Raw genomic sequence first — 144,179 nt, 5'->3', positions numbered from 1 at the left:
AGTCAGAAAACATCTGACCCTGCTGAAGCTGTGGAGAAAAAGGCACACTTTTACGGTGTTGGTGGGAATGTGAATTAGTTCAGCCACTGTAGAAAGCAGTTTGGAGATTTCTCAAAGAACTTAAAGCAGAACTACCATTTGACCCAGCAATCCCATTACTGGGTATATACCTAAAAGAAAATGAATCTTTCTTCTAAAAAGACACATGCACTTGTGTGTTAATCACAGCACTATTCACAATAGCAAAGACATGGAATCAACCTAGGTGCCCACAAATGGTGGATTGGATAAAGAAAATGTGGTACGTATACACCATGGAATACTATGCAGCCATAAAAAAGAATGGAATAATGTTCTTTGCAGCAATATGGTTGCAGCTGGAATCCATTACCCTAAGCACATTAACTCAGGAACAGAAAATGAAATATCACATGTTCTCATTCATAAGTGGGAGTTAAAGAATGGGTATTCATGGACATAAAGATGGCAACCATAGACAGTGTGGACTACTAGAGAGAAGAGGGAGGGAGAGAGAAAGGCTTGCAACAGTAACTATTGGGTACTATACTTGGTACCTGGGTGATGGGATCAATCATACTCCAAACCTCAGCATTATGCAATGGACCCAAGGTAACAAACTTGCAAATGTACTCCCTGAATCTAAAATACAAGTTGAAAGTATAGAAAAATTTAAAAAATGAAAACTTCCTACTAACATCCTTTGGAAACAGTTGAATGAAATTATTAAAAGCATGAAGATCATGTTTGCATACTTAAACATTAGTGCATGAAATAAGATTATGAATTGAGTTTTTATTATGTAAAATAATGACTAAATTTTTATAGCACTGTTATAAACTGAATAATAGAAAACAGAGCCCTTGACAGTAATCTCAAAATATGGTAATTAAGAAGTTGGATGGTTAAAACAAAGATAAAGCACAGTCCTGAATGTTAATGTTTAAGCTGAGAATCCTCTGCTGCAAACTCCAAATAACGAGGATAAAACAGAAAGTCGATTATCACTATAGCAAATTATTTTGCATTTCTCAAGGCAAGTGTTTCACTGACAATTAGGGCTTATTAGGGAAAAGGTTAGCTTTTTTCCTGAACTATCTATCCTTGGAGTAATTATCCTTTTCATTTCATATGATTTCTCATGTCAGTTATCTACCTGGTCTCACTCCCTTCTCCTATTCTGGAGATACATAATGTTCTGCATGTAGTAGATTGAGAATTCTGAAACTGTAAAAACTCCAGCATTAGGATGGCAGAAGTCAGGCAGGGCCTGATATGCCTTCTCACCATCGCCCATTTAAATACCATAAAGACATTTAAAAATGAAGGAAGCTCGAAACAGTTTTGAGCATAAGAATAATGCCTATTCTTGGATAGTCTTCATTAACTTACTTAGCCCAACTGAAACCTCTTAAATAAAAAGGCAGAAAAAAGCAAGTAAGAAAACAACAAAAACACACACACTAAGTTTGGGCTGCAGGGTTGGGTGTGGGCTGGGAGAACACCTGTTTTTGTGAATCCAACCTCTCTATTCTGCCCATAGTATAGCCTTTCCAAAGCTGAGCTGGAGCTCTGGCACTGAGTCCCTCTCTTTTTTCCAATTCTAACATATTTCATGTACCTTAGAACTGTGGCATGGGGACAGCTATTGACATTAATGTTATTATTATTAACAAATATTTTGTGACTTCTCATGGATATGACCTGGGCATACAAAGAGAACTTAAGTCTCATCTCTTTCTTAAAATAATTTAGACTTAATGTTAATACATTTTCAATTAAGGACATGTAATTTCCCTATTATTAAATAAACATCAAACTCTTCTCTAGGCTTCATACAATCTTGCCCTGTTAAATCTCTCACAGTTTTGTCTCTACTCCTCAACTTCCAGAAAGGCAGGATATAAAAATCTTCCAGGAAAGTGTGATATAAACTTTAAGCATCACCTCTTTATCAGGAACTAAAAATAAGTACTTGCAAAGAGGAGCTAAATTGATGTTTTATTAATTCAATGATCCTTTCTTTTGCCTCTCTTTAACAGTTGACAAATTATGACTCTAGAAGAATAAGCTTTTTTTCCTTTTATGTATGTCTGTGTTTCCGTGTATCTATATGCATCAGATATATGTAAATTTTGACCCTACGTGTACTGGCTGGGATGCCTTCACCACCAGCCCTTGTTGTTTATCAGAGCTACTGTGTGAAGAGAGAGCCATGAGATATAATCCTCTAGGTGGCTTTGAGTGCTATGAGCTTTGACAGTTACACAAATTTCCTATTTTCCCCCACAAATGCTTAATACCATTTGTTCCTAAATTGAGAATTGCCCAAATGGGTGGGCTATGGTTGTATTCCCACCCAAATATATCAAATATAGTCATCTTTCAAGTGATTGTCATAAGGCTGTGATGAATTCCAAAATAAAGATAGAAATAAATAGATAAGAAATTTAACCAGCATCTGAAAAGGGAAAAAAAAACCACAAAAAGGAAGCTTAGAGGAAAAATAAATTCTAGATTCATATTAATTTCCCACTCAGAATTACGAGCTATTGTTTAAAAGTTAAATTTCCCTTTCCTTTCTTAAAATCAAAAAACATTTTATCTTTTCTTGCTGGTACTTCAATTCTTACTCTGAACTTAATTTACCATTCTACTACTTACAGGATTTGTAAAATATAATTTTTATACTTGGATTTCAACCACACTTGTAATTGAACTGTAAAAGCTAAGCTTTCATATCATCAAATAAATTAAGTTTCTGTGAAATAGAAGGCCTGTAGTTGTGACTGAATCTTGGTTTGCCGCTTGCTTTATAAAAGATAAATAAAGAAATTATTTTTCAGTTATTTTACCCTTACAATAAAAAATATTAGGATAAGAGAGTATGAAAGGCATTTAAAATACTGAATATTAGCAATGCACAATTAGGATCTAGCTATGGGGCACACTGTAGTCACTAAAAGCAGCATAGGCCTGTGTGCTCGGACATTCCGAAAAACTAGGAAAAGCCTAAGGCATGGGGTTTTGAAGAAATGTATAAACTCTATTATTCATTCTATTATTCATATAATTTCATAAACATCTGGGTCTACAAAGCTGTTGTCTGAGATTAAAGATGATAATAGAGGTGTCATTTAGGGGAGCGGAGCATCTACAGGATGACATAATCTAGATGAAATTATTGTCATCAAGGCTCAGTTATGCCCAGCTTTAAAGTGCAGAACCATCCCAATATTGCAGCCAGTGGTGATTGGTCTTTGAGAAGTCAGATCTTACCAGCCAGATATGAAAGAAAATAGAATTAGAATTGTCCAGGAAAAGGAATGATCATGGTCATTGGAAAACCGTTTGCAGGGAGGCTATTGTGGTAAGCCAAGTTACATGGAGGATGTTATATTATGAACATGGAGTCAGAGGAGGAGGAATGAGCTGAATGACTCAGTGGCTACTGTCATTCAGCTCCTTACCTGATACTTTCCTTTCTACTGTGGTTCTATGGCTGTTGCATGGAATCAACAATAATTAGAGATTTTATCAATACAACTCCCCTGGATACAGCTGAATAAATACCCCCTCTCTGATTCTATTCCACCCTGACCTCCCTTCTATTTAGATAAGTTAATTACATTTATGTGTCAAGTCTTTTGCATCCTGCTTCTCACCTGGGAGATGGATTTTTTTTTTAATTAGAGTGACTGAATTTATTTACCATCATCTATTATGTGTTTACTAGTTTTTCTGAGTTTAAAAGTACATTAGTTATGATGTTATTTACTAAAATAAAAGGAATTGGATTACATATTTGCTTTAGAAGAGATACACCTTTTTTTTTTTTTTTACTTCTTAGAGAAAGACAGCTCTCCTCTGTCCAAATCTAATTCTTTCATCTTTACGCCAGATCTTATGTTGTCTGGTCTGCTCCAAAATTTTGCCTCCATCATTTACTTTTGTCTTATTCTTCATCTTTTCCCTCTTTACAGGTGTTCCCTTCTAAAATAAATTAGTTTAGCTCTCTTACACTTAAAAGAAATGATCCTGGGGCCTTTTACTTCCCTTCTAGCTTGAAGCCTCTTTCTATGTCAGACCTCCAAAAATATCAGTCTATGTCTCCATTTACTTACCTCATAATCAGGTTTCAAATTTAATACCACTCCATAAAAACTCTTCTTTATAAAGTCACCAATACTTTCCTAACTTGCAAAATCGCTTTGTTCATTCTGTGGCTTTGTTCACTAGTGACTATTCCTTTCTTGACCTACTTTGGTTTTTCTAAAATGCACCAATTTTTTAACTTAATTTGACCATTGCTCAGTGTGTTTCCTGCTAGGCTTCACTTCCTCTCTTGCCCTTTAATTTTCACTATTCCTTGGAGTTTTATCCTTGTCCTTCTCTTGTGCTACTTATTTTTCCTGAGCAATCTGATTTATTGTTATGACTGCAACCACCAGCTTTTCACTCACGACAGCCAAGTCATTATTTCCACCTAAGCTCCAAATCTATGTATTTGACAGCCTATTTGACATCCCACCAAGTGAGCAATTTATATTCAACATTACAAAATGAAGTATATATTTTTCCTCCAAACCTCCTTCTTGTGTTATATACCCAGTTTCAAAGAAAGACATTTTCATTTAACCAAAATCATCTGAAGAAAATGACTAGAAGTCTCCTTTTCCTTTTGCCTCTCCTTTGCCTCTCATACTGAATTAATTGCATACATATCATTGAAAAAGATATGGATGTACCTTTAATCAGTTCCTTTTCTCAACTTTCACCACTATTTCTCATGCCCCACCACTTCTTATCTGGCCTGTTCTAACTACATCCTAAGAGGTATTCACCTATATGAGAAAAATAAATCGACACAAGTGTTAAGGACAAGAAAGCAATACACTTTAAAGTGCAATTAGAGATAATAAAGAAGTGTGACCTCAACATCTAAAACCATTTAAAGTGCCCAGAAATCTAATTTGCCACTGTTTTGATCACTGGAGCTTTTTACTGACATCAGGGAAAAGAAATAAATTCTGAATTAGACCATCCATTGTTCTGTGATTTAGAGTGACTCCCATTTACCCCTTTGAGTAATAATTTAAGGCTTTTATACCATTGCTAGCTCTGGGTCAGTGTGAAGTATTAAACAGCAGCCTCTAATAGCATTTCTGAGTCTTTTTAAGCTGCCATTAAGGGTTCAAAGCCGTACTCCTGTCTCTACACTTTTATTTGTTTTAATTCTCTAAAACGTGTGTATCTTCCATGGTATTTTCATCGTAAATTGCAAGGTCGGAACTAGTTTCTGCAGTCTGAAGTTTTAACATCCATTAGTTCATAAGATCCAATTCATGCACTCCAAATCATTAGTCTGTAAAATACAGTTATTTCTGTATGAGAAATCTTATGTCTTATAAATGTCTTTGAAGCATGATCAGGTTATACACCCTTACTATCATTGATATAAACTGTGTGATTAAAAACTCAGGTATGGCCAATCTCTTGGAAAACATGCTGGTAAACATGAAAGAACAAACTACGTATTTATAATCTGAAGAGTTAATCTTTTCTGAGTTTGAGGTTGTTTTACAGGATTGACCTCTCCGAAGCATTTTACAAGATTATGATTTCACAGGATAATACAGACTCTTTGTCCCTGTTCCATCCTGGAAGCACTGTCCTTTGGGCAGATGGCACCATAGACCCAGGGTTAGTCTGTAGCAAAAACAAAATACTTCTTCAGCTGGGAGCAACACATCATCAAGATAAGATCAACTATCCCTTTGTTCAGGGAAAGTGCTTCAGCCTTTACAATGTCTGCAAGGCCAATCTTCACTTTATAGCCTTTCTTTTACAGTTGAACCCTTGCTTCTATTTGTATGTTGATTCCTCTGATAATTTAAAAATATTTCTTAGAGGGCAAAAGCCAAGCAGTCCACTAGAGTAATTGAGATAGAAGGGTTGAGTTTTATTTCAATTTCTGTTCCGGAGCATTTCTTACTCAAGAAAAGAACAAACAGAAAACATGAAGTCCTCTATCTAAGGGTTCATGAACAAACATAAATTGCCAGCAAAATGGAAAAAATTGCTATTAAAACTCTCTATAATTTTATATGTAAACGTGTATAAACACAGGCAGGGTGTAAGCTGCTATGCCTCCTGTCTAAAACTGCTTTAAGTATTTAACCTCCTGAGCTATAGTTCTACCCATTGAAATAGGTCCTGTGGTACGTGCTAAAATGTGAAATGAAGAAATATCCTTTAGCCTACCTTATGCTTTCTACTTGGTGTTTGATTTGCTTGGTAGAGGACCAAAAAGAGTACCTATGGTTGAAAAGTTCACCAAATTATACCTAATAGATAAAAACCTAAATCTCGAAATTTGACTCTGAATAAATTCTTGTCAATGATTATGCAGTTTTATCTGGTAAGTAATTATCTAATTTACCTGAATGATTCTATTGAGATCCAAAAAGAAATAAACCAAAACAAACAACAGAAAAAACCCATATTATTCATCTTTATGCCACCCAGACAGTTTTGTTTTTCTTCTTTTTTTTCTAGCCTTAATACCAACCTACCAGGGTTCATTAGCCCTATAATGTCTCTTCTTTCTTAAACACACAATGATTATTAGTTTGAGAAACCTAAATACATAAAACAAACTTCTTCTGGGAGTACTGCTTGACAATTTAATTACAAAAAGCAAAGAAACGTTTTAAACATTGTCAGACTCTTGTTCTAAATCCTCAACCATCTTATCTCTTCTCTTAAACTAACATCTCCTCTAATAACATCTCGTTTCTTAAGCTAACAATTTCTAGAAGCAGCATTTAACTATACAAGTGAGGAACTATATCTTTGCTGAGCATCTACTCTGTGCCAGAACCTTTACATATATTGCCTCATTGAATGCTTGTAAGGACTGCAGAAAAGTAGGTGCTTAACTCTGCTTTATATAGAAAATGAGATCCAAAAAATGAAGTCCTTGCTGTGCCATTAGGAAACAAAGAAGCTGAGAAGGCAGTCTGGGTCGGCCTTGTACCAGAGCCTGTGTTATTCCTATTTTACCCCAGTGAAGCACACACAGAGGAGATGCTGAGGTTAACATAATTATTTTCCTCATGAATTCCAGTGAGAAATAAAGCTGGATTAGACAGGCCTCACTAGAATAATATAAGGGAAGGGACTGTTCTGCTGGATCATATGGTTGTTAAACCATCTTCCTGAAGTATGTATGTCACATGTGGGTCAGCTCAAACTGAGATCCAGGATGATGGGGAAAGGGATCAACTGCTCATGTCAGTGACCCTTCTCTGCATCAGTTGTCCTATGAGCCCTCTTACAGTCTCAACTATTTCTTGTTCTTAACAGCAGCTATTTTAAAACTCTAATAAAATAACCTCCTTTTATCTTCTACTTCAAAGAAAATAGAAAATATTAGACAAAAACTTCAACTTTCTTCTTCTGACCCTACATGCTTATTCATATGCAACTATCATTTCCTCCTTTCTCCCATTACCATATGATATGGTTTGGCTTTGTGTCCCCAACCAAATCTCATCTCGAATTGTAATCCCCACGTGTTAAGGGAGGAACCTGGTGGGAGGTGGTTGAAACATGGGGGCAGTTTCTTCCATGTTGTTCTCCTGATAGACTGAGAGTGCACGCGAGATCTGATGGTTTTAAAGTGGCAGTTTCCCTATGCACTCTCTCTCCTGCCAATATGTAAGATACATGTGCATTGCTTCCTCTTCACTTTCTACCATGATTGTAAGTTTCCTGAGGCCTCCCCAGCCATGCAGAACTGTGAGTCAATTAAACCTCTATTCTAGTTTGTTATAGCAACGTGAAAATGAACTATTACAGAAAACTGATACCAAGAGCAGGGTACCACTATAAAGATAACCTGAAAATGTGGAAGCGACTTAGGAACTGGGTAATGGGGAGAGATTGGGACAGTTTGGAGGGCTCAGAAAAAGAAGAGAAGATGATGGAAAGTTTGGAACTTCCTAGAGACTAGTTGAATGGTTTTGACCAAAATACTGATAGTGATATGGACAGTCAAGCCCAGGCTGAGGTGGTAACAGATGTGGATGAGGAACTTATTGGGAACTGGGGCAAGGTTGTTCTTGCTATGCTTTAGCAAAGAGACTAGAGGCATTTTGCCCCTGCCCTAGAAATCTGTGGAACTTTGAACTTGAGATAGATGATTTAGGGTATCTGGCAGAAGAAATTTCTAAGTAGCAAAGCAGTCAAGATGCAACCTGAAAGTGTTCAGTCATGTATGTTCACAAAAAGCTTATCTAAAACTGGAAATTGTATTTAAAAGGGAAGTGCAGCATAACAGTTTAGAAAATTTGCAGCCTGACCATGAGGTAGAAAAGAAAAACACATTTTCTTGGGAGAAATTCAGCTGGCTGCAGAAATTTGCATAAGTAATGAGCAGCCGAAATGTTAATCCCCAAGACAATGGGGAAAATGTCTCCAGGACATTTCAGATATCTTCATGGCAGCCCCTCTCATCACAGGCCTGGAGGCCTGGGAGGGAAAAATGGTTTTGTGGGCCAAGCCCAGGGCCTTGCTGCTCTGTGCAGCCTCAGGACACGGTGCCCTGCATCCCAATTGCTCAAGCTCCAGTTATGGCTAAAAGGGGCAAAGGTACAGCTTGGCTCATCGCTTCAGAGGGTATAAGCCCCAAGCCTTGGTGGCTTCCATGTGGTCCTGGGCCTGCAGATGTGCAGAAGACAACAACTGAGCTTTGGGAGCTTCTGCCCAGATTTCAGAGGATGTATGGAAATGCATGGATGTCCAGGCAGAAGTTTGTAGCACAGATGGAGCCCTCATGGAGAACTTGGGCCAAGGCAGTGTGGAAAGGAAATGTGGGGTTGAAGCCCCCACACTGACTTCCCACGAGGATACTGCCTAGTCAAGCTGTGAGAAATGGGTCACTCTCCTCAAGACCCCAGAATGGTAAATCCACCAACAGCTAGCACCAGCATCCATCTGGAAAAATCACAGGCACTCAATGCCAGCCCATGAAAGCAGCCACAGGGGCTGTACCCTGCAGAGCCACAGGGGTGGAGCTGCCTAAGGCTGTGGGAACCCACCCTTTGCATCAGCATGCCCTGGATGTGAGACATGGAATTAAATGAGATGTTGGAGATTAAAGATTTAATGACTGCTCTGCTGGATTTTGAAATTGTATGGGGCTGATATCCCCTTCATTTTGGCCAATTTCTCCCATTTGGAATGGGAACATTTACCAAATTCCTGTAGCCCCATTGTACTTGGAAGAAACTAACTTGCTTTTGATTTTACAGGCTCATATGTGAAAGGGACTTGCCTTGTCTTAGATGCAACTTTGGGCTTGGACTTTTGAGTTAATGCTGGAATGAGTTAAGACTTTGGCTGTTAGGAAGACATGATTACTTTTGAAATGTGAAAAGGATATGAGATTTGGGAAGGGCAGAATGATATGGTTTGGCTCTGTGTTCCCACCCAAATCTCATCTGAAATTCCCCACATGTCAAGGGAGGGACCTGATGGGAAGTGATTGGACCATGGGGGCTATTTCCCCCATGCTGCCCTTATGATAGTGAGGAAGTTCTCACAAGATCTGATGGTTTAAAAGTGTCAGTTTCCCTTGCATGCTTTCTCTCTCTTGCCACCATGAAAGACATGCCTTACTTTCCCTTCACCTTCCATGATGATTGTAGGTTTCCTGAGGACCCCCCAACCATGTTGAACTGTGAGTCAATTAAATCTCTTTTCTTGATAAATTACCCAGTCTCGTATACTTCATTATAGCAGTGTGAAAATGAACTAATACACCATGTAAAAGTTTCCCACCTTGCTTCTATATTTCTGTTTGCCTAACACATACAGCCTTCTCTGGGACCACCCTCCCTAATATACACACTTTCTAGCCTGTGTCCTAGATGGCCACCACCTACAACAACATTTAAACATTTTTCTTCCTTGTAATAAAACAAATAACCAAATCTACATCCTCCTCTAGCTGTTCCCCTTATTCTCTCTTCTATTTTATAATCAAATTTCATAAAGAGTCATCTACAAGCGCTTTCTCTACTTGTATCCTCTAGTTGAGTATGCAAACTTCTGAAATCTGACTTCTGGCCATGCTACTCTGCTGAAACTATTCTTGTTAAAGTCACAGACAAACTCATTACTTTTAAATCCAAAGAATATGTCTCCAACAACCTTTACCCTCCATAGACTCTAGGCTGAGTCTCCCTTCTTCTGTCACAGACTCTTGCCTTGGCTTCCATATCCCCAAACACTCAGGATTGTCCTCCCAGCCCTCTGGTGGCACTTTCTTTACCGCATTTATATTATAATCATCCTCTAACTCTGAACAGGTACAAGGCACTGGGAGAGATAGCTATGAAAATGAAAATTTTTATAATGCTTGCTTTAGGCCTTATATGGAGGGACTATATATATATCTATATATCTATATATCTATATATATATATCTTCCACATGGTTGGGGAGGCCTCAGGAAACCCATATATATATATCCCTCCATACAAGGCCTAAAGCTATATATATATATATATTTTTTTTTATGTACATGTGTATATATAGAAATATATATGGGAGAGAGTGAGTACATGCTATGAGGGAATTCTTAATGGCTACAGTAAGATTAATAAAATATAGAAAGAAATAGATATGAATATCTATATATAGATACAAATATCAATAGCTCAATAAAGTATAGTCATGTGTCATAAAATGATGTCTTAGTCAATGAAGAACCACATATATGATGGTGGTACAATAAGATTATAATACTGTATTTTTACTATCACTTTTCTATGTTTTGATATGTTTAGATACACAAATACCATGATGTTATATTGCCTACACTATTGAGTATAGTAACATACAGGTTTTTAGTCTAGAAGCATGGGCTATGCCATATAGCTTAGTTGTGTAGTAGGCTATGCCATCTAAATTTGTGTTCATGCAATGATGAAATTGCCCAGTGATGCGTTTCTCAGAATGTATCCTCATCTTTAAGCAATTCATGACTGTCATACAAATTAGAGACAGCTCCTAAGATACCTATAGTCTGTTGTGCTATAACACATATTTCCCTAGCACAAATGAATTCTTACATGATTGGTAAGTAGGGGAGATGATGTCAGTGTAACAGGAAACTGAGTTGTTTCATTATCAATTTTGCCCAAGCAAGAGAGGCTGGTGTAGCAGAAGTAGAATTATAACTGTGTTAGAAAAGAAAAAAAGCTTTCAACTTGGCTACTGCACAGGTAAGAACATTTTTAGCTATATTTTAAGAAAATTAAAAGCAAACTCTAGCCCGGAGCTCTGATGCTAGAGCAATACTCCTGGGACTGAGGCCTCTCTCAGCAGGTTGTATTTTTACCAAGGAGCACAGACCTTCATTTGTGTTTGCATTATCTCAGCGGCCCTCAAGCCAGCATTTCTACTTTATTGTTTTTGCACCTATTTGATGTTGCTGAAGTGGCATCCCTGAACTAAGTTGTTTTATGACATGTCAATAATTGTTTTGTTATTGCTTTGGTTACAAAGTTGCATTTGTTTGGGGGAAATCAGTCCCTAAGCTTTATTGTTCCCATACACCTTGTGATTTTTAGTACATGATTTTGCAAGACACAAAGATTTCTGAAATGCACAGCCATCCCAAGGCACTGGGATGAGATCTCTCCTCTCTCTCTCTATACACACACACACACACACACACACACACACACACACACACAAACACACCCACACATATGTATATATACATTTCTCTCTATATAAGGCCTAGTGCAAGCATTGTACAAATTTTCACTTTTCATAGCCATCTCTCCCAGTGCCTTCATACTTGCAGATATCCCAAGTATGTCTTTTTAAATTTAATGGAAATTAAGCATTAATCATCTTGTATTTTATTATCAAACATATGCTTGGATTGTATGATTTTATTTCAAGAAAAATTTAGAAAGTGTCATTGTATTAGCCTGTTCCCACTCTGCTAATAAAGACATACCTGAGACTGGGTAATTTATAAAGAAAAAGAGGTTTAATGGACTCAGTTCTACATGGCTGGGGAGGCCTCACAATCATGGTAGAGGCAAAGGAGAAGCAAAGGCACATTACATGGTGGCAGGCAAGAGAGCATGTGCAGGGGAACTCCCTTTACAAAACCATCAGATCTTGTGAGACTCACTCACTATCATGAGAACAGCAACATGGGGTAACCGTCCCTGTGATTCAATAAGGACTGGAGGGACTCCTACCAGGTCCCTCCCATGACAGGTGGGGATTATGGGAACTACAATTCAAGATGAGATTTGGGTGTGGACACAGCCAAACCATATCATTCACACCTTGTTTTCTTAATACAAATTTCTTTAAACAAGGCCAAGCTCATATACTTTACCTGTCTGCCAGTCCTGAAACATGAATAGAAAGCTATTTTTTAGTTATATGAGTTGTATGTTGTGAATCTGATAAATCTCTTTCTTCCCATATTCAAAGATTGCAAAAATAGATGAGTGGATCTTAATCAAAAAAGCAAAAGGAATTCATTTTTGGATGAATTCTGAGCTAAAGATTTACTCTCATTTTTTTTATATGCTAGACTTGAGTGTTAAAAATAGGAGGTTAGCACGGATGTGTAAATATAATATTACCTACACTTCCCTAGCATATTTCTATGAACGTGAAATCAGCACCAAGGCTTACTTCTTGGTGTTTAGCCATAAGGCTATGTTGCTGACCCCTTTCTTTGAAGGAGCCTTTCCCATAATTTCTTGTCAGAGTTCACATTTACCTTTTCTTCTTCTCAACTCTCTTTAGCTAATGTCATGTCTGGAGTTTCATAAATTGTGTTTAGAATCTAGGCATTATTAAATTAGATGTATTTGCTGACTTACACAACTTTGTTTTATAAGATGTTCGCAACCAATGAATTGTAGAGATGCATGTAATTCTAACAGAGAAAGAAACCACTCTCAATGAGTTTTCTTTCAAATTTTATGCCCAGAAACTCATGCTCTTGGAACTTGAGAAAGAAAACTTCTCCTTTTCTTTAACATACCTCCTTGCATTATAATAGCCTCTCAAAATAAACAGGTTGTTTTAATGCTAAATATTATGTAAAGAAGTTAATTATATCATGATGAGGCAAGAATCTATCACTGCCTGCATGAAGAGATTGCAAAGAATTAACTACACAGAATAAACCTTAGTAACAATTGAAGCAGGAAAATTGATGACTACCTGCAAGAAAGTAGGGAGCTAAAGTGGCAAAATTCATGTGGTCATGGAGAGATGGAGCTAAGTGAAGGTCAAACATACTGGATATTTAGAAGTTTTGCTGATTTTCATAAACTTACATGCCTCTGTTAATGTAATCAGGATATTATTTGCATTAGATTTAACAGGAGGTAAAAGTAGTACCTTAGGGCTAATATGTTTTTAAACATTTTTCATAAATCAGTTTAGTATATCCTTAGCTATGCCCGTAATGATAGTGCTCATATTTTCCTAATTAAAGATAGGGATACATTGTCCCCCAGAAAAGCAGAGTATAAGAACATGTATATGAGGACAACAGGGCAGAACATTTACATACCAGCTCAAAGAGTCCAGTGTATTTTTCATTTATAGAGAACTCTAACAAGTGCACCTGTGACATGAACTTGTTACAGAATTTAGGCAATGGAATGCAAATTTGTAATCAAACAGGGTTTAAATGAGATTTATTTATTTATTTGTTTATTTATTTATTTTTAGATGAAGTCTCACTCTGTTATCCAGGCAATCTCCGCTCGTTGCAACCTCCACCTCCCGGGTTCAAGTAGTTTTTCTGTCTCAGCCTCCCGAGTATCTGGGACTACAGTCCCACACCACCAGGCCAGGCTAACTTTCTTATTTTTAGTAGAGACAGGTTTCTCCATATTGGTCAGGCCGGTCTCGAACTCCTGACCTCAGGTGATCCACCTGCCTTGGCCTCCCAAAGTCCTGGGATTACAGGTGTGAGCCACCGAGCCCGGCTGAGTTTTATTTTTCACACACTGCTGCTACAACCTTCAGTTCCTGTGGTCCACTATAATGCTTTATTTTATGGAGTAATTTAGTTTTCTGCTTTCCCTTCACTATTTCCTAAAGAATTGAAATAATCTTATTAAGATTTTAATATTATATGAGTATAAAAGTTTGCATTTATGCCCTGTGGATGCTTTGTAACCTATATTCTTCTGAATTTTGTCAACTACAGGTCTTTAGCCATGTTAACTTCATTGGGCAGTAACTTCCCTATTATTAATCAGTTTGCAAATGCCTTAAGAAGAAAAAATGACAAAGAACTTCCAGCAAGATAAAAGTACTGAACGGCCTTGGTAGCTCTGCTACTTTCCAATGAATACAGGTTTGCTTTGTTGACATGTTAGAAGCTATTCTCAAACCTGTAAATGAAAATGAGTGATAAGGAAACCTGTTCCAAACATATTGCAGCAACCTGGTCCCAGCTAGCCTGAGCACTACTGCTAAGTCCAGCACAAGTGATCAGCCAGAGGTACTGAGGAAACGCTTCTGTCTTCTGGTACAGGATAATGAACATCCCCAAATTTCAGAGTTCATGACCTCTCAGAGTACAGAAATCACACAACACTGCGAAATACTTCTGTAATTCTCTGCTGGAAAAATTCAATTTTATGACAGTCATTTGAGAGGAAGTGTTGCTAGACCTGATATATAGCTTTTCTTTCAGCTAAACTAAAATATATTATAATTTAAAAGAAAAAAGAAAATAAAAATTCTAAGTTTTCTTAAATGTATGAATGCTAAAATTAGCCTGTGTATTTTGGGGAGTACGGCTCTGAGAGTGGGAGGGATGTGAGAATACGTGTGCAGAAGAACTATAAGGAAGATGACAAAACACCTTCAATAATCACAGCACTCTAAGCAGGCTTCTTAAAAATCATTATTTATTTATTTATTTATTATTGTTATTATCATTATGATTATTATTTGAGACAGAGTCTCACTCTGTTGCCCAGGCTGGAGTGCAGTGGCACAAACTCCACTCACTGCAACCTCTGCCTACCGGGTTCAGGCGATTATCCTGCCTTACCCTCTGGAGTAGCTGAGATTACAGGCATGCACCACCATGCCCAGCTAATTTTTGTATTTTTAGTAGAGAGAGCGTTTTGCCATGTTGGCTAGGCTGGTTTTGAACTCCTGACCTCAAGTGATCCACCCGCCTCAGCCTCCCAAAGTGCTGGGATTAGAGGCATGAGCCACCATGCCAGGCCTATTTATTTTGATGTAAAATTTAGCCAGTATGAGTTCACTATAGTAATCTCATCGACGGATCCCTAGCTCAGTAGGAAATTCCATTTGTCCATCTTTTACTGAGAGCCATTTTCGAGACAAAGATAGCTTCCAGTGCTAATATATGCTCATGGGATAATATCTCATCACAAAATCCCTTTCTTTCCTGAAACAAAAGTAGCTAGGTATGATTTCTTCTTGGTATAAAGTCCCTGGCTTCATATAAAGAGGCAAATAATTTAAAAGTCATTTAGATACTCAGAACTGTATTTGATCATCAACTTATATTTGGGAGAATCACCATAGAAATATCATAAAAAAGACAAGTTTATTTCCAGAACAAGGCTGTTAAGCCCACATTAACATAACATATTAACATAAATATTTAGTTTGAAAATAAAATCTTGGAAATGCTTTTAGAAACCAAATTGAGCAAAAATTCTACTAAGCCTTGAGTTTTACACATAAGCTAATGCAATAATTTTTCTTCTTGTCATGTAAACCTTGTCTTGACTCTCTCCAAATCCTAAGCTTAAGTTACCAGCCCACAGTTTTCACAAAACCCTAACAATTGTAGCCAAACTGATTACATTTATTGTACTTGTCTCCAGGCTACACTGGTCTGATCACCCCTTCTTCATTAGAGATGAATGGTTTTCCACTGAGAGTATCGTCTATTGCATGCTGTTCTGCACAGTTTCTCTGAAATAGTCAGAGCTTTACCATATTCTATTATCTGGAAACCCACCTCCAAAAACTTCAGTCATTCAGAATAAAATCATAAATCCGAAAGAAAGCTAAATGCTTCTCAAAGAAATATAACACTTGCAACTTGGAAATATAGGTCTGAGAGATGGTACTGAATTTGTACGTATCTAATTTTCTTTATGTGTAAATTGCAGATAAATAATAGCTCCTTTCCTAATTCATGGGGTATCATGAAGATTACAGTGAGCAAATGCATAAAAGACACTTAGAACATCGCTTGACACTGCTAAGTACTTTATGAGTGTTAACATTAATGATAATGCACATGATGATTAACAGATAAGAAAGCTGATTTTTACAGAGCTAGGAGATTTGCTCAGGGCCGACATCATACAGCTGAGCCATAAGTCAAATTCTGTACTCCCTTCCTCAGTGTTCCAAGCTGTGTGCATCACGTCTCACTGATGATTTCCAAGGAGAAGGCAGGATATGCGGAGTGGGGAACTATTTGACATAATATTCACACATCCTACTCAGTAGCAGAGCAGGCCAAAGGCATTTAGATGGTAAACTTAAAATTTTATTTGAGAAGTATAATTATCTAGTTATTTCTAACATGCTTTACTGTATATTATGTTTATAGAAGATAAGACAGTAGAAATAGTAGAGACTACTAGAAGCAGACAGCTCCCAGCCAAGTAGGGAGTTATAGATAATAATAAAGTATGAGGTAAAAGAATGGCAAGATTAAAAAGAGCTACAGTGTAGAGTTGCCTAATACAGGGGGGAATGTATGCATTAAGTCTCTCTGGATGTCTCAATAGTCTGGGAGAACATTGCCCTTCATTCTTTTCTACATGCAGCATTCTGTAATTCAATAATGATGACTCAGAGTCATTAGGGAAGAAATAAAGTATGTTCAGTACACTCTGCATAAGAAGACAAGAAAGTTATTATGCTTTTCAAATATTCCTCAGTGCTCATATATTACCTTTATTATCTGCAAAAACAAAAAAAGAACTCACACAAACAAAAAGTGGGGAAGCTGATAAGCATCTGTCTGCTGTTGTTTTATTTTAAACTGTGTCTCTGCTTTGCCCTAACTGTATAATTGAAACTAAAGGTAGTCACTCTCAGCCAGGCTCTCTCTCCCCCTCTTCTGGGTCAATATTTATCAAGATACAGTAAGAATATCAATAATCCACTGTCTATCTCACAGGGTTTGAAACTTATCTCCTTCCACAGATGAAGTGGATATATTGTCCCAGTTATGCCTGTATTTAGTCTGATACTCAGCAGATGCACTAGAGCAGCCCTGCTGAATAGAACTCTCTCAGATGATGAAAATGTTCTCCTGAGCAGTACAATATTGCAGCCAGTAGCCATATATGGCCATTGAGTATTTGAAAAGTGGCTAGTAAACCTAAGGAACTGAATTTAAATTATATTTTAACTAATTTAATTTTAAATAGCCACATATATCTGGTAGCTATCATATTGGACAATACAGCACTACAGACTCCCAGAAGCCTTGTTGATATTCTCCAAAATGATTGTCCACCTGCTACTTAATTACATTTTCTGCCACATGGTACTTTCTGTGACTGTGTCACCTATCCATTTAGAAACCTCAGAATCTACTATCCCTGAATCCCAATATGGCCAGACTAGATTTTCAGTTTATATATTAGATGCACATGTTGCTGGAAGACATTTGAAACACACAAAAAAACTTAGCAAAATATAACATAAAAAAATTGTTTTTGAGACAGGGTCTAGCTCTGTCACCCAGGCTGGAGTGCAGTGGCACGATCTTGGCTCACTGCAACCTCTGCCCGCTGGGACTATAGGCATGTACCACCACACCTGGCTAACTTTTGTATTTTTTTGTAGAGACAGGGTTTTGCCATGTTGGCCAGGCTGGTCTTGAACTCCTGGGCTCAGGCAATCAACCCACCTTGACCTCCCAAAGGCACCCAGGCATGACCCATAGTTCCTTGTCAAAATATAACGTATTTTTGAAATGTATTATTAATCAAATTTTAGAATTAAAAAAAAGAATCTCCAGGTGCTAGAAATGAAGAAGAAACTCAAAATCAGAGATAGGAACAGTTACTGGGTCTGCATTGCTCACTGGGAGAGTCAAATAACAGCAAAGTCTCAGGATACAAAATCAATGTGCAAAAATCACAAGCATTCTTATACACCAAAAACAGACAAACAGAGAGCCAAATCATGAGTGAACTCCCATTCACAATTGCTTCAAAGAGAATAAAATACCTAGGAATCCAACTTACAAGAGATGTGAAGGACCTTTTCAAGGAGAACTACAAACCACTGCTCAACAAAATAAAAGAAGACACAAACAAATGGAAGAACATTCCATGCTCATGGATAGGAAGAATCAATATTGTGAAAATGGCCATATTGCCCAAGGTAATTTATAGAGTCAATGCCAACCCCAACAAGCTACCAATGACTTTCTTCACAGAATTGGAGAAAACTACTTTAAAGTTCATATGGAACCAAAAAATGTCCCACATTGCCAAAACAATCCTAAGCCAAAAGAACAAAGCTGGAGGCATCACACTACCTGACTTCAAACTATACTGCAAGGCTATAGTAACCAAAACAGCATGGTATTGGTACCAAAACAGAGATACAGACCAATGGAACAGAACAGAGCCCTCAGAAATAATACCACACATCTACAACCATCTGATCTTTGACAAATCTGACAAAAACAAGAAATGGGGAAAGGAGTCCCTACTTAATAAATGGTGCTGGGAAAACTGGCTAGCCATATGTAGAAAGCTGAAACTGGATCCCTTCCTTACACCTTATACAAAAATTAATTCAAGATGGAATAAAGACTGAAATGTTAGACCTAAAACCATAAAAACCCTAGAAGAAAACCTAGGCAATAGCATTCAGGACATAGGCATGGGCAAAGACTTCATGTCTAAAATACCAAAAGCAATGTCAACAAAAGCCAAAATTAACAAATGGGATCTAATTAGACTAAAGAGCTTCTGCACAGCAAAAGAAACTACCACCAGAGTGAACAGGCAACCTACAGAGTGGGAGAAAATTTTTGCAATCTACTCATCTGACAAAGAGCTAATATCCAGAATCTACAAAGAACTCAAACAAATTTACAAGAAAAAAACAAACAACCCCATCAAAAAGTGGACGAAGGATATGAACAGACACTTCTCAAAAGAAGATATTTATGCAGCCAACAGACACATGAAAAAATGCTCATCATCACTGGCCATCAGAGAAATGCAAATCAAAACCACAATGAGATACAATCTCACACCAGTTAGAATGGTGATCATTAAAAAGTCAGGAAACAACAGGTGCTGGAGAGGCTGTGGAGAAATAGGAACACTTTTACACTGTTGGTGGGACTGTAAACTAGTTCAACCATTGTGGAAGACGGTGTGGCGATTCCTCAGCGATCTAGAACTAGAAATACTATTTGACCCAGCCATCCCATTACTGGGTATATACCCAAAGGATTATAAATCATGCTGCTATAAAGACACATGCACACGTTATGTTTATTGCAGCACTATTCACAGTAGCAAAGACTTAGAACCAACCCAAATGTCCATCAGTGATAGACTGGATTAAGAAAATGTGGCATATATACACCATGGAATACTATGCAGCCATAAAAAATGATGAGTTCATGTCCTTTGTAGGGACGTGGATGAAGCTAGAAACCATCATTCTCAGCAAACTATCACAGGGACAAAAAACCAAATACCACATGTTCTCACTCACAAGTGGGAATTGAACAATGAGAACACTTGGACACAGGAAGGGGAACATCACACACTGGGGCCTGTCATGGGGTGGGGAGAGTGGGGAAGGATAGAATTAGGAGATTAATACCTAATGTAAATGACTAGTTAATGGGTGCAGCACACCAACATGGCGCATGTATACATATGTAACAAGGCTGCATGTTGTGCACATGTACCCTAGAACTTAAAGTATAAAAAACCAAACAAACAAAAAATAAATAAAATGAAATAAACTCTATGATGCCGTAAAGCTAACAAGAAGTCCAGCAGTTCAACAATACCATATTGTAAGAAAGGAGATATTTAGTAACGTGATGGAATAATCCATTATTAAAAAGCATCACTTGACCAAAAAAAAAAAAAAAAAAAAAAAAGAGTAAGAAGAATCAAAGCCAAAATAGAAAAGGAAAATAAGGCACTCAAGGTGCTGCAGAATAACAGAAAGTTGTGTTAGTCAGCTTGGTCTGCCATGACAAAATTCCATAGACCGAAGCTTCAACAACAGAAATTCTGAAGCCTGGAAGTCAAAACTCAGGGTGCCAATGTGGTTGGAGTCTGGTGAGGGCCCTCTTTCTGGCTTGTAGATGGCCACCGTCCCCTGTGTGCTCAACTGGCAAGTTCTCTGGTGTCTCTTCTTATAAGGATACTAATCCCATTATAAGAGTCCCACTCTCATGACCTCATCCATCTAAATCTTATAGCTCTCAAAGCCTCATCTCCAACACCACCACATTGGGGGGTTAGGGCTTCAAGAATTGAATTTTGAGGGGACACAATTCACTCCACAGAAGAAGTTGTCACTGGAGTCACAATTAAAGCAGAGATTAAAACTCTGTGAAAGAGCTAGCCATGTGTCTAAAACAATAGGAGGAAAAGCAATGACCTCAGAGAAATCAGAACTCCAAGCCTTTGCTCTTTTGAGGACAAATACACACAATCTTGGTACCAGGCAAAACTGTCCACAATATTTTGCAGCTGTACCTACAAAGAAGCAGAGTGTATTTTTTCATCTCTTGAATTTAGGCTTGGCCGCATAATTTGCTTTAGATAAGAGGACAATAGTAAACATGCATTCAGGAACTTAAAGAGTGCTTGCTCACTGGGAATTGGCATCTCTCCTCATGGGGTGATTACTCTGTGAAGAAGCCAGGGTTAGCCAGCAAGGATGAGACCAAGTGCAGCAGGGCTCATCCATCTCAGCTGAACTACTCTGTGGAACAAGCAGCCTCCAGTTGACCTGGGTTCTGACCACAGACACAGAAGTGAGCCCAGCTGAGACAAGCAGAAAAATGACACAACTAAGCCCTGCTGAAACTGCCAACCCAAAGAATTGTAAGATACATAAATGGTTGCTCTTATTTTAAGCCACCAGGGTTTGGAGTACTGCCCATGTCAGGTAGGAATATTTTGGTGAGATATTAATTAAAAGTTGATCTGGAAAAGAATCAAACTCAAAACCATCTTTTTAAGGAGCACTAGTACCACCCTGGGTTGAAAACACAGAATTTATATTTAAGTAACAGTCAAGAAATTATAACCACATAGGTTAAAAAAAATCAAGAAATCAGTACACACAACAAATTGGAGAATTGGGGATTATACAAAAATCTGAATGAAGGGCACTATAAGTAAAAAGAGATGAAAAAAAAGAAATAAGAACATAAGACACCAGCAGACTATTTTGAAAAACGAAAATATCAGACTTAAAACAGAACCAAGTATTAATTTAGGAAATTTAAAAAAAAACATTAAAATAATAAATTCTAAAAACTCATGTTAAAGAGTGAACTAGACATATTTGAAGGGAGGATATGTGAATTGGGTGACACAGGAGGAAAAAACCTCACAAAATATAACGAGAGATATAAAGATGAAAATATAAAATATAAATCAATGGATATTAATGATAAAAGGAGAAATCTAAAATACAATATGAAGAGTTAACAGAAATCATCAGAAAGAGACAACATACAAAAACTTAGCTGAGAATTTTTCATAAATGAAGAAAGATTTGAGTAAAAAGGATCACAAATGAGATTACTAAACACTAATATACCACCCAGGGAAAAAAAGCAAAGTTGCAGAAAATGAAACAAAAAAGAAAACTCAAAATTTACCAGAGAGAAAATAAATATTACCTCCCAAGAATGACAAATGAGAGTAGGCTTCTCATCGAAACAGGAAATGCCAGAAGACTGTGCAAATTTCTCTACCTAGAAGTCTAAACTCAGCTCAACTTTCATACAAGAAGGCAAGGAAAACAAAACATTTCAAAATCGATTCTGAGAGAATCAATTACTCCTAGGCTCTCACTGAAAGAACATTGATACTCTAAATCTGCAAGAAGGTAATTAAAGTCATAAGAAAGAAGTGTCAGGTAAGACTCTTGCTGAGCAAAGAAATTGGCAATAGGCTGGTAAACGTAAATCAATCCTGAGATTAATGATTACTTGGGACATTAAAAAAAAAAGTAGAACTAAAACAATAAACAAAAAGCCTCATCCCACTAGAATTTAGTATCTACAAGTATGTAGATTTTCCTGTTAACTTTCATAGATGTGTTACCAACATTTAAAACAGTGCCAGACACACAGTAATCATTCATTAAGTATGTACTTAATAAAAGAAACTGCTTAAAACATAGCAGTGAAACAATTGATACCTAAAGAATTATGAGGTTTTTAAATTGCTCAAGAAAGAGAATAGAGATACTGACTTTACTCATACTATGATGTTATGCTATATTCAAATGCTAACAAGTTAAAGAAAACCAGTAAGAAACAGAAATCAAATGCATGGAGAAAATAAAGGGAGTAAAGAAAAAGTAGAGATTAGTAGGAGGGGAAAAAAGTAACTAAGCTAAGAAAAATCATGGTATGTAAAAAACCACAAAACATAAAATTAAGTCCAAACCTATCAGTAATCCCAGTAAATGTGAATGGAATAATCATGGCAATTAGAAGACAGAAACACAAATTGAGTTTTTTAAATCTAGAAATACAATATTTACAAAAAAAAGGCCTAAAAGTTGTGACAAATAAACATTAAAAGTAGGAATAGGATATAATGAAAACTGTTAACCAAAATTTATCTATATAGCACTGTTGATATCAAATAGCAGGGTGAGGTGGCTCATGTCTGTAATCCCAGTACTTTGGGAGGCCAAGGTGGGCAGATCTCTTGAGCTCAGGAGTTTGAGACCAGCCTGGACAATACAGCAAAACCCTGTCTCTACAAAAAAATCCAAAAACTTAGGTGTGGTGGTGTGCCTGTAGTCCCAGCTATTGGGGGGCTGATGTGGGATCGCCTGAGTCCAAGAGGCAGAAGTTGCAGTGAGCAGAGATCATGCCACCCAGACGGGTTCACTTCCTTAGTTTGCTGCCAAGATTCCTAAAGGCAATGTGTGACCATTATCCTAGTTTCAATTTCAGCAGAGATAACCTGAGAGTGTGAAACAACATGGACATGCACATACACATATGCTATGATGTGATGATGATGTTATGAAACAAGGAATAAATAAAGGAGCACCAATGTGGGGTACTCTAAGTGGCTGTCTATGAAACAAAATGTCAATCCCTTGAAAATCCTCTGTTTAGCAGTGGGAAATAGCTGGTGTGAGGAGTGGAGTAGAAAATGGATCAATATCTTAAATTATGTACTTATGGGAAGTCTAAATTATGTAATTTTATGGGAATTAAAAAGGACATCCAGAGTTGTATCCATTTATATTATCATCGCTTGAAAAATCTCTTTTTTTTTTTTTTTTTTTTTTTTTTTTTTTTTTTTTGAGACGGAGTCTCGCTCTGTCGCCCAGGCTGGAGTGCAGTGGCGCGATCTCGGCTCACTGCAAGCTCCGCCTCCCGGGTTCACGCCATTCTCCTGCCTCAGCCTCCCAAGTAGCTGGGACTACAGGCGCCCGCCACTACGCCCGGCTAATTTTTTGTATTTTTAGTAGAGACGGGGTTTCACCGTTTTAGCCGGGATGGTCTCGATCTCCTGACCTCGTGATCCGCCCGCCTCGGCCTCCCAAAGTGCTGGGATTACAGGCGTGAGCCACCGCGCCCGGCCAGAAAAATCTCTTAAATTATTTCTTAAAATATATTAGTATCATTACTAAGGCACTTTTATTTTATGCAAGCAGGTAGAGTTATTTTTTAGCATACATAAATGTCTACTACAGGTTGAGTATTCCTTGTCTGAAATGCTTGTGACCAGAAGTGTTTAAGAATTCAGATTTCAGATTTTAGAACATTGGCATATACTTAATAAAATATCTTGGGGATGAGACCCAAGTCTCAACACAAAATTAATTTATATTTCATATACACCTTTTAATAATATGTAAGAAACAAAGTTTGCATTATGTACTTAGCTGTAGAATTTTCCACTTGTGACATCAAGTTGCCACACAAAAATGTTTAAATTTTGGAGCATTTTGAATTTTGGATTTTCAGTTTAGGGATGTTCAACCTATAGTATTATTTTACAAAGTTTTTGCTTGGGAAAAAGGGAAACATTTAATAGACTCCCTATAGAATCAAAGAGGACCTCTTGTACTAAGAGTTAATGTCATTCTTTCAATATTCTTATGACTTGAACTAAACCTCAACTGGGTATTTAGAGATTGAACACTGCCTTGCTTTCGTAAGTGCTGACAGAGCTGGTTTCACTTTTATGTTCCAGAAGTCTATAGCACCTGTTGCTGATATTATTCTTCAGGTTATAACAGTAAATTCTCATGTCATTCACCCAGTTCTCTGTAGCAGATGAGTGCTATACTGATAGTTCACAAACTTATGACATGGGTTCTCTTACAAGCAGTGAATACTTTGCAAATTCATCTCTATTTTCTCCAGAATCAAGTCTCCATAGATTTATAGACAACAGTTTATAGAATGGTGCATATCCAAAGATTATCATCATCATAGATGACCTAACTATATCTCTATTGTATGCATATAGCAATATGTATCTACCTGTATAAGCTTAATTTACTTTTTTAAAAAGGTATCCTAAATTTACATTGTCTCTGTGTCTACTCTCTTTAAAATCCTATACACTATTCAAAATGTATGAACTTAATGTTTCAGTTACTCCTATTTTTTTATGCAGTAGGTAAATGATTATCTCTGTAGATGATATTTAAAGCCACAACGTCAAGCCATGGTTCAAAATCTGAGAGAGAACTCTCTTATAAAATTCTGCAGTTTATTTCCATCAAATGATTTTCAGGTGGCATCTGAAAAGAGCTATTGGAAGAAATGATTATACTATACAAACTGATAGATTCAATGTTGGGAAATACAGAGGCAAAATTCAGGGGTGGCTTTGTGAAAAAAAAAAAAAACTTGTAATATTAACCAAGTAGTCTAAAATTACTGAACAAACCCCCGTTTTCTTCTCCCTTAAATATAGTGACATCATTGAAATGAGTTAGGTTTATAGAACAAACTTATTTCTTATTTTCTGAGATCCTAGTGAAATAATTTAAAATGAAGGAGAAAGAAAATTATAAATTCAGAATCAGAAAGGAGTGAACTGGTGAAGGTTTATGAAAATCATATACAACAAAGACATTAAAATATTATTCAATTTCACACAAAAACATTAAAGATACTCCAGCTATTTCTTGAAACATATGGTCTTTTTATTCTACCTTTGGTCTTCCTGCTTTAACAGAGCCAGAGAAAACAAACAACTTTTCTAAACTCTATAATAATAAATTTTTTTAATACAAAAGACAAAGTTAAATAGAAAGTTATATATAATAAAATCCTAGAAGGAAAGAATAGAGGAACATGAGAGAAAAACATATTTTTAAAGAAATAATAGAAAATAATTTCCAGAGCTGGAGACGCAAGCCTTTAAAAATATCCACAAGCTGCTGAGCAAGATAAATTTTAAACACAAATGCCTCATGATCCAAAACACATCACTATGACACTTCAGAGCAGAAAAGTGAGAATAGTCTAAAAACTTATGCATAACAAAAAAATCTGCCCAATAAAAGAATGAAAATAAATGCCAACGGTATCAGCCAAAAAGAATACTCGAGTGCATTTGAGTAAGGCTGTGAAGTCCTGGGGAAACTTAACCTTGACCTTAGATTTTCATGCCTCCCTTTCCTGTGGTCTATTCTTCAATCAGCAGGAGGAGTGAGTCTTCGAAAGTGCGAGTCAGATCACGCCATTTTCTATTTAAAATTCTCCTGTAGCTTCCCAGCTCTCACAGAATAAAAGCCAAAACCTTATCATGGCCCATAAGTCTCTTTACGATCTGGTCTTTGACTACTCTTCTACTGGGCCACTCAGACCAGCCCAGCAGTGCTTTCCTGACCTAGCCACACCGACCTCCCCTGCTGCTCCAAGCCAAGCACGCTCCTGACTGAGAGCCATTGCAACTGGAATTCCATCTTTTTTCAAATATTAAATAACTATTTTTCCAAATATTAAATAACCTTCTCCCTCATATCCTTATCTCTGCTCAAGTGTTACCATCTTAGAATGCCTTCTCTAACCGTGCTGTGGAAGAACCATGGCTCACTCTCATTCTGACCACTTAGCCTATTTTATTCTTCTGTGTCATGTTGCCCACTGGCATACTACATACCTATGTATTTAGTTTCTCTTTCTTCCACCTTAACTAGTACCTAACATCATGTCATCAAGAAATTTACTATTCGGATCTCTCCTATATCCCCTCCATATAAATAACTTTTGGCATGTAGCGCAATAGCCCCCCCTTATCCACGGTTTCACTTTTCGTGGTTTCAGTTACTTGCAGGCAACAATGGTCTAAAAATATTAAATGGAAAATACCAGAAATTTAAAAATCATAACTTTTACGTTGCACACCCCTTTGAGTAGTGTGATGAAATCTTAAGACAGTCCACCCAGGACGTGAATCATCTCTCGTCCGGTGTATCCATGCTGTATACGCACTAACCACCCGTTAGTCACTTAATAGCCCTCTAGGTTATCAGATCAACTGTCAAGGTATAGCATTGCTTGTACTGAAGTAACCCTTTATTTTACTTAATAATGGACCTAATGTTCAAGAGTAATGATGTTGATAATTCAGATATGCCAAAGAGAAATAATAAAGTGCTTCCTTTAAGTGAAAGGGTAAAAGTTCTCTAATAAAAAAAAAAATCATATGCTCAGGTTGCTAAGATCTACAATAAGAACGAATCTCCACGAAATTGTGAAGAAGGAAAAAAAAATTGTGCGTAGTATATGTAGGCTTTGGTACTATCCCCAGTTTCAGGAATCCACTAGGGGTCTTCAAATGCATCTCCTACAGATAAGGGATGACTACTATATGTACTCAATACATGAATCTCTCTTAAATAATTGACTGTAACCCTGGTTTATGTCTTGTCACTCTGGGATCTAGAATGTAAAGTTTCCATCCATACCTACGTGGCAGGGGGAAAGATTATGGCACCTTTCCCACTGGCTTGTAAGACCTCTGCTCATATATTATTACTCAAAGAAAGTCATATTTGTCATGCACAATTTCAAATTGGAGAAGTGCAATTCTACCACAGAACCACCAAAAAACTCTGAAATATTAAAAATGACCCTAATTTTTTTCAATATAGGCATAAAAACAATAGTCCAAAGTAAAATGGAAGGTCATGGTTACCAAGAAGCATGTCTGCAAAAATAAGTACCTTATACCTTTCAAGAAATAAATAAAATGAGTAAAAACTTGAATCATATTAGGGATAGAATAGAAAGGATATGTGTCTTTTATCCTAACGAGAAAAACACAAAGGCAATAGATACTCTAGGGAGATGTCAAAAATTAAACAAAAATCCATAATCAAATATGACTTTTGATTAAATTAAATATGACAAAATTAAAAATGACTTTGAACAATTGTATGTCATTACATTTGAACATAATTGTAGAAATATTCACCCTTGTGTGATACCAAAATTGACAAATTAAAACTCCTAAGAAAGAAATATAATCATAGCTCACTACTTTACCTATATAGTGAACTAAATTTACATGGTCAAGATAATGTAAATAAATAAAAATAAATGGAAAAGTTTAGTTTATTGATTTTCAACTTTTAAAGTGATTCTATATATAAAGCACATAAAATTATCCTTGGATTATAGAACTGAATAAAATGTTATCACCCTAACAATGTATAATGCAGTGTAACTTGAATGGAAGGTAGAAAAGAGAAGACGGGAAGGAAAGACATCAAAAAAGATAAAGATGCTAATATCTTTATTTTATACATTAAGGATAGTCATTTATAATGGAACATGAAATAAAGTTTTAAATAATTTCTTAAACCTAGAAAAATACCAGTAAAAGAGCTATAAAGTATTAAATATTTATTACTTTATTATAGTATTTAATAAAGTAATTATTATAATAAATAAGAAAAAGTGTTAGGGAAGAGGATAGGTTAGATAAGTAAACTGAATCCTCACCTTTAAAAGATAAAAATCAGTAAATATTTCTAAATATCATAAAGACATAGTAATAAAAGTATATTTGGGAGATACGAAGGTAACTATAAGAAAAACAAAATATATTCAAAACAGTCGCTCTGAGGATCAGGACGACAGTGAGAATTGAGAAAGGGAATTCCTGGTTTCCATTATAAACTCATCTGTAACATTTTAATAAGTGCTTATATTGCTCTCATAAGAAAATACTAAAAAAAAATGCATATATTAATTGGATGTCATAGCCCTTCAACTCTTGTCCAAAGACTACATTACACCGAGGAAGTTGATTACTCAGTTAACATGATGAGTCATGAGGCAGGTAATTTCAAGGCATGAGAAAAAAAGATCTAAACATGGAGATTAGGTAGGATAATGTATTGCCTGGAACAAACACCTAAAATGCACAATAAGAAAAAAAGAAACTATTACACTCAAGGCAAAATTATGAGTTGGGAAATCTTTGGTATAATCAGTCAGGTATTTTAAATAAGCTGTTCGTAGGGAATATGGATGTGTCACTTAAACTAAGTAACGGGGTTAACATTTAGATGCATAAATGCTAAAATAGCCCAAAGACTGGTTTGGAGCAGGGTGTGATCTGATTTATCATTCTACAAATCTTTGAGAATTGATTAATCTGATAAGTTAGGAACAGGAACAACAGATCAAAGTGACTATAACAGTATAATTCTAGAAAGATATAAAAAGAAGAAAGTTGTAAAATATAACTAAATGACTATCTGGCATTTTTCAGTGTTTTTAATGGCAATACAATTTATTTCATCTTTATCGATGCCCTTAAGTTGGGCCTAATATGTTGAAATAAGGTTTTCTTAAATGATGGAACACTATTGTTAATTACTCAATATAAAAAAACTCAGCACTGTAATCATTGTCATTATAAGCATTTATGATAAAAATTTATAATGAAAACATTTTAATTGTTTAGTCTAATATTGTTTTAATTGGAACAATAGAGCCTGTAAAGCTATATTTGTCAAACAAAACATTAAATAAAATTATGGCTGCTTTAGAAATTATGAAATATTCTTAAAATAACTGCCTCAATTAGCTACGATTGTCCACGTGGAATTCAGCAGCAGTGAGTCTGCCTTTTAAATAATGACAGTTGTGTATCAGCACTTGGAAATACTACTTGTGTGAGTTTGATCATTTTTCTCTGGAGGTGGATGTCTTCCAAGTAAAGCACATGAGTTAGTGAATGTTCTATTTCTTTTTTAGCCACGTTTTCTCTTGGGAATGTCAAATTGCTCAGCAGAGTTAAATGAATGTCTCATCTCAGTGGAATGTAATAACCATGTGAAGAATACAATGGAAGGAAATTGTGTCCTCATCCTTAAGGAGATTATAACTGAAGGGTCCACATTCAGAATACCTACCCAATGTTTTAAGAAGATACTGTAGAACTTCCAGTAACAATGGAACTTCCTCTTTTGTACTAGGATGCTTATAAAAATGTTAAATTCATTTTTATCTCTTTGGGGACTTTTGCCTCCAGACAAATGCTTCCAAACTTGACTATTCATCAAAATCACCTGTGTAGGATTTTAGGGATTATGGAGTTTAAAAATTCCCAGCTCTTACCTCCGGAGATTTTTATATGGTAACTCCCCAGGTGATTCTGATAATTAGCCTGGCCTAAGAACAACTGCTGGAGGTAATTTCAACATAAACAGAAAAACTTGTTTGACCAGAAATTAAAAGTGTGCCTGCAAAGGTCAACATACTCAGTCTGGACAAAACAGAAGAACCAAGACCTCACATTTACAAATCTATATGCCAAAATAGATAAGGTTCCTGTATGCCCTTTAATTAACTTGAAATTAAGTGGCTCTTATTTAAAAAACTAATTTTCTCACCTTATCTTGTTACATTCTATTAAGTTTCTTTTCATAACATTATTGTAGGCATATACAAATACTCCTCCAGAGGATTTCCAAAGGACTGACACTGTTTCCACATAAGAGTTAGGTTTGGTTTTCAGTGAATTGGAAAATATTAAAACATATTAATCCATAGTTGTAAACCTACAAATGTAAAACTATGTATCACCTATGACATCTTTAGCAAGTGGTAATCTATTCCTAATCTATTTCTAGTACATAACAAAAATTTAAGTCCCTAATTCTTCAACTCCCAACAACTCAGCACAAATACAGAAAAGGAAGGAAATGACAAGGAAAGTACAGAAAAGAGGAAGAAAAAAAATTGAAGAGGGAAGAAAGTGACAATACTAAAAGATTTTTATGGAATTGCTAAAACAGAAGCCAATTTTTACCAGAAAACAAGAGTATCCACTGTGTATTAACAATATCTATTTTTTTTTTTTTGAGACAGGGTTTTCCTCTTGTTGCCCAGGCTGAACTGCAATGGCACTTTCTCGGCTCACTGCAGCCTCTGCCTGCTGGGTTCAAGCGATTTTCCTGCCTCAGCCTCCAGAGTAGCTGGGATTACAGGCATGCGCCACCATGCCCAGCTAATGGTATAAAAGGAAGCTCCACTCTGCTCCATGACATAAAGTGTTCTTCCCTGGTGCATACAAGTCATAAGATGAAGGTTTCCACATAGGTAGTTGTATGTATCATTAAGTATTGACCACTCTCTTAGACCCTCTTGTTTAATATTTTCCCCCAACACAGTTGAGCTTTCTTAGCAGTCAGATTTGGGAAATAGATATTGTGTGTTTTAAAGCCTCTCCTAAGGGATGACTTGAGAAATTTCATTTTGGTTTTCTTCTGTAAACACTGGCCTTTGAAGCATGCATACATGCACAAATAATTGTGGAACGCACAGTCAGAATAAAGTCTTATTAAGTTAGTATTATGCAAGGGACTATGGTAGAGAACATTTTAACAATTCCCTATTCTTCATGGATTGATAATATTGTAAATATTATAAAAATGAACTTCTGAAAAATTAGACACACTAAACATAAGCCCAAATTATTTGTCATCTGATTCAGCAGACATAAAATGACTCAAATTGCTCTAAATGTTTCTAACCACATACTCTCAATTTCTGTACTTGCCCTGTGACGGACAGCTAGTCTGTAAACCATACTCTGAAAAATATGGATTTATCCCACTGGGTTTATCAGAATTCTTACTGGGACCAATGAATGAGAGGTTACAAATTCAAATCTCTCATAAAATGGTAATAGAATAAAAGGTCATTTAACTTGGAATTTGATTAAGCTTCACACAAACATCATAAATATGTTACCTAATGAACATAAATAAATAAACAGAAAACCTCCAAATGTATGCCCCATAATTGTTACTAGCAGCAAATCCATATGGGTCTGCAACAACCTGAATTCTTGCCTCCTCAGAAAAAAGAATTCGACTGAGGGCCATAAGGCAGAAGAGACTAAGGCAAGTTTTAGAGCAGGAGTAAAAGTTGATTAAAAGGCTTTAGAGCAGGAATAAAAAGAAAGAAGAGTACACTTGAATGAGGGCCAAGTGGGCAACTTGAGAGATCAAGTGTGTGGTTTGACCTTTTGACTTGAGGTTTTATAGGCTGGTATACTTCCGGGGTCTCTTGTGTTCCTTCTCTCCTGATTCTACCCTGGGGGTGGGCTGTCCTCACGCACAGTGGCCTGCCAGCACTTGGGAGGGGAGCATGCGCAGTGTATTTACTGGAGTTGTATGCATACTCACTTGAGAAGTTCTTCCTTTACCGGCCAAATGTCCCTAGGAGGTCAGGCACCAGTTAAACTCTGCCACTTTGCCTGTTAATGCGCATGTGTGAGACCACTTGCCCAACTCCTGAGATCTTATCAGGAAGCTACTGATCATTAGTTTCAGGTGTTTCATATATATTGGGAGCCTGCCTTTCCCTGGAGCCAGCTACTACCAATTATTTTTTTAGAGAGACAGTTAACAACCTCCTAACCATCACCCAGTGGTCACCTGACATTCCTAGTTGGGGGGTGGAGGGTCTCCTGCCCTGTTCATGTGTGACTAGCTATCTACCGTAACTAACATACATTTGGGTCCAAGCTGGATTTTTTTTACCTTTAGACTATGCTGCTGCCTTTCGACCTCCCACTGACCATTTCTCACATTCACTGTTTGAATATTTGCCTCTTTTTTTTAAATGCCTTTGTTTGTAGTTTATTTTCTGTCATTGTTAGTGTAATTATTAAGATGTCTTTCAATTAAATATGCAACTATTCATTTCTGTAGACACCTTTTTCCTAGCACAAGCTGGTTGTCTATCTTCCTAGCAAAATGCTGGTAGTTGTATTTGTATGTATCTACAATAGCATTACAAAAAGAAACAACAGAAAGTAACAAGGAAATAAAGGTGAAAAAAAGAGTTTTAAAATGAGAAACACAGAATTTTGCTAAGAAGCAAGACCAATGCAAGAGCAACTTCTTCTGTAATTGAAAGATTCTATTTCTTTGCTTTTTGTACTTTCACTTCCTGACATAACCAACCTACCTTTTGAAAGCAAGAGTTAATTCATGGTTGATGCTAAAGTTGAATATAATTCAATGTTAGTCCTTGTATACTACTGCGATGCACACTGCTGGGTACACACTTGATAGCTCAGGGAGTACTCTGGTTTAATGACATCAGGCCCAGTATTAGAAAACTACAACTGAACTAAATTGAAGGAGGAAATTAGAGGAAAAGGGAATGAAGCTTTGAGAGTACATATACTAAAAATACTTGAAAGATGATTACATGGAAACATCTTGAACATAAGATCTTCCATTCATATATTGGTCAAGTTTAAAAAAAAAAAAATCCAAGCCATCCCCTCCCTGTATTGCTTTCTGTGTGCCCTGTCCAGTGAGACTTTCCAAAACCCTTATTTTTAAAAGCATTTGATTCCTGCTATAGCTCATTAAAATCAACTCATTATTTAGCACGGGGCACATTTCTGTAAAAACATTTGTCTTTCTTCCATCTGTTCACTTAGCCCTTTCAGGCAAGTCCCTCTTGGAGCACACATATCCCTGACCCAGCTCTCACAACAACTGCTGAGCTGGGGTCGGCACCAAATCCATCCATCTCTAATGACATTGACTCACAGTAGTTGCTTTTCTAGTCTCAGCCTGGCCTCTGTGAAAGGAGGGTGTGATTACAGTAGGAAGTGTCACACGGGTGTAATTCAATCACAATTTGGCATGTCCCCATCCCTTGCTGGCAATCAGTTCATGGACTCTGTCAGCCTTCTGGATCCCTTACACCACTCGGGCCAACAGTGTTTATAGTTACTCTTGAGATAATACTTGGCAGCTGCAGAGCCAAGCACCAAGCTGTGAAACGTGCATGGTTAGCAGCAACTGTGGCTATCTGGCTGTATGAGTGGACATTTTCCCTACAGGTTTTTTCCTTGTTCATAAATGCTTTTATTTTGTAAGTTAGAGAGAGGACAGAAAAGAGATAAGGGAACAATGGAAGTATTCCATCTGCCACCAAGTCTTGAGCTCAGAGGAGGCATTATATGAAAATGTGTTATTATTCCCATTAACTATGTTGGGTCATAACATATTTGATAAATCATTATATTCCTTTTCATTCACTTTCCTAAACTCCCTTGGATCTTTTCTTGCTGTGCTCCTGAGTTACATGGGTTGTTTGGTAGTTTATTTTGCTTTCAGTGGTTGGCAAACTTTACACATACTTTCACCCTATTGCATCTGGACTTAAGTGCACAAGAAAATAAATCTTGTTAATTTTTAAGGACATGTATACTACTTGTCAAATGACATAGTTAAGTCATGGCTTATCCATTCTACCAGTGTTTCTCTATGTCCCCCTGTAGGAAACAGCAGTAGCAACCAGAAGACAGGAGGCACAAGAAGTTAGCAAAGAAAGCCACCTACTTCTTCCGCCTTAATTTCTCTAAGCACTTATCAAGGTACATTCCAACTCTAGCCATATATGTCTCCATACTGTTTTCTTACGTGTTCATTCTGTCTTTCAAATTGCTGCTAATGTATTTTAACTTTGATCTTCCTAATGCAAATAGCTCTTATAGTACAAAAAGGCAAATTACTTCTATGAACTCTGTCCTTTATAATGGTCTGTTTATCCTCAGTGCCAGCCCATGGACTGGTGACCCTGTGAATCTTCCCTGAATGTTCTTCATCACAGAATGCTAATCACTCATACACACTGGGTTATTGGGTAGTGATTATAAGCATTGTAATATCTATCAGAGGGGGGATTTATAATGAAAAGATTTTAGTTCTAGAATCCATGATTTTACCACTAAAACTAATAAGGTGCAGAACCTCAGATAAATCTCCTATCTGCTCACAAACTCTTTTTGCTCAGCTATACAGGATAGCTGCTATTTCTGAGAATGTTTTGAAGCAAAGACTTGGATGGAGATTCTGAATTCTACCAAATTCCATACAATATTGATTACTCGTGGTTATTGAGATCCCATAGTCTTAACTGTTCAAGTAAGTTGGATTGCTTTGGGAGAGTAACCATCAGCAACCTATCTTTGAGTTATATGATCAGATTCTCTTGAACTTGCATGCATGCCCACATTCCTGTAGACCTGCTTATCCTTTGTCATGATACTATCTGTGCCATGACATTGTCTGGTCTTGCTTTTCTCCTTCTTCCTACCAAAGTCCTATTCTATACTGAAGAAAAGAAGCTAAAAGAAGCCCAATTGCAGTGAAGGAAGCACCCTGCTGTGTGAGCATAAATTAGGCCCTCTTGAACAGACATAAAATGCCAAGATGATAATATGCTTCCAGAAAAAGATCCTCCTTAAAGCAATTTAGTTTGTATAGCAAAGCAGTCCTCATTAAAATAGGCCCAAATGAATCAAGTAAGACAGCACCTTTAGATTTGGCCTTTTGAAATAAAGCATTTGCATCCTGTATGGAAAAGTGACATTTTATGTTTTCAAAGAAAGCATAGCATTCTCTTATTCAGCATAAAAAGGTAAGACATGTATTACGTCTAGAATATAATAAAGTCAGTGTTGAAATATTTCAAATATAAAAGTCTGAATTTGTACTTATATATATAATTTATATGATCAGCATATTGAATACATAACAAAAAGCTTTGAAGAGATTTTAGCAATTAATATTTATTAAACATTTCCCATGTGTTAAGTCCTAAATCCTTTGCATGTGTTAAATAATTATTATTTCCATTTGAGGATGCTGATACACAGAAAATTTAAGTAATTTACCCAAAGTGACACAATAATCAAATCTTAAAGGGCTGGATGTTTTTATTTTAATTGTACATATTTCAAATGGGTAACATGATGTTTTGATATCCTTGATTTTTAATCCAAGAGTACAGCTCCAGAGCCCATGCTCCTTGGTGCTACATTTGTGTGAAATCCTAAAGACTTAAATTTCAATTCTTGTTCTGAAACTTACGAATTGTATCTCCATAAGCAAGCTACTTAAACTCTGGGTATATCAGTTTCTTTATCTCTAAAAGGGGAATGAGAAAAATAACAGTGCCTATCTCAAGAGACTGCTGTGTGAATTAAGTGATAAAGTGTATGACAAGCTTCCTAGACTCTGCTTTCCACCTAGATGTGCTTAGTAAGTTATATACTTCACCTGCTCTTATATCACAAAATCCTCTGGAACAAGAGGAAACAAACTGAATAGAAACAGAAAAGACTTCCTAAGTTACTCATTTCCAGGTTCTAGGAAATGCAGAAAAGTAACACTTCAAAATTAACCATAAATACATAGAACCCACTAGGCAAACTATCCCAAAGTCAAGCTTCTTTGTGCAACATCTCATGTTAGCGCTGTCCTGGAATTATACATAAACATTCTGCCTTAAGAAAATCTATCTGTAGATCTTATAATTACAGTGATCTTGATTTCCTTTATCAACCGTGTTTCTGATTCTATATAGTCAAAGGAAGAAAGATGACAACTTGTATTAAGGAGAAGTAAATTTTCTTGCAAGAAATAATGAAAAAAGAAAAAAATTCTTTGGATAGTTTAATGACAGCATATTGGCCAAAGAATGCTTTTTCATTTTTTTTTCCTGAAATGAAATCACTTCTGATAGTGACTGAAGAGGTAATGATAACGTGATTGACTTTGACATTTTGACAAGCTTAATCTACTCTTTGTTGAGATAAGTTACCATTTTCATCAAAAACAAGTTAAAAGAGCTTGTCTGTTTTCCATAAAATATCTCATCATATTTCATCATCTTCTTATGCTTTCTTCAGAAAACAAACTTTCCATTCCTGCAAATGACTTAACATCCTACAATAAAATTATTTCGAGGGAAATAACTTTGTCTATTAGCAAAATGTAGCTCGATATTATAATTTATATCAATTAACCACACTCTACAAAAGTAGACAGGTATGAACAGACAGCTTATAAACAAGATGTTGAAGAGAATAAAGAATGAATAGAATAAAGAAAGGCAACTTTGGGATAGAAACAGTGACCTCATACAACCTATTAATGACTAGGATGTATAGAAATACTATGTTGTGAGAATTATGTAAAGTATAAAAATGCATGAAACTAGTAATTCATGTGAGTGTCTTTATGAGGAGGTAGCAGTGGAGTGGGGATGAAAAACCAACGGCAGACAGAGGCAGACTGATGACTTTTGTGTATAAGGACAAGACATTTGCCTTGACAACAAAACCGGTGAGAAGTAAAATCATAAGTCACTGATTTACTAAGACATAGAATACAACTAAGATGTTATAAGAAAATGTGGAACTTATGTGACAAGCCCCCCAAAAGCTAACCGCCTATTAAAAGACCTGAAATATATAAGTCATAGTTCAGAGGTGGTTTAGAAAGATCTGTAACCATAATGGCAGTTGAAGTATAAGATCACTGGCAAAAACATGGCATAACCTACCTCCAGGCATCTATCTATTGGGGTACTGCATGGTCCAAAGCTCACGCATTGCATTCCTTTTACTTGATTATGTGCTCACCTTTGTTAATAACTGCCTTATAATTGAAAAGGGCACAAAGATGTGTCCTTGTCCTTGAAAATTTTCCTTCTGCTGCCTATGATAATAAAAAGATATGTAATACAAATTGTAGTCAGGGTCATATCTGTCAGGAATACCTATGTGACTGGTAATATTGACATCTATTTGCACATGAAGTCTCATGAGTCAAAAATGAAAGTCTAATTGGACCTACTAAAATTGGACATGTTTCCCTGGTAAGTGTGTCCACAGAAATGTCATCCAAGTAGAAAGTACTTTGTGTAAATATGGAGCATATCTCATAAGATATCAATTGACAAATTTATTTTTATTGTTAAAAGCTTCAAATAAAAAAAGTAAGCAATTGACTGTGCGTGGCTATGCAGGATCAAAAACAATCAGTAGAAAAGAAGCTACTAGAGCCTATATATCAAAGTTGGAGGCTATTTCTTACCCCACTAGGATTTCATTTTCTCTTTTGACCCCAACAGAGGTTGTCCTTAAATCCCTGGTAATCAGAATCAGTTCTTAATGTAAATATCATTTTCTCTCTATGGTTGGAACATGGCTCAAAATACTGAAAGAAATATATGTACACATATTTTCTTAAGAATTTTTTTATTATGTTTCCTAAAATGTTTTAACTTGATTCCTAAAATGGAAACAGGCCCTTAAATAATAATGACTAAACAGATTTAGAAGCATAAAGGATGTCAGAACATCTCAGGTGTTTTAACTAAGAATTTGAGATATAAATACATAAAAAAAAAAAAAATATGGGCAACAAATACTTAGAACAAAAAAAATTTAAAATTTATTCAGGCCAAAAAAGCCTCAAAAGAGAATTTAAAGAGGAAAATAAAGAGTGTTATTGCAATTTGTATCCATTACCCATTTTAAAAATAATGCATGCCTTCCTTGAAAATCAGCTCTAGGTTTTATGTTTTAAATTTCTTTTGTAATTGTTTTTGTTTTCTAATGCTAATGCCCACTGTCTCATTTTCCCCATTTTAGGGAAAATGCATCATTCCATATGCAATTGTATATATATCCGGGCCAGTGTGAGTCATGGTATGGGAGAAAGGGAGAAAGAGAAAGCTCAATGCACCAGTGCCCAACTCAATACCCCAAAGACCAACCAATTAGTTGTTATTTGGAAAGTAGTTACTTTCCCTAGCCCTACATGGTCAAAGCTTGTTATTCTTAGGATTGTCTTTGCTTGCAAAATATATGAAACATTTTTAGAATGTATAATATGTATAAAATAGTTACCTATTATAATAATTATTTGTATTTAACAAATTGTGCTGTCGTTTCAAATGGTAGACTCAATGCATGCCTGCTTCAGATAACAGTGATAGTAGAATAAATAGATTACACACAGAAAAAACACTAGAAATACACACAAGGTATTTTTAAATGACTAATTAAAAGGTGTAATTTTACTCTGTAGTAAAACTCATGGATTTTATGCACAGCCCTGCCTTTATGAGGATTCAAGGACGACCAGCCTCTTAATTCATTAGGCAGTACCTAGGATTAGATATGGCTTTCCAAATGAAACCTAAACCCTTCACAAAACATTCCTGGTTTCAGATATCACTAGAAACCACCACACTGTAGAAAGGGTCACTGAGAGGTTTGCTGAGGTTCACAGACCTTTAAGTAAACTCAAGATGATTTTTTTCCAAGGACAAATGCCAAGTTTTTAGCTAGCCCTAGTTAAGTTTCATGCAAACTTTACTGGGATGCCAAACCTGGACCAATTAATAATTCTGAGCAAATACTGGGCAAAACTTAGGGGTTTCATCTTAAGTCCTGCTATTCTTCAGGTCTCAAATTATAAATTTCATACAGATGGTGTAAAACTTATTATAGTCACCAGAAAACTGCCTTATGAAGTTTGCATTTTTTTCATTTTATGTGTAACTGGCAACATCTCTGTCAACATTTTCAAGAGCTCACAAAACATTTTCTCCCAAAAAAAAGTATGTTGACGTATAAACTAATTAAACATAGTGCATTCTCATTTACTGTTCCAAAATGTATCTCTTCCTGTACAATATTCACAGAGACTAGACTGAGGGGAAAGAGGAGTCACTGGTTTAGCCAGGTTCAAGCAGTCTCTACAAATTCAGACAAATTTCTAGGATGTTATTCCCTAGGCAGGCAGAGGGTCTGGGGCAATCTGAGTCCACTCAAAATGATAGAGTTCTCTATGGGGTATCAATCATCAGCTCTTACAAATCTACTCAAATTCTTGGGAAAGAAAATACATACTTATGTGTCTACATGAAAGGATACAACCAGATTTTTTGTAACAGTAAAAAATTACTTTCCAAACTGAATGGTTTTCAAGATGTTCCTTGGATGACCAATCCACAAATATTTTCAAGCAAAATGTGCTATATAACAGTTACCAAGTACTCTGATCTTTTGCCTTTTTAAAATTCAGGATAAAAATTAAAATGGTATAATGAAAAAAATATTAAGACAAAAAGTGAACCTTAGAAGCCCATTTCTATAACCCAATTGCCTGCTTGATTTCTAGTTTCTCTTTCCATTAAACATTTATACATTTATCATGTATTTTTTGTAGGTTTAATCATAAAGTCTTATCACTTTGCATGAGTGCAGGCTGTTTTCAGAAGAAATTTTCTTCTAATTTAATAATTATTTTTTAGTCCCTAAATATTATTTCAATGCTGATAAAATACGCATTTCATTCCCTACAAGTGTAATGATCAGTTGGAACTGTTTAAATTAGATTGACTTTTCTTTACATATAGAGCTATACAAATGCCAGATTATATAGTATATTAGAGTCCAGGGGCCTCTGAAATCACAGTTCAATTTGAACTACTTTTAGAGATGAGAACATAAAAGATTCTCTGTGCCTATATGAATTGAGATCTTCTGACTCTCAGTATAAAACACTTTCCACCACATCATACCAACTATATTTATTCCTTATCAGTAGCAAAATGCAAAGGGCAGAAATTACATTATATATGTGGCTGAATGAGTAACTTTTAATGTGAATGCTCTTATGATTTATGTGTGTATATGTATTTCCATAAATATGTTTTACTGTTTATATATACTTATGTATGCATATAAATTATGAATTATATATATAACTATTTTTCTCTTTTTCATATTTCTATGAAAATCAGAAAATATGTCCTCTCTGGCAAAATAAAACAAAAACTATATTCTAAAGTTAGATCCAATGTCTAATAAACAATCCTTACACTTTAATTGCTAGACTCAGATTTCTATAAGTCATGTGGAGAGTGGAGACCAAATCAATATCTTGACTTATTCTAAAAATTTTATTCTGTTTAAGAGAGTGCCTCATACTATTTATTATTTCTGACCAAATAGATATCAGTTAAAATATTCTATACTATGTTTGCAGCAGAAGAATCACAGAAGAATACAATAAATGGTCTAGAAACTGCAGTGATGATTTACTAAAGGGTAAGTTTAGTTCTAAACTACTGATACTGATCACCTAAGTGCTCTGTCAGAGGTCAAGTTTCAGCTGAAACTTGGGTTATCAGCAGGAATGTGTCTGAAAGCAAAGTAGAAATATCTAGCACTCATGTTTACTCCACGTGCCTCAGCGAGATCACTAAAGGTCTTCATTGAACAGACTTTATTTGGAAACATTATGTGATTTATACTCTAAGCCAAACTATATTTTGTTTTCATATATTGTTATTACTGTAAAGGCTAAAAAAATTTGTTCGATTTGTACCTCTGTCACTATTTTTTGCTCACCTCTCTTTATCAAGCAGACATTGGCTAGGACATATAAAATTTTTCTCATAACTTGCTCATCTAAAAATAATCAATTTGGGCTTATCAACAAAGAACTAAGTACTTTTATAAAGCATTTATTTGGCATGACTTTTACCCTCTCCATAGGAGATGTGTAAGTGTAAAATAGGGGGTAGGATTAATATTCAGAGGAGAAAGAACCAGGGAGAGCTAAATGATAGAAAAATAAATTGGCATCTATGGCCTCTTCTCCTATTCTTATAGAATGGTCAGTGTAAGAAACCTTCAATGTTGCCACCTACTTACTAGTGTGGCTCAGGTAAGCACATGTTTCCATGAACCAGTTTGGAGGCTGTAGAAGGCCTCCTGTACACCTGAGGACCTAACCCACTGGTTTCAATCTTTCCTGAAGTCCTAGCTTTATAGATTGGTTTCTCCTTAATTAGCCCAATCCTTTTATTACTTATTGAAATGCAAATTACCACCCCAGAGGGAAAATATTAAACCTTATCAGTGATTTGGACATTATGGTGCATGACCCTTCATGAACTCATTAAGGTCTTCTCCTGAGTGCCAGATATGAAGCCTCTGTTCAGCATGGCAATCATATGACCAGCCCCGCTTCTTGTTTGGAGGACATGAAAATAGATCCAGCCAATGATCATGTATTTAATGCAATGTAGTATTTAGATCAGTAATCATAAAGTTGGTAATATCCACCTACCTTTAGGTTTATTATTAGAAAAAGTCCTGGTTATAATCCCTGCATTGGAGCTTTATAACAGCTCTCCAAGATAAATTTCTTTAAGCAATTGCTATGCTATGGATAAATGAAGATTTAATAAGCAGCTAAATATAAACCTATTCTAACAATTGGGAGCTAATATCGCCTGTATAGGAACTTTGCAATAATATTCTGAAAAAGTCAAAGTGCAAAAAGCAAGAGAGAGAGAAAACAAATTACTTTCCCAGTGGTTCAGTAGCAATTTATTTCATTTTGTATGAATTTCCCATTGGTGCCATTTGCTCATTTTTTGGAGGGAGATGGTGGTGGAGAGAGCTATCTGTATATATTAATTTTTTTTTTTTTGAGACTGAGTCTAGCTCTGTCGCCCAGGCTGGAGTATAGTAGCACGATCTTGGCTCACTGCAACCTCCATCTCCCAGGTTTAAGTGATTCTCCTGCCTGAGCCCCCCGGGTAGCTGGAACTACAGGCGCACGCCACCACGCAGGGCTAGTTTTTGTATTTTTAGTAGAGACGGAGTTTCACCATGTTGGTCAGTCTGCTGTCAAATTCCTGACCTCGTGATCTGCCCGCCTCGGCCTCCCAAAGTGATGGGAGTGTGAGCCACCACGACTGGCCAATTTGTAAGATTTTTTTTTAATATCAATAGTCTGAATCCTGGCCTGTCATAGTGCTGCAAACATCATCTCAGTTCAACTGAAAAAAAAGAAAAGTACTGTAATATTTTTGTTTTATCCTTATGACTGGGTAGAAGAGCGTGGTTCCCTGAGCAATGGCCCCATCCTCGAGCCCGAAGACCCACTGCCCTAAATGAGGACAGACATTTGTTTTTGCACTCAAAAAAGTTGCCTTGTGGCTCGCCATGCCCCCTAGTCTTGCCCCCAAATAAACTCGAGACCTTAGCGGGCACGCACTCAAGTGGCTGAACATGAAGACCAGCAGAACAGTGCCGGCGGAATGACATGGCAGAGAAAGAGAGAAGAGGAGGGACATTTGGACACCAAGGGGAGATTGGCCGGGGTGGTTGGAGAAGAGTCTGGCCACTGGGAGGCCCGACTCCAGGGGAAGACCACCTTTCCACTCCATCCCCACTTCTGGCTTCCCCTGCATCTCACTGAGAGCCACCTCCACCACTCAATAAAACCTTGTACTCATCCTTCAAGCCTGGGTGTGATCCGATTCTTTCGGGACACTGGGCAAGAGCTTGGCATACAGAGGGCTGTCACACTAGCCCTCTGCCTTTCTGATAAGGCAGAGGGTCCATTCAACTTATTAACACACAAGCCGTCTGCAGATGGCATATCTGAAAGAGCTTTGTAACACACGCCTGTTTGGGCTTCGGCAGTAGCCCACCTCTAGATGCTGCCATGGGGCCAGAGCCCAAAACCGCTCACCCTAGCCTCTGTACCTGCCCATCTGCATGCTCCTACTAGGGGTTTGAGCTGTGGGGTGATCCAGCAGGCAGGCCACACCCCTGTCACACGTCTTGCGAGGAAAATAAGGGAACTCTCCCATTTCAATATTTAGAAAAAGTTTTCTACCTTAAAATTAATTTTCAGGGTCTTTATTTTTGTGTCTTTAAATGTCTACCATATAAATTTTTGTCATCCTAAATTTATTGTAGAATCTTCAATTTATTGTGTAAATGTAGAAATAAAACTAAATATCCAACACTATTTGTTGAAATGTCCATCACTTCTCACTGGACTCATCTATCATAGTCCTACATAGGTGGAGAGAGTTTACAGATTTGTTTTGAAATTTGCAAATGTTTTAATTCTAAAAGAATTTAGAAATTTAGTACTTTTAAAACTCCCAAGACATTCTTTTTCTTTTTTCCTACTGATTTTTACATTTCTACCAATTTTCTATAATCTGTACTTTCTGTGCCTACTGATATCTGTCCTCTAATGTGACAAGTTGCATTTAATTTTGTGACCTAAGCTTAGAAACGGCTGTGTGACTACAGCCTGCCTACGCTGTCCTTGCTCTGAATTCTGGCTATTCCAGACAATTAGCAAAATTAACTTGGAAAATTATAAAACATTCCTTAATCTAAATTTTCTCATCTCTAAATTGGATCTATTCCACCAATATCAGACATTTATAAAAATTAGATAATGTGGACTGCAACTTAGCACATACTAGCTCCTCAACCAATGTAAGTTTTATTGATTTTTAATTTTCCTTCTATCATCTCCCTCCATACTGACATTATGCTGATATCAACTCTGCTCTTTATTCTTTTTTTTTTTTTTTTTTTTTTTGAGACAGAGTATCGCTCTGTCACCCAGGCTGGAGTGCAGTGGCATGATCTTGGCTCACTGCAACCTCTGCCTCTGGGGTTCAAGCGATTCTTCTGCCTCAGCCTCCTGAGTAGCTGAGATTATAGGCACCCAGCTAATTTTTGTATTTTTAGTAGAGACAGGGTTTCACCATGTTGGCTAAGCTAATCTCAAACTCCTGACCTCGAGTGATCTGCCCACCTCGGCCTCCCAAAGTGCTACGAGTACAGGCATGTCTGCTCTTTATTTTTAAGCAACTACGTGAAATGGTGACAGGCTGTTCCATGACATTTTCAGGGCCTAGGACAAGAATAGAAATGCAAGCCCATGTACACTACATGTAAATATACTTTATATGAACACATGTGGAGATGTGCAAAGTATATTTATGGGACTGAAAGAGGACAAAGTACTGAGTAATTTGAAATAAATAATTATTGTGCATGTCCCTGTGTTTTGTTGACAGGTCTGAAATATTTTGATAAGTAAAATAAGTAAAATCAGGAGTTCAAGACCAGCCTAGCCAACATGGTGAAACCCTGTCTCTACTAAATATACAAAAATGAGCTGGACACCTGTAATCCCAGCTATTCGGGAGGCTGAGACAGGAGAATCGCTTGAACCCAGGAAACAGAGGTTGCAATTAACTGAGATTGCACCACTGCACTCTAGCCTGGGCAATAGAGTGAGAGTCGATTTCAAAAAAAAAAAAAAAAAAATCGTAAGTTATGGTCTAATTAGAAAGAAGCTTTTTAACATAATTTGTATTTTATTGCCAGATGTGCCAAATTAAACATTTATTGAGTTATTACATTTATTAATTAGATTGTTTTTTATACTTTCAAATTTTAAAGAAGACATTGTTCCATTGAGTCATCATCAATAGGAAATATCAATTCTTAAATCAATACTTTGATTCTGGAATGAGCCTTGGTTTATACATATCATACAAAGAAGATCCCAAATGATAAATTATCATTTTAACATGTAAGTTGTATAATATTTTATTTTGCCATATAGAAAATTTTTAAAAAGCAATATACTACTCAATCAGGACTATATCTTGAACTATATTTGTTACAAAATAATTTCTAAATATTAGTTTGGAATTTACTTGTATGCAAATATCCCTCTTCATGTTCAAGCAAACATTTTAGTTTTTGTGTTCTATTATTGTTATATCTTAATGGAATGATGCTTTTGCTGTATATTTCACATGCAGTCTATTTTTGACAGAGGGGGAAAAAAACATTTAATTTAAAACTTTTAAAGCAATTAGTCCCTTTAAAACTGAGATTACCAAATGTAGATCTCTGAGTTTCTGTAAGCTTTTACTAAACTATTATAAGCAATAGTTCATATTCAAAAATGCAGTTCATGCATATTTCAAATTCACTACGTTTTTTAACAAAAAATGACATCTTTAGCTGCACATCTATTTTACCTGTTTTCATGCATCTTGTATCTTGTCTATACTGATTTTAACACCTTTAATAACATTTAGATGTCATTTCAATCATAAGTCCAAGGGTAGTTGTAATCTCAAATTTTATATAGGCTTTATTAAGATTCCTATATGTGAAAAGGTCTAGAAAATTTGACTGTAAATTTGTAATTGTTCCCTAAGTGTCATCAATTCTGGCAAAATTGAAGATATGTCTTTTAGTAAAAACTCAGACTGTGCACCCTAAGTAGCACAAAGAATGCCGTGGATCTTTGGCCATAATATTGGCTGCTATTTGCTTTATCAAACATGTTAGCAGCATTATCATAAGCTTGCCATCAATGGCCTTTTAATAAAGAGCTGAACATTTTTCTTTACTTTTTAAAAAGTTAATCAGTATTGTTAGAAGTCTCTATAAAATAAAAATATTCTTAATTCTAACATTTACTATCTATTTGGTTGCCAATATTTAGAAATGATATCATACTTTAAACTTTGCATCCATTTATACATATTGAAATTTGAGAGAAATATAAAGTGTTTAATATTGAAAAATATACTTCAGTTGCTATGTGCAACTGCTTTGAATAACACTCACATTTGTGAGAACCTGTAGAGCCATGATTTAGAATATGAAGAGAAGCAAGAAAATGGATACTCAGCACCACTGAGAAAAATATATTTAAAATAGAAAAAAAAACCTATTTCATGTATGCTGTTGAGACACCAGATTTGACAGGTCAACTGATTTATATTCATTCTTAAATGACTTTGTTTTCACCGTTCAAATACTCTGATCTGCAAAGCAGTGTCCTTCTCGCAGCTGGCATTGGCACAATCTGAAACTATTTATGGGATTCAGACACAGTCAACTTTTGCTTTAAGGACGTATGTCAAGAGATGTGGGTATTGCCATGGGACTCAGAGGGTCTATTTTGCCTGGAATGAGGGCAGTACTGAATGAAAGAGCTATTTATTTTCTGGAACTCTTGATGTTTAGGCACCACAGGCTTCCTGTTGGAAGACCTACATTAGCATTTACTAGTTAAGACATGTTTGGCTCCAACTTAACTGAAACTGTAAAAAATGGCAACTTATATTTATGTCCCTACATAAATAGAAGTTTAGAGAAAGATTCAGTTGTTGAAGGATATTGTCAAGAGCCACAGCCCCTTTATCTTTCTGCTTTCTATACTTTGTATGTGACCCTTGTCCTCACTGTTGCAAGATGGCTGCTAATCCTCTAGGTGCTGCATTCACATTCCAGGCAACAAGAATAAGAAGTGATGAAGAGCCAGGCGTGGTAGCTCACGCCTGTAATCCCAGCATTTTGGGAGGTTAAGGTAAGAGGATCGTTTGATCCCAGGATTTTTTTTTTTTTTTTTTTCAGACGGATTCTGGCTCTGTCGCCCAGGCTGGAGTGCAGTGGCAGGATCTCAGCTCACCGCAAACTCTGCCTCCCGGGTTCAAGCAATTCTCCTGTGTCAGCCTCCTGAGTAGCTGGGATTACAGGGGGGTGGCACCACACCTGGCGAATTTTTGTATTTTTATTAGAGACGGGGTTTTACCATGTTGGTCAGGCTGGTCTAAAACCCCTAACTTTGTGAACCGCCCGCCTCGGCCTCCCAAAGTGTTAGGATTACAGGCGTGAGCCACCGCGCCCGGCCAAGAGCCCAGTATTTTGAGACCAGCCTGGGCAACATGGCGAAACCCCAACTCTACAAAAATTAGCTGGGCACAGTGGCATGTGCCTGTAGTCCCAGCTACCTAGGAGGCTGAGGTGGGAGGATTGCTTGAGCCCAGGAGGTCAAGGCTGCAGTGAGTGGAGATCCGGCCAGTGCACTTCAGCCTTGGTGACAGAGCAAGACCTTGTCTCAAAACAAAACAAAACAACAACAACAACAAACAAACGAAGTGATGAAGAGATGGAGGCAGCATCTCTGGATTGAAGAGCAAAACAGTCCAAGACCTGCACAATACACATCTCATTTGCTAATACTATGTCACATCCAAGTATGAGAGCATTCAACAGGACACACTGCTACCTTGTAAAAATTGTCATTACACTTGTATGATGGGAAAAAAAATGATTGGATATATTGACTAGGCAACTAGCAGCATTTGCTTCCTTATCAGAGTGTAAGAAGAACAAACACTTCTCCAGGATATTCCACTGCTTCCATGTTAAACTATTCTCTTTCATTTAATATATAAGTGCTTTCCTTTATTTTTCTACTTTTTGATTTTACCCTTGTTTAGATTTCCAATTAAAACAAGTTTTTGATAGAGATTTATGGCATTTTATAAGAAAATTAGAAAATACAAAGAAGTAAAGAGAAACTAAAAACATCTAAATATCTACTTATCATACTAACACTGTTATTTTGCCACACATTTAAGTGCACAGACATAGGGATAAAAATGTATGGCTGTATCACCCAAGAAATTTTTTTATTCAGTGGAAATCTAAATACTTCCATATTGTTAAGTAGAGAAAAATAATATTTCTGATGCATTAAATTACTTTAAATGCATATGCCTTAAGTAATTAGTCTTACTTAAGGTATAAAGATATCCCCCAATTAATAACATAAGAATCTAGTGAATAAAAATAAATGTCAGGCAGCTTTTAAAATATTATCACCTATTTGTTTGTATATATGCATCTCTCTAAAAATTGCTTTATGTTTTCAATAACGTAAATAAAACATGCTTACAAAATATTTATATTTCATATTAAACAGAGTATAAAAAAATTAAAGCTTATCAATTTCATCACTTGACAATAATTACAAACACAGATAACAGAGAAACAATTGATCAAAAGTCGATAAATTGTTTTCAAGTGACTAAACTTAATAAAAATAAAAATTAACATATCCTATAACCATAATTTATCTTTGTAATTAAACAGTGATATTTTATAAAAATCTTTTGTTTCTTCCTCAAATATAGAAATTGTTCTTATATCAGTCTAGCTTTATCATCAAACCCATAATACTTTCATAGTGACTATCTTCCATAGTGTTTTGGTAGATAAAAAGCCTGTTCTTAACACATTTAATAGCCAATGTAATTTTTCTTTTTTGATAAGAATATTCATTTTAGTGACCCTCATCATCCCTTATCTTTAATAATCTGACAAAAGCCTGAATAACTGTAATTCTCATCCACATGCAATTTCCAAAGATATTGCAACAACATAGTCTAGGTCCTACCCAGGTTCTCTTGATAGGAATTATATGACACATGTATTTTCATGTTGTGATGCCTATATATTGCTGATTGTATAAAGATGTATACTTTACCATTTTAGTAAGAAACCAATCATCCCTCCAAAATTTCTTCTTTTTACAATTACCCCAATGCATTTTTATTGTTCAGAGGCTTTGGACATATTCACTTACTTTTGCCCCTCTATTTTCCTCTTTTCAAATTCAACAACCACCACCAAAAACAAACAAACAAACAAACAAAAAAACAAACCATAAAACTCATGAACCGCTGGTATCTCTCATTAGTCTGAAAAAGTAAACCAGATTTTCCTATTAAAAGTGTGTCAAAATGTGATTAAATCCTTAAATAAGAGGTATGTCACGCTAGAGACTGTTAGATAAGACTACCCTTGATTTGTAGATTATATAAAAAGTGTTCAAAGAAATATATCTCTTGGAATGTAGAAAGGGAAAGAAAATGAAAATGAAAATAAATAGAATTGATTAAAAGGAAAGTTTTGTTGAAGTATATACCCACAGGGTTGTGTTTTAAGATAAGGTAGTGTGGATTCAATTTCAATTTTCTAAATAGGCTTGAAATATAGCTAAAAATCAAGTTGACTAAAGGGAATTTCTTTGCATACTACGTCTCTCACATTGAAAGCTTATTTCTTGACACCTCTGTATCATATCTGTCTTAAAAATACTGCTGCCTTTTTTCTTTGTGTTGTTTTATTGTTGTTGATTTACCTATCAATCATTTGAGTTTAGACACTTCTAGCTTTCCAGCAAACTCTTGGCACTCATGCATTTATTTGTGTGTGATTAATATGCATATTTAAATCATTTCTGGATCAGCTGCTTATAGCATTATTTAATTTTATTTATTTCTAAAAACGTTTAGTTTTCTTATTGAACTACCAATTAATTCCCAAAAAAGGGGTCTCTGACTTCTGTGTATCTCACCAACATAATAGAAAATCTTATAGTGACTGTAATTTCTGAGCCAGAATTTGAGGCCTGAAAATAATTTTGTTATACGATTTATGACATTATAGGAATTTTAAAATAATCAAATTGTTAAGAGTATGGAATGTAGAGTCAGATATGCTTTAGTTCATATCCCAACCTCCTACCTTATTCATTCCATGGTTTTTAACCCATCCAAGCTTCAGTTTTATTCTGGTAAAGCACGGTTAAAAATTTTTTTACAGGATCTTGGTAAACTCAAATGAAGTACTATGCATAAAGCAATTAATGTAGTGACAATAAAATCAGTATAATATTCCAAATTAAATTTTATTCGTTTTTTTTTTTTTTTTTTTTTTGAGACAAGGTCTCACTCTGTCACCCAGGTTAGAATGTAGTGGTAAGATTGCAGCTCACTACATTTACCTTAACCTCCCAGGCTCTGGTGATCCTCCCGCCTCATCCTCCTGAGTAGCTGGGACCACAGCCACACACCACCACACCAGGCCAATTTTTGTATTTTCTTGTAGAGAAGGGGTTTTGCCATGTTGCCCAGGCTGGTCTCAAACTCCTGGGCTCAAGTGATCCTCCCGCTTTGGCCTATCAAAGTGCTGGGATTACAGATGTGAACCCCCGTGTCTGGCCCTTATTTGGGTCATTTGATTTTACTTGGGATAATATTTGACACACCTTGGTTACTGAGTTAATAACAACACACAACAATATCCTATGAGTGTCACTCTATGCTGGGCCCATGGCTCAGTGATTAACATGGACATTTTTCATTATGCCTCACTAATCATTTCTAAGATAGATATTTAATACCAAACCCATGTAAAAATAAGAAAACTGAAGTTTAGAGATTAAGTATTTTGGCCAAGGGTACAATGGCAGAGTTGTACGTGGATCCAGTTCTCTCTGTTGCCAAAACCTAAATGAGCCCTTCACCACTAGATATCAGTCTTAAGTGCTAATAATTCTTTGATTACTTAAGTTTTTCTTCTTTATTATCTGTGCCCCGTTTAACATCAATTCATTGTGTAGCAAAGCTGCCTACTTTATATGCTAAATCTTTGGTCGTTTATCATCAAAAGCTTAATGTCAGATGAAACTTCTTATATGTAATTTTGAGGATTTTAAGCCAAGTAAAGTAAAATCTTATTAAATAAAAAAATTGATGTAACAAATAGTTAACATTTAATAACAAAATTATTTCTTTACATAATTTCATTTAATCCTCAGAAAATTTCCTTGACTATATCTTATATTTCTCCATTTTAAACATAAGACTCGGAATCAGAGGATATGTGACTTTCACAGTGCCACACATCTCAGATGAGCCAGACGTATATTTTAATCCCAATGTCCATACATTTTGTCAAGAATACCTGTAGTGATATATTCTCCTTTATCCACTGGGACATATCAATTCTGCTGAAAATAATGCTCAACAAAGGAGAAGATTGACATGGGATTGGAGACATCTCTTCTTGAAGCAAAAGAGTTGCTTCATCTAGTGCTATGTGTCAAACAGAGCAAGGAATATGGATGACAGCTAAATTTGATCACGTTTAGAGGAATTTAAAGGAGTTTCGCTTTAGAGATATTAATTCTTGGCAAAGAAACCAGCATATTGTGTGCTCTTGCATATGGTTATCATTAGTAAGGCCAAGTTCTGGCCAGGTTTTTAATGGGTTTAGCTTCCTTATTACTCCTCATTTACTTGACCTATATCCTAATGATGACATGGATTCTGATTTGAAATATAGCCAATTGAGCCAAGCATTTGCCACTACTGAAAAATTCAGCATCCTAATTGAATTGGCCTTAGTGTCTACCAGTTAAGTGTCAGGTATGTGGTGACTAATGACATAAAAGTCACTTTTAAAATATTTTTTACAAACCAGGTATACCTTTTGAGAGCTCACTCTGAACACAAGGACATAATATAAAATAGACATAGAAAATAATACTTTTTGTCATAAATGCAGCCAAATTGGTATATTTTTCATAATTCCTTAAGTCATCAAGGCTATAGAGTGTTAGTAAAATATTTCATATTCTGGTCCATATAAAAGGAGTCTATCATACAAAAATTGATATTAGTATACAAAATGATTTGTCTTTTTAATAATTTGATTTTAGACAGCTTATAAAGATGGATAGTGGATAAAATGACTTTCCATAAGGAAGATACAGAATCTTGTTCCTCATTACAGCAAAGTAGCTTATTATTATAACATAATAACCTCTGAATAAAGTATTTTTAAAAGCATATATTTGCAGGCTCAGAAAAGCAAACAAAACAGATAGAAATTGGAGAAAATCCATGTTTTGAAACAGGAAGCACATTGGTAAAATTCATGTTTTTATAGGCTTTCTTTTGAGGGCACGCCACTGTCCGACGTTTCACAAGGAATAGAACTCAAGCTAAAAACAAAGGTCTCCCTGGGATGATGATTCAGAAGTCAGAATTAGAGACTGTGTGTCTGAGAAATTGAGTGAAGAAGTTCAGGAGCCCCAAATTTGCATAAAATTCCCCTCCTATCACTGGTTGACACTTAACTGTGCATGTATATGACAAGAACCTAAGTGGCCGATGTGAATCATGAAGAAGTTTGAAAGGAATGAAGAGAGATTCCGAAAGTTTCCCATTTTAGGGGAAATAACCTTGAAAGCTCAACTCTGCCAAGTTAGAGAGTAGTAAACAATTCAGGATTTCCATTAAAACCTGAGAAGGACCAGGCTTTGGAAATAAGGATCACATCTTAGTAAGGGAAAAAGTAAAATAGACATACCATAAGAAAAGCCTAAACTCAAACCTCCACAAGTCCATAGTAATCAATATAAATTTAACTCCCTACCAAAACCAAACCATTCTTTAGAAGAGGATAACACAATCCCAACTCACTAGGATGTATCTCTCCAATGTCCAAGATTGGATAAAAGTAAATATACATGAGAAGTAGTGAGAAAATATGACTCAAAAGAAAACATAATAAATGGAAAGAGACTCTCAGATATCCCATATTTTGGAATTAACAGGAATGGACTTGAGGTGTGCAATATTTTTTTAATTATATAAAAACCCATGTAATATCTATATTAAAAATTATCTCAATGCCATAATTATGAATGGAGAAATTAGAAGAAAGCACCAATGAATCTGAAAACAGGTCAGTAGAAATTATCCAAATTGAAGCACAGGAAAAAATTTAAAAATACCAACTGGTCTAATATAAATGTAACTGAAGTTCCTAAGAGAGAAAAGAGTTAATAGGGCAGAAAATATGTGTAGAAATATTAGCTAAAATGTTTAATGTTAAAAAAAACAAATGCATATTCAGGAAGCAAAGTAATACCCAAGCAGGATGAATATTTTTTTTAAACTGCATTTAAATATATCATAGTCAAACTGTAGAAAACCAAAGGTAAAGAGAAAATCTTAAAAACATCCAGAGAGAAAGATATACTGCATTCAAGAGGACAATAATAAGCACGATGATGGCTGTTGTCTCATTAACAGCAATGAAGGCAGAATAAAACAAAATATTTAAAGTGCTGAAAAAAAACCTGTCAACATATAATTCTATATTTACCAAAAATATCACTTAAAATTAAAGATAAAATTGAGACTTTTTAGATAAACAAAAGCCAATAATTTGTTGCTGGCAGCCATACCCACTCTACAAAAAAATTCTGAAGGAATTTCTTCAAGAAGAAGGTAAATGGTAGCAGGTGGAAATTCAGATGTATATAAAAAAATGAAGAGCACTGAAAATGGTAAATATGTGGGGAAATAAGAAACATTATTTTATTTCCTTTATTGAGTTACCTACAATCAAGTTTTAAGATAGAAAACAAAAATGTCAGTTGATTGCTTAAGCAAAAATAACAATATATCATGGGGCTCATAGCATTTGCAGAAATAAAATGTATCATAAAAATAGCATAAAGGATGTTGTAAATGTCTTACATTATACATGTGCTACATTAATTAAAGGTAGATTGTGATGAATTAAGGATGGTTATTACAGTCCCTAGAGAAAACCTAACTATATGCTATACCCAAGAGATGAAACAAATATAAAGATATAGACCTGTTAAAATAAAAGAAGGAAAAAGAAATGCCAACAACACTAAACATAAAAACATTGGTATTACCATTATATTATCCAAGCAAACTTCAGGACAATGAGTATTACCAGAGACAAAGAGGAATATGCTATAATATTAAAAGGGTCAACTTGGCCAGGCACAGTGGCTCATGCCTGTAATCCCAGCACTATGGGAGGCCGAGACGGGCAGATCATGAGGTCAAGACATGGAGACCATCCTGGCCAACATGGTGAAACCCCATCTCTACTAAAAATTTAAAAATTAGCTGGGTGTGGTGGCACGCAACTATAGTCCCAGCTACTCGGGAGGCTAAGGTAGGAGAATCACTTCAACCCAGGATGCAGAGGTTGCAGTGAGCCAAGACAACACCACTGCACTCCAGCCTGGCAACAAAGTCAGACTCCGTCTCAAAAAAAAAAAAAAAAAAGAAAGAAAAAAAAGTGTCAACTTATCAAGTATGTGTAAAAATCCTTGGGCCAGGCACAGTGGCTCAAGCCTGTAGTCCCAGCTACTCAGAATGCTAATGTGGGAGGATCACTTAAGCCCAGGATGTTGAGGCTGCAGTGAGCTATAGTGAGACCCTGTCTCAAAAAAAAAAAAAAAAAAAAAAAAAAGAAAGAAAGAAAGAAAGAAAGAAAGAAACAAAGAAAGAAAGAAAAGAAAATCCTCCATGTATTTTCCATGTATCCTCTGCACATAATCTCATGTGCAGAGCTTAAAAGACATGAAGAAAAACTTGATAGAATTTAAAGGAACATGAAGAAAAACTTGACAGAATTACAGGGAGAAATAAATAAATGCCCAATTGTAACTGGAGATTTTATCACTTCCTTCTCAATAACAGAAAAATAAGACAAAGACTCGAACAACACTATCAAATTGACTTAATCAACATTGCAGAAGACTGCATTCAATAACTGCAGAATATATGTTAATAATGTACCTGCCATGTTCATGAAGAAATGCCATATGCTAAACTATAAGGAGAATAGTTACTGAAATACTTTTTCATTGTGATCATTAGCAGAGTCAGCAGATTTTCTTTATTTTTCTGAACATCTTCAACTTCTCAATGAATAGATAAATATAATAAATGCAAAGTGAATACCTTTATTATTCCCACCAAATATACCTGAAATCTCTTTTTTTTTTCTTTTGCCTTATTTAGGAGAGTGGACAAAATGAATTCAATATTCATGGAGTTTATGTGTCTGTGATTGGCAGGGAAAAATATTTACTTTCAGTTATGCTACCATGTGATAAAGGGAAAAAGACCACGGCAAGTTCTAGGAATCAGAGAAAGTAAAATACTGGCATAATACAAAAAAGTAATGGCATATTAGTGAGAAATGGGTAAGTTACATTAATATAACCTATAATGGGTATATATTGCATATATATACCCTGCATATACTGACTGAGCTTGGAAATTTTCACTTAAATAACATTTCATTCCAAATTTTTACATAAAAAAATAAGTTGATATCTTTCAAAGAAATACATAAAGAATGCAGAGCTGAGGTTCAAATTCTTAGAAAATGCATTAAAAACTCTTACTATGAATTTCAGTCATTTCCTGATGCCATTTATTTTTTTTTTCCCACAACAGTTTTGGGAGAAAAACAGGCATTCACCATGTGCTGAAGCTATTAATGCTGTCAGGTAGCAAGCAAATAAGAAATTACCTAATGACTCAAGATTTTTCTTCATAAAATTGCTCATAAAATTTCTATAGCTTTGTCCACATAATAAAATGGGAGCATAAACTTGAGGAAATTGAGCCATATAAATCATATGGAAAAAAAAATTGAGGGAAAAGACAAAGAAACTGGCAGATCGGTAGATTTAAAACTCAGGAGAAAACTATGGTGAGAGTGAAAATAGTATACAATGGCTCGTGAGACTAGCAATTCTTATGGTTATTAAACCAGAAAGAGAGAAAAAGATAAGCAAGGAGAGAAGAATATCCAAGTGTCATAAATATAAGGAACAAAAAGTTTATATAAAATTACTTAATGGGAGTGACTTTAGCAAGGTGGTGGAATAGGAGATCCCCTGCTTACATCACCCAAGAGCAACAAGATTTGACAACAATTCATAGACAAAATTGCCTTTGTGGGAGCTTTGGGACCACTTAGATGGTTGAAAAACATTGGTGAAGCCCAAGAGCCCAAGACAGAGGAAGGCCATTTTGAGAGGGAAGGCCTGCACCCAGGTGTCACACTCAGCAACTGTGGTTCTGGTTCCAAATCTGAAAACAGCTTTGTACCACTGTAAACTCAGCTACAGCCCCATTAGGCCTTGGTCCTGCTATTAGAAGTATCTGCCAAGCGACTTAAAAAGAATCACATGCCTTGGGTGGCAGGACCACAAACTTCACTGGCTATGAATGCTGAAGCAGCCCGTGTAAGCTGTAGGCTAAGAGCAGTCCTGTTTATGAGTTCTGCCAGGAGAAACACTTGCTTGTGCCCCCCAGAACCAGGCATGCTGATCTTCGTCACACAGGAGATTCTGAAATGACCTTGTAACTTAGTTGTAGCCCTTTTCAGTTGCATTCTGAGAGAAGTGTTGCCTGCGCAGGGACCAAGAAGGAGACATGCCCAAACATGCCCCCAAAGGCAAATTCACTGACTTCAAACCCAGTGCTGATCTTGAAGTAGCCCTGCAACCCAACTCCATTCTCTCCCAGATGCAGTCCATAGGCAGTCCTCCCCCGTCTGGAATCAGGCAGGGGAGGATGCTCATTTGTAGCCCCAGATGCAAGCCTAAAGATTTTTATCTTGGCTGTAGATCCTGAAGCAGCCCTATACTTTAGCTGCAGCCCCTCTGAGTCTCAGTCCAGCACCAGTCTTACTTGACCAGGGACCCACCTAGTGGCAGAACAGCTGTCCTCCCAGGGACCTGGAGGGAGACACTCTTATCTACACATCTAGTAAAAGCCCCCAAAATAGCAGACTCCACTGTGAACCCAAAAGCAGCCACATGACTGACCTCCAATCACACTTGACTGTGATCCTGAAGGCTATTTCATCAGTATGGAGACTGAAGAGAAGAAAGTCTTTTGCTGTGAAATCAGTCTGTAGGGCCATTTCAGGATCTCCTAAGTGACAAAGATCAGCATGCTTGGTTCTGGGGGCAGTTGCTTGCCTTTTCAAATACACAGACACCAAATCAAGGCTTCCCAAAAAATGAATAACAAGGAAATTATGACACTACCCAAGGAAATCAGTAATGGACCATAAAGAAATGTATCTCTATGAATGCCTGATTAAAAAAAAATCCAAAATAATAATTCTGAAAAAAAGTTCAGTGAAATGCAAAAGAACACAGATAGGCAACTAAATGAAATCAGGAAAACAATACATGAACAAAGGAGAAGTTGAATAAAAAAACTGAACTCATTAAAAAAAACCCACAAATCTTGGAGCTGAGAAATATGATGACAGAACTGAAAAGTACAACAGAGAACTGCAGACTCAGTTATGCAGAAAAAAAGAGTCAGCAAACTTGAAGACAATTTATTTGAAATTAACCAGTTATAGGGTTAAAAAAAAGGAAAAAAAAGGGAAGAAAGAATGAGGGACCTATGAGCACCTTAAAGTAAATAAATATATGAATTATGGAATTCCCCAAAGGAGAAGAGAGAGAAGAGGCAAAGAACTTATTTAAAGAAATAATGGATAAAAACTTTCCAAAATGTAGGAGGGATATGGACATTCTGATTTACTGAGCTTCAAGGATCCTAAGAAAGATCAACTTAAAAAGTCACACTGTGGCCGGGCGCAGTGGCTCACGCCTGTAGCCCAGCACTTTGGGAGACTGAGGCAGGCGGATCACAAGGTCAGGAGATCGAGACCATCCTGGCTAACACTGTGAAACTCTATCTCTACTAAAAAAAATACAAAAAATTAGCCGAGTGTGGTGGCAGGCACCTGTAGTCCCAGCTACTAGGGAGGCTGAGGCAGGAGAATGGCATGAACCTGGGAGGCGGAGCTTGCAGTGAGCTGAGATCGTGCCACTGCACTCCAGCCTGGGCGACAGAGCAAGACTCTGTCTCAAAAAAAAAAAAAAAAAGTCACATTGTGATCAAATTGTCAAAAGTCAAAGACAAAGAGAGAATCTTTAAGGCAGTATAAAAAAAAAGAGAGCGACTTATCACATACAAGGGAATTTTAGACTATCACCAGGCTTCTCAGAAAAAACTTTCAAGCCAGGAGAGAGTAAGATAATGTATTCAAAGTGCAAAACGAAAAAGTTGCCAACTAAGAATACTATACCAAAAAAAGCTGTTCTTTAGAAATGAAGGAGAGATTCCAAAACAAACAGAAGCTGAGGGAGTTCATCTTCAGTAGACTTAACTTAGAAGAAATGCTAAAGAGCGTTCTTCAAGTTGAATGAAAGAATGCTAAGTAAAACCATAAAACATCAGAAAGTATAAAATCACGGGTAAAGGTGAATACATAGTCAAATTAGAAAATCCTAGTACTATTTGGGTAATGTGTAAATTATTTTAACTCTAGAACATAAGTTTAAAAACAAAGCATTAAAAGTAATAACTACAGTAGTTTGTTAAGGGATATACAATACCAAAATATGTAAATTGTGACATCAATAACACAAAAACGAGGGGGAGTAAAAGATTAGGGTTTTCTATGCAATAGATATTAAGTTGTTATCCACTTAAAATAATCTGTTATAAAATGTTTTATATAAGCTTCATGGTAACCACAAAAAAAACCTATAATACCTAAAAGATAAAATTTTAAAAATAAAAAAAGTCACTATAGAAAATCATCCAATCACAAAGGAACACAGGAAGAGAGAAATAAGGAAACAAAGAAATGACAAAAGAACCAAGAAATAATTACAAAATAGCAGTAATAAATCATTATCTGTCAATAATTACTTTAAATATAAATAGATTAAATTATCCAATCGAAAGACATAGCAGAGCTGAATGGATTGAAAAAAAATTTGACAATATTCTCCCTACAAGAGATTCGCATTAGTCTGAAGGACACAAATAGGCTGCAAGAAGGATTGAAAAAGAGATCCCATGCAAATGATAACCAAAAGAGAGCATATGTGACTATACTTATATCAGACAAAATACTTCAGTCAAAATCTGTCACAGGAGACAAAAAGAGACTACATAATGATAAAGGAACCAATTCATCAAGAGGATATAACAATTGTAAATAAATATGCACTCAACATGAGAGCACCTAAATGTATAAAGCAAATATTAATAGATCTGAAGGGAGAGACAGACTTTAATCAATAATACTAGGGAACTACAATAACCTATTTTCAACAAATGGCCAGCAGATTATATGTTAGGTCACAAAACAATTCTTAACAAATTTAACAAAATTGAAATCATACCTAATATCTTTTTTAAACACAATGTTATAAAACTAAAAGTCAATAACAGGAAGCATTTTGGAAAATTTACAAAAATGTGGAAATTAAACAATACACCCCTAAACAACCAATTAATCAAAGAAGAAATCAAAAGGGAAATCAAGGACTTTGAAACAAATGAAATGGAACCACAACATATAAAAACTTATGGCATGCAGCAACAGTACTTTACTACATACTTCCCCTAAGAGGTAAGTTTATGATGAATACCTGCACAGCCTGGGGAACATAGCAAAACCTCATTTCTCCTAAAATTAAATTTTAAAAACTAGCTAGGTGTGGTAGCATGTACTTGTAGTTCCAGCTATGCAGGAGGATTGCCTGAGTCCAGAAGATCAAGGTGGCAGTGAGCTAGGATTGCACCACTGCACTCTAGCCTGAGTAACACAGTGACAGAGTGAGACCTTGTCTGGAAAGAAAAGAAAAGAAAAAAGAAAAGAGAAAAGAAAAGAAAATAAAGCCTAAGCCTACACCTCAGGAAACTAGGAAAAGAAAGCAAATTAAACCCAATGTTAGCAGAAAGAAAAAAATAAAGATCAGAGAAAAAATAAATAAAATAGAAACTAGAAAAACAGTGTAAAAAATGAACAAAACTAAAGGTTGGTTTTTTAAAAAGATAAACAAAATTGATGAACCTTTAGGCAGAGTAACCAAGAAAAAAAAGAGAGGGCTCAAACAAAATTATAAATGAAAAGGAGGCACTGCAACCAATACCACATAGAACACTACTGTGAACAGTTATACTCCAACAAATTGGAAAGCTTAGAAGAAACAGATACATTTCTAGATACCTGCAACTTACCAAGCCTGAATCATGAAGAAACAGAAAATCTGAACAGACTCATAATGAGTAAGGAGATTAAATCCGTAGACAAAAATCTCCCAACAAAGAAAACTCCAGGACCAGATGGCCTCACAGGTTACTGTATAAAGCATTTAAAGAATAATTTATACCAATTCTTATCAAAGTCTTCCAAAAAATTAAAGAGAATGAAATAGGTAATCCAGAAATAAGTTCACACATGTACAGTCAACTAACATTTGACAGTGGTGCCAAGAATATACAATTAGGAAAGGACAGTCTCTTCAGTGTGTAAATGGTGTTAGAAAAACTGGATATCCACATCAAAAGAATGAAATTGTACCCTTATGTTGCACCTTTTATAAAAATTAACTTAACACTGATTAAAGACTTAAATGTAAGATCTGAAACCATAAAGCTCCAAGGATAAAAGTGGGGAAAATGCTCCTTGACATTGGTCTGGGTAATAACTTCTTGGATAAGATATTGAAAGCTCTGGCAATAAAAGCAAAAATAAACAAGTGAGAGTGCATCACTGTAAAAAGCTTCTGTGTTGCAAAGGAAACTACAGACAAAATTAAAAGACAGGCTAAGAAATAGAAGAAAATATTTGTAAACCATATATCTGATAAAATGTTAAAATCCAAACGTTAGGCATTCAATACAACTCAATATCAAAAGGAAAACAAAAACTTCAAATAACCCTTTTAAAAATGGGCAAAGGATTTAAATAGACATTTTTCCAAAGAAAATATATAAATAGCCCTCCAGCATATGAAAAGATGTTAAACATCACTAATCATTGGGGAAATACCAACCAAAATTACAAAGAGATGTCACAGCATACCTGTTAGCAGGGTTGGGGACCCCTGCTAACAGGTCACCTCATGGTACTGGTCTGTGGCCTGTTAGGAACCAGGTTGCACAGCAGGAGGTGAGCAGTAGGGGAATGAAAGAATCTCCATCTGTATTTACAGCCACTCCCTGTTGCTTGCATTACGACCTGAGCTCCACCCACTGTCAGATCAGTGGTAGCATTAGATTCTCACAGGAGCACAAATGCTATTGTAAATTGCATATGCAAAGGATCTAGGTTATGTGCCCCTTATGAGAATCTAATGCTTGATGATCTGTCACTGTCTCCCATCACCCCCAGATGGGACTGTTTCAATGCAGCTCAAGGCTCCCAGTGATTCTACATTATGGTGAGGTGTGTAATTATTTCATTATATATTACAATGTAATAATAGAAATAAAATGCACAATAAATGTAACACATTTCAATTATCCCAAAACTATTCCCCACTCTCAGTCCGTGGAAAAAATTGTATTCCATGAAAACAGTCCCTGGTGTCAAAAATGTTTGGGGACTGTTGCCTGTTAGGACATTCATTACCAAAAGACAAGAGATAGTAAGTGTTGGGAAGGGTCTGTAGAAAAAGGGAAACTTTGTACACTGTTAGTGGGAATGTAAATTGGCACAGCAATTCCAGAAAGTATAGTAGTTCCCCCCAAATTAAAAATAGAACTCCTATATGGAAATCCTACCTCTGGGTATATATCCAAAGAAAATTAAGCAAGTATCTGAAAGAGATATCTGTATCTGTGTCCTCTCACCCCATGTCTATTGCAGCATTGTTCAAAATATCCAATATTTAGAAACACTCTAAGTGTCCATCAATTGATAAATGGACAAATTTTGATGCATTTATACAATGAAATATTATTCAGTCATAAAGAGAAGGAAATTCTGTCATTTGCAACAACATGAAAGAGCCTGGAGGACATTATGCTAAGTGAAATAGCCAGACAAAGAAATGGCAAATGCTCTATGTTCTTATCTGCTAAAAGAAAAACTTCAGCCGAATTAAATTTAAAGGAGTTTGAGCAATGAATGATTCACAAATTGGGCAGCCCCCAGAACCACAGTTGACTCCGAGATACTCCAGCTCAGCCATGTGGTAGAAGAAGATTTATAGACAAAAACAGGAAAATGACATACAGGAATTGGGAGTGAGGTACAGAACAGCTGGATTGGTTACAGCTCAGCGTATGCCTTATTTGAACACAGTATGAACACTCACCAATGTATGAATGGTTGAAGTATGGCTGCTGGGCTTGGCCATGACTTGGCTATTGGTACAGGCCCATATTCCTAAGTTAGGTTTTCAATCTTCTCTATTAAGCTAGGTTACAATTTATCCACAAGGACTCAAATATAGAAGTACGGAGAACTTCTCAGGCTACATATAATTTGCGTTAACACATCTATATGTCAAATTAAAAAAACTAAAACTCATAGAAGCAAACAGTAGAACAGTGGTTACCAGGGGCAGGGCGGGTAGGGGTGGGGGACTGAGGAGATATTTTTCAAAGGGTACAAACTTTTAGTTATAAAATGAATGCATTCTGGGGAATCTAATGTACAGAATGGTGACTATAGTGAATAATACCGTATTGTTTACTTGAAATACTTTAAGAGAGCAGATATGAAGTGCCCTCACAACACACACACACACACACACACACACACAAATGGTAACTATGTGGGATAAAGAGGTATTAATTTGATTGTGGTAATCATTATACAATGTATACATACATAACCACATTGTATGCCTTAAATATATATAAATTTTGTCAACTATACTCAATAAAGCTAGAAAAAAAATCACTTACTGTCTCTACATGACAACTATTATACCAGAACATATAGTCCATCCTTCTCCAATTTTGTGGCCTACCCCAATTTTAGGTTTCTTGTGTGCGCTCCTCTTCTTCAGAAAAGCTATTCGTAGAAAGGAACTTAGGTTGATTTATATATACATACATACATATATATATACACACACAAACACACATACATAAACACACACATGTATAAACATACATACACATTATATATGTATATATATATATACACACACACACACACATTACTCTCTGTATATATGTAATTTAACATGAAAAGTAATGCATGCATTACCTCCACAAAACATTCTTGTGCTTGAAACATCACCTTGCAGGGGTACCAGATTCTAATTTTAATTAAATTCACTTTCTGATATTCAAACTTCAAGTCCCCACATGCCCCCCATTCACATAAAGTATATTCATTCTAGTATTTCCTTCCATGAGTAATTTCTTAGTATTTCCGAGGAATTCCTCTCTAATCTATAAGGTGGATGGTTCTTTCTCCTACTGCCATTGCCCCAGTAGAAGATAAGCTCCAGAAGAGGAAGGATATTTTCTGTCTTGTTCCTTGGTTGATCCCAAGCAATTTAAATAGTGACCAGCATATAGAAAGCACAAAATGAATGTATGAATGAATGAATGAAAGAATGAACCAATGAAATTTTGATCCTGAGCACTACAAATCACTTAGCACCTACAAGAAGTTATTTAACCTCTCCTTTTGTTTCCCTAACTATAAAATAAAGATAATAATATTACCTGCCTGATAAGACTGTTCAGAAGAGTTGTTAAAAATTCCATTCCTCATTGATGTCCATGTTGTTAAACTCAATTCCTCATTGATATTTACTCTAAGCATGAACAAAGTTGTGGCTCTTAAATGTCAAAGCAGAGATGAGGACAGGCTATGGTGCTTTGCTTTCATTTCAAGAATATCTAGGATATAGAGGATAACAGAGCTATGGTATATGTGCCAGTTGCATGGTCAGTGTCACCCCAATTACTCCTATAGCCCAGAGGAGCCCAACTTAATCTCAAGATCTCTGCCTAGTTCTTGAAAGCTTCCTGCTAACAAGCATCTCTAGGGCATTTAAATATGGAATCCAAAAACTCTTTACTCTTTAGTTACAAAACAAGAACACACTTTCTCCGTAGTTTAACACATGCTCAAAAAAGAACAGTGGAATTATTCTTTTTTTTTTTTTTTCAGTGACCCATTCCCATTTCTAATTTCCTCTTCCAACCCCCTCTCTAGGAGATGGTCTGATTTCTGTATTCCAGGAGATACAAAGGACAGTTACTTCTCAAATCTGGATGATTAATTCATAAGTCACACCAAGTGTGAGATCCCAATAGTCCAGTATAATTAAATGATAGAAGGAGAAACAACTTTAACTGACAGTTGGTAGATCTACAACCTCTGCTTGGAAGATTAACTTAAGAATAATACAACATACCCATTTGATAAATGGTTCTGATAGTTATTCACCAGAGGTAAAACAAAACAAATAACAGTCCATCTGATGATTTGCCTAACTTAGATATGAAACTGAACACTTAAAATTTTAGGCTCTAACAAAGTTCATTCAAATGTGTGATATATTTTATGTTTTCTTCTACAACAATGGATGACTCTCGTAACAGCTTGCTTTAATTTTACGAATCTAACGGACACAACCCAGTAATTTTCCTGAAACAAAGGGTGTGTATTACAAAAGTAAACAAAATCTCTGTTTTCAGGAAAGGAAAACTGACAGCAGCCGTCAAAGGAAGCTCCCTCACAGAAACAATAATAATAACAATGATGATGAATTATTATCTTCCATAGTGGGGCTACCCAGAATGGGTAGCCATTGTGATTAACCCTTTTTACTGAGAATCATCTTGTTTTTTTCCTAATTCATTTTGGGAAAATGTCTAATGAGAACATTGGGACAAAAATGGGGAAACGTGCTAGCCCAAAGGAAACTCTGTTGGGGAAAGGGAAGATTTGTCCTTATTTTTAGGAGGTGGAGAATGATATCAGGTTGGGGTAAGGTCTCAACTAACCTGTGCCAATAGGAAGTTACCCATTTCACTTTTATAGTTCCTAGCAGAAGAGCACTAAGATCAAAGGGTTCAGAAGCAACACTGACCCAAGGGGTATTATTTCTTTAGACTGGTTAAGTTGAAAGTGAAATAGCCTCAAGGTAGAAATTCCTGGTATTAAATGTACTGCTAGCATTACTGGAAAATGACCAGCCACACCTAAATCTGGTATAGCACATCAAGAATTCCCTATGACATTTACAATACTATATCCAGGCACACTAAAATGCTTACTGTAAACCCTCCCTGCATGTGCTGACAAATTTAGATCAATAGTAAAAGTAATGTTTTCTAATACTGTTTAACTACATGGACTAGCTGATACAGTCTAGAGTGGATATAACTTGCTGTGTAGACAGGTAACAGCCAAGCTAGCACCCTTGCAAAGCCATGTGTTTACTGAAACACTCAGTAGTTTCCTGACATACAGAACAGTACAGTTAAGGAAGTGTATAGCTCTATACAAACTGCAAGCCAGTACTACAAGTGACTGCAGGTTTCCAAAAACTCTGGAAAGTATTTTTTTTTAATCTTCACTTTCCTGTAACAGTTTAAAAACTGGGGTGAAACTTTGTTTCTTCAAATTAAACACCTAAAACTTGCATTTGAAAATGGGCTTCAATCACAACATTTGAATACTATGATGTAGAAAGAAAAGGAAGCAGGTTATGTGGACAGAAGGCTAATGCCAGGGGCACTATCTCAGATTTCACGTTAGTGATTCACAGAGGATTTTTCTAAAAGAGCACACCTTTGTAACACCAAGCAGTAATCTTGGGGCTCTACATAGTGTAACTTACACTTGAAAAACGTGTAACAGCTTTTGAATTTTGTCTATTTTAATAAAGCTTCTCACAGAAACATTATTGCTGCCCTAGTCCTACACATCAAGAAGATGGTGGCAGGCTAGGGAGCAGCACAGTGGAAAGATTTTCTGAATGTTCTGGGTGGCAGCCAAAGCCAAGAGAAATTTGACACCCCATAAAGTAACCTCGGCCGCTGTGCTTAGGACTCTCTGGCAGAGGGGTTTCCTAAGTCATATTTCTAATTATAAATTGAACGCTTTTATCCACTGTTAAAGGAATGTCCTAAGCCAGTGAACAGGTGGGGAAAGCAGATTTTGGAATGGGCAAGGAAGAGGGAGAAGTCAGAGCTTCTTCTGAATTCACACCACTCGGCAGCTGCCTGCTCCACCTAAATAGAAACCCAGCCCTTTGTGCACACTGAAAACATACTTGGGACTTACTGGGCATGCACTAATTCTTAGTGCTTTCAATGTTCTCTAATGAGAACATTGGGACAGAAGTGGAGAAACGTGCTAGCCCAAAGTAAACTCTGTTGGGGAAAGGGAAGATTTTTCCTTAGTTTGAGGAGGTGGAATTTTCACTCTAGAAAAGTAAAAATTTTGTGAAAATGGTGACTAGTCTTTTAACAGTAACCAAGAGCTGTGGTATCCAACATGATATTGTGAACAACAGAACCTTTATAACTCCAGGACAAAAAGAAAGCATAGCTCACACACACGTTTTCATGTGGCCAGGAGTTGGGACTCTGAGGTCAGTACCTGGCTCTGGGAAACTATCTCTGGGGATAGCTCCTTATCTGGGAAAGAGAAGCCTGGAGAATTGATGGTTTTTTGTTTTTGTTTTTCCTTTTCATTGTATTGCAGATCTATTCAATCACTTGATACACAGAATCAAACTAGAAATACAAGAGGAAAACATTTACTCTTTTACCCTATGGTAAACAGGAAGTGGCTTGAGAATCTCCAATTCCATCACATCTACTAAACCTTACTGCTCACTTAGCCCTGCTATAAAATTATTCCCATGGATATATATATTTAATTGTTATTGCTTTTATAGAAATCACAGGAATAGATTTTTTAATGATGGTAACTATGAAAGAATCATTGATAGCATATCACATAATTTTTATGATTATAATCTATAGCAAAAAATGGTGAGAGGGCTTTTGTCTCTTGAATGTTGCAAAACGAATATACTTGTATCCATAAGAAACCCAAAACTTTATAAATTCATGCCTTTTATGTTACCACAGCTGAGTAAGTAGATTTAACCTAAAAATAATTGACCATGTGTTTGAACATTGTAAGATTAGCTTTGATAGATTTCAAGAGTTGTCTCAATATTTTTGTGTGATGTGTATTCCCATGGAAAAGCCAGAGGGAATTCCATTATATTGCCTTTCAAAATTAATTAGCAGATACCTCCGTCTTCTAAAACAAACTTGTTTATTTATTATTGCTGGTGATTGCTGATTTTTTTTTTGGTTCCACCCCAGATATTGCTGACCTGCCATTATTCTTTAGTCTGTTTTATTGTCTCTTTCTCTGCAGAATAAATAGAAAGCTTTAAACACAAGCACTGATTTTCTAGGGTGCTTACTATTTTGGCCAGAGTAGTCAATGCTGCACAGCTTGAGATCCATTAAATATTGAATAGTCACTGATATAGGCAGCAAAAACAATACATATTGATTGCCTCATTTCATCTTGGAAGGAGATTCCCTGATATGCCTTGCAAAATGAATATGATGTATTCATCTGCATATGGGGAAGCACATTGAAAGTAAAGGTGCCTGATATAAATGCACCAACATGAGACACCTTTCACTGATATTGATTTCTATGCTGAGAATGTGGTGAGAATGTGGTTCCTAGCAGCAGCTCTCAGCAATGTTTCAAACATTTCACAGACCATCTCTGGCAGCTGTGTTAATAAGGAGGGTTCAAGGCAAGCAAACACAAACTTTGACATCCACCAAGGAGATGTAAATAGTATACCATTAATACTCTAACATCTGCTTGGTAAACAACAGCACTCTTTACAATTCACCTTAAAATGTTGCAGTGAAGAGTGAGAGACACAGTATGTTTGCAGACAGAGAGATTGGGCTTGAGAACTGTTTATTATTCTGCTGGGTAACTAAGCAGCTGTTGTGATTCGTTCTTGACCTTTAGGAGAGGTCTTAACCTGGGACATCTGAGACAGATGCTCTGAGTTATTGAACCTGATTCTCTGTCACTGTGTGTCCTCCTGAGAAATAGAAACAATTCTTCACTACAAAAGAGAAAAAGTTCAGCTGACTGGAATCCAGCAAAACATAGCTTGTTTGCAGGAAAGGATGTTATAACCATATCTTTGGCAGCTTGACCAATTGGCCTGCATAATCTCTTATATCCATATTCAAAGTCATATTTTCTTTATCCAGAAAAATACAGATAACAATTCAGGATGTGTAAATTATTCACCAACTTATTAAATTTCACCACCCAAGAGAAAAATTAAAATCCTATTTGTAGGCCAGTTCAGTCTTTATTATAGCTCATTCACAATTGTAAGCATACAAATTGACTGCAAAAGTGGTGGGGAAAATATCATGCTTCAGTATAATTCCCAACAGACTTCCAAATGTACCTTGAGAATATAGTTACATATCAACCTTTTCACGTGAGGTTTTTTCTTTTAATGTGTTACCTTAGAATTGACTATGGTTAATGGAATAGTTACTGGTTCAGAAGTACACATTCTGGAATCGGAAGACATCGGAATGCAAAACTTTACTTGCTCTCATACCTTAAACAAGCAACTTACCTTCTGTGTGTGAGATTTTCCTTCTCTGTAAAAGTATAATAAGTGCACCTGCTTCCTAGGTTCTGAAGATTAAATGGGTTAATAAATGTGAAATACTTAGATCGGTGCCCAGCCTACGGCACAGCACACAACACCAGTTAGCTCTGCTGTGATTTTCTCTCATTTTGAATTCAAGTGCTCTCAATATGCCATTTTTAAAGAAAAAGCATTATTGTTCAATTCATTAACTATTGCATTTAAACGGACAAGAAAAACTGGATTTTTAACTCTTGTTTTCTTTTAACACAGAAGTTAATACTAAAGTGAAAAGATACAATATGTGAAGCTCATCAACCTAAATTAAACTAAGTGATCAATCATAGTGTTGCTGTGAAATAATGTATTCAAAATGATAAAAGATGATCTTAGGTTTTATAAGCATTTCATAAGCATTGGGAAAGTCCTACTAAGATTAAGCAGAATTCAAAAGTCAAAGGATGTAACTGCCTGTTTTTGATTTTTACATTTTTAAATTGATGCATGTACGTACACATTCACATAGCGTCGTGTCTTATGTACCCTTTAATCTAAAATAGCTCTTTAATAATGATTTATGATTTATTTTTCTGTTTTCCTGCTTGAGTAAGTACTGGTAAGATTCAGAAGGTATTTTTCAAATTAACTCTGCATCATAACACATTGCACTTAAAAAAGAAAAGTACCAGGCAGTTAATAATGTGAATCCCAAAATCAGTGGAGTAAAAGGAGCAGAAAGTCAATGCATGCTACTGATTATATAGAAGAGTGTGTCACAGTAAGTTCCTGGAATTAGGTTAAATATTATCTTTAAACAGTAAAAAATGATAAGTGAGTTTTACTCTTTAATAATTCATCATTTAGATTTTCAGTATAATTCTGTCAGTAAAATGTTTTTGGACATTAAAACAATCTTGATTGTTGGGTAATATTATGCTTTTACTGTGTTATCTCCAGAAACATTAGAGATCAGTTTGTGCCTTTTCTGGCTTAAAATTCATTTTATCATTACACATTTCAAATATTGTGAGAAGGGATTGACTAAAAATGTATTACTATTCATGTTTATTTTGTATTATTTTTCTATTTTTAATTTTTAATCCTTTATTAAAGTTTAAAACACAATAAAACAGATTATAATCATCTTCCTCCATAAAGTTCACAATAAAATACATTTTTAAAAACCTAATCTGGATTTTATTTATATATAGATTTATCAAATTCTAAAATAGGATAATCCTAAAGTGTGCCTTATCCAAATGCCTCGTTTTATTGATAAGTTCTGCTCTGTTCTAAACAAATCTCTTGATGTAAAAAGACAACCCCAAAACCTATTAATTGCTTTGCCCATTCTGGAATAGTGCCTGGCACTTCCTCTTCACAAGTAAATTTGATTTAGAAATAATTCCCTTGCGCTTTATACCAGATGACTAAAATGGCACATAACACACAGCCAGCTATCTGTGCCCTCCACAAGCCTGGGGCATGTCTTCTGGCCTAACCCTTTCCGTTCAGGTTTTTTCACTACAGGCTCAGACCCGTATTCCCTCTGGCCTGGGCGAGTCTAATCTTTCAAACTATTCCTTCCAATCCCAATTCTCAGCAGCTCAACCTTTCCCTCTATGTCTAATTGATTACCAAATATAAGTTCTTGTTGTGTAGCAGAGTGCCACTGCATTCCTACTGGTTAATCCTTGGCCTGTTTGCCCCTATTTTTATTATATTCCATTATTATATGGGCTTGCCACTCTTGAGACTCAAGCAGGATCATCTCTGAAAGGGGGTAGAAGCATATTTCCACCTCCTTTCAGAGAGGATCCTGCTTGAGTGCCAAGAGTGTGGGGGTTCCAGAGGCTTCTGGACTCCGCATTTTGTTGAATTATGCTTGTGTTTCTCCTGAGTTCAGTGTTCCTCCTTTCAGTAATGCTATGTAGCTAGTGCAGTACTACAATTCATCTCTTTTTTTTTTTGGATTAGTACCCAGGCCATTCTATTTTAGTTATTTTTCCCTCACCAAATTTTGTTGAGATTCAATTTGTGTCCATAGCCGAACATGTGAGTTCATTTGAAATAAGTTGTATTGTCATATTCTTCCTTTGCATATATGTGATATATATTCCCAACCTTATTAATTGTATATTCAGATCCCTTCTACTATTATGTTTGGCCAATTTCCCCCCGGATTGAGAGAATTGAGGCAAAATCTGTAATTTTGTTACCTTAATATTCTGCTTGTATTTCTTAACATTTTGGCTTCAATATTTTGACACTACGTGACTTGTATACATAATGTAAAAGCATTAAATGATTATATTTGAACTTGAGGGAAGGCTAACTACACTGGCTTGAACAGCTAACTAACTTTCCCTTGTACCCTGCTTTTGCCCCCTTTCCTATTTTTGTAGCTTAACTAGAACTGTTCTGAGTTAGCGTAACAGAGGTGCAGTCTGATTCTAGCCACTATGCCCCAGAGGCTCCCTGTTTATGATAAGACAATTTCCTAGACCAAGAATCTCTCATTATTAAGTAGTTCCCTATAAACATGTAGTGTTTTAGAATGAGGAATCTGTACTGTAACCTTAGAGCCTGCATATAACTTATGTATTCAACCTGAAGTGTTAGTCCCATTCTTTTTTTTTTTTTTTAATTATACTTTAAGTTCTAGGGTACATGTGCACAACGTGCAGGTCTGTTACATACGTATGCATATGCCATGTTGGTGTGCTTCATCCATTAACTCATCATTTATATTAGGTATATCTCCTAATGCTATCCCTCCCCCCTACCCCCACCCCATGATAGGCCCAGGTGTGTGATGTTCTCCTTCTTGTGTCCAAGTGTTCTCATTGTTCAATTCACACCTATGAGTGAGAACATGCGATGTTTGCTTTTTGTCCTTGCGATAGTTTGCTGAGAATGATGGTTTCCAGTTTCATCCACGTTCCTATAAATGACATGAACTCATCCTTTTTATGGCTGCATAGTATTCCATGGTGTATATGTGCCACATTTTCTTAATCCAGTCTATCACTGATGGACATTTGGGTTGGTTCCAAGTCTTTGCTATTGTGAATAGTGCCACAATAAACATACGTGTGCATGTGTCTTTATAGCAGCATGATTTATAGTCCTTTGGGTATATACCAAGTAATGGGATGGCTGGGTCAAATGATATTTCTAGTTCTAGATACTTGAGGAATCACCACACTGTCTTCCACAATGGTTGAACTAGTTTACAGTCCCACCAACAGTGTAAAAGTGTTCCTATTTCTCCACATCCTCTCTAGCACCTGTTGTTTCCTGAATTTTCAATGATCACCATTCCAACTGAGATGGTATCTCTTTGTGGTTTTGATTTGCATTTCTCTGATGGCCTGTGATGATGAGCATTTTTTCATGTGTCTGTTGGCTGCATAAATGTCTTCTTTTGAGAAGTGTCTGTTCATATCCTTCACCCCCTTTTTGATGGGGTTGTTTCTTTCTTGTAAATTGGTTTGAGTTTTGTAGATTCTGGATATCAGCCCTTTGTCAGATGAGTAGTTTGCAAAAATTTTCTGCCATTGTGTAGGTTGCCTATTCACCCTGATGGTAGTTTCTTTTGCTGTGCAGAAGCTCTTTAGTTTAATTAGATCCCATTGGTCAATTTTGGCCTTTGTTGTCATTGCTTTTGGTGTTTTAGACATGAAGTGCTTGCCCTTGCCTATGTCCTGAATGGTATTGCCTAGGTTTTCCTCTAGGGTTTCTATGGTTTTAGGTCTAACATTTAAGTCTTTAATCCATCTTGAATTAATTTTTGTATAAGGTGTAAGGAAGGGATCCAGTTTCAGCTTTCTACATATGGCTAGCCAGTTTTCCCAACACCATTTATTAAAAAGGGAATCCTTTCCCCATTTCTTGTTTTTGTCAGATTTGTCAAAGATCAGATGTTGTAGATGTGTGGTATTATTTCTGAGGGCTCTGTTCTGTTCCATTGGTCTATATCTCTGTTTTGGCACCTGTACCATGCTGTTTTGGTTACTGTAGCCTTGTAGTATAGTTTGATGTCAAGTATCGTGATGCCTCCAGCTTTATTCTTTTGGCTTAGGATTGCCTTGGCAATGCAGGCTCTTTTTTGATTCCATATGAACTTTAGTTTTTTCCAATTCTGTGAAGAAAGTCATTGGTAGCTTGATGGGGATGGCATTGAATCTATAAATTACCTTGGGCAGTATGGCCATTTTCATGATATTGATTCTTCCTACCCATGAGCATGGAATGTTCTTCCATTTCTTTGTATCCTCTTTTATTTCGTTGAGCAGTGGTTCGTTGTTCTCCTTGAGGAGGTCCTTCACATCCCTTGTAAGTTGGATTTCTAGGTATTTTATTCTCTTTGAAGCAATTGTGAATGGGAGTTTACTCATGATTTGGCTCTCTGTTTGTCTGTTATTGGTGTATAAGAATGCTTGTGATTTTTGCACATTGATTTTGTATCCTGAGACTTTGCTGAAGTTGCTTATCAGGTTAAGAAGATTTTGGGCTGAGATGATGGGGTTTTCTAAATATACAATCATGTCATCTGTAAACACAGGGACAATTTGACTTCCTCTTTTCCTAATTGAATACCCTTTATTTCTTTCTCCTGCCTGATTGCCCTGGCCAGAACTTCCAACACTATGTTGAATAGGAGTGGTGAGAGAGGGCACCCATCTTGTGCCAGTTTTCAAAGGGAATGCTTCCAGTTTTTGCCCATTTAGTATGATATTGGCTGTGGGTTTGTCATAGATAGCTATTATTATTTTGAGATATGTCCCATCAATACCTAATTTATTGAGAGTTTTTAGCATGAATGGCTGTTGAATTTTGTCAAAGGCCTTTTCTGCATCTATTGAGATAATCGTGTGGTTTTTGTCTTTGGTTCTGTTCATATGCTGGATTACATTTATTGATTTGTGTATGTTGAACCAGACTTGCATCCCAGGGATGAAGCTCAATTTATCATGGTGGATAAGCTTTTTGATGTGCTGCTGGATTCGGTTTGCCAGTATTTTAATGAGGATTTTTGCATCGATGTTCATTAGGGATATTGGTCTAAAATTCTCTTTTTTTGTTATGTCTCTGCCAGACTTTGGTATCAGGATCATGCTGGCCTCATCAAATGAGTTAGGGAGGATTCCCTCTTTTTATGAACTGTTCATAATAGGAACCTAGACCAGGGAAAAAAAAAGTTACTTACTCAAATTAGTTGGTAATTATGAATATAATTATGAATTACATGAAAACATGCTCCATTTTAATAAGAATGCTAATTAAAGGCACAGGTATAATAAGATAATCTGTAGCCATGTAGTATTTACCATTAGATTATTTTAACTTTTTATTTTGAAATAATTCTAGACTTACATGCAGTTGTAAGAAATAATAAAGTTCCCCTGTACCCCATACCCAGTGTTTCCTAATAGTAACCTCTTGTAAAACTATAATACAAATTACAACCTCCAGGATATTGACATTGATACAGTCAAGATACAAAACATTTCTATCACAAGGATCTTTGTGTTAGTTTTATAGCCACCTTGAAGCTTCCCTTCCTCTCTACCCCTTCTCCACTTCTTGGCAAGAACTGATCTGTTCTCCATTTAAATTTGTTAGCCCAAGAATGTTATATAAATGAAATTATATGGTAGGATCTTTTTGAGATTGGCTTTTTTTCATTCAGCATAAAACTCTAGAGACTTGTGTATTAGTGGTTTATTCTGTTTCATTGCTGAGTAGTATTCTATTTGGATATACCACAGTATTCTTAATCGCCCGTTGATGGACTGTTCCCAATTTTTGGTTGTTACAAGTATATCTGCTATGAACATTCATGTACAGGGTTTTTTGTGAACATAAGCTCTGATTTCTCGGGAATAAAGGTGCAGATGGACAATTGCTAAGGTGTTATGTTTAGTTGTTTTTTTTTTTAAGGAAATGCCAAATAGTTTTTGGATGTAGCTGTATCATTTTACATTCCTACAATCAAGGTATGAATCATTCAGTTTTTCTGTATTCTCCTCAGCATTTTTCACTGTCATTGCTTTTTATTTTAGCCATTATAGTCGGTATGTAGCGATATTCCATTATAGCTTTAATTTTCTTTTCTCTGATGCCTAATGATTTTGCAAAGGATACCTAATGATTTTGAACATTTTTGTGTGCAGTTCTGTATATGCTTTTAAGTGAAATGTCTGCACTGGATAATTCTACCATCTCTGTCATCTTGATGCTAATTGTTTTTCATTCAAGTTGACATTTTTCGAGTTCTTATTATGATGAGTGATTTTCCGTTGAAACCTGGATATTCTGTGTTGTGAGACTCTGGCTCTTATTTAATGCTCTGTTTAATCTGGCCTCCTCTGACACTACTCCAGCAGGGTTGCTGGCAGGGATAGAAATGTGGGTAGCCTCCTGACTGCCAGGTGGTGGTAGAAGTCCAGGTCCATCACTCAACCTCCATTGACACAGTATCAGGAGAAGGGTTCCTCATTACTGATAGATAGAAGTGAGGTTCTGGCTTCTCTGCGAGGCCTCCATTGACACCAGATGACAGAGAGGCAGGAGTGTCTCTCGATAGCAACCCATTTTGCCTCCACTAATACAGTATGGGGGTGATGTCTTTATCACTAGGCAGTGGTGAAGATCCCTACTCTCCAGTAGGCCTCCTCTGACACCACACCCTTAAGGAGGGGCAAGGGTGAAAGTCCAGGCTTCCCAAGTGGTCTCCAAGGACACTGGACAAGTGGAGAGTCCTGTTATCTCCTGTTATCTTGTTCCCCTCAGTCTTCTTTGACACTACCCTGGTGGAAAGTCAGGGGGAGAGGGTTTGGCTCCTGGCAAAATGAGGCTCTCCACTCTCCCCATCTCCATGGGGTCTCTATTTTTTCTGTGGTGTAGGCTAGAGTAGAATGCTTGTATTAGTCTGTTCTTGCACTGCTATAAAGAAATACCTGAGACTGGGTAATTCATAAAGAAAAGAGGTTTAATTAGTTCACAGTTCCACAGGCTGTACAGGAAGCATGGTGGCTCCTGCTTCTGGGCAGGTTTCAGGGAGATTTTACTCCTGGCAAAAAGCAAAGTGGGAGCAGTATCTTATAGGACAGGGACAGGACCAAGAGAGGGTGAGGAAACGCTACACACTTTTAAACTTGATCCATGATAACTCACTATCACAAGAACAGCACTAAGGGGATGCCAAACCATTCATAAGAATTCCACTTCCATGATCCAGTCACCTCCCACCAAGCCCCACCTCCAACACTGGGGATTACAACTCAACAGGAGATTTGGGTGGGGACACAAATCAAAACTGTATCAATGGTTATTTTATAAAAATAGTTATTCTATAAAAAAGGGAAGTCTTCTTGTTAGACTTCCCTTTCTCAGTCCTTTGGCTAGACAGAGAAGGCTTTGGTTAGGGTCTCTTTGTCTGTGCCCATTCACATGTTTAAGTTGCTGGTTCTGTAATATATGAGGCAAAAAGAAAACTCAAGGAACTCACCACCAGTGTTTTTCCTTCAGACCCAAGATTCCCAGCTAGTCCAGGCTCCTGTCTTCTCCCCACCTGTGAGAGTTTTCTTATAATTGTTTACATATGTCTGTGTGCATGTATCTGTTATACCTGTATATACCTGTATGCATATATGTATATACTCCAGAGATTTTAGTTGTATTTAGTTGGAGGAATGGGGAAAATTCCATCTACTCCTTCTCCCCAGAAGCGAAAGTCTCACCACAGAATTTTAAGACATTTTTCCTCTGCATTTTTTCTACTGTATGTAACAAAGGGCTTATCTAATAAATAATGAACATCTATTTTATTTTTGAGCACACAATATTCAATATGAAACGTTTAAAAATATTTATAAAAATACTTCAAAACAGGGAAAACTAGATGATGAGTAAATTAAATCAACTAAATGTATTTTATAATATTATTGCATTATACAAATAGACTCAATAAAGATAAATCAAAACCCCTAAGATAAGGAAAAACGGGGTATAACTCCATCCAATCTGCTGAATGATTTGCAAGTTCACCTTTTTTTTGTGAAACCTGTTCCCACATTAATTTATCATTGCTGTTTTCTTATGTGCTCCCATTGAGTTTTCAATATTCCTCAAATTCTAGAGTTACAGACCCAGATGTCTTCAGGAGTCAAGCAAGCATTGGACAAAGCAGTGAGAACGTATAGGGAGTGGTAGGAACTATGATGAAGTGCAGTTTACACCACCCTGGAGCCCAGACGCATTTAAAATCAAATCTGCTGAGCACTGTGGCTCATGCCTGCAATCCCAAGAGGTAGAGGAGGGTGTATCACTTGAGGCCAGGAGTTTGAGACCAGCCTGGGCAGCATAGTGAAACCCTGTCTCTACTGAAAACACAAAAATTAACTAGGTGTGATGGTGCACTCCTGTAAACCCAACTGCTGAAACAAAAGAATCACACGAACCCAGGAGGCAGAGGTTGCAGTGAGCCAAGATCGACCCACTGCACTCCAGCCTGGGAAAGAGTGAGACTTGGTCTCAGAAACATAAAAAAAATTAAAAAATTTTTAAAAATCAAATCCAGTAAAAACCAACAGCATATTATGACAGATTTTGCTCTCTGTACACTTCAGAAAAAAAGTAACATTGATCTCAGGCAAGGACTAAATATTTTGAATTCAAAGTGATTTCCCTATTGTGCTTTTTATGTCTCTCAAGCGAAAAAAAAAAAAAAAAAAAAAAAAAAAAAGAAGGACTCATGACTAGGAGCTACCTTTATGCAAGAAATTTATTAAAATATGTGTCATTTTAATTTGAATTCATAAACTGAAAAGCAGAGAATCTCAACTCTTCCAATTCTTAGGAGGAAAAAAAGGACTTGTGGGAAATATTGTATTGTTTTGGTTGTTATTTGGTGATTTAAGTTCTAAAAATATAATTTGCTTATAATAAAATCTCAAATCATTTTTCAAATGTAGGTCTCAGTTATAATTAGGAAATATTATAGTATATTATATATAAATTTGACCTATTAATGATAATAACAAAAAAAGTGACAGCTAAGGAACAAGTTATGTAGCTATATTGCATTCATGTGGGATCTCAAGCTTATTTTTCCTTGGATCTTTTCTGGAAGTGGCACATTACCTGATGTAATAAGCAATAGTGATCCTTTCTGTTTGAGCAGGAGTGACCCATCAAACTAAAGACCCTGAAGATTTACTTGGTTAGACTCCCTATTAGCTCTAGACCTTTTGTCCCGCACAGGTGAACAAGGTCAGTGTCATGTGGAAAATTACTCTGAAACAATACTACACTCCAAATATAATACCAAGTAAGCTATCCCAGAAGCTAGGAAACAGAAGTACTCACAAAACCAATTAAAATGCTCAAATAACACAGTTTATTAAACTGATTTAATCACACAGCAACAAGAATGAGAGAGAGATGGGATAAGGAACAGACTTAGGGTAACATGCAAATGTGAAAAGGCCACCCTGCCTTGGTCTGGGATTATACAAAGTTCCTATGTCCTCTGTCTCTGCTTCGTTAACCTTCCCTGTAACATGTGTGGTCGCAAGCACCAGAGGTGAGGTTTGGGCAAGGGGTCCACAGACACAAAGTTCTCCAAACCAGTGATATACACTTCCTGTATTGGAAGGACACACAGACAGGTATGAAGCTACAGAAGCAGATTGTCATTAACCTGCTGAACAGCATTGCATTTTGTTTATATTTCCTCAACAGAGCATATGTGGGGTCAGAATAGGAACATACTAGCTGTCACCAATGGGTGGCTGATTTAGAGGTGATAAGCTCTTAGCCCAGAAGTGGTAGAATCAGAGTTGCTCTTTCCCTTCCTTTCTGTCCATCATTCATCTTTGTGTTTCTTCTATCATATTTTCTATTAAATCTATTTATTTTTGGTGTGTTTTGCATATTACTAACTTACTTTTTATCCTTAACACATCAACTCTGCTCTTATTTTACAGGCTACTACTTTTTAAATTATGTATATTACTTCTTATACATTTTTACTATAATTCATAAGCTACTTATTATCCATATTTAATATTTCTTATAAGTGTCCCACACCTTGTTTTCCTTCTCCTTACAGAATTTAATATCCTCAAACAATACAACAAACTAAGATCATTGTCAGTGGCCTCTCTCCAGCCACAATGGGCAGCACCAAGGACGCCCATCCAAAGGGTCACATTTCAAGGAAATCACGTATCAATCCAAGAATGAGAATTCAGAGAAATGAACATATATATCAATGTAAAATGTACAGATTTAAATGTATTTTTTGTACCTTAATTTTTGTGATGAAATATTAATTGGGTGGTTTTTAGGCATTTTATAAAAATCATGTCTAAGACAAAAACAAAAAGATTAAAGTTAAATCTAATCCCAGAGAAATAATACTGTAGTCTTTTTTGAAACATTCATGTATCAAACTATATCAGTTTCACACAAAAAAGCAAGAAAACTAAGTTGGGAAACAAATGTATTAGATGTATTAAATTGTAAAAATACACCTAGAAATCAAAGTTTGCAGGAGAATAAGAGATTTCAGGGGTAAAAATTGGACTTAAAATGGTATTTGACCACAACTCTCTTTGCACAAATTTAAAAATGACCATTTTTCTTTTATCATGACTATTTAAATTTGAATGTATGAATTGAATTAGTAACTAATGGCCTTACTAACTGTATTTCAACTTTGGTTAGTTGAAATATATATGTGACATTTCAAATATTTAGCTGAACAACCATTTGTTTATTTTGAACATGAAGTGCAATTGTTCTGCTCAATCATTACTATGATTTACATAATTTAGAGAAACCACTGACAGAAAATGTTGACGTAGAATTTTTTTCCCATGACTATTTTATTTCTGTGTAAAATATGGGCTTGGAAGTATATTAGCCAGTTATGACTAACTGAAACTGTCATCCAAATAGTAGATTATGTAAATAAAGAATTGCAAAATTAGGAAATGTCTACTGAGAACAGAATACCAAGGAACAAGCTTAAATAGAAAAATAATCGGAAGAAAATTTTAGCAGCAAAAGAACTTTCTGAATAATATTACACTTTAGAAAGAATTTCGAAGATAGATTAGAATAGATTTTGATTCCAGAAGATTCTTATTAAGACTTGACCAGGTGTAGTCATACTTCAGAGTTGTAAACTGGACTACACTGTTCTCCGCTAAAGACTTCTCAGAAACAGAAACACCTCAGCAAATGAGTTAACGACTATCTGCTTGATAACCATTGGTCAAAGGAATACCTTTCAAAGAGATATGACATCTTGGGAATTCAATGTGCTGTACAGTCATTTACTTCCCAGTTCCTGGTCTTAGCTCCTTCACCTAACAGGTAGCATTTGGAGAACTTAAACTTTCTGAGCTTTACCCTTTACTCATCTTAAAAATATACCTTTAAATTCCTACCTCAAAATGTTGTAGAGATCTAATTTAGATAATATGCAAAGTACCTTGTTTTGATCACAATGAATACTTATTGTGTACTTTTCATTAGCTAAATAAAATTTTTATATAAAGATGCAAAAGGTTAAAGGGGAAAGCCAGATCTATACTCTTCCTTCCCGTTGAGGTTCTTAGAATAGAAAAATGACAGAAATTGTAATTGGTCCCCAGAAAATTACTTTTATATGATTAGTGTGGTGGTGGAAGTCAGCATACCCTTGGGTAAGTTCACGAGATATGCAATGTATATTTTGCTGATAAAGGAGAATATTCAGTTCAGATTTATCATATTCTTTTATTTAATTAATATTTCTATTGTGCCTACTAGGTACTAGGTACTTTGCTAGGATTTGGAGATAAAATAATGGGAAAAAGAAAAGGCAAGTTCCTGGTTGTATTAGTCTGTTCTCATGCTGCTAATAGACATTCCTGTGACTGGGTAATTTACAAAGGAAAGAGATTTAGTTGACTCAGTTCAGTATGGCTGGGGAGGCCTCAGGAAACTTACAAGCATGGCAGAAAGGGATGCAAACACGTCCTTTTTCACATGGCAGCAGCAAGGAGAAGAGCCAAGCAAAAGGGGAAAAGCCCATTATGAAACCATCAGGTCTTGTGAGAACTCACTATCAAGAGAACAGCCACATGGGGGTAACGCTTCCATGATTCAACTACCTCCTTCCAGGTCCCTCCCATGACACGTGGGGATTATGAGAACTACAATTCAAGACGAGATTTGGGTGGGGGCACAGCCAAACCATATCACTCGTGATAGAGATTTTTCAGCCAAAGTAGAACCCATAACAATGTAGGGAACTCAAACTACATTGTCATGTGAACTATAAACATGATGTTAAATTGAAAGGAATTCCTAGAGTTATAGGATAGAGATATAGACCGAAAATGAAAAATGAAATCAAGACATTATCCAGAAGAGAAAAAAGGGCTCAATAGTCATTTGTTACTGAATAGCACAGTCCTACTTCTCCTCTCCCATAGCGTGCTCAGGGAAGCCCTGGCTTCCTGGTGAACTATTCCTTCCATCTGGGTCTAGGAAAGTTAGAAGGCGAAGTCTTCCGAAATGCAGAACTCTATAAGCCATATTCTCTATATTTTCCTGAATGATTGAGATACTTCAAAATAAATTTAAATTAAAAAGTAATGTCTTCTAAATATTAAAATAGACTATTTCATTTTATTTTATTAAATTTGGATGTTCTAGCTTTTGTTTTCTATTCTATGTCATCTAGGGATTACTGAAATTTAAAGATGAAATTACATTACAGTCTAAGTTAAACCTCAGAGTAGAGAATAAGTTAGACTAAAAAATGAGACTGCCCTCAAAGAATACACTGAATTTTTAAAAATGTACTTTAAAATATTTGTCATTTAGAGTCAAATATATTAATGAAGCATATCTTTGACTTCAGAAGTACCCACTTCAAAAACCACTCATTGTTCTGGCAGTCACTTGTTTTCTCTCTATCTCTTCATCTGGGCCCCTGACATTTTTCCCTAAGTGAAACCCATATGTGAAATAAGTTCATGTTGATAAAAACCTATCTGTAAGTAGAAATAATGAAGACTAAGTATTGGCTATTGCCTGTTTAGCTGTATCTTAAATGTTGCATTATATCATACCTAAACAAATCAGAAATAGCTCATTGTGTGATCTACTCAGAAACAGTAAAAAATACTTTTAAAGATTTCAGCTATAAATTAAGTCTAAATGAATAAACTATAAATGACCTACAAGTGTTCAATTTTCTAGGCACTATCTCTGCTGCCAAAAAAGAAATACCTAGAGGCGGTTAGGAGAATCAAAAGTCTCATTTTTAGAGAAGAATAAAAATGGCACTCCATGAAATTTGGGGATATAGCATTACAATAAAACTCATCGTTTATACTAAACTCTTTTGCAGTTGGTGCCTGTAAGAACAACGAGTAACTTTATCAAAACACAAATGTCTATGTCCCATTCTTCAGTGATTCTGATTCATTAAGCCATGTGTATTTTAGGGGGGGAAAGTTATCCAGGTAATTCTGATGAACACCCCTGATAACAATCAGTGCTAATGAAACCTTAACAAAATTCAAAGAATGGCTAAATAATAGGCGAAAATTAAAGGCTTATAAAATTACATTTGGTAAGTCTGTTTACCTATGTATGTTGACATTCAACATGCTCAGTGCTGATCAGAGATTGCTTCAGTTATTCCCTGAAGCAATCTTACGAAATAGATATCATTATTATCTCTACTGTACAGATGAGGATAATGAAGACTAGAGGGCATACTGGCGTATACAAGAGCACAGAGCTTAGTCCTAAAGCTGAGATTCAAAGTTAGATATTTACCTTCTAGAGGAACCACACTTGTAACTACTATGAGATACCACCTCTCAGATTCACACTACTGTACTTCATTTTAACAAATTTAACTCACATGTAACTTTCTAGGAAATAATGATTTAAATAAAAGTAGATAAAGTATGTAAACAAGAGAAACATTATGTATTCATTGCTGTAAACATATGATTGAGTTGGACACAAATCAAATATTTAAAACAATGAAATGTGTCATAAAATAATATAGGAATAGGAAATATTTTGTATCTGAAAACCCTGAAGTCTGACATTTTTGAAAAACCAGCATGTAATGGTTAGTTTTATGGGTCAACTTGACTGAGTAATGGGGTACCCACACATTTACATATAAACATTATATTTGGATGTGTCTTTCAGGATGTTAATAAGTAGACTGAGTAAAGCAGATTGTCCTCTTCTCCAATGTGGGTAGGCATCATCCAGTCCTTCAGTGCCTGAGTAGAACAAAACGGCCAAGGAAGGGAAGATTCCCTTTTTCTCTCTGACTGCTAAACTGGTACATTGGTCTTCCCTTGACCCCAGACTGGGACTTACACCATTGCTGCTACTGTCTCTCAGGCCTTAGAACTTGGGCTGGAACTACACCACCACTTCCCTCTACCCCATGGCTTTCCTGGGTTGCCAGCTCTTAGGTGGCAGATCATGGGACTTCTCTGCCTCCATAATCAAATAAGCCAATTCCTTATAATAAATCTCATTTTATATGTATAAAATGAGACAGTACCCTATGACTCAGTCAAGTTGACCTATAAAACTAACCATCACATACTGGTTTTGCAAAAATGTCAGATTTCAGCATTTTCGAATACAAAGTATATATTAATTGTAGCTAAGATCAAAAGAACCAATAAAATGTATACATAATTATATCTGTATATAATTGAATATGTTTGACTTTTTTTAAAGTCAAAAGGTTATATATATACATATATACTCTCCTATTGGCTCTTTTTATCTGAAGAACCCTAATACACAGCACCATAATCTTTAAGCCTAGGGTAAACTTGGCAAAAGATTTCTATTCTATTGGAGAGATCTATGTCTCCAGGAATAATATTATATGACCTGTAAGTGTTCTATTTTCTCGGTGTTATCTATACTATGGGAAAACATCTCTCTAGGGGTAGTTAAAGACAATCCAAAGACTTATTTTTTAGAGAAAAATAAAAAACAGCACTTCCATGATACTCAGGTATGGTGCTAAAATGAAACAAATCATTTACTTTAAACTCTTTTCCAGCTAGTTTGGATCCTAAAGATGTGCTGTTCAACTGCTAATGTTTCCACCAAAATTTTTACCCTTCTTTAGCAGAGACAGATGAGTTCTAAATTATTTTCAAAAATAAAAAGGCTCTGTAAAATTTGGTTTTCATTTTAAAAAACGCTTGCACAAAAGTGGAAAAAAATGTTCAAAATGTAATTATAGTTAAGATCAAGTAAGTACCATAAACCCTGTTATTTAATACCAAGTTTAGAAAATTCTCAAATGTTAAGGTGGTTGACATTGTACAGTATGTAAATTAAGTGTATATGCATGCACACAAATCTAATTTCAATTAATGATACAAAACTAGACAGTCTTTCAGGTTTTCAGACAGGCTGTACAGACGTGAGATTATTAGCTAGCCTTATGCATACATCATTGCAATATAAAAACAATGCACATGGATGATCACTAAGTAACCTTGGCACACTATGTAACCTTTGCTTGCACATTATGATTCTGACTTGAAGATGCTCAACTGAAATTTTAAATTTATTTAACTTATGATCCAATTGACACCCTTAAATTCAACATAGTGGTTGGAAATTTAGACAATAATCTGTCTCAGATTATATGTGTTCAGTGTATTTAGTGAATTCAGAAAATTCTTTCTCTAATGCTTCAAGGAGCTATAGGGAATACGGTAACTTGAGCTCTTCTTTTCTCTTTTCAATACAAAGCCTTAGTATTCTACTGTCTCATTTCAGATGATGCCCACATTTTAAACCGACGCACATTAAAGCCTGAAATTATTGAAATGCCAAGGGAAGGTTAGGGATAGGGAACTAAAGAGAGGAAGAAACATACTGTGTATCCAAGAAAACAGTTTGAGAATGCTCTGGCAACTTGAAATGCCTCTGAACGTTGCAATGAAAGAAATATGCCTGTGAAACTAATGAGTCTCTTCCTGAGCCTTGCTGTAGAGGACTTGTACTAATTTTAAAAGTCAACCTTATATTCAATTAGTAACCAGTCCTTGTATACCAATGCTTTGAAAAATCGACTTTTCCCAACTCTGTGTGGTTCAGATAATAAATTTTATAATTTAGGGATTTATATATTTCACCAGTTGGCAACATAAATGCATTCAACTACTCAGAGTGATGATCTCCTGTCTGTGCTAAGAGTACTAGCTTAAGCAAATATGATCTATATTTAAATGCGTTTAAAGAATGACAAAATTATTTTTTATTTCCACAACAATCCTATTCTTTTATTTGATTTATATATTATTCATCAAATCACTGACCATATGTAAATTATAAATATAGTAATTAAGTTCCTATGAATAGTAGAAAACTACCAATAACATTAAATCAATCAATGCAAGTTTCTCTAGAATTTCATTAATTTAACATTAAAAATATTTTCTACCATAACTTATTGGGTTTCAAAAAGGTATTTCTGTGGAGGCTTTGGTTTTTCTGTTTGTAGGAGATGTGTGATATTATCAAAAATGAGCTATAAAAACAAAATAGTTCAAGGTTTTTTGAAGCATATAATTACAAATCTTTAATTTTTAAAGAATAAAGCATTCAATTAAATACTCCATTTTCTATGTGCATTTAAATACAAAAATAAAATATTAAACTGAGGAGCATAAAAGTAATCTTTATCCAGGCTGCCCTATTTGTGCTTCAATCTTTTTAACAATCCATCCATTGTGAGTGATGTTTCAGCCTCCCCTTTAACTGTTTCATAATAGGTAAGTAGCTACAAGGTAGCCCATTCTTTGTTGTCACAGCAAGAAGCAGGATCTATTTGTGATAGCAACAAGGTAAGAAAGGGTGAAATTAATTCCAAGTTTCCCCTAAGGCTCTTCTCTCCTTATAACCACCTACATTTCAATTGATTTTCTCTGATGCAATAAAGAATTAACAGCTCTGATGACCTTTCAGAAGAGTATAATGCATCTTTATCTACTCGTGAAGTGTAAGGAAATTGTCGCCCTCCCTACTAAGATACAGCCAGACCTTCAGAGCCTGACAAGGAGGAGAAACCATCTACCTGTTTAGGAGTCACTCACCTCTAAGCCCCAGACTCTGTAATTACATGGCTCACTCTCTTCTTGTTAATCTCTTGTTAATGTTTTTCTGTTACCAACATATAAACTTTGGCTGTGGGGGTGGTGGGGGGTGAAATAAGGTTTAATTATTTGCAGACATCTAAAATGAGGAGCAGATTTTACTAAAATTTAGGGTGTCACTTCTGATTTAAGAGTGATGTGAAAATTGATGTAATGACATTTAGGATTTGACTCTCCCTAACTTTGGCCCACTTCCGTGAGGTGGAGACTGCATAACCTCTGTAGCCTGAGACGGTTTTCCTGTCTATAGATAGGAATTCTCTATGTGGCCAGACTATAACCCAACTTAACAAGTACTGGTTTCCTCTAATAGGATCTATTTCCAGGGCGAATGTTCATCACCAGGGATAGAGAGCCTTTTCTAAAGAGTTTACCACCTATGTAAACAAGGGTTGATTTTAACACATATTCTATTTTTGTTTGTGTAATTTTTATATTTTTGTCATTTTTTTCTTAATAAGAAACTGAAGATTTCAATTTGAATTCTCTATAACAGTCTGCAATTGCATAACAATCGTGCTGCTTATCTTTAGCTCATTTTGTTTCAGTAAGAATGAGGCTGCCTCATTAGGTTTGAGGCTAACATTGCATTACATCATTAGTTTTCCTGTTGTACCAGAATAAGACATTACTAACCTAGACAAGAATCTCCATGGAAAAGAAATATAACATATTCAGTCACACCATGCCTCACATCTAGAGAAGGCACTCTTTCTGCTATCGTCTATGTAAGCGGGGCCCCATGGAGTTACGCATTATACAACCTTTGTATCTACAAATGTTTTCACAATGATCATAATACTAACATATATCCATACACAGATCGCTAAAGAAAAACTAGATAAAGAATAAACAATTTCATTTTACTATCCTTGTAACTTCTCTGTAAGCTTTAAATTGCTTTCAAAGTAAAAGTTCAAAAACAGTTACTGATTATCAAGTGATGTTATTACCAGTGAAAAGACAAGCCCTATATAACCAACAAAAAAGAAGCAGTAGCTGCATACATCCAGAACTCTTAGCATTCAATAATTAAGGGGATAGGATAAAAATATACACATGAAGAAAAGACCAAAACAATTATTCAACAAAGATGAAACAAGAATGAAAACAAACACATAAAAATATGTACAACTTCTATATAAGAGAAACAAAGATTTTAAAACAGGTGTGATTCTTTATCCAGCAAATAGGCAAGTTTAAACAGTGTGACAATACCTAATCTTGCAGAGAATATGGAACAACTTACTTTGTTGTTGGGTGTATAAATTAGTATAACTCCTTAAAAACAACTGGGAATTGTCTAGTTACATTAAAGATGCATAAAACCTTTGACCCTATGCATCTTCTAGAATGTGTAAGTCTTTTTATACTGGGAACTGTTCTAGGAGATAGGTACAAAAATGTTTATGGCATCAATTTTTGTTATAGCTAACAACCAGTAAGAAATCAAATGGAAAAGAAGAAACAATAGCCAAATATCCCAATATGAATGAATCTTAAAAAATAAATTTGAATTTAAAATATCAGAATATGTACAGTATACCGTTTATAATATCTTTAAAATATACCACATTAAATATATGTTTATAATCTAACACTTTATTAGGACTACAAAAAAAGGAATTATAAACACAAATTCATGCTAACAATTACCTGAAGATGAGAGTGATTGTGGTTGAAAAGAAATATACAAAAAACTTTAGTGATATTAGCATTTCTTTCCCTTGAGTTGGATTGTATTAAATACATTGGTTTTTGGTTTCTTTTCTACTGTATTATGCACTGATATATATGACAGTATATAAATATATTTCATGATTTTAAAACAAAGCAAAATTAGCCAAATACTCTACCACATTAATATTTTATCCTATTGACAGATAATGGATCCTAACAAGCCCTTTGAAAATACTTATTAGATAGATAGAGATTTTATAAAGAACCTTAGTACTTTAATCAGGTGGGTTTGTTTCTTATATTTAAAATTTCAAATAAAATATTAAATACCTCTTATGTCAACAATGAGAATAGGATTGCTTCGCTGGGTACGCTGGCTCATGCCTGTAATCTCAGCACTTTGGGGGGCTGAGGCAGGTGGATCACTTGAGGTTAGGAGTTCGAGACCAGCCTGGCCAACATGGTGAAACCCTATCGCTACTAAAAATGCAAAAATTAACCAGGTGTGGTGTCAGGTGCCTGTAATCTCAGCTACTTGGGAGGCTGAGGCAGGAGAATCGCTTGAACCCAGGAGGCAGAGGTTGCAGTGAGCCGAGATTGCGCCACTGCACTCCAGCCTGGGTGACAGAGTGAGACTCCATCTCAAAAAAAAAAAAAAAAAAAAAAAAAAAGAATAGGATCACTTCTTATATTACATAAAGTTGAATTTTAACTTGTGAAAGATTGATAAGTGGCAAATAAATTTTGACAAGTAGAGATACAGAACTTTTCTATTTAGCAGTAAAACAAAAACAAAAACTCAAAGGTTTTGGGTTTGTTGCTTTATAGGGCATTAACTGGTTTTGAATCTACTTTAGATGTCTTATTTCAGCTTTGTTCTTTCATTGTCCATATATACTTTAATTTTTTGTATCCTCTTTTGAGCTAGCTCTGCCATTCTGCTGCTTCCTTAATTTGTGAAATAAATGTTTGATATATATTGACTATATATTCATTTTATGTAACTTTTAAAAAAATTTATAACTTGATACATAACAAGTTTCAGAGAATTGAAACCTAAAAGAAAATTAACTAGTAATATCCCTTCCTATGTCACAATGAAATCTGTGTGTCAAAATGCCTCTTGTATGTTTTAGTGACTGTACACATTTTAAGAAATTCAGAATGAGCCAGAAATGAGTCCATTGCTGAACAGGAATTTCCAATTAAACAAGCATTATTTATAATCTACTTGAAATACTCCTGAGCCAGGGGAGGGAGCAACTGTCATGATTGACAAATAAAAGATTTAAACACAAGGTAAAAATCAGAGATAATACCCTTTTTTTCCCCTCAAAAGCATAAAGAAAAGCAACCAGTTGCATTCCAAGCTGAAGTAAAGTGTTATGAAGAAATATGAAAAGAATATACACACTACAGTGAAGATGTAATATTTTCAAAAGTGTTACTCCAGACTTTTTGGAATGCAAATGTTTTTATTATGATTCTTTGTAGTCAGTGAGTGTTTCTGTAGTGTTTTTTTTTCTCTAATGATATTGTGCTTAAATCTTCAAGAGCAGTGTTAGATAAATACCATATTTTTAAAATATTCTAGGAGAACTAGTAGAAATTAAAGTAGCTCAGCTTTCTCTTACCATTTTAATATTTAAAGGATTATTCCACAAAAATCTAAACCATAATGTGCAACATTGTTATTCAATTGATGATTTGTCATCTATTCATTTTACTATTTATTCACTCTTTAAATAAACATATTTAAAGACATATTTAATAGACATATTCTGGGCATGAAAGAGTACAGCTAATACAAAGATTATTAAACAGTCTTGGATAGAAAGAGCTTAGGTCTGTTGAAGACTAAAATCAATCATAGTATTTAACACAGCAGAAGAAAAGACAAATGAGCCATTTTGGAAAATAGTAAGAATCAAAAACAAAAATAATAAAATAATCAAAATATTCTACATCAAAAACCATATTTCTTTATAAACAATTGGGGTTAAAATTATCTCATAACAAAGATTATTTTTAAATTTTTAAAATAATAATATTGAAGATCTGAGTAGAATACAGTAAGATAAACATAACCCTAACCTATTAGTAGGAATCAATATAACTCTTATGGAAATAAATTGTATAATATCTGATAAGATTCTTAAAATTTTTATGTTCCATTAATAAATCAAAATCATTTATAAGTGGATATTTATAAATCCATGTACAAAATATGCATAACATATTCAGCATAGTACTATTTCTAATCACATATATCCAACTTTAAAAGAATAGTTAGGTAAATGATGAAACATATGACATTTTATTTGATGTTTAAAATAATGGTTTTATTCTTTTCAATGAAAAGATTGCTCATGAAATGCTCATGTCTAATGTTAAAATTTTATATTTAAGATGGTTTTATTCTTTCCAATAAAAAGAATGCTCATGAAATGCTCATGTCTGAATGTTAAATTTTATATTCAATTTGAATTACAAATTTATTTCTAAAAACATATCAAAAGTCCACCAGGCAGTATCAGTAAGTAGTTAACCAGAGTATTTGTTTTTACTTTCTTAAAATACTTCTATACTTCTCATATATTTCCACAAGGGGTGAATACTAGTTTTATATTTTGGAAATATTTTAAATATAAAAGATTTTTAAAAGTAGTTTCCTAAATATTCTAGAAGAGACAACACAGAAATTGATGCTTTTCTCAAACTGTGTTAAATGCATGAACAGTTGCAGGAACAAATGTATTCTTGAATAAATGAAAGAGTGAATGAATATATACAACATTAGTTACAATAGCATTTTCTTTTTTTTTTTTTTTTTGAGACAGAGTCTCAACTGTGTAGCTCAGGCTATAGTGCAGTGGCACAATCTTAGCTCACTGCAACCTCTACCTCCTGGGTTTCAGTGATTCTTGTGCCTCAGCCTCCCACATAGCTGGGATTACAGGTGCGCACCACCACGCCTGGCTAACTTTTGTATTTTTTTGTAGAGATGGGGTTTCAGGTTGTCGCTCAGGCTGGTCTTGAACTCCTGGTCTCAAGTGATCCCCCTGCCTCAGCCTCCCAAAGTGCTGAGATTGCAGGCATGAGCCACTATGCCCAGGCTAGTTACGATAACATTTTCTAGTAAAGAAACTGATGTGTCTGAGTACAGCTAAAGTTGTTCTTTATATTACATAGAAAGAGGACAATAAACTTAAAACATACACATGGTTATAGGGGATGGTTTCATTCAATTTAAATAAATAAACTTGTTCAAGGACTTTTGCGTTTAAAAGCAAATGAATGTATCAACTTTAAAGGTTCCTCCTTATCTAATGACTAAAGGTGAATACCAGCAAGGCCAATGTAAACAGGGAAGTTCAGGTAGAGCTGACATTAAACCACTTTGCATAGATAAGGTCAAAATGCACTTAAAATATTTAAGTACTTCCATTGTGATTGCTTCAAGCTCCCAAGTTTCCTCGTCTTTTTCCAAGGCTGTTCCTACTTCAGGGCTTTATATATATATTTATATATATATATTTATATATATATAATTTATAAATTTATATATATAAATATATGTGATTTATATATTTATAAATCATATATATAAATTATATATAATTTTATATTTATAAATTATATATATAAATAAATATATATATATATATTTGCCTGAATAACTCAGGCATTATTGCCTGGCAGAGCAGGGGACCTGTAGAACCCTGCTCCAGTTATGACCAGCAACATCCATCCTGATTAGTTGATGCCACATGTTACCAATTGTTAAATAATTTTAATTTCACCCCTTATTTAAGATTACACCTCGAAAATGGTCTACCTTTAAGAATTCTGTAATTGAGATTTTTTTCCTAATTCAAACTAGCCTCCTTTTCTAACTGGTCAAATGTAGTGTTTGTTTTTCTTTAAAACACTGTTATTAGAAGTTAAATCTTTTAATAGAAAAATTGTGTTCATAAATTTATTGACACCTTTTAATTCAATACCAATTTCTATATCTTCTCTACTGAATATACTTTTTAAGTGTAGTTCAATATTTTTCTAATAATTTTCCAAATATGGAAATGTATTCCTTAAGAAGTAGTAACTGTCCTTTCAATTACATACAACCCTTTCTCTTCAATGCAATTCCTTATTTACATTAAATGAAGTTCAGTTCATCTCATCTCAAGCCTGCCTATGGCCCACTGTATTTCAGCTTTCCATGAAAGATGCCACCTGGAAGAGAACAATATTTGTTTTCATTGTGTTCCATTTTGTTTTACTAATTTGCTCTGTACTCAGCCATAATTTTACATTCTTTCTTTAGAAAAGTAATTTCTCCTCTAGTCCAACTTGATCATTTTTTGCTAACATTTTTCAGGAAGTTGTTTTGATGTTGCAGTTTACAGTTTGTGTGCCAATCTAAAGAAAAGAATATTTTTGGTAGTCTTCCAAATAATTTCCACCACCCAACCTCTGTTCAAATTTTTACATAAATTCATGACCAAAATAATTTTGAGATAATTGAGAATTTGTAGTGATTATACCTGTGTCAAGCTGAAGCCTTAAGTGTTCTTTCCAGGATTTTAATGTGGTTGGTATTAGGTGGGCTTCTTTTGTGATGCTGGGATGGGGCAAGGGTGGGAAGTTAAACGTGGGGGTCTAAAAAAGTTTTTCTTTCTATTAAAGTGGCTCAACAATTTAATCTCAGATAAATGCACAGTTTTCCTTATGTCAAGATTTTGTGATTTGGATTTGACACTTACAGAAAAATTAGAATTGTGTATGAAAACTTAGTTACATTTAAAAATCTGGCAAGAGAGAGTAACTCTCAAAGACCACATAACAGATGTAATACTGAACAACTACCAGACAAAAAAGAACACAGGCAGCTGGGAGCAGTGGCTCAGGCCTATAATCCCAGCACTCTGGGAGGCTGAGGCAGGTGGATCATGAGGTCAGGAGTTCAAGACCAGCCTGGCCAAGATGGTGAAACCCCGTCTCTACTGAAAATATAAAAAAAGATTAGCTGGGCATGGTGGCAGGCACCTGTAATCCCAGCTATTCACGAGGCTGATGCAGAGAATTGCTTGAACCCAGGGGGCGGAGTTTGCAGTGAGCAGAGATCACGCCACTGCATTCCAGCCTGGGCGACAGATGAGACTCTGTCTCAAAAAAAAAAAAAAAAAAAGAACACAGGCTATGTGCTTCCATTTGTATAAAATTGAAATGTCCACAACAAAACCCTTTCTGATGGCAGAGATCAGTGTCAGGCCTCTGAGCCCACACTAAGCCTTCATAACCCCTGTGACCTGCACGTACACATCCAGATGGCCTGAAGCAACTGAAGAACCACAAAAGAAGTGAAATAGCCAGTTCCTGCCTTAACTGATGACATTCCACCCTTGTGATTTGTTCCTGCCCCACCCTAACTAATCAATCGACCTTGTGACATTCCTCCCCTGGACAATGAGTCTCAAGCCTGTTTGGTGGTCTCTTCACAGGGATGCACGTGACATTTGGTACCGAAGACCTGGGGCAGGGGGACTCCTTCGGGAGCCCAGTCCCCTGTCCTTGCCCTCAGTCTGTGAGGAGATCCACGTATGACCTCAGGTCCTCAGACCAGCCCAAGGAACATCTCACCAATTTCAAATCAGGTAACCAGTCTCTTCACTGTCTTCTCCAGTCTCTCTCACTACCCTTCAATCTCCCTGTCTTTTCAATTCCAGTTCTTTTTCCTTTCTAGTAGAGACAAAGGAGACACATTTTATCCATGAACTCGAAAACTCTGACCTCAGTCACGGATTTTGGAAGACAGTCTTCCCTTGGTGTCTGATCATAGCGGGGACGCCTGCCCTGATCATTTGCCCACATTCTGTTGGTGTCTGATCACCGCAGGGACACATGCCTTGATCATTCACCCACATTCCTTTGGTGGCAATCCAGTTATGGGGACACCTGCTTTGGCTGCTCACCCACATTACAGCCCACATTACAGCGCTGCTCACCGCCCCCCTGCCCCTTCTCCGTGTCTCTACCTTTCCCTTTAAACTTACTTCCTTCACTATGGGCAACCTTCCATCCTCCATTCCCCCTTCTTCTCCTTTAGCCTGTGTTCTTAAAAACCTAAAACCCCTTCGACTAACACCTGACCTAAAACCTAAACGTCTTATTTTCCTCTGTAAGACCACTTGGCCCCAATACAAACTTGACAATAGTTCTAAGTGACCAGAGAATAGCACTTTCGATTTCTCCATCCTACAAGATCTGGATAATTTTTGTCATAAAATGGGCAAATGGTCTGAGGTGCCTGACATCCAGGCATTCTTTTTTTTTTTTTTTTTTGAGACGGAGTCTCACTGTGTCGCCCAGGCTGGAGTGCAGTGGTGTGATCTCCGCTCACTGCAAGCTCTGCCTCCCGGGTTCACCCCATTCTCCTGCCTCAGCCTCCCGAGTAGCTGGGACTACAGGCACCTGCCACCACACCTGGCTAATTTTTTTTGTATTTTTAGTAGAGACGGGGTTTCACCTCCCTAGTTTCTGTTTCCAATGCGACTCGTCCCAAATCTCTTCTTCTCTCCTGTCTGTTCCTTCAGTCTCCACCCTAAGTTCTGAGTCTTTGAATCCTCCTTTTCTATGGACCCATCTGACCTCTCCCCTCCTCCCCAGGCTGCTCCTTGCCAGGCCAAGCCAGGTCCCAACAATAATTTTCCACTGCCTACCCAAAGTCCTATAAGACTGCCCCTCTCCTATCTTCCTTCGCTGACTCCTTTTTTGGACTCAGTCCCCTGCACCCAGGTGATTAAAAAGCTTTATTGCTCACACAAACCTGTTTGGTGGTCTCTTCACATGGATGCATGTAACAATCAGAGGAGTAGTTATCTTCTGGGAGTGTTGACTGTGAGAAGACTGGAGGGAGCTTTCTGGAGTTATAGATATGTTCTGTATCTTGATCTAGGTGGTAGTTACATAGTTGTAACAATTCATAAAGTAGTACACCTGAGATCTTTGCACTTCACTGTCTGTGAGTTTACCTTAATTTAAAACTTTTTAAAAATTATGTGTTTTTCTGATATAAGCTTGTATAGGCAATCTGAAATATTGTTACAGGTAGTTAGACAGGCATGAGTGGGGCAGGAGCGTGCCCACCCCCAACCACTAGGAATGTCAGGTGATGGTTTGGCAATGGTCACATTGTCTCTCTTAAAGTGATAAATTGGCAGCCAGAACAAAAGAGAGGCCATGTCCTGATGGTCCACACATGTTACATTAAAGTGTTAATTGAATGCAGATGCCAGAGAGAAGCAACTTCCTGAGCATGTGCATTAAGAGACAAAATGGTGGAGTATGGCCTTCTGGGGGCACTCCACCAGAAAAGGGAAGACAGCCTCAGATGGGCATGCATACAACTTCCTAAGTACATGGTGCATGCTCACTTCCTGAGGATATGGAGTGCACTGTGCATGTGGGCGGCCCACCCTAAGGGAGGAATCATGGGAAAGGGGCTAACCTATAGAGTCCTAGGATCAAGGTTAAACACTGCACTTGATCTTCAAGGCGCCTGCTTGGGTCTCTTCCAAGTGAACTCTTCTTTCTTTCCTGTTCTGAAGCCTTTTTAAATAAACTTCCACTGCTGCTCTGAAACTTGCCTTTGGTCTTTTTTTCTGCCTTATACCTCTCAGTTGAATTCCTCTGAGGAGGCAAGAACTGAGATAGCTGCAGACCTGCACGAATTCACTAGTAACTGAGACACCTTCCACTAATAACATATTTGGTGCCGTGAAACTCGGATATTTGTCACTTGCAACAATATGTTCTAAAGGTGAGGGAAATGTAAGACAGCTCCAGCAACGTAAATGCTAGAGAAAAGGAAATCAACATGTTTTAGCCAGATGATGTGAGCTCTGCAGACTAAACATGATTCCATTTAGAACAAGCCAATACTTCAATCAATACAAAGCCTTTATGGTCATCATTATGGTAGTATTCATTTTTCCTTGCTTCTCATTTAGAAAGAGGTGGTTGTATTATTTTTGTGTTTGTTTCAGCAAGCTTTAAGGCTTTAGAATATGAAATAGTACATCAAAAATTTGTTTCCAGTACAACATATTTAGACACAATGTGACATTTAAAAAAGTAAATTTGTTATTGAAGTTAAATATGATGTTGGTTCTTTCATTATATTTAAGACTTAAAGGATTTGTTGTACCAAAAATGAAGGAAAAAGAGAAACAACAAAAAAAGAGAAAACAAAACACAGTTTCTTCAAATCTAAATGTATGGAATAATATTTTAAAAATAAAAATTGTTTGCAGATTCCCTACTTAAATTTTAAGTTAGCACGCACTAGTCAAAAACTTGCCTTAATTTACTGAGCATTTAACTTGTGACCTTTGCTTACTTCTCTTTCACCAAGTGACACATTTCCATTGTCAATTCTCTCTTAAACACATCATTATTTTATGACAGTCAGATGCCATGCTTTTAAGGGAAGAGAGACAATAGCTTTTACTGTTTATCAGACCAAACAGATGAAAGCGAGAAATTTCAAATGAGCAAAGCTATCCTCCAAATTCCCCAGTTCTCTCTTGGACTTGTTTACACTTACAAATCCTAAAGAATTTGATTTGCATTTTAAAGCATTTGCTCTTTCTTTGTAAATATGTAAATAGGCTAGAAGGGTCACTGAAAGAGAGACAGGAGATTTGACCCTTGGCATTACCCATTAATTGTGAAACCTTGAGCAAGGGTGAAAGCTAGATATTGTCAAATAAAAAACAATCAAGACTTTAAAGGTTATCACACACGCTTCTCAAGGATTCAAGGAACTGATTTGCTAATGAAGTTCTTCTTCTTATCACATACAGGCTGCCTATACATTACACATCTTTCTAAACCCTTAGGGGAGATGGGTTTCTACATGGGTATGACAGACTCAAATCTCTATGTTTTCTCTTCTCCTTATGTTACCTATTCAAATAGATAAAACCTTCATTAGTGATATCAATGGATGCTTTTCAGTAAAACTGCTGTTTTAAAGAAACCTATGCTTTACTTTTCAAAGCATCTATTTTCCAAACTATTGTGTGAGAAAACTTCTAGAGTTGAGCAGTAATAGCTCCTAGAAATTCCCAGAGAGGTCACATCATGTGGCTGGTGGTGGCATGGTTTGGAATCACAGCTTTCAACCATTGCTCTGAGTTCACCTGCAACGCATGACTTAACAAAAGCCTCTCTCTCCTTTGTAGAGAGAGAATTACAGGAAATTCTTTTCAGATCCTGAAAAAAAAAGTACCTTAAAGAGTGTCAGCTTTAATATTATGATTGTTCTAATGCAGCTACATATCAATACATATTCCCAGTGATTTACTGAAAGCTGAGTTTAGAATAAGAAGCAAACTTTTACTCTCATGTCACCCTGATACAGCATCCGTTCAGATATCCAAAGACACTTCTAGTTAATAATAGATAATATTTTGATGTAACTATGCACATTTTATGCTTTAAAAGTAAGAGAAAATCAGTTCTAGAGAATATTGCTCAGATAGCCCTGCACACTCAGATAGCCAATGAAATGATTTTTAAGAGGACGCATAGGATGTAGAAACCTGAAATATTATTACAGGAAAAACGTGTTCTTTTAAACCTCTTTCTGCAAGTGTTCGGGCCCATAAGATCTAAAACTGTCAATGTGCCAGTTATATTTTATAGACATGGAAATAAAAACTGAACTCTGTTGTTGCCAGGTGAAAAGATAACCCAAACCTGCTTCAACTAACTTAGCAAGTAGAGAGCTGCATGGAACTGTTTAGAAGGCATCATGTTATAACATGGAAATATGTGTTTCACTGATCGGAGATGATAAGCTCTCTGTCACGTAGTCAGGAATCACCTGCAAGTGATGAATGCAGAGGAGAAGATGCATGACTCAAGTTATCTCATCCACAAGGGACTCATCTTTTATTAACATGAGCATAGAGTCAGAACAAACAAGAAAGGGGGGAGGAATTATTTCACATTTTACTTGAAAGTTCTCATTTATTGAAATGACTGATAAAATGCTCTATGAACCTCTGCAATAAAATTGCTTTCAAGGACCAAAACATGAATTTCCAGGGAGTTTTGTGTGTCTTTTGAAAATATGTGGATAAGTTAACACAGTACATAGTCTTTACAAAGACCAAAAGGATTTTTAAGACAGTTGCACATGGGTCTCTGTCTTCATACAGAACTTTTTGTTGCACTGTGCCTTTAAAATATGATTTTAATAAGTGAACACATTGTATTTTGAGTAAATTTTCTTTAGAACAGAGAACTTGATTAATTACTCTGCACCAAAATATACATGTGGATTTATATGTGGATTGTGAGATTATCTCATAATAGTATAAAAAATACCTTCGTTGATTCTTTTTTCATCCTTGATGGTCTAAATGTCTTCTATTGGCTCATATGTAGTTTTCTTTGAGCAATCAAAAAGAATATTTTTCTTTTTTTGTTGTTGTTGAGACAGAGTCTCACTCTGTTGCCCAGGCTGGAGTGCAGTGGTGCGGTCTCGGCTCACTGCAGCCCCCATCTCTCGGGTTCAAGTGATTCTCCTGCCTCAGCCTCCTGAGCAGCTGAGATTACGGGCATCTGCCACCACGCCCAGCTAATTTTTGTATTTTTAGTAGAGACAAGATTTCACCATGTTGGCCATGATGGTCTCGAATGCCTAGCCTCAGGTGATACGCCCACCTTGGCCTCCTGAAGTGCTGGGATTACAGGTGTGAGCCACTGAGCCCAGCCAAAAAGAATATTTTTCTATACTGATCAAAGTGAAAAAAGAATCTCGTATCTGTACGCTCATGTTTATTGTAACACTATTCACAATAGTCAAGTATAGTTTTGCGATACTATTAGAATCAACCTAAGTGTCCATCAAGAGACAAATGGGCTGGGTGCAGTGGCTCATACCTGTTCTCCCAGGACTTTGGGGGGCCAATACAGGTGGATTGCTTGAGCCCAGGGGTTTGAGACCAGCTTGGACATGATGAAACTCCATCTCTACAAAAAATACAAAATTTAGCTAGGCTGGGTAGCCCATCACTGTGGTCCCCAGCTACTCAGGAGACTGAGGCAGGAGGATTGCTTGAGCCTGAGAGGTCGAGGCTGCAGTGAGCTGAGATTGTGCCACTACACTTCAGCCTCGGCAACACAGTGAGCTCTTTTTTCAAAAAATAAATAAATAAATAAATAAAATAACCCTTCCAAAACAGATGCATGATGGAATATTATTCAGCCATAAGAAAGAACAAAATGCTGTAATTTGTGATAACATGGATGAACCTGGAGGACATTATGTAAGTGAAATAAGTCAGGCACAGAAAGGCAAACACCACATGATCTCACTCATATGCAAATCTGAAAAAGTTGATCTCATAGAAGTAATGACTATAACTGTGGTAACTAGAGACTGGGAAAAGGTAGGAGGAAGGGGAAGATGAGGAAAGGATAGTCAGCAGATACAAAGTTACAATTAGAAAGGACAAATAGGCTGGGTGCAGTGGCTCACCCTGTAATCCCAGCACTTTGGGAGGCTGAGGAGGGTGGATCACCTGAGGTCAGGAGTCTGAGTCCAGCCTGATCAACCTGGTGAAATCCCGTCTCTACTAAAAATACAAAAATTAGCCAGGCATGGTGGCACATGCCTGTAATCCCAGCTGCTCAGGAGGCTGAGGCAGGAGAATCACTTGAACCTGGGAGGCGGAGGTTGCAGTAAGCCAAGATTGTGTCACTGCACTCCAGCCTGGGTGACAGAGCAAGACTCAAAAAAAAAAAAAAAAAAAAAAAAGAGAGAGAGAGAGAAAGGAAGGAAGGAAGGAAAGAAAGAGAGAGAGAGAAAGAAAGAAAGAAGGAAAGAAAGAAGGAAAGAAAGAAAGAAAGAAAGAAAGGAAAGAAAGAAAGAAAGAAAGAAAGAAAGAAAGAAAGAAAGAAAGAAAGAAAGAAAGAAAGAAAGAAAGAAAGAAAGAGACAAGTAAGTTCTGTTGTCCTATTGCACGGTAGGGTGACTATAGTCAGTAAGATGTATTACAAAATAGCTAGAAGGGAGGATTTTATATGTTCCCATCACAAATACATGATAAATGTTTGATATGATGGAATGTGAATTACTTTAATCAATACACAATGTATACATGTATCAAAACATCACATTGTATCTCCAATTATTATTTGTTCATTACAAATAAAAAGCTTTTAAAAGTAAAAAATAATTTCAGAACCGGAAGATTTTTTTTTTCCCAGAATTCTTAAGGCAGAATTCTAGTTTTGCAGGGGGGATAGAATAAGTCCCTTGAATGTAGACGCACACCTATGAAGACATAAGTCTTAGCCAAGCAAGTTTTATATAAAAGTTGTTGATAACTGGGTTTGCATATGCTGAGCACCCGACTCTTGACCTCACTGGATTTCCCAGCTACCTTACTGTAATTCTACACTTGAAAACTACAAAAATTCATTTTGAATGTGCTCAAGATTTTTTTCCCACTCCAGATTGATTCCTAACGTTCTCCAACTTCTTTCTGGCACTGAGCATGCTGTCATTTACTGTATCAACCAAGTTCCTTTCTGTTTGGCTTCAGTTCGGGTTTATGCAATGGGAGATGTATTCGTTTGCTATCCTGCCATAAGAGAGTACAACAGATTGGGTGGCTTAAATAATAAAAGTTTATTTTCTTACAATTTTGGAGGCTAGAAATCTGAGATCAAGTTGTTGGCAGGGTTGATGTTTTTCTGAGGCCTGTCTCCTTGCCTTGTCATGGGATATCTTCTGTCTTACATGGTCTTCCTCTGTGTGTGCCTGTGTCCTAATCTCCCCTACTTATAAGGGCACCAGCCATATTGGATTAGGGCCCACCCTAATGGCCTCATTTCCAGTTACTTCTTTAAAGACTCTATCTCCAAATACAAGTACTGAGGGTTAGGACCTCAGCATATGAATTTTGGGGGACACAAGTTAGCACATCACAGGAGGTACATGTAAAAGATCAGAGAGACATGTTGGGTAATTTTCCCCTTGGCTATGTATTGTCTTCCCTTAGCTGACTTTCTCTAACTAAGAGCATTCCTCTTGCTGGGTGGCCACTCTCCTACAGCTACTTTTTCCAACTAATGGATTCTGGTAACTGCTACCTTCACTTGTCCAGCTGTTAGTAGTGCTAGGTTGCTTACTATTCACTGCTTGTTTTCCCTGGTCCTTGCCATACTTTATAAATAGATCTTTTATAAAACTGTGTCCAATTATCTCTTCTGAATATGCCATCTGAATATTGCCAGGTCTCTGAGCAATAACAATGAAAAAGATTCTGCATAATAAAAAGAGAACTAGATTTTATTGTATAGTTTATATAATAAAAATTGTATATCATGAACTTCAGAAGATAGACCGGGGTTCTGATTTCTAATTTGCTCCTTAGTAAGTTTAAAGTAAGTCTCTCATCCTGATGTTGCTAGGTGAAGGATCTTTGGGCAGAGTTCTTCATTTTCTCAACTTTGACAAGTTTTCCAGTTGTGTGTATTAATACCAGATTCTATTAATGCTATTCTTAAGTGTGGGTGGGAAATAACTTCTTCCAATTTTCTTTGCAAAATGTCTCTCACTAAATATTTATAAGCTCAGAAATCACTATTCTCTATTTGTGTGGTCCTCAAATTTTCCATCTTTCTCTAATTTTAGGGCATAAATTTCTTCAGCGACTGCTTCTGCATTATAACAAGATGCTGTGACAATTAGAAGAGTAACTTTCAAACTGAGAAACAAGCAGGAAATTGTGATCTTTCCTGCAGCACCATACTCATGCCCCTCCTTCTAACTGCTCTTTCCTATACCTGCTTCTATTGGTGAGCAATATACATGATGCACACTCATTTATTTCAGAATAATGATTTCAATTTTCCCAGTAAATATTTCTGGATCACACTTGTTTCACTGGCAAATACTTTTTTTAGTGTACAGTATAATATTCCAAAATAAATATGTTTCAGGTCTCCCAGGAAACAAGTTTCACAAGTTGGTAAATATATGTCATACGCTTTCCGTGGTTTAGTTCCAAGGGAAACAAAAAGGATTTCTTCCTGCTTTAGCCATACTTTTGAGACACTGCATTGCAAGCAGAGAAGAGGGACTTTGTTTTTTAAAAATATGATGAATATTTGATGTTGAACAATGTTATATATTCTTTGACATCATTAGCTTGCTGGAGTTGTATAATAACTGCAGAATTATCTAGATGACATTCACCTGATATATAATGCAATTTTTGAAATAACTGGTTCTTATTCACTTCCACTTGTATAAATCATTGATTCATTTAGAGACATTTTTTGAAACAGTTCAGCCTATGGCTTCACCTATAACATGCCTGCTGAGGGCATGGAATATTCCAGGATGTTGGAAATTATTTTGCTTTCTGCTAACTATCCAAGAGCCACATGGATTCAAACTACAGTCCCTGTAACCAAAACACTCAATGTAATATATTCACAAGAATGAAGCTTCTGTCCCAAAATTTTCCCATAAAAGTAAATCGAAAAACATTGTGTTAACTATGTGAGTGTATGCCAGTCTGTACATGTATACAGTTTATGCTACATGTGTGGTAAGATATAAGGCAATTCCTCATTCATCTTCCCCACTGGGTTATAAGCAACTACAGATGAATACAATTCTGTCAAGATTAGCACCAAGATGATGGACTTCATAATTTTTTTAAATTTTCATTAGATTATTTTATAATTTCAAGATTTGACACTTACCTTAGAAGTGACTTCTGAAGGGGACAGTAGTCCCCGCTTATCTGTAGTTTTTTCTTCAGTGGTTTCAGTTACCCATGGTCAACCATGGTCCAAATGTATTAAATATCAAATTCCAGAAATATCAAACTGAGAAGTATTAAATTGGACACTATTCTAAGCAATGTGATGAAATCTTGCAGATGCCCACTCTGTCTAGACTGGAAAATGAATCATCCCTTTTTCCACTGTATCCACACTATATATGCTACCTACCCATTAACTGTATAAGAAAAAACACAGTATATGTAGGGTTCAGTACTATCTGTGGGTTTAGGCATCCATGGGAGGTTCTGGAACACATCCTCCACAAATAAGAGGGAGATGTAGATACCTCAGACTTATGAATTCTCAGGATACTTTACCACATTCCCAGTGGTCTTTGTTAACCAATGAAAATTGACAATATCATTCTCTTTTCCACACCGATCAAAGATAAAACAGCCTTTCACATTGTTTGACAGAAAATTTTCCCTTGTATTGTACAAAACAAAGGCAGGGGGCAAGCATTAGCCTTAATAAGTGATGACTAAAAACACAAATTCTGGCAAGTGCTGCTCCCTGATCCATTACAGCTTTCATCTGAGGGGCAGCACACACACCCATATAGACTTTGGAGCTGGTCTGCCAAGTTCAAATATTGCCTTAGCCAGTTCTTAACTGTATCACTTAACCAATGACCAAAGTCACTTTGCTGAGTGGCAGCTTCCCTCCTCTCTAAAATAGGGATAATAAGGTACCTATCCATTAGGGTTGTTAAGAGTGAACATTTTAAAAATACTTAAAATTGTGCTATATAAGCACTGCGTAATCAATGAATTCTGATATAGAAGTGATAATCTCTCATCTACATTTTTAAGACTTGAGTCCTGGCAATTTATACATGACTATCATGGCAACTAGCAGTAGCTGGAGTGCTTCTGCATCTAAATATCCAGGTGCTTATCTCAGTAATAGAACCAGATATTTCCGTCCTGTTTGGACAAAATTCCACATTGCTTTAAAGACTCCAAATAGGGAACCTCATTAAGCAGTCAGCTAAATTCTTTACTTTCACAGTTATTCATCTTGGTATAAAATTATTTAAGTTTGTAATTTAGCCAAAATGAAGGCTAAACTATGATACTTGAAATATAAAATCAATAATGTTTTTTTCTATAGGGTTACAACAAGCATGTAAAAGTTAGGATTTTTTTTTAAGATATTAGAATGAGAATACTACTAAGAAAATGTGTGTGGCTTTTTACAAGTTGTTTTTAATAAATTAAGTTAAAAAAAAAAGGGGAAGATAAAAATGTTTTCTTTGCCCCATAAGGGAGAAAAACAAATTCCACAGTGTTCAGGATCTCTCTTTGGAAATATGTGTTTCATGGAGTTAAAATGTTCCATTGATGTGTTGAGATTATTTGGTGTGTTTCTCATCCTAAAGAAAATATTCATCCTATGTCACACACAAAGAATCCTCCCACATAGAAGGAGAAATTTGCCATCAGTTTTTTTAAGCATTTCCTTTCAGACATGGCTTAGCACGTGTTTCTTAATAACTTAAAAGTCCCCAAATGTATTTTCAGACAATGTGAAAATAAGATGATTCTTAGAGGATTACAGAGGCGCAGAACATTGTCTATCTGCATCTAGCAGCCTGCATCTTAATTGTGCTAGAAAAAGTCAAAAAAATGCAATCCTTAAGTTTGTATTGTTTAGAGATGATATCAATAGGCCAAAAAAAACATTGTTGGGCTTATTTTATAAATTTAATGTTTGAGTTAGGAACCCTAAATATTTGAATCATTCAGAGCTTATTTAATTTTTAGACTTCATAGCTTATAAGAATTTCCTCTTTCTAATTACAATAATGCTATCAGAAATATCTTTTTTCACACAAAACTAATATATATTCAATAATGGGCACATGATTAACCTTTAAATAACTTAACTTAAATGCTATCTTTAGCATGTGTATTTTATTCACTCTATGATAGTACAGCATTTGTCAAGATTCCTGAACTCTTAATATAATTGCTTTGTGTTCTGATCCAATACCAATATAAAAATAATAAAAATTATTTTAGTATTGACTACTCTCTATTGCCTGTACAAGGCTAGTTTCTTTATGAGCATAACAAAATACATAAGAATTAGTGGCTTGCTTCTTAATTAGTTTCATGCTATTAAGTTCCTATGAAACACTTTTAATACTATACTATTTTTGTATTAAGTACTTTACATAAAGATAATGCTGTTTCTTTTTTTTAGCTTTTAACAATAGCAACAAAGATGATAAAATATCATGAACTGAAAAAAAATATCTTTTTAATGTTTCTGAACTCAAATATAAATTCATTTAACACAGCCTATTTTTGGGTAGTCATAATTACAATGAGTCTATTCTTGAATTATAAAAAAAAATCAAACATTTTCAACAGCAGCAAGTACAATGACTAGACTTGGCAGTGCACATATATAACCTAAAACTTGTGAGGGAGCTAATAAAAAAAGATTAACTCTCAGAGTAAGCTCTTATTTGTTCTTCAGATCAGCCAGAAGCTAAGTCTGTAGCTGAAAATTAAGCTCCTTAAAGCAGGGTAAAAGGAACAAATCTGAAGTATAAATGATAAAGTTTCCAAGTTTTTGGCAATCTCTTCTCTCCTTTACCTGCATGATAGCCATTTTTTAAACTAAAACTCTAAAGCCTGTCAGTGATAAATCTAACAACATAATTACAGACTTGGCATTGCTCTTACTTTTGTTGAACATCACGACTCGTTGAAATGTTTGCTTGCCTTTCTAGTGAATATGAATAACCCAATGGAATAAATGCAGTGATTGGAAATGAATCTACATCTCCAGTATTAACCTTCCACATGAGCCACAGATTTATAACTTGATGCCAGCTACTACCATGATATGTCCAGCCACTCCTAAAATCTACAGTTTAATGTATTGTCTTCTTCTGCAAACAAAACACCCTAGTCATCGGTCAAGTGTGCCACCTTCATTCTGACTTAGATTTATTTTCTTTAGCCTGTGCCCCCTAATTCCCTTATATATACTAATCAAAATATCCTGTTAATATTCCCTTTTGGCCAATCACTCTCAAATTTACTCCTATACCATTACCGCTATCAATACCTAAACTGCGCTTATTATAATAATAGTTTTAGTTTACTTCTCCACATCTTAAATAATTCTAAGTATGGCTACTATATTAATAGTCATTTCAAAAAGACCAAAAACTAGTATTTATGTCACATTCACCTCATAAGAACTAGATAGCAAGAATCTCAAGATAGCAAGAATCAAATTCTTCGAACTAGAACCAAACGTCCTTCATTAACTGATGCCCTATTAACACAAATTAACTGTTGTAATTTACATTTTATAACTTTCCCGTGGAATTTTCTTCCCAGCTGACCTTCACCTCCACACTCAAGCAAAACATCCTCAGTTGTGCTGTCATGTAAATACACTATGTTAGCACTCTACCTCTGTTGTTTATAGAGCCTGGAATGTCCTCTATGATGACCTTCACCAATTCATACCCAACACTCTTCAGAAAAATCCAGCTTGAAGCCAGGTGCGGAGGGGCACACCTGTAATCCCAGTTACTTGGGAGGATTGCTTGAACCCAGGAGTTCAAGACCAGCCTGGACAACATAGCAAGACCCTGTCTCAAAAAAAATAAAAGTCTAGCTTAACACTCATCAGGTTTAAAATGCGCTAAGCATTCAATAAATATATCTTGTGTAAGGAGCCAAGGAAAAACTTCCCCTCCATCCTCTGGAGGTTCACTGAAAATCAACTGATAAAAGACACATTAATAGGAGAAAACACGTATAAATGTATTAACATTCATAGAAGAGAATCACAGAGAAATTGTCCTACCAGGCAATGAGGTACAGATGGTTATGTTCCCTATTCTTAGGGGAAACAGAAATAGGGAAGCGTGAATGACTTTAGGTGGGGGTAATAAATGATTTTTATTGGAATTCAATGAGCTTGAAGAACATACAATTGCCTGGGACAAAGTCTTTTGGGCCCACAGAGCAGACAATGGTTTGTGGCAAAAGTCTGTCCAGGTTTGTTGACAGACTGCAGTCTTCCTGTGATATGAGTTCAGTTAATGAAAACTCAGGTGTGGAACCAAAGGTAATTGTATTCTGCTTTGGTAGGTCCAGATTTCAGGCAGATAAAAATCTTTAGAGAACATTATAATCCTGTGCTTTGGGAGAGACAGAGCACTGAAAAACAGGAGGTAGGGGATCACAGAGAACTTGAGGCTTCTTCTTCAGTTTAGCATGTCAAAACACCATGTTTTGGGGTATCCGTTTCTGTGCCCCAACACTTGAATACCTACTGTTTCCCTCAGGATATGCAGTAATCTTGGCTGCATAACAATAGAACCTCAGTGGATTAAAATGTAGGTAGGATCACTCATTTAAGCTACATGTCCATCTTAGATCTACAGAGGCATCCGCTCTATGTGATCTTCACTCAGCTGCCAGCCTGTTGCAGTCTAGAGTATTTGGAATCTACCTGCTTCTATGGTGGAAAGAAAGAAATATGGGGAAATCACGTGCCAGATCTGATAGTGAACTGAAAGTGACACACATCATTTTACTCCTCACGTTCCAGCCCTAACTATGTGATACCAAGGTTGTGCAATCCTACCATTTGTTCAGAAGGAGAACTGGAAATATTACTGAGTTTCATCATGTGGCTTGAGATGATAGGTTGCAAGCTGATCTTAAGTGTGGGATATTTTTTCTCTTCACTCTCCTCCACCTGTATAATAATATGTAGTCATCCTGGACTCACCAAAACCCCCACATTATAACAAGATCTCATATTGATAGCTCTAAGCTTCTATCCTGTTATAAAATAGGAGTTAACACAGACCCAGTCATTGAAGCAAGCACCTTGGTAAACCTGGTTCTTAGCTTTTCATACTTCTCAGAGCTTTAGATAAAGAGCTTTAGATAAAGAGCCTGTGGCACTCACTAAAGCAGTAACCCTCTTTCCAGCAACATGATAGAATAGTACTACATGAGACCATGTTACCAGTGTTAGCCGATGACTTCCAGCGTAAAGTGATATTTCACTACCAAGCACACAGTAGCTAATGTGAGACCCTCTAGAGCCCTTTAATCTTAATGCAGATGTCAGCACATATAAAGGCAGAGGCTTCTACATCAACCTTAGTCTAAAATGAACACAAACCTCAATGAGTGAAGACTCCTTATCAGCCTCTGATGCATATGTAGCTGAGCACAAAATCAACTTTTGTCATTTTTAAACCAGTAGATTTTGGAGCTGCTTGTCAATATCATAATCTAGGTTATATTGACTAATATAGATCCTTATGAAAGCTGTAACTCAGAGTGATAGTAAGAAGCTTTTTATTCTTTCTAATGGAATGCTGCAACAAGCCCTCAGTGCTTTCAGAAGCTGAGTCAGGCTTGGATCCCCTGGGATGGGGCATTTTGGATTTTGTTTTCTCCCAGAGTCAAACTCTGGCTGACTTTGTTTGCTTTTGAAGCTAGATCCCACCAGCTCAGGCTACAGTGTGGTGTTTCTATTCCACTTTTGGTACATAAAGATATTTATATTGTTTATGGATATTTATTTTGATGTTTTAAAAATTATTTTACCTCTCATTGATGTGTTTGGCATGGAGAGAGGATTTAAAACAGGCTTTCAAAGTGTCACCTCCTCCTACACTTTTTATGGGTTTCAACTTTCAAATCCTCATGTCAAGTCAAGCATTTGCCAACACTAGGGTAGAAAAATATATTCAAGGTCTATAATAAGTCAGGATTTTTCTAACCAAGGCATTATTAACATTTTGGGTTGGATCATTCTTTGTTGTAGAAGGCTGTCTTGTACATCGTAGGTTGTACGGCAGCATCTCTGGCTTCTACCCAGTAGATTCCATTAGCCATGCTTCTCCATTCCCCCGAGTCTCAACAATCACAATGTCTCCAGACACTGACAAATGTCCTCTAGAGAAAGAGAGCATAATCACTACCAGCTGAGAACCAGCTGAGAATTCAGTGACCTGAATAACTCCAAAAGAAGAGTATCAAAAATGTATTTAGTCATTACTAGAATAATTATTAAGAATAAAGACTCTTTAGATAATTGGGAATATGTATATATTTCAAATTTATATGTGTGTGTGTGTGTATCAGATGGACCCTTTTTTTTTTTTGCAAAAAAAGTTATCTTACCATTTTATTACATATTTCACAAAAAGAGTAGTAACTAACAATTCAAGATATAATGTATTAGTTGCCATAAGCATGCCAGAGAGAGTTCCTGTGGCACATGGGTATCAGTTGGTGTCTTCCTGTGCCTTATTAGGATGGACAACTCATTTCCATTTACCTGGGACTTTCTCAGTTTAAGCACTGATTGCTTAACACCCAGGAAAGCCCAAAGGCAAACAGATGGATGTTCACTGCTAGAGACTTACTGTTTATGCCCCACCCCCAACCTCCCTTCCAAAATTTGTATTCTGAAACCTAATGGCCAATATGAAGGTATTTGAAGGTGGAGTCTTTGGGAGGTAATTAGGTCATGAGCACTCACCCTCATGAATGGCATAAGGTATTAGTACCCTTATGAAAGAGACCCCAGAAAGCTCCCTGACCTTTCTACTATGCAAAATGCAGCAAGAAGACAGCCATCTATAAACGAGGAAGTGGCTCTCACCAGACACTGAATCTGCAAGCACCTTGACCTTGGACTTTCCAGCCTCCAAAACAGAATTAAATTTCTATTGTTCATAAGCCACTCAGCCTATGGTATTCTGTTATACCAGCCCAAATAGAAAAGACAGCCATCCTACAATAAGGGGTAGCAATTCTATCAGTGTGTGCCAGTGGAAAGTTCATGTTAACCTTAAGAATCTGGCTAAATTTTAAGGAAAAGATACTTCTTTATCCACCTCTAGCTCCTATTTCCTGCTTTTTATGAATTTTACTTTTTGCATTAAATCTTAAGGCTCTTTATTAATTTCCTTATTGCCATTTAAACAAATATAGACTTTATACTCTATCTCAAAATAAAAGAGAAAGAAAACGTTCAAAACGCCTTTTGTGTAGAGTAGAATCTCTTGAATTTACACATTTGAATATCACAGAAACATAATTTAAAATAGAATATCAGATATGCCAGCTTTTAAAATTTCCAACATAAATCTGCCATGTTTTACATGCATTTACTTTCTCTTTTCTATTGAACCCCATACCCCAACACACACCCCTGCCACACTCCCTGCTCTTTTCTCTCCTTCTCTTCCTGCTTATTCTTGTCAGAGTATTTTAACTCATGAGTCTATTTCCGTAACTCTGGAAATCTATCCCCTCAAGGTCTCACTGTTTTCTTCAGTTATTCTATCAAAGATTCTTTGTTTTCTATGCACAAACAGAGACTTTCCTCAGATGAATTCTGGAGTGTTTAGTAAAATAATGTTTCTTTCACCTTATCAAACATGTTATATGAATTTGTAGAAGGAAGAAAGTGTTCTGGCTAGCGATTACAGAAGACATTTTTCCCATGAGCAGAAACAAAAACAACAAAGGCACGGTGGTGAGATAAGGCGTAGTCTAGCATGGCTGGAGAGGAGGATCTGTGGAAGGAGATATGTTTAGAAGATTAGGTTGGGAATACTTGAGAGAGGTTAAATGCCAGTGATAGACTTGGGAATATATTTCATAAGAAGTAAAAAACCACTGAGTAATTTTAAGTAATTAGATTAAAACTTCTATATATTAAAACTTCTATATATTAAGCCAGCAAACAATTATCCTTCCTTTATTTCATTCACTTTTATATTACCTTCTTATTGGTTAACCTAGAATATATGCTCAATATTTAACACTGTAATAGTGCAATTGCCTCTGTGGTAGAAATTTTACATTATCTTTTCTCTTTCCATTGCCTAGAGTGGTCTGAAATTGATATAAAATGTAAATTAAGTTTCCTGAGTAATCTTTATCAATTAATGTTATTATCAGAAAATTTACCATCCAATATATTGTGCATTCCTTTTTTATTTGAAAAAAAACCATGCTATTATTAGGAACCCCAAACAAAATGCAACTGAATAAAAGAAAAACTTCTAAAGTAGTAATACCACCTAGTTTCTATTTTCCCTCTGGCAAACCAGACTTTCTCCTCTAAAAACAAAATAAAGTATATCAAGGTAAGGTATTTAAAAACTTTACATTTCATGTACTCTTAAGCTTTTCAGGGTAATATTCAGTAACATTTTAGATTCTCATTTTCCATGTCAGAGTTCACATGGGATTTCATTCAGAAAATAATTGAAACCATTTTCTGTCTATAAATTACCAAGCGTACTGTGGAAAAGTTATTTGCAGTCTGTTGAATCATCAGTCAGCAAGAGTTTTTGCTTCTCTCTGATTTTAGTTCTTCGTCAAGGAATCATTTTTGCTGAATTTTGTATTATATATATGTAAAATATATACACACACATGCATACCTCAATAATGAATGTTTTTACCCTCTTGCTACTTTTGGTCTTTTTTTCTGTCCTTTGTTCATTTATATACATAATTTTGAGCTAGATCTCCAGAAAATATCATACTCATTTTGTTAGCTGAATATCACTAAGCTTCCAGTGTTTTCCATCTGCATGTGTACATTGTTTCTTACAATAAATGAAACAGAATAAAATTAAAAATACAATACTGCAAAATGTACCCACAAAGAGACCAAAGTCTTACACCTATATCCGTGTTCCACATTCCTTTAAATAAAAACTCAATACTAAATTTCCCCTTAAGCAAAATTCAATTGAGAAAGAAAACAACACATACTGCATTTTCCTAGTGTCACTGAACTATAAAGGAATCACCATTAAGGTACTCATATTGTGTTAAACCTTTTTTCTCCCTAACAATTTACTTTAATGGATAAAAGAGAAAGAACGAAAAAAAATTTCCATTGCCTCACTAATATAATTACTAAGCATCTGCAATGGCTCCAAGGTAAAAGCAATAAAATTATGACAAATATACAACAAATATATGTGGCCAAATTGCTTGAGAGATCCATTATATGCAATTTTTTTGTGTTTCTTTATGTAGGTCTGACTTTCACATAATAGGGCAACAATGATTATTCTTAACATTACCAGGTTTGTTCCCTTAACCAGCTCATAGGCTAAAAATTCCACTTTCTCAATTAACCTTTGAGAGCACCCAGAGCCATTTAATTTGCTATTTCTGAAATGTTGCTTGTTAGGAGAAAAAATTGCCATCCTCATGAACCATTTGCACCCATGCTGGCAGGACAGGATTCCGGCATAGTTCCATCTGGGCCTAGCTTATTTTCTGAATATCTCTTTCAGTTAGTCTTTTCTTTGTGTGCTAGCATCTTCTTCAAGCTGTTTCCCAATATTGTTGGAAGGTGGAGACTAGCAGCTATTGGGGGCAATATTGTTCATATCTCAAGAGCAAGCCAGCAGTATTAATTTCTACAATCACCAAAGTCCTGAAATTCACACTGATTGGACTGTCCCTGAATCAATGCCCGTGATCAGGCAACTGTAACATGCTCACTTACTAACCCTGGATTATCTGAACATTTGGCTATTGCTAGTTAGATAGGAAGAGCCTGACTGGTTTAGATAAAGGATTCACGCCAGGGCTAAGTGTTGAGCTAAACCCACCAAATGAAATGCCGCTACACAGTGGGACACAGAGAAATTGGCTGTTGAGAGGAAGGCACACAGTATGTTTTTGTCACTGATCAGGTTTTCCAAGGCAGATTCTGAGAGCGAGGTTTAGTTTATTGGCATCTCTAATAAACTGTTTATTAGAGAGTTCCCTTGGGATCAACACCTGTAAAGAGAGGGGAGGAAAGCTGGAGTGGGGAGAGCAGCAGGCCTAATGACAGGTTTTACCGACCCTATGAAGACTTCTGAAGCCAGAGTCATCCTTCAGTGGGTCAAAGGGTCAGACTTTTATTCTCCCATGTAGATCAGCCACCAGATGTGGCGGACTGGGAAAGGGGTGTGACTTTGGTAGCTCTCAGCAGGTGAGGCAATTCCTGAAGCGCTGAGAGCACACCTAGATGCTGGGGCAGCAAGTCCTTCACCAAAGGGAAATGTGGGTAGTACCTCCCCTAGAAACATGTGACACGTGAAACTCTGTACATAGACATGTATGCATATGCATATAATGCACTGGTTAAACTCTGAAAACTCATTATTTTTCAAGATGACAATGCAGCTCAGAGATTGGTTTTATTAATTCTTCCAGCTGATCAGAGCTTGATTGACTCAGAATGTAACATTTTTCCTTTACTTGTACAAGCATTCCAAGTTAATCTTAAATCTTGAAGAGGCAAAACACAGGGTCAAAATTGATATTGGAAACATCGGTCCACTTTACGTTTTAGCTTTGCAAGCCAAACACGAGTTTTTGGGTTACAAAACAAAACAAAACAAAAAACAAACTATGCAGCACCATAACATCACCCTCCCCCAGACTAATAAAATGAACAAAAATAGCTTTAAATCAAGAAGAAAAAGAAAAAGAATTCTTTTATAAGCAGCAACCAAATAAGGACACAAGAACAAAGTGAAGCCATAAATCTCAAAAAGCAAAGTTAAAAAATGAAACAGAAGAGTCTAATAGGATAGTTGTCAGCTCCCTTGCTCCCCAAAACAACACTGAAAAAAGGAATGACTACAAAATCCTCTGAATTCTCACTAAAATCTTCCATTTAGAAAAATGTAGACTGGACTGGGCGCAGTGGCTCACGCCTGTAATCCCAGCACTTTGGGAGGCTGAGGCGAGTGGATCACGGGGTCAGGAGTTTAAGACCAGTCCGGCCAAGATGGTGAAACCCTGTCTCTACTGAAAATACAAAAATTAGCCAGGCTTGGTGGCAGGCACCTATAATCCCAGCTGCTAGGGAGGCTGAGGCAGAGAATTGCTTGAACCTAGGAGGCAGAGGTTGCAGTGAGCCAAGATCGTACCATTGCATTTCAGCATGGGCGACAGAGCAAGACTCCATCTCAAAAAAAAAGAAAAAAAGAAAAATGTAGACTGGGGATAAGCCCTTTTAATATTTTTTCTTCCCTTACTGTTCTGTATAGTTTGAATTTTTATAATAAATTAACATATATTATTTAAATGACTATTTATGTAAAACATCAAAATAAGAACTAAAAACTTACTCTATGTGTCCGTTAAATAGTACCTACTTAAAATTGTCAGCCTGATACATGAGAATGTGAGGGCTGATCTTGGCCAATGTATATTCTGCTAATTGATTTGCTTCAATAGATAGGCCTCCAAAAAAAATGTATTTATTTATTTAGAGACAGAGTCTCACTCAGTTACCCAGGCTGGAGTGCAATGGTGCAATCTCAGCTCACTGCAACTTCTGCTTCTCGAATTCGAGTGATTCTCCTGTCTCAGCCTCTGGAATAGCTGGGATTACAGGCACATGCTACCACAACAGGCTAATTTTTGTATTTTTAGTAGAGATGGGGTTTCACCATGTTGGGCAGCCTGGTCTTGAACTCCTGACCTCAAGTGATACACCTGCCTTGGCCTCCCAAAGTACTGGGATTACAGGCATGAGCCACCATGCCCGGCCAAATTTTTTTTATTTAAAATGAGTAATAGAAATTATATATCAGTTTTCTGCAGGAGCTTATTCTAAATAAATGAAAATATGTCTTATATATCACTTTATTATTTTGGCAATATACACTGATATAATAAATTTTCTTTCCCAAGACCTTTATGTTACACTTTTCTATAGTTCTTTAGTCTAGGTAGTATGAGTGACAAATCAAAACACTTATTTATTCAATTTTCACAGCCATGTGTTCTTACCCTCCCAATCTTGTAGAGCGTGAACATCATCCACTCTCATCATTCATTTTAAAATTTTGCCTAGCACTGTGCAGAGCATTGTGGGAAATCCAGGAAACAGTATCTACTCCCAGTAAGCTCAGAACAGGCCCCTGGTAGCTATTGTGTCTGCCAATAACAAATGTTCCACAGGTAACTACTAGCTGGGATGTCCCCCAAGGATACTCCTCGAGGTCCCATTATGTATTACAAAAACCAAACTTTCAGGTCTCAACGTAATGGTCCTAGAAGCCTACCAAGTAAACATTCAAGGGATATGGGAACACAGGTTTAGCAGATGATTCTTCTCTCTCTACTCTCCCTCTTCCCTCGATCATGTTTCTAAGCAGCTGAACATAAAGAAAAATAAGTTGGGGAGGCGGTAGGTGTAAAGAGGTTGGAAGAAAAAAAAAAGAAAAGAAAATGTGGCTAAAAGAGGAAGAAGAATGCCTGTAACTAAATCCAGTCCTCAAAGACCACTCTACGCCAAGGTTATTCGATCATCATCACTGACTATGAGTGCCAGGAGACCTAAGTTGAAGTGACAGATGTACCATTAACTCCTTCTGTGACTTGGGCAATCTATGTGGCCTCTTCATACCTTAATTTCCTTGTTTGTAAATTGGTGATAGATAAGGGCCTAGTATTTTTTAGGGTTAATAAGAGAACTGAGTACATGAAAGCACTTTATAAATGGTAGCATGCTATAAAAACATAAATGCAACTGGATGTTCCAGTTGTACCCAGCCCGAACTAATTTAGAATCAGTTTGCCTAATCAGTGGGATGATGACTACTCCAGAAAGCTATTTGCATGTGTTGTGGGTGGGCAGAAGGTATTTTACTTTCAGGCTGAAGGAGAAAAGAGAGACAGAAAGAGAGAACCCAGACATTAGGGCTAGTCTAGGAAAAGGAAGTGAAAACGGAGAATTGAGAGTGTCTTTTTTCAGTCAGTATAACATGCTTTTTATCCCCAGTGGTGGTAAGAATTAAAGCAAATACTGAAGAAGATATTTAGATGAAATTCTCTGTTTTTCTACGTGCTAACGTGGTTTCCTGGCTCAAGCGACAAAATGTGGCAGTAGGCTCACTGTTTCCACAACCATCATAGATCCCCACTGGTATTGAGGTCCAAGGTTGGCCAGCAGGCAAGAATGGAGGTGCCTAGTGTGAAATCCAAACAGATGATGGCACCCAGCCAACACACAATCCCATGCAGAGCACCAGTGGAAGGGGTAGTCCACTTGCAAGTGGACTGCAGAAAGCATACTTTCTCAAGGAAGCTAGATTTGAGAGTAGAATAAGATTTGCTTCTGAGCATATTCAAAATTTTCCAGCAGCCAGAGGTCTTACATTAGCAAATATCTAAAACTAAGACATTTTAAGTATGGATTTTTTTTTTTTTTTTTTTTTTTTTTTGAGATGGAGTCTCGCTGCTCTGTCTCCCAGGCTGGAGTACAGTGGCGCGATCTGAGCTCACTGCAAGCTCCGCTTCCGAGGTTCACGCCATCCTCCTGCCTCAGCCTTCCAAGTAGCTGGGACTACAGGCACCCGCCACTTCGCCCAACTAATTTTTTGTATTTTTAGTAGAGACGGGGTTTCACCGTGTTAGCCAGGATGGTCTCGATCTCCTGACCTCATGATCCGCCCGCCTTGGCCTCCTAAAGTGCTGGGATTACAGGCGTCAGCCACCGCGCCTGGCCTTTAAGTATGGATTTTAATGTTTGTGCCTTCCAGTGAGTGAGGCTTGAGAATTTAATTAGAATAGCATATATATATATATATATGTGTGTATATGTGTGTGTGTGTGTGTAAATATATATATATAGATATAACTTGTAAAACAGGATTTCCCTGTTATTTTCTCATGTATGAATTATATCTTTATTTTATGGATTTAATCTCTTATGGAAAATAGAACATCTAAACATGATTGAATCTATGTAAAGAATGACATATTTTATTGTACCTTGCACATCTAGTGCAATGGAAATTATGTCCTGAAACCCAAACTACTTAAGGATTTTCTTTTTTTTTTTTTTTTTTGCCGGGGAGGGGGGGGGGTGGATGTTGGGAGGGTTTTTTTTTTAAATTTTTTTAAATTATTATACTTTAAGTTCTAGGGTACATGTACACAACGTGCAGGTTTGTTACATATGTGTACATGTGCCATGTTGGTGTGCTGTACCCATTAACTCATCATTTAATTTTGAAGCTGTAAATACTCTTTCTTCACATGAAATATCCTGTTGAATTCCAATATGTATCTCAATTGAAAACCAGCATAATGAGCAAAGAAAATATCATTACCCTCAGTTTGACACTAGAGTTCTTCTTATTGAGAACTGTGTTTTCTTGAGAAAAAAAACTATAGCAAGCGCTGGAAAGTTCTCTGCTTTCCCTTTCCTCACAGAAGTTTTGTATATTGGCTGGAGCTGAGCAGAAGCATAAGTCAGGAGAGAAGTTTGTGTTCCTAGGGCAATCTGGGAACAAAAAAGTAGGGGATCTACTCAAGTTAGAAACACATGGGTTCTGCAATATTTTTTAATGTGTAAATCAGTGAAGCTTATCAGCCTATGGAGGTCAGAAACAACATGTAAGTACCCCAAAATCAAGAGTGGGAGGTAGTCTTGAGCTAATAAAACACACAATGAAAGTTGACCTTGATGTTGGAAGCATATGCGGGACACCAGATATTCATCCTTTGGTCAGTGTCAGTCAATCTGGGTAGCTGCTGAACCATCTTCATAGAAAAAAGTGGGTAAAACAGTAAGTTGGATGATCTTTAAAGTTCTTTCCAGAAGGAAGGACTAAACTGGGTTTTGTAGGTTTAGTGTGAGACTTTTAGTTTTCGTTGTGTTTCGTTGTTGTGGTTTATAACAAGTTCAAGGATCGTACTCTTGGGTTGTTTCTACCTCAAACCCCATCCCCACGAATACGTTTAAACTACATTAAATCTGATTTGTCATAAGTCACTTTTCTGTTCCACCTTCTTTTTCAGGCTTAAGACTCTATGTAGGCAAGTACTACAATCACTTAACATTACAATCATAATAAACCTAAGTATTTTCTTGCAGATGTGGAAACAAGCCTTTGATCTGACATACAAACTACCCTTATGAATGAAGTTTTTCACTTAGTCATTTTTTTCAGTGTTTACTATGTTCAATGTACTATGGGAAAGGCAAGAAATGTTATGGCTTCACGTATGATAATTTTCCAGTCAGGAGAGTTCTTACAACATGATATGATGCATATTACAAAATCAATATAAAAATGCTATGAAAACACAGTGAAGAAAAATAACAAAATCTGTCTAGAGAAGCTGTCACCTGCCAGAAGCAACTTTCCAGATGAATCTTAAAGAATGAGTTGGAGTTAGTCATATAGAGAAAAGAGGAGAGAGACGATGAAGGATTGAGGAAGGTGTATACAGTCTGGACAGAAGGACTAGCACGGACAGAGGCAGGGAGTCATGATGTCGCCCAACATAGTACCCATTTAATTGACAATTGCCAGGCCTACCAAATGAGGAAAAATATAAAGCTCGCTTGACAAGACTTTATTTTTAGAAATAAAACCAAACAAAAAATTCCAACTTTTTGTTGTTAATTATTATTGAATTTTTATATTACTTACCCCCAGAGAATATAACACACAGTCTCATTGTATTGTCCTATTCTATTCCCAGGGACAACTTTTAGACTCAGGCAAATCTCTTATTGAAATTTTGCCAACTGTTTGGGCAGCAAATAGCAGTAGTAGACATGACACCAGAAACATGACATTGTAAAGTTTTCTGGCTATATTTAAGAGAAATGGCTTAAATCAAGTCAGGTTTCAACATGTTTACACAAAATGAGCCTTCAACCATTTAAAATTTCACCCATCGTAATTATAATTCTGTATGTTTTTGAAGGCTTTATAGTTCAACTCTAACACTTTGCTCAAGGCTGACACTCGGGCTTTCCCTTCAAAACCTCATAAGAACTAGAATCAGGTAAAACCAGATTAGCAGACTTTATAGAGGGTGAGTTACAATCTCCTATACCATCCCATACTCCAAACACTTACCCCTAAACTGATGGGTGCTGCTGCTGGAATGTCAACATTCCCAGAAATACTGTCAACAAAAGCAGGGCTGGTCTCCAAGATATTCAAAACAAGTAACTCAATAAGTACTATTTTGAAATATGAATTGTTTAGAGCTGATTTTGAAATTATTGACCATATGTAATTTTATTTATCTGGTTGTTCTCAAAGAGAAACCCTGTCAATTTTGTGGACTGATAATCTATCATTTCTTTCTTAAATGATAGGTCATGAAAAAATTTGAGGACTGTGGAATTGCCTGGAAAGTCATATAAAAATATAATCATTTGTAACTTTAACAAAGAAAATGAGTATTGGCAAAACCCCACAGGCAATCATGAAATTAAAAACTGGAAGAAGATAGGCATCTCATTTTTGTTCATTTTAAAATACCTATAGAAAGTAGTTCTTTAGTAGATGGAGTAAACTTCAATATATCATTTCAGAGGCACAGAATTTTATGCTGGAAAGGACTTCTCTTATCATCTATACCATTTTATACATGAGTAACCGGGATCCAGAAAAAAGGACAGGCCTAAATTCACCCAGGATTTTTACTAGAAGGGCTGCACCCTTGACTACTAGTATTAAGGTTTCGACATAAATTACATAGAGGAATAACTTTTGGAAATATTAACATATGCTTTTTACCTGTCCCATCTTTTTAACTAGGACACTCCTCCATTCAGTATAGAAGACATGAGGCTACCAAATCTTTAAGAAATCAAATTTTCAGGGGAGAAAAATTCTTACTTTTCCACTGAACATATACATCTAGATGAAAGAATGAATAGACTGTAGAATAATATATCTTTAGGGAGAGCCCATTCTTTACTCCCCCATTACCTCCCCTTCTGCTATATAACAACGAAAAAAAAATCAAGATTTGAGTGAAAGGAGAACATTGAAAGGAGGACAACTGGGAAGCAGACTGTACTAATGTCTCCAAAAGGAAGATAATAAATCAATAGAAAAGTTTGGGGATTTTAAAGCAAAGAGGATTCTATGCCTGCTCACAAGAAAGCAATATCCATGAAGGAACAGGAGAGCAAAAAAAAAATGGCTTCCTGGAGTATTAGAGGCAGTGAAGGACTAAGGCAGTGTCATAGTCAGGCCTGCAGCCAGTGCAGTCTGCAAGATTCAAACCTTTCCCCAAACTCCTGAAGGACTTAGAAGCCCACTGAGATAGACAGCCAACAGACCCAGAGATCTCATGGTAGGACAAGGGATGGTATTGGCAGAAAGGCATGTAGATCTGACAACTAAGAGCTCAGAGAGTGGCTGCTGGGCAGACCAGATGATATACACCTCCAGGCATGCCAGAGAGCCCAGAAAACAACCAAGGCCCAGCATCACCCAGCAACTTCTACAAGCACTCCCACTAGCTATAGGCTGACTTGTGTCCCCCCGAAAATTCCTGTGTTGAACTCCTATCTCCTATACCTCAAAATATGACCATATTTGGAGACAGGGTCTGTAAAGAGGTAATTAAGTTAAAACGAGGTCACTAGCATGGACCCTAATTCAACATGAGCGACATCCTTATAAGAGGAAGACATTTGGGAACAAAGGGAGAACTCTCTGTGAACATGAAGAAGCCATCAACAAGGCAAGGAGAGAGGCCCCAGAAGAAACCATCCCTACCAATATTTTTATCTCAGATTTCTAGCCTCAAGAACTGTGAAAAAATAAAATTCTGTTGATTACATCATCCAGTTTGTGATACTTTATTATGTCATCCCTTATAAACCAACAAACCACCCTTAACCCAGGTGCCATTCTAAGGAAAAGAGATCTAAGATATGATTCATAATCTGACTGTGGTTAAATCCCCTAAAACTGAACCTCTTAGAAATTACAAGATTAGGCCGGACGCAGTGGCTCACACCTGTAATCCCAGCAATTTTTTGGAGGCCGAGGTGGACGGATCACAAGGTCAGGAGTTAGAGATCAGCCTGGCCAATATGGTGAAACCCCGTCTCTACTAAAAATACAAAAATTAGCCAGGCATGGTGGCGGGCACCTATAGTCCCAGCTATTCAGGAGACTGAGGCAGGAGAATCACTTGAACCCAGGAGGTGGAGGTTGCAGTAAGCCAAGATCACACCACTGCGCTCAGCCTGAGCGACAGAGTGAGACTCCATCAAAAAAAAAAAAAAAAAAATTACAAGTTTATAGTTCTTTCATCAATTGAAATCATAATAGTGATTTGGGTAAGGAATATTAAAAAAAAAAAAGCTACAGCTTACAGAATCCTGTATGGCAATGATCATTTGAACACTATGTTTACTGATATTATCAATATATTAACTTCATGGGAAATTATTACTTTCTAGATACCTTTTTGTTTGTTTGTTTGTTTGTTGTTTACAGATCTGAGAAATCTGAACCAAACCCCTTTGCTTTATTATTCTTGTCCTACAATCCTCTTTCTATTATCTCATTCTGCACCTCAGAGGCTATTAATTAATTTTGTAGGGAATTTACTTTAGATACATTGTACAAAGTCAAAGATATAAAATAAGCAGCTATTTACTGAACTCTGGAATTTTAAAAACAGTACAACAATCCCTATTCATAAAAATACTTTCCATATTAGTTTATTGAAAGACTAGTGGTATAGATTGTTGGCTTAGACAGTTAAATGGTTAATACATTAGGACAAGGTGTTTTAAATAGTTAAACATTTTTTGGTTGTTAGTTTGACTACACTTCCATTTCTAAGTCAATAAGGTATTTGTCAAACATGGATGACCATATGAATAAAATTTTGGAGTAAATAAGAATAGTAGATTACACTATCACTAGGAAAATTTTTGGCCTTAGGCAATTTACTAACTTTCTCTAAGCTCTCACTGCCACATATATAAAATGTAGGTAACAGTACAATGTAAAATATAGGCCTGTCATGAGTATAAATTGGACGGCTATGAAAACATAGAGTAAATGATTGAATTAAGTAAGAAATTAGTTTGAAATATCAATTAAGACCAGATTATAGAATATTTTTTACATCTAAACTGGATTTTGCACTTGACTTTTGGTAAGAATGAATGTTAATAGAGAAATGTTCTGGCTAAGAAGACTTGGTCTCTATATATTCTAACTACAGTTTGAGAATAATTACTAATAGTTTATCTCTTGAATTCTGTGTGCAGTGGGACAAAGTATCATGACACCTGTCATCTTAGGGTAAATCTTAGTCATATATTCTACTTTTCTACTCTAGGAAATTATTATCCTAGTTGCAAATATAAATTGTATCACAGACACCAAGCTATCTCTTCAAGAATAAAGGACTTATTCCTCTACATGCTGGGACTGCTGATAGCAGAAATTTGCTGGTTGTCTGCCATTTGGGATAACTGCTTTATCCAAATTTTCAGTCCTAGAAGTAACTTACATCTAATGACTGATGAAGGGGTCACCTGTGAGCAACTGACGAAAGAGGCAGAAACAAATCTTGATTAATGGGTTCGCTCAGTATGTGGGTACAACTTGGAAATGGCTGGAAGCTACACTTGAAAGAAGGTAATCTTGAAAGAAGATAGTGAGAAAAAAATCCTTCCACACAGTAGAGCTGTACGCAATACAGTTGGTCACCTGCACTGTGTAGAAAGCGAATAGGCACCAACTAACCAGGTCAACAAAACTATCAACCAGTGACCTCTGCTAACGTGTTTCATCAGATATCCCAGTGCTGGAACAATAGATGCATACTTGGAAGCCATAGTGGTAGGGATGGAGGCTAAGCTCCCATTTACAGCAGTAGACTAAGTACTGCCATTGAGGCATATTCAAGTCAGCAATGGAAAACAATGATGAGCCTCAATGTGGAACAAACCCTCCTTTTGGCAGCACACTGACTACACTGACCCCTTCTACCTAGGAAGTGGCAATGGTTTATTTTGATAGGAATATACTTATAGTCTCATTATAGGTGTGTATTGTTGGACTTCAGGTTTGTAGCCATCAGCACTATCTGAGATTCTAAAGACTAATTCACCAGCAGCACAGAACTACTTTATAGCAAAAGACATGCAGAGCAAAGGTGTGAGCAGAGATCATGAGATTTGTTGGTTATATTATATACTATCCTACCCATAAGCTCTGGCTAATAAAGTGATGGAAAGAGATGGTGAAAGCATAGTTGGAGCACCAGCTTAGACACAGTAACTTGGGAGTATGGGGTGCCATGTTCCAGGATGCAGGGCATTCTAAATCAATGGATTTTATATGGTGCTATATCTTTAAGGGATAGAATACTTGGACCCAGAATCTAAGTGCTAGGGAGAGGGGATACTCTGCTATCACAGCTTTTGGGGAATGTGTGTTTTCCATTTCTACAACTGTGAACTATGAAAGTTTATAAGTCCTCCTTAGTTGGAGCACCAGCTTAGACACAGTAACTTGGGAGTATGGGGTGCCATGTTCCAGGATGCAGGGCATTCTAAATCAATGGATTTTATATGGTGCTATATCTTTAAGGGATAGAATACTTGGACCCAGAATCTAAGTGCTAGGGAGAGGGGATACTCTGCTATCACAGCTTTTGGGGAATGTGTGTTTTCCATTTCTACAACTGTGAACTATGAAAGTTTATAAGTCCTCCTTCCCAAAGAGGCAACACTTCAATCAGGGGACACAAAAATAGTTCCATTTAACTATAAAGATCAGTTGCAACTGGGTCAGTGTTCCAGCACTGGGATATCTGATATTTTTATGAATAGGGATTGTTGTCATTTTGGTTTCCTTATGCCAAGAGACCAGGAATCAACAAGAAGACTCACCATCATAGAAGGGATAGTTGATCTTGATAACCCGGTAGGGCTGCTGTTACACAACGGAACAGGAAGAAATATGTTTCAACCATGGTAATCTAGTTGGGTGCCTCTTTGCATTCCTGTGCATAACTGCTATGGTAAATAGAAAAAAATAATGTAGCAACCATGGCTAGACAGAACAGCATACAGGGCTCAGACTTCTCAGGGTTGGAGGTCTGGGTCACGTTACCAGGTGAGCCACCAAGAACAGTAGACATTCTAGCTTGTGATCAAGGAAATCTAAAAATGATAGAGCAGGAAAGGCGTAACAGTTTTGGTTCACTAATTTCTCAGGATTTCTCTTCCCCCTGCCACCCTGGAAACTGTAGGAGCTGCTCCCAGATTTAGTATAAACATGTGATTCTGAGTGGTGCAGTGAACTGCTGTGGCTGCTGTAACTGTTATCTAATTCCCCCTTCTAGAATAAACTTATTCTTTTACTTGCATAGCGTGTTTCATGTGGACATCCTTCAATTGTCAGGCCTTTTTAGGAAGTACTTCGGTAAAGAGAGTTACCTCAAAGCGCACAGGTACTTCCCCAGGCAATTCACCCAATGACTAATCCACATGGGAATTTAAGACCCAAATCCCTCGCCCCAAGTCATAGCTCTGAAAGATTATCCAAGCTTTGGATCTCTCCACGGGACTTGCAGAGGCCTTTGTTGAGACTGTAACACAGCTCACTTTCTTCTACCCAATCCTGCTTCCTCCCCTTCCTTTCCATGAGAGTTGCTATAGAAACATTTTCTAATAAAGTTCCTGTGTAATCACCTTCTTCTCTGAATCTCCTTCTGGAGACCTCAGCCAAATACCACCAAACACTAACTGAAGGACAGAGAAACTTTACCAGTCTCAAGAAAAAGGAAAAAGAAGGAGAAAAGAAAGGGAGAGTGATGGTGGCTAAAGTTAGAAACCTACCAGAATAAGAAGGAAGAGTAGTCAAAAAGGTAAGTCAATCTGGGAATTGTTTCTGTATTTCATAAAATGTAATTCTAATATATATACCAAGGTAGATTCCACTTAAAAATCTAATAATAGAAAATAAAATTGTTTTCATCTTATTCTTACTTGTAATATTGAATAACAATTTACTGAGAGTGTTGGGATAATAATGGAGTTATTTCTCACACCTGATTGCTCATATTTTTAATTATCTGTTTGCAAGATCCCTTGTAAAACAAGACAAACAAAACACCAATAATATTGTTCCAACATGCAAAGAATGCACAATCCAATACTATGATTTTTAAAAAGTGAAATAATTCTTTTTTCTGTGTGTTTAAAAAATAGATATTTTAAGACACTATTAAATGTATAAAACATAATAAATTTCCCAATTTCTCTGTAAGCAGGTCTCCTACAGAAAGCTCTCATTTGATGGATAATAGTCTCAGCTAAGCATCAATGTTGTGAGTTGTAGGGAACTCTGGCCATCATTAATATGTTTGCTCAACAAATTCTTCTGAATTATCTAAAGGGCATTTTAGATTGCATTTGGATTATAATAAAATGAATTGTAAAACATTAATATGAAAAACTAAGTTTAATTTTCTTCAAAATGTTTACTTGTTTAATTAAAAAAAATACGTTTTTTACAATTTAGCTAGTCCAGGTTTTGTTTTAAATTGTAGACTAAGAAATTTAGGAGATTTTTTTAAATCTAAAGGTTTGATATTCAAAATTATGTTGTCAAGAAAGCAATGCTGTATTTTATTAAAATGTTAATTGGAACAGAAATGTGTAAAATATTTGAGGGTTGAATTTGTTCTATATACAAGAATCTGAGAAAAATACCCTGTAAAATTTGATTTGCATTTCCTTGGGTGTGTTAGGAGACATTGTACACAAAATAAAATATTTAGTGTTTGGGAATTTGTATGCATGGGCTTTAAGCCCAGGAACATAACTGTATGTTCCTTTGTAATTTAGTCTTCCAAGAAATGATTCTTGGGCAATGATAGAAACACTGTAAGGGTAACAAAATAATTACATACACATACATATACATACACACAAATATACACAAATGATTGTTTTATCTTATAAACTTACATCTTAGTGTATCAGAAATAATTAATGGAGATACTATATCTAAAATTCTCAACAAAGGTCAATACTTAATAGAGAGGAGGTGTTGTTATCATGCTCAAAATGAGGAAAGGCACTTTGAAATGCAGAAGAGAATTTCTTTTTCTTATGAGAACCCATTAGATTCAAATTAAATATATATATATATATGAATGAATGATTTGGTTACTGGGCTTCTACTTAGGATTTAGAAAGTGGAAAAAAGCAACACTCCCACCGTTGTAAGAAAAATAATAGAAAACCTCTACGTTCACAACTTTTCTCACACTCATCAGAGAACTGAGGTAAAAAGGCAACAAACTAAGTGGAAATCTGAGGAAAGGCAGGTGCCTCGAATGAGTGAAGAGACACAATAACTCACTTTCCTAGAGAAGATGCCATGAGACAACAGTAAGAATCCAGCTAAAAGTTTTAATAAAGGCTAATGGCAAAGGAGTGACGGAGAGAACATTGAACTCCTGGAGGCTGTAGATACAAGGGGAATTTGTATCCATTCATAGCCATGGATCTCAGTAGATACTCAGAGAAACAACTAGGGCAAGAGGAAGCATCCCTGTGATGAGAGCTTAGAAGAGAGGATAAGCAGTCACTCTTAGGCACAATTTCGGGCCAGGCACGGTGGCTCATGCCTGTAGTCCCAGCACTTTGGGAGGCCAAGGCAGGCAGTTCATGAGGTCAGGAGATCAAGACCATCCTGGCTAACACAGTGAAATCTCATCTCTACTAAAAATACAAAAAAAAAAAAAAAAATTAGCCAGGCGTGGTGGCGGGTGCCTGTAGTCCCAGCTACTTGGGGGGCTGAGACAGGAGAATGGTGTGAACCTGGGAGGCGGAGCTTGCAGTGAGCCGCAGTGAGCCGAGATTGCACCACTGCACTCCAGCGTAGGTGACAGAGCAAGACTCCGTCTCAGAGAAAAAAAAAAGAAAGGCTCAATTTCCACCTGGACCCTTGTCTATTCCTGCTATGGAACAAAAGCCCTAAACCAGTGGTACAAAGGCAAAAGGGACTGTTCCCTTAGGCCCCTCGTGAAAGCCCATTGCAATCAAGAAAAGAAGAATAAAATACTCTCAATCCTCAGCAGGAAAATATGTTGGGCCACAACTTGTAGCTTAGGAAGGCAGACTCGCTGAGAAGGCCCATCCTCAAGACCTACAAACAAAGTACCTGCCTAATATTCAAGTTAATCAGAACAACAGAGAACAACCTTCTACCACCACCACATACACAAACTTTCCATCACTGAGTTAACAAATGTCAAGTATCAGGTGACAAATTCACTGCTGGGAGAGAGTCAAGAGCATAAAGAGAAACCATCTTTGAGGCACAGCACAAATGTAAGGCTGAAAGTTGTGGGTGGAGGAGACATTAAGAAAACATCTCAGACAAACCAGCCCCTACTTTAAATCTAAGGTAATGCCAGGGGAATTTGAAGTGTGTTGTATACTGAGGATAAATATATAAACAATAAAAACCAAATACAGCTTAACTGCTGATGAAATTTATTAAATACTCCATAGAAGAAAATGGGTGCTCATATCTAGGCATATACCTTTTATGTACCTCAGTCTCTACTGTCCTACACAAACTGTCAATCTTCAACAAAAAATTACAAGATAAGAAAAGAAGAAAGAAGAAAAATACTGTTGAGAAATAAAGTAAACAATAGAATAGGACTCAGTTATGATACAGGTATTATAATTATTAAATGCAGGATTAAAAATAATTATTATGAATAGGTTAAGACCTCTAGTAGAAAAGGTGGACAACATGAATGATCAGGTGGGTAATTTCAGTAGAGAGATGAAAACTATAAGAACGAAACAAAAATGCTAGAACAAAAAACAGTATGAAAGATGAGAAATGCTTTTGATGGGCTCATCAGATCATCATAGTGGAGGAATTCATCAATAAACTTGAAAACAAGTCAATACATTTACTCAAAATGAAACGCGAAGGAAAAAAGGAATTAAAAGAAGAAGAGAGTATCCGTGAGCTATGGGATAATATTTAATGACCTAATAAATATTTATTTGGAATCTCAGAAGGAGAAGATACACAAGTGAGAAAAATTATTTGAAAAAATAGTGACTGAGAATTTTTCAAAAATTAATGAGATACTACACTATGTGCCGAGGATCTCAGAGGATACAAATTGGATACATTTCAAAAGAAACAAAATGCCAACAGAAACAGAAATATTCAGGTATAACTTCTCCAAACCAAAGACAAAGACAAAATGTTAAAATAAGAGAAAAAAAATTATATTTAGCATTACAGCAGATCTTACATCAGAATCTATGCAAGACAAACGATGATGGAGTAACATTTTTAAACTGCTTATAAAAAAATTTTTAATCTAAAATTCTATATACAATGAAAATATATTTCAAAATTTTAAAAATAAAAGATTTTGTCAGACCAACAAATACTGAGTGAAAGTATTGCCAGAACTACTCAGAACTACAAAAAAGTTAAAGGAAGTTCTTCGGGCAAAGAAGTAAAATACAAATACAAAATGTGGATCTAGAAGAGGTGAAGCAAGATGGCTGAATAAAACTCTCCAGCAATCCTCCCCCTGTAGGAAAAATAAATAGAAAAACTGTCCACCCAAGAAAGCACTTTCATGAGAACCAAAAATCAGGTGAGCAATCACAGTACCTGGTTTTAAACACAAGAGGCCTGGAACAGGGTAGGAAAGAAGCTTGAATAACTGACATCACTGCTCCCCTATCTGCCAGCAGTGGCCATGTGGCATGGAGAGAGATCTGTGTGCTTGGAAGACAGAGAGCAAAGTGATTGCATTGGAATTCAGTGCTGCATCTCACAGTGGAAAGCAACACAAGGTAGAATTCAGCCAGTGCCCAAGGAAGAAGCATTTAAACCAACCCTAGCTATAAGGGAATAGTCCATCCCAGCAGTCAAAACCTGAGTTCCAGCCACCACTATAGGCTAAATAGCACTGGGGTTCTCAATAAACTTGAAAGACACTCTAGGCCACAAAGACTGCTATTCCTGGGCAAGTCCCTTGTGCAATTCTGGGACTCAGAGACAGTGGACTTGGAGTGTATGTGACATAGTGAGCCACCAGCTGGGGCAGCCAAGGGAGAGAGTGACTCCGTTTGTTTGGGGGAAAGTAGGGGAAGAGAACAAGAATTTCTGTCAGGGAAATCTTTCAGATCTTATCCAATAACACCAAGGCAGTACTTCTAAAACCCAGCAAGAGTTACAGCATTACTGGGCTTGGGGTGCTCCCTAATGTGGATACAGCTACAATGACCAAAAACTTAGATACAACACTCAATCCTCGTTGAATACTTTGAAAGCTTTCCCAAGAAGGACAGTTACAACTAAGCTGAGACTGTGCAGACTACAATAAATACCTATCTCTTCAATGCCCAGACACCAGCAAATGTCCACAAGCTCCAAGACCATCTAGGAAAATGTGACCTCACCAAATGAACTAAATAGGGAACCAAGGACCAGTCTCTCTGATCAGTGACAGAGATATGTGACCTTTCAGACAGATAATTCAAAATAGCTCTTTCGAGAAATTTCCATGAAATTCAAGATAACACAGAAGGAATTCATAATGGTATCAGATAAATTGAACAAAGAAAATATTTTTTTAAAAAATCAAGCAGAAATATTGGAGCTTAGAAATGCAATTGACATACTGAAGTAATCATCAGAGTCTCTCAACAGCAGAATTAATCAAGCAAGAGAAAGAATTAATGCATGTGAAGAAATGATATTTGAAATTACAGTCAGAGGAGACAAAAGAATAAGGAAGAAGCACACCTACAAAATCTAGAAAATAGCCTCAAAGGGGTAAGCCTATAAATTATTGGCTATAAAGAGGAGGCAGAGAGAGAGATTGAGGTAGAAAATTTATTCAAAGGGAAAATAACAGAGAACTTTCCAAATCTGGAGAAAGATAACAATATTCAAGTACAAGAAGGTGATAGAACACCAAGCAGATTTAACCTAAGACTACCACAAGACGTTTAATAATCACACTCCCAAAGGTCAAAGATACAGAAAGGATCCTAAAAGCAGCAAGAGAAGAGAAACACATACAAAAGAACTTGGACAGACTGCTCATTGAAAACCTTACAGTACAGGAGAAAGTGGCATGACATATTTAGGGTGCTGAATAAAAAAGAAAAAACTTTTATTCTAGAATAGTTTATGTAACAAAAAAATAGCCTTCAAACATGAAGGAGAAATAGTTTCCCAGACAAACAAAAGCTGAGGGATTTCATTAATACCGGACTTGTTTCACAAGAAATGCTAAAGAGGGTTATTCAGTCTGGAAAAAAAAGGTTTGTTGATGAGCAGTAAGAAATTATCTGAAGGTACAGAACTCACTAGTTATAGTTAGTACACAAACACAGAATATTATAACACTGTAATTGTGGTGTCTAAACTATTCATATCTTGAGTAGAAAGACTAAAAGATGAACCAATCAAAAATAATGACATCTTTTCAAGACATAGACACTATAATAAGATATAAATAGAAAGAACAAAAAGTTAAAAAGTGGGAGGATTAAAGTATAGAGTTCTTAGTTTTCTTTTCATTTGTTAGTATGCTCATTTATTTTTGTAATCAGAATTAAGTTGTCAACCAGTTTAAAATACTGGGTTATAAGTCATTACTTGAAAATCTGATAGCAACCTCAAATAAAAAATCCTATAACAGATACACAACAAATCAAAAGCAAGAAATGAAAACATACTGTTGTGGGAATCAGGAGACCAGAGAGAGCAATAGGGCAGAATAGGAGGATTTTATTTAGGTACACCAGCTCAGCGGATTCACATCCAAAAGGCTGAGCCCTGGACAAAGACAGGGCTTGATTTTTATCTGTAGTGCAAAATGCAGTGGTGCAAAAGTAGGTAGAACAAATACAGTTTATCAAACAGTAACAGGCTCATAACTCAGGCTTTCATGTGACTCTTGCTATGCAAGCCACGTGGCTGTTATCTAGGCTTGCTCAAGATGCCTACACAATCTTATCTCGTGTCCTTCTCTATGGTGCCCAGATGGCTGCAATCTAAGCTTGCTCAAGCATGTCTCATGACCTCTGCAATGCTACAGAGACTTACAGACTCTTGTTACAGAAAACAGTAATCTATAAACTCATAAAAACTTGCAGAGCAGGGTACAATGGCATGGAGCAGGGAGGGATTCAAGAGGGAAGCTTCTCATACCAAAGGAAAAGAAGAAAATTTGTTTTTTCCCTTTTTAACTTCTGCTTCAATACCAGCAGAGAAAAATCACCTTCAAGGAAAAGAAAGAAGGAAGAAAGGCAGGGAGGAAGGGAGGGATGGGAAGGGGGTGGAGGGAGAGAGGAGATTACAAAACAACCAGAAAACAAACAACAAAATAGCAGGAGTAAGTCCTTATTTATTAACAATCACACTAAATGTAAATGCATTAAATTCTCCAAAAAAGACATAGAGTGACTGAATTGATTTAAAAAAATAACATCCAACAGACACTTCTCAAAAGATGACATCCATGCAGCCAACATGAATGTTACATATGAAAGAAAGCATATGTAACATGCAGCATGAATGTTACATATGAAGAAAACCTCAACATCTCTGATCATTAGAGAAATGCAAATCAAAACCACAATGAGATACTATCTCATGCCAGTCAGAATGGCAACTACTAAAAAGTCAAGAAACAGCAGATGCTGGCGAGGCTGTGGAGAAATAGGAATGCCTTTACACTGTTGGTGAGAATGCAAATTAGTTAAACCATTGTGAAAGACTGCAGCAATTCCTCAAAGACCTAGAACCAGAAATACCATTTGACTCAGCAATCCCATTACTGGGTATATAAGGAAAGGAATATAAATCATTCTATTATAAAGATACATGCACACATATGTTCATTGCAGCACCATTCACAATAATAAAGACATGGAATCAATCCAAATGTCCATTAATGATAGACTGGATAAAGAAAATGTGGTACATATACACAAAGAATACTAGGCAGCCATAGAAAGGAATGAGATCATGTCTATTGCAGGGACATGGATGAAGCTGGAAGCCATTATCTTCAGCAAACTAATGCAGGGACAGAAAACCAAACACCAGATGCTCTCACTTAAAAGTGGAAGCTGAGTGATGAGAACACATGGACACAGGGAGGGAAACAACACACAATGGGGCCTGTTCGGGCTGGGGGTTAGGGGAGGGAAAGCATCACGAAAAATAGCTAATGGAAGCTGGGCTTAATACCTAGGTGATAGGTCGATCTGTGCAGCAAACCACCATGGCACATGTTTACATATGTAACCAATCTGCACATCCTGTGCATATACCCTGGAACTTAAAAGTTGAAGGAAAAAAAAGACCCAATGATATATTACCTACCAGAAACATACTTCACCTATAAAGACACACATAGACTGAAAAATAAAAGGATAGAAAAAGATATTCCATGCAAACAGAAACCAAAAGAAGCAGGAGTCGCTATTTTTGACAAAGATGCCAAGAACATACATTTGGTCAAAGGAAAGTATTTTCAATAAATGGTGCTGGGAAAATGGGATATTTACATGCAGAAAAATGAAACTAGACCCCTACCTCTTGCCATATACAAAAACCAAATCAAAATGGATTAAAGGCTTAAAGGTAAGACCTCAAACTGTGAAACCACTAACATTGCCGAAACTCTCCATGACATTGATCTGGGGGAATTTTTTGAGTAATACTGAACAAGCAGAGGAAACAAAAGCAAAAATGGACAAAATTGAATCATATCAAGTTAAAAAGCTTCACAAAGTGAAGAAAACAATCAACAAAGTGAAGAGACAGCCCACGAAATTGGAGAATATATTTGCAAACTATCCATCTGACAAGTTACTAATAACCAGACTGATAATGGTTTGGTTGTGTCCCCACCCAAACATCAACTTGAATTGTATCTCCCAGAATTCCCATGTGTTGTGGGAGGGGCCCAGAGGGAGGTAATTGAATCATGGGGCCAGTCTTTCCTGTGCTATTCTCATGATAGTGAATAAGTCTCACAAGATCTAATGGGTTTATCAGGGATTTCTGCTTTTGCTTCTTCCTCATTTTTCTGTTTCTGCCTCCAAGTAAAGAAGTGCCTTTTGCCTCCTGCCATGATTCTGAGGCCCCCTCAGCCATGTGGAACTGTAAGTCCAATTAAATATTTTTATTCCTAGTCTTGGGTAAGTCTTTATCAGCTGCATGAAAACAGACTGATACGCAGACTATGTAAGGAAATCAAACAACTCTATGGGGAAAATATTTTAATGATCCAATTTAAAAATGGGCAAAAGACCTGAATAGACATTTCTCAAAATAGGAGAAATACTAATGGCAAACAGACATATGAAAAGATGCTCAACATCACTGATCATCAAATAAATGCAATCAAAACTACAATAGGATATTATCTCACCCCAGTTAAAATGGCATTTGTCCAAAAGAAAGGCAATAATGAATGCTGGCAAGGATGTGGAGTAAAGGGAACTCCAGGTGCATTGTTCTTAGTTATGTAAATTAGTATAGCCACTACAGAGAACAGTATGGAGGTTTCTCAAAAAAACTAAAAATAGAACTACCATGTGATCCAGCAAAACCTCGAAAAAACTAAAAATAGAACTACCACGTGATCCAGCAATCCCACTGCTACAAATATACTCCAAAGAAAGGAAATTAATATATCAGAGATACCTGCACTCCCATGTTCATTGCAGCACTATTCACAATAGCCAAGATATGGAGCAACCTAAGTGTCCACCAACAGATATTTCTTTAAAGAAACATTCTTTATCCGTTCATCCATTCACTATTCAGGCGTAAAAGAGAATAAGATAATGTCATTTGCAACATGAATGGAACTGGAGGTCATTAAGTGAAATAAAGCACAGAAAGACAAACTTCACATATTCTTACTCATTTTTGGAAGCTAAAAATAAAAACAATTGAATTCATGGAGGTAGACAGTAGAAGGATGGTTACCAGAGGCTGGGAAGGGTAGTGGCCGTGGAAAAGTAGGGATGGTTAATGGGTACAAAAATATTGTTAAATAGAAAGAAGCAGATGCAGTATTGGTAGCATAAGAGGGTGACTACAGTCAATAGTAATTTATTGTACATTTTATAATAACTAAAAGTATAATTGGAATGTTTGTAGCACAAAAAAAGGATAAATGCTTGAGGTGATTGATACCCCATTTACCCTGATATTATTATGCATTGTATGCCTATATCAAAATATCTCATGTATCCTATGAATATATATACCTATTATGTACCCACAAAAAATTTTAAAATTCAAAAACTTGTATCTACACACGGAAATAAAAAAGTGCTAAAAGTAGAATAAAGATAATTATAAAATTCTTTTATTTTTAATTGCTTTAAAGAAAAACTGACTTCCTAAAATGGAAATAGTTAACAAGACATTTTGAGTTAGCACACATAATACCAAAATATATGCTAAAAGCAGAAAAAAAATGCAAGGACAGAATTGGGACTACATATGAACCTATATAACATGATTTTAATGTATACTCTGATTAAGGATATATATTAGGTTGGCGTAAATGTAATCACGGTTTTGCCATTGAAAGTAATGGCAAAAACCACGATTATATTTGCACCAACCTAATATTGTAACCCTGAGGGCAATCACTAAAAATTCTTTTTAAAACCATAAATAATAATTAGTGAAGATGAAATAGAATCTCAAAATACATGTAAATAATCTTTAAAAAGTCAGAAAAATTGATAAAAGAAACAAAGAAGAGACAGAACAAATAAGAAATAGCATGATACTAAGTTTTATTCCAACCACATTAATAATAAAATTAATTATAAGCAGTCTAAACATACCAATTAAAACATGGATACTATTAGGCTTGATGAAACAGTAAAATTCAACTATACTGTATCTATCAAGAAAGCACTTCAAATAAAATGACATAAGTAGATAAAAATTAAAAGTATTAAAAAAACATACAATTATAACATCATCAAAAGAAAGCTGAAAAAAGAAAAAAAGAAATAATAAATTACCTTATATGAAGGGTATAAGTTATAAAATTATAAAGGAATTAATTCTCAAAAAAGTGTAACTGTCCTAAATATGTGTGAACTTAACAACAGCACCTCAAAATGCATGGGATGAAAAACAGTGGAACTCAATACAGAAGTAGACAAATCTAAAATTATAGTATTAGACTTCAAAACTCCTTTCTTAGTAACTGATTAAACAAGAAGTCAGAAAATTAATAAGAACCTAGAAGAACTGCATGACACTATCACCCAAAGTAATCTAAATGACACTTATAGGAAATTCTCCCTACAGTGAGAGAATGCATAATATTCTCAATAGCACATGGAGCATTCCCCAAGTTGAACTATATTCTATGCTGTAAAACCAACTTTAAACAAATTTTAAAAGTAGAAATCACACAGATTACTGGGCAATAATAAAATTCAAGTTGGAATCAATGATAGAAAGATACCCGGAAAAGCCCATATACTTATAACTATACCATTTGTCACATCAGAAATCACAAAGGAAATTATAACATATTTTGAGTAGAATGAAAATGAAATAGAACATTAAAATTTATTGTTTTCAGCTAAAGCAATGTTTAGAGTGAAATTATAGCACTACAGGATTAAATTATAAAATGTAAAAGGATCTAAAATAAATGACATAAACTTCCAACTTAAACTAGTAAAAAAGTTAAACTGAAAGAAGCAGAAGAAAGAAATAATGAATATAAAAATAATATTGAGAAAAAAATACAGGATTGGATCATCATGACGGACTGGAGGCAGGACTAGATTGCAGCTCTGGACAGAGCAGTGTGCAGAGGCTCGCATTGTGAATTTTAGCTCCAAATTGACTGCAAGAACAAACCAGCAATCCCAAGAGTTCACACAGACCCTCTGAAGGAAGCAGACTGCTCCTGCAGGACCTGGGAGACATCCCAAATATTGTGAGGGCCCCAGCTGCAGAAGTAGGAAAGGGAGACCCTCCTCTTCTGAACACACACCATCACTGAAGAAACTGAAGGTGTGTTTGTGGGAGAAATTTTTGACTGTACCTGGAGCTGAGTCTGTTTGGAGAGCCAAGTCAAATAAGGGGTAGAGGAAGAAGCAGAAAGGCCCTGGGAGCTCGCTGGGTCCCCAAGCGGGCCATTCCTGCCTGGTACCACCAGGATCCATCCAGAGGGTAGCAGAGGAGCAGGGGATAAAACTCCATAGGGAGAAGGAAAACTCTAGCTGAACTTTGTTAACAATTTGAACGGGGTGAGAAACCTCCCAGCCAGAACTTGGGGGAGGGCACAAATGTGGTGTGCAGACTCCCCAGGTGGGGGAAGAACCATGCCCTTTTCTTTTGCACCTGGGAGGTGGGTGGATAGCCTGAGGCAGATTTTCAAGCCCATCTTGCCCATCCCCTGGAAATGAACTTGGGGCTGTTGGGGGGAACATGATGGGAGTGAGCCTGGCCCTTCAGTTTGCATGAAAGCTGGGTGAGGCCTGTGACTGCCAGCTTGCTCCCACTTCCCTGACAACATTCATGACTCAGCAGAGGCAGCCATAATCCTCCTAGGTACACAACTCTAGTGACCTGGGAATCTCATCCCCATCCCCCACAACAGCTGTAGCAAGGCCCACCCAAGGAGAGTCTGAGCTCAGAGATGCCTAGCCCCATCCCCACCTAATGGCCTTTCCCTGCCCCCGCTGGTAGCGGAAAACAAAGGACATATAATCTTGGGAGTTCTAGGGTTCCGCCCACCACCCATTCCTCCCCATACTACCACAGCTATGCTCTCTGGAAAGTGCCACCTCCTGGAAGGAGGCCAACCAGCACAAAAATAAAGCATTAAACCACCAAAGCTAAGAACCCTCATGGAGTCCATTGCACAACCCCTGACCTGCTGTCACCTCCACTGGAATAGGTGCTGGTATCCAAGGCTGAGGGACCTATAGATGATTCACATCACAGGACTCTGTGAAGACAACCCCCAGCACTAGCCTGGAGCCAGGTAGACTTACCGGGTGGCTAGATCCAGAAGAGAGACAACAATCACTGTAGTTCAGCTCACAGGAAGCCATATCTGTAGGAAAAGGGGAAGAGTACTGCATCAAGGGAACAACACGTAGGACAAAATAATCTAAACAATAGCCTTCAGCACTAGACATTTCCTCTGACAGCATGGAGAAGCACAAAGAATACCCAGAAATTCATCACAAAAAGATCTTCACCTAGACGCATTGCCATCAGGTTATCCGAAGTGAAAATGAGGGAAAGAATCTTAAGAGCTGTGAGACAGAAGCACCAGGTAACCTATAAAGGAAAACCTATCAGATTAACAGCAGTTTTCTCAGCAGAAACCCTACAAGCTAGAAGGGATTGGGGCCCTATCTTCAGCCTCCTCAAACAAAACAATAATCAGCCAAGAATTTTGTATCCAGCAAAACTGAGCATCATATATGAGGGGAAAATACAGTCTTTTGCAGACAAACAAATGCGGAGAGAATTCACCATTATAAAGCCACAAATACAAGAACTGCTAAAAGGAGCTCTGAGTCTTGAAACAAACCCTGGAAACACAACAGAACAGAACTTCTTTAAGGCATAAGTCACACAGGACCTATAAAACAAAAATACAAGTTAAAAAGCAAAAAACAAACAACAACAAAAAAACAAAGTATAAAGGCAACAAAGAACATGATGAACACAATGATATCTCACATTTCAATACTAACATTGAATGTAAATGGCCTGAATGCTTCACTTAAAAGATACAGAACTGCGGAATAGATAACCCACCCACCAACTATCTGCTGCCTTCAAGAGATTCATCTAACACATAAGGACTCACATAAACTTAAAATAAAGGGGTGGAAAAAGGCATTTCATGTAAATGGACACCAAAAGTGAGCAGGAGTAGCTATTTTTATATCAGACAAAACAAACTTTAAAGCAATAGCAGTTAAGAGAGACAAAAAAGGACATTATATAATTCATCTAACACATAAGGACTCACATAAACTTAAAATAAAGGGGTGGAAAAAGGCATTTCATGTAAATGGACACCAAAAGTGAGCAGGAGTAGCTATTTTTATATCAGACAAAACAAACTTTAAAGCAATAGCAGTTAAGAGAGACAAAAAAGGACATTATATAATGGTAAAAGGCCTTGTCCAACAGGAAAATATTACAATCCTAAACATATATGCATCTAACACTGAAGCTCCCAAATTTACAAAACAATTACTAATAGACCTACGAAATGAGAGACAGCAACACAATAATAGTGGGGGATTTCAATACTCCACTGACAGCACTAGACAGGTCATCAAGACAGAAAGTCAATCAAGAAACAATGGATTTAAACTATACTTTGGAACAAATGGACTTAACAGATATATACAGAACATTTCATCAAACAACCACAGAATACACATTCTATTCAACAGTGCATGGAACTATCTCCAAGACAGACAATATGATAGGCCATAAAATGAGCCTCAATAAATTTAAGAAAATTGAAATTATATCAAGCACTCTCTTAGACCACAGTGGAATAAAACTGGAAACAAACTCCAAAACGAAACTTCAAAACCATGGAAATAACAAAATGTGCTACTGAATGAGCATTGGGTCAAAAACAAAATCAAGATGAAAATTAAAAAAATTTTTTAACTGAATGACAATAATGACACAATCTATCAAAACCTCTGGGATACGGCAAAGGCAGTGCTAAAAGGAAAGTTCATAGCCCTAAATGCCAACATCGAAAAGACTGAAAGAGCACAAACTGACATCCTAAGGTCACACCTCAAGGAACTAGAGAAACAAGTACAAACCAAACCAAAACCCAGCAGAAGAAATGAAATAACCAAGATCAGAGCAGAACTAAATGAAATTGAAACAAAAAACCCCACAAAAGATAAATGAAACAAGAAGCTGGTCCTTTAAAAAGATAAATAAAATTGACAGACCATCAGAAAGATTAACCAAGAAAAGAAGAGAGAAAAATCCAAATAACTTCACTAAGAAATAAAATAGGCGATATTACAACTGGCACCATTGAAATACAAAAGATCATTCAAGGCTACTATAGGCACCTTTATGCACATAAACTAGGCAACCTTGAAGAGATGGATAAATTCCTGGGAAAATACAATCCTCCTAGCTTAAATCAGGAAGAATTAGATACCCTGAACAGTCAAATAACAAGCAGCAAGATTGAAATGGTAATTTAAAAAATTACCAACAAAAAAAAGTCCAGCACCAGACAGATTCATAGCAGAATTCTATCAGACTTTCAAAGAAGAATTAGTACCAATCCTTTTGACACTATTCCACAAGATAGAGAAAGAAGAAACCCTCCCTAATTCATTCCATGAAGCCATCGTCACTCTAATACCAAAACCAGGAAAAGAAACAACCAAAAAAGAAAACTACAGATTGATATCCTTGATGAACATAGATGCTAAAATCCTTAACAAAATACTAGCTAACCAAATCCAACCACATATCAAAAAGATAATCCACCATGATCAAGTGGGTTTCATACCAGGGATGCAGGGATGGTTTAACATGTGCAAGTCAGTAAATGTGATACACCACATAAACAGAATTAAAAACAAAAATCACATGATCATCTCAATAGATGCAGAATAAGCATTTGACAAAGGCCAGCATCCTTTATGATTAAAACTCTCAGCAAAATTGGCATACATGGGACATATCTTAATGTAATAAAAACCATGTATGACAAACCCATAGCCAACATAATACTGAATGGGGAAAAGTTGAAAGCATTCCCTCTGAGAGCTGGAACAACACAAGGATGCCCACTGTCACCACTTCTCTTCAACATAGTACTGGAAGTCCTAGCCAGAGCAATCAGACAAGAGAAAGAAATAAAGGGCATCCAAATCTGTAAAGAGGAAGTCAAACTGTCACTGTTTTCCAAAGGTATGATCTTTTACCTTGGAAACCCAAGGGACTCCTCCAGAAAGCTCCTAGAACTGAAGAAAGAATTCAGCAAAGTTTCTGGATACAAGATTTATGTGCACAAATCAGTAGCTCTTTTATACACCAAGAGCGATCAAGCAGAGAATCAAATCAAGAACTCAATCTCTTTTACAATACCTTCAAAAAAAATTAAAATACTTAGGAATATACTTAACCAAGGAGCTGAAAGACCTCTACAAGGAAAACTACAAAACACTGCTGAAAGAAATCATAGATGACACGAACAAATGGAAACACATCCCATGCTGATGGATGGGTAGAATCGATATTGTGAAAATGACCATACTGCCAAAAGCAATCCACAAATTCAATGCAATTCCCATCAAAATACCACCATCATTCATCACAGAATTAGAAAAAACAATTCCTAAATTCATATGAAACCAAAAAGTGCCCACATAGCTAAAGCAAGACTAAGCAAAAAGAACAAATCTGGAGGCATCACATTACTTGATTTCAAACTATACCATAAGGCCATAGTCATCAAAACAGCATCATACTGTATAAAAATAGACACACAAACCAGTGGAACAGAATAGAGAACCCAGAAATGAACCCAAATACTTATCTTCAACAAAGCAAACAAAAACATAAAATGGGGAAAGGACACCCTTTTCAACAAATGGTGCTGGGATAATTGGCCAGCCACATGTAGGGGAATGAAACTGGATCCTCATCTATCACCTTATACAAAAATCAACTCAAGATGGAGTGGATTAAGGACTTAAACCCTAAGACCTGAAACTATAAAAATTCTAGAACATTGGGAAAACCCTTCTAGACATTGGCTTAGGTACGGATTTCATGATCAAGAACCCAAAAGCAAATCTATTTAAAACAAAGATAAATAGATGAGGCCTAATTAAGCTAAAGAGCTTTTGCATGGCAGCAGGAACAGTCAGCAGAGTAAACAGACAACCCACAGAGTGGGAACAAATCTTCACAATCTATACATCTGACAAAAGACTAATATCCAGAATCTACAACAAACTCAAACAAATCAGTAAAAAAAAAAAAATCCCATTAAAAAGTGAGCTAAGGACATGAATAGACAATTCACAAAAGAAGACAGACAAATGGCCAGCAAACATATGAAAAAATGCTCAACACTAATTATCAGGGAAATGCAAATTAAAACCACAATGCCATACCACCTTACTCCTGCAAGAATGGCCATAATCAAAAAATCAAAAAACAGTAGATGTTGGCGGGATGCGGTGAACAGAGAACACTTCTACACTGCTGGTGGGAATGCAAACTAGTACAGCCACTACGGAAAACAGTGTGGAGATTCCTTAAAGAACTAAAAGTACAACTATTATTTGATCCAGCAATCCCACTACTGGGTATCTACCCAGAGGAAAAGAAGTCATTATTCACAAAAGATACCTGCACATGCATGTTTATAGCAGCACAATTCACAATAGCAAAATCGTGGAACCAACCCAAATGCCCATCAATCAACGAGTGGTTAAAGAAACTGTAGTATATATATAAGATGGAATACTACGGCCATGAAAAGGAATGAATCAACAGCATTTGCAGTAACCTGGATGAGATGGGAGATTATTATTCTAAGTGAAGTAACTCAGGAATGGAAAACCAACATCATATGTTCTCGCTGATATGTGGGATCTAAGCTATGGGGACAAAAAGCATAAGAATGACACAATGGACTTTGGAGACCTGGGAGAAGAGTGAAGGGAAGAGAGGTATAAAAGACTACAAATATGGTGCAGTGTATACTGCTAAGGTCATGGGTACACCAAAATCTCACAAATCACCACTAAAGAACTTACTCACGTAACCAAATACCACCTGTACTCCAATAACTTATGAAAAAATAATCAAAGAACCAAAAAAATACAGAAAATAATAAAAACCAAAACCTATTTTTTGATGTCACTGATAGAATTTATAAATCTTTATCTATATTAATCAGAAGGGAAAAGGAGAAAACACAAATTACAAATATCAGGAAAGAAAAAGGAGATACTACTACATATCCTACAGATATTAAAAAATAAGGAGATAATATGAACAACTATATGTCATAAATTTGACAACTTAAAAGTCATAGAAAAATTCCTTGAAATCATGGCAGAGATAAAACAAACCATCCACACTTCAGCAAATGTGGAATTTCAAGTGAGTGGCAGGATTCAGTCAATCATCTGTTACTCTCTTCTGTTGTACTTATGATTATTGAAGAGGAAATAGGTAATTGGAATAAGTGGAAAGTTGATGGCAAAAATATTGAAGTGAAGGGCTTGAAGGCCACTTACCTAACAGCTTAAAAATAAAGTAAGTGGAGAAATGTAGTAATAACTGCAAGAGGAAGTACAGCCAAGGTTGAATACTCTAGGGAGATTTACAGGTGCAATTACATACACAAGTAAGTAAAAACTGTGTGAGTCCAGGTGGTTTTATCACACCTAACCAAGTTGAAACTAGAACCCAATATTAGTTAGTATGGCTATGTACAATAATCAGATGAGATAAATTGTGGTTTGACCATAGTTATTTAGTTGTTGGACTTCAAGCTGGTCATATAAAATGCAAGAGACAATATTGAATTTGTAAAGGCATTGGTACATGTTAAAATTTCATTGCTCTATGCTGCTTGATATGAAAGTAATTTAAAATAATCACCTTGGAAATTCATTCTAGAACATGACCATACATACATTCTACATAGCTACTTTTTTTTTCTTTTTTTTTGAGATGGAGTTTCACTCTGTCACCGGGCTGGAGTGCAGTGGCACGATCTCAGCTCACTGCAACCTCTGCCTCCCGGGTTCAAGTGATTCTCCTGCCTCAGCCTTCTGAGTAGCTGGGACTACAGGTGTGCGCCACTACGCCCAGCTAATTTTTGTATTTTTAGTAGAGACGGGGTTTCACCATGTTGGCCAGGATGGTCTCAATCTCTTGACCTCATGATCTGTCCACCTCAGCCTCCCAAAGTGCTGGGATTACAGGCATGAGCCACCACACTTGGCCAGCTACTGGTTTTAATGTATCATGTTTATATGTTATAAGGCAAAAACATACAAAAGAATAAAAACACATATATGGTCGTATGTCATTTAATGATGGGAATACAATGTGAGTATTGCATCGTTAGGTGATTTTTTCATTTTGCAATCATAGAGAGTATGTACACAAACCTAGATGGTACAGGCTGCTGTAAACCTAGGCTATATGATATAACCTATTGCTCCTAAGCTATAAACCTGAACAGCATGTTACTCTACTGAATAGGCAATTAAAAACAATGGTAAGTATTTATGTATCTAAACATATGTAAACATAGAAAAAGTAAAGTAAAAATACAGTATAAAAAATAAAACTAGTACTCCTGTATCACTTGCCATAAATGAAGCTTGCAGGACTGGAAGCTGCTATGGGTGAATCAATGAGTCAGTGGTGAGTGAAAAGGAAAGTCTAGGACAGTATTGTACACTATTGTAGACTTTATAAACACTGTGCACTTGGGCTACATTAATTTTATTTAAAAAGCCTTTCTTTAATATTAAATTGACCTTAGCTTACTACAACATTTTATGTTATGACCTCTTAAATCTGCTAACTTTTTGACTCTTTTGTAACAAAACTTAGCTTAAAACACATTGTATAGCTGTATACAATTTTTTATTTATATCTTTATTCTATAAGCTTTTTACTATTTTATTACTTATCAAACATTTTTGTTAAAACCTAATACACAAACACACACATTAGCCTAGGCCTACACAGGGTCAGGATCATCAATAGCAGTGTCTTCTACCTCCACATTTTGTCCGACTGGAAGGTCTTCATGGGAAATAATAAAATGCATGGAACTGTCATCTCCTATTGTAACATTGCTTTCTTCTGAAATACCTCCTGAAGGAGCTTCCTGAGGCTGTTTTATATTTAACTTTTAATTTATATATATATATGAGTGGAAGTACACTCTAAAATAACAATAAAAAGCATCGTATGGCAAGTAACATGGTCATTTATTATATAGTATTATGTACCATATATAATTGTATGTGCTACACTTTTATATGACCAGTAGCACAGTTCTGTTTATACCTGCATAACAACAAATACATGAGGAATACATCACACTATGACATTAAGACAACTAAAACATCTCTAGCAATATACCTTTTTAGTTCCTTTATAATCCTATGGGACTGCCTTTGTGTATGTGGTCCAACATTGTCTGAAACATTATATGTCATGTAACTACATATACACTTTTCCAAGCACATTACATTATTAAAAAATTAAAAATTCTACAAGAGAATCTTGCCATGTGGTGAACGGCACAATATTTGTAGGTAATTCATCACCTGAAAATTTAATGTAGAAAAAAAAGCACAAAAAGCTATTTGGACAATAATGAAGAAGGACATGTTTGAAATGAAATCTAAGAATTTAGGAGTACTTAACTCTGTTTGCAATATGTTTCGACAGATACTAGGGGTTTGGAGAGTTCAAACAATTCAACCAGACAACAAATTGATGGAAGTTGCATAGCCTCTTCTAAATGTTTTCTCTAAATCTTTCTCCAAGAAAGAGGATGGCAAAAATCAGAAAAAATACCTTCGAGGACAGTATAGTGGAATGGAATCTTCATTTGCTACAAAGATTAGATGTTTATTCTACAATTCACTCTTGGAATAGCGATTTTAAATATAATATATAGATACTTCATGGATAATAGAATTTGTGCTTCCCAAATTCTGGGATAATGTATGTTTAAATCAAGTTGGTAATCCAAAATATAAGTAACACTTGCTTACTTAAATATCTGAAAAGAAGGAATAAGTGAATACACTTGAAGTTATTTGCATCCTAAAATATTTCAAATATATTCAGCCTATGATAATATAATATGTATGATAGTAAAGCTGAGGAAATTAGTGGAGACAGGAAAATCATATAAAATATCACACACTAATACCTGACTG

The sequence above is a fragment of the Homo sapiens genome, chromosome 4 (assembly GCF_000001405.40).
Source record: "Homo sapiens chromosome 4, GRCh38.p14 Primary Assembly".
NCBI classification, from domain to species: Eukaryota; Metazoa; Chordata; class Mammalia; order Primates; family Hominidae; genus Homo; species Homo sapiens.
The sequence above is the reverse complement of the archived record's forward strand: the minus strand, read 5'-3'. Positions refer to the sequence as shown.